This window comes from Cryptomeria japonica, chromosome 8 (assembly GCF_030272615.1).
Source record: "Cryptomeria japonica chromosome 8, Sugi_1.0, whole genome shotgun sequence".
NCBI classification, from domain to species: domain Eukaryota; kingdom Viridiplantae; phylum Streptophyta; class Pinopsida; order Cupressales; family Cupressaceae; genus Cryptomeria; species Cryptomeria japonica.
Genome location: NC_081412.1, coordinates 179,770,658 through 179,914,836, shown reverse-complemented (window position 1 = coordinate 179,914,836; position 144,179 = coordinate 179,770,658). Strand labels below are relative to the sequence as shown.

The following is a 144,179-nucleotide window of genomic DNA, read 5'->3' as shown; positions in this document are numbered from 1 at the left end:
TTTTTTTACTAGAAACTCCTGATAGCATTCCAAACCTGCATAAAAAATTCCTTAAAAAATTCCAAGCAGTTTGTGAGATATGAGCAAAATAATGTAAAACCCTAATTTTTAAAGATCCGATTTTTTAGGAATTATTTTGCATCAAAATTAAAATCACAAAGAACAGATCCTATGTATAATTATGAGAAATTTCCAAAAATGTAAACAAATCCAAAAAATTCACTCATTTTCTCTCAAAATTAAGTTTTTATGAAAATACATAAAAAATTCATAGAAAAATCAAATATGCTCCAAAAAATCTGATTTTTTTACTGAACACCTCTGATAATGTTCTTGACTTGCAACAAAAATTTTATGTGAAATTTCAAAGTTGTTTGTGAGATCTGATCAAAATAATGAAAAACCCTAATTTTTAAAGATCCGATTTTTTAGGAAATATTTTGCATCAAAATTAAAATCACAAAAAACAGATCATGTTTATAAATTGGAGAGATTTCCAAAAATGTAAGAAAATCCAAAAAATTCACTCATTTGCTCTCAAAATTATTTTTTTATGAAAATTCATAAAAAATTCATAGAAAATTTAAATATGCTGCAAAATATCTCAATTTTTGATTGAAAGCTCTTGATACTGTTCTCAACCTTCCAACAAAATTTAGTGAAAAAATTCCAAGCTGTGTGTGAGATCAGATCAAATCTCTCCAAGATCTTAATCTTGTGTCCAAATCCCTAGCTGCACAAGGTTATTCTCCAAATTGTTTTACAAAACAACAATATATGGTTATAAAAACCTACAAAAAAAACAACATAGATCTAACAAAAATTCATGTCCCACCGGGCGTGCCAAAATATTTATGGTAAAAATGGAAACAACAATATTGAAAGACTAAAATAGATTCAACCACAAAACCCTAGCCTAACAACAATAATGATCCACCATAACATATGAAGATTACCTAAGCCAATGCAAATCAACAAAATCACAAAGATGATACCATCACATATCTAATAGGGTTTGAATCTCCATTCATCCTATCTCCATTGATCTTGTTTGATATATTTGCTCTCAGATGTTATGTGTGCACAAGAGCTCAACAAAGAACATAAATGTGGTTGCAAGTAGGCTTGATCGCATATGAAAGTTCGAATGCTAGTCCAGGAGGATTGATAATGAGAGAAGCATCCTCTTATATAGAAGACACTATAAGAAATGGAGGGATAAGATTGAGAGGTGTAAAAGATAAATGGTCGGCTAGGATTAGAGGGTAGGTAGAAGAAATAAGAAAATAATAAGAGGGTAGGTAGTGTAGGAATTCAGAGATGAATGACATGTGTTATGGGTAGAAAAGGCTAATGAATTAATTAAATAAATAGAGATTTATTTAATTAATAGAAGAAGTGGGATCAATTAAATAAATAAAATATTTATTTAATTTAGGAAAAGACAATTTAAATAAATAAATGTATTTATTTAAATGAGAAATAAGGCTAGAAGAAGATAAATGAATTAATTAATTAAATAAATATTTATTAATTAATAGAAGACTTAGGCTAAAAAAATTAAATAAATAAAAATATTTATTTAATTAGACAGGACAATTTTAGGTGTCTACACCTTCAACCCTTTATATGTACATATATATGTATGTATATGTTAAATTTAGTTGTGAAGCCACCCAAGATCAATGTGACTAAAGGAAAGCAAGACAAGAACCCAAAGATGAACACAACTCAACACTCTCCTAGAACTAAACTAGACTCACAATTTTAGTCAGTGTTCTCATTCTCAATACTTAGCATAGGGAGAGATGAGGGCTTGTTTATATATATAAATATGGGCATATAAAACCAAGAGGAATAATAACTCCATGTAGCCCAAAATAGGAGGGAGTTTTACCTACTTGGTAAATCCCAAGTACATAATTATGACAACTTAGGTAAAGACAAGAAATGGTTATGGGGAGGTGGCAAATGAATCCAAAAGAGGGTGACATTTAACCATCTAAATGTGGGTGTGAATGACACATGTGATTATATGATTATGCCACATGTCCTCATCCTCACCATTCTAATATAACCTAAGCAAGCTTAATAATGTGTAGGAAAAATAAATATTTCTAACATAAGAGAAAATTAAAAACCTACATTAACACCCCCACTTAAGCATTGCTTAGGTGGGTGAAACACACAAAGAAGGGTCTCGGCTACAAGGCCATTTTAGGTACCCATGTAAAAAACAATCTCTCACAAACAGAAAAGGGAAAAACCCAATTAGACAAAACTCCTCCCCAAAAGAGAAAAGAAAACAAGTTTCCCAACACAAGAGTTTCCCAACACAAGAAAGAATCCCATGCAAGGAAGAAGACCTCTCTGAAATAGAGAGGATAAGAAAGACTACGTAGCCTTCCTCGAAGTAATCAATTGTACTAATGGTTTATGCTCAAAACATGATATAGAAGATGGACCATGATCATCGAACAAAATTCCTCCCCTTAGCAAGAAATAAAACCAAAGGTGTATGTAGAATATCTTCCCATTCCTGAAAGGGAGATGTAGGAAGAAGGTGTATAATGTATGAAGTCTTTGAAAACTGCTCATTTGTCTACATGTCGATGCCAAAAGTTGTCACATTCAAATCAAATGTTCTAGGCCACACTGATGAAGATGACAATCCAAAACCTTGTACAGAGATGTATGTAGAACAAAATCCAAAGACTCTTGAATCTCCCCTGAAGATAAAATGCCTCCTCCATGTGTTGATCAAAAGTATCCACACTCATGTCAAACTATGATGAATGATCATGTGGAGAATCAACAAGAGGATCCATAGGTTCCTCCACAACAACTGAAGAAGAATCAACTTCATCAAATAAAATATGAATATCATGAATAGTGTCTCCCAAATATGAAATATGAGACTCCACAAACAAACATGCAATGTTTGTCAAGTAGTCATTGAAAGGAACTAGATCTGTAAGATGACATGTTTCTTGTCGCACTAATTCACAAGTATCCATGGATGTAGCAACACAAGTATCTGCAGAAGCAATAATAGATGAAGGAGAAGGAATGTAAGGTTCAAGAACTGGATTTGATTAGAGAATACCCAAGTTCAAGTAACCAAACTTCTCCTTAGAATCAAAATTTGCACTTGGAGTGTGATCAACAGCCAAAAGATCAGAATCATCATCAGGAGCAAAGTCTGAAAAGGTCTATCCTAGTAGCAATTATCTCTCTTCTTTCCAAGTCTTGAATAATGACTAAATTGTGAATTCCACGGTCTTTCCTATTCCACCATTGGTGATCTGATAAATGGAAGAAGATTATTTGATAGATGAGGTACACACAAAACATCATTGAAGGTGTCATCCCCAATATCAATAGAAACTTTCCCAATTACACTCATATAAGTGTTGTTTCCCATTAGAATAGGTGGCATAACACAAGGCTCAAATCAAGAGAACATAGATTGTGTAGGAGGCATATGATGAGAAGCTCCATAATCTAGGAGCCATCTTCGATTCACAACTTGTAGTAGCACAAAGAGCTTTACCTTTACCCTTAGTTGCTTCAAAAGTAAGTACCGCATGGCCTTTTACCTTACTAGATCCTAACTATTTTGAATTGGAAGAAGAAGTTGGCTCGAACATTCCAGAAGGAAGATCAATGTTATTCTTCTTAAGAAGATGTTTCAGTTCATCAATATCCTTTGTATAACATGAATGTTCTTCATGTTTAGTCCTTTTACAATATGTGAAAGTGGACTTCTCCTTATATGAACCATCTTTTGAAGATGATTTAATCTATGCTTGATTTGTATGTGGTTTGTTCTTGAAGTTCCTTTGTTTCTTGTCAGATTGCCCTGACTCTTTCTGTCCCTTAGGCTGACCAACGAACAAGGCCTGATTCTTTGATGGCTTAATGAGACCCATAGAAAGAAGCTTTTGTTGTTCATGTATCAACATCTCAGAAAAAGATGAATATGAAGGCTTAACATAAGTCATTCCCATAGTTAGACTGTGAGTATGAAAGCTAGAAACAAAAGATGCATATACAGTACCCAGTTTGTTCAAAACATTGTAGATCAACTGAATGTCTATTTTCTCAATGCCATATTCTTTACATTGTGATCTATTCATTAAACTTAGTTGTGAAATCTTGGATGTTGTCAAAGTTCTTTTGATCAAGGCTCATCAAATCATTTTCAATCTAATAGCCTCTTACTCCATCAATAGTACCATACAATATTTTTTAACATTTACCGAGCTTCATGTGAAGTTTTACATGCTTCAATTTGAAATATTAGATCAAGGGAAACAAAACTATGAAGACATCCAAGAGCTTTATTTGGTTCAAGCATCCATTTTTATCTTTTCCTTATCTTCTATAGGTTCAACTAACTTTCGTTCAACATATGGAGTATAACCTAGTTGCATTGGTGTATTCCATGCATGTTGATGCCAAGTTGCATAGTTATAAGGTGTTAGAAAAGGAACCTTAGAATAATCTATAGGTGTAGGAAAAGAAGAGCACAAGTAAGCAAATCAAAAACACAAACACACCAAGAGAGACCCCCCCCCCTTTTTCACTCAATCAAGAATCCCCCCAGTAAAGAATAATTGTGGCACTTTATAAATTACTGCATTTACAATGCTGGAGTTGTTTTCCATAGTTTTACAATGTCCAAAATGGACTCAAATACTAAAAGTACATATAATTTCAATATGAGAACCTCAAAATAACACCAATGTGTAGTGCTCAGAAAAATATTAACTTTCAAAACAAGAAGCACCTCGATCTAAGGTTGTATGTGAAAGTTACATATGTTTGAAGTTGAGAAAATAATGATTTCCCTTCAATTTTGATCAAAAAATTGAATTGACATGGAAAAACGGGTTCACTTAAGCAAAAGTTGATCACTCCACTACAAAGAGTATGAAATTTTTCCCCAAATAATAAAAAAAAAAGTGCACTTGAAAACTCTTTCGTAAGACTAAGAACAAGATCTCCAAAGTTTGGGTGCAAAATAGAAAATTGTAATGGTGAAGGGTCACAAAAATTCAAAAAATAACCTCCGCCAAATTTGTCAAACTGTTGTTGGTAGCATGCCAACTTTGTCATATTGCCAAGTTAAAATATAGTTCTGCCAAATTTAACCAACCATATTTGCAGTTAGGGCTTCATCAAATATAGGAAAACCACCTCTAAAATTGATGACACTGCCAAATATTGGTAAAACCACCAAAATGATAGACCTCCACCTCTAAATTCCCTAGCACAGGTTTAATGCAAAACTGACGCTACTATAGAAAGGTTGGGGGACTTACGCCATACCCCAAGCACTCCACAGGGTTTGTATGGAGTACACGCAGTCAAAGGGCACACAGGTGAGGCCAGAAGATACAAGGCATGGTGCGTGGAGAGTAGAGGGGGGCGAAGCTACCCACACACCCCGTGTTAAGGTAAGAAAATGTTGTATGAAAGGCCACAAAAAGGCAAATGGGCATAGGTCTTATGCATTGATGTAGCAGGAGCCAAGGTGTAGAGGTGGCCCATGTATCTGTGCATACCGCCTGGTATGTATGTTGTTGCAAGTGAGGCCCAACAACGGTACCCTGTCGAGTACCCAAATTTTGATTTGTTTTTATTTTTTAAAACTTTTTCAAATAATATTTTTCCAAAAGTTTATAAAACTATAAACTTTTACATATAAAAAACTGTGATTTTTTTTAATCAAAGAAAAATATTATAAATATTTTAAATAAAAAAACAAAAATTCAAATCCATACCATATTGGACAGGTGGGCCATAGGGCTCATTTGCTAAATTTTTTTTGCTTCAAATTTGACTCTCTAAAATTGACAAATTAATAGTCAATTTTAGCATTTGTGGGCCTTCTAGATGTGATGGCGCTATCCATTTGGCCTCAAAATGCACCAAAAATCAGCTACCCTCTAGATCAACTAATGAAAGCTTTGCTTCACACCTTCATCAATTTCGCATCCGATGTCCAATCTGGATGAAACAAAAGGCAAATCTAACTTTCTCGACTGCTTTGGACTCAATGGTGAGCTCAAATTTGCTCTAGGAAGCTCCAAAACACCTGCACTGATAAGAAATAAATAAGAACCCCCAAGAAGCTATAATTCCATGAAGCTTTACTGATTCTTCAAAACATCATTAGATGTAAAAACAATCATCCTATGCTCTAAAGAATGAAATGACCCTAGATTCTAAAAGAATGCTAACCCACAACTAACAACTAGCTCTAATACCATGTTAAATTTAGCTGTGAAGCCACCCAAGCTCAATGTGATTGAAGGAAACCAAGACAAGAACCTAGAGATGAACAAAAATCAACACTCTCCTAGCACTGAACTAGACTCACAATCTGAGCTAGTGTTCTCATTCTCAGTACTTAGCATTAGGAGAGGTGAGGGCTTGCTTATATAGATAAATACAGGCATATAAAACCAAGAGGAATAATAACTCCCTGTAGCCCAAAATAGGAGGAAGTTTCACCTACTTGTTAGATGCCAAGTACATGGTTATGCCAACTCAGGTAAAGACAAGAAATGGTTATGGGGAGGTGGTAAATAAATCCAAAAGAAGGTGTGACATTCAACCACCTGAATGTGGGTGTGAATGACACGTGTGATTTACGATTATGCCACATGTCCTCATTCAAACCATTCTAATATAACTTAAGCATACTTAATAATGTGTAGGAAAAATAAATATTCTCTAACATAAGAGAAAATTAAAAACCTACACTAACATATGTATGTATGTATATGTATATGTATATGTATATACATATATATGCATATACATATATATACATACACACACATATTTGTAAGTGTGTGTGTGTGTGTGTGTGTGTGTGTGTGTGTGTGTGTGTGTGTGTGTGTGAGAGAGAGAGAGAGAGAGAGAGAGAGCAATTAGGCAAATATGCATATACATATATATACATACACACACATATTTGTAAGTGTGTGTGTGTGTGTGTGTGTGTGTGTGTGAGAGAGAGAGAGAGAGAGAGAGAGAGAGAGAGAGAGAGAGAGAGCAATTAGGCAAATATATCATAATACACAAGTTAGCCAACCACAAAAGCTAAAATGCTATGAAATGTAATCCTAACACATTCAATAGAAGTATGAAGATAAAATACTCAAAAAGAAATGCAAACCAACTCAGGTATCTCCTTCATTGTTCTTCCAATGTTCTTATTTTTCCTTTAAATTATGTGTAGATCTCACCTACAAAGCAAGTGTGTTGAAAGCAAGATAATGATGAAATGATAGTAAATTGGATAGCATAAGGATACTAGAAGTGTGGTTGTTAAAAATGAGCAATAAGAGCTCAATTTATAGAAAATTTGGGATTGATTGGATGGCTAAGATTGAAAAGATTTTTGGTTAGTTGGATGGACCTAATTAGGTGCACGACAAAGCTTCCATTCAAGGAAGCATGAAGATAAAACAAAGCAAATGGGAAGATATTATGAGAATAAATAATAAAATCTTTAATGACCTTCTCATAAATACCAAATTAACAAGTTGAAAATATCGAGAAGATTTTAATAAATAAAAAATATTAAATATCTTCATTCAAAAAGATAAATAGATGAATTGAAAATAAATAAAATATCCTCTTATGATAGGATAAATAGAGATAATTAATTAATAATATTTATTAATTATCTCCTCACAAAAAGCTGATTTTTGAAGATGCATACCTCATTTTTTAATTTAAAAATTAAAATTAAAGAGATGTTGCCAATAAAATTGATTTTTGAAAATCAAGGAAAGATATTAGTTTCCAAATTTGAAAATTAGGAGGATTTTATGAGAAGATTTAATAATTAAAGGTTATTAAATATCTCCACAAGAGGATAAAATAGAAGAATAAGAAATTAAGAAAAGCATGAAATATCCTTATTAATTTATTGCTCATATTTATGAACTAGTTAATTTTTTTTTGAATAAAAGGGGTAAAAACTTTATTGAAGATCAGACAAAAATTACGAGGACTAGAGCCCCAAGGCCCCCCCAAAAAATCCCTAGGCCCAGACCAAGATCAACCAACATCATAACTATCCATGTCCTCAGCAAGAATCTTCCGCAAGACTTGACAGTAATCCGAGGAGAGATGCTCCCAACCTTCAATCTTCCAATCACTATCATGTTCTGAAGCCCACTTAGCCAAACAATCAGTTGCTCTATTCCATTCACGAGGAATGCAGATGAAAGACACCTGCTCCATTAAAGAACTAATTTGAAGAATCTGATGAACAATCCCTACCAGCTGCCAATGAATCCCACTCACCTTCTGCATAGTCAACAAATTAACAATAATTTGTGAATCCAATTCACAAATAACCTTCCTACAACCCAACTCCCAAGCCCGCTCCAGGGCATAGAGAATAGCAAGTCCCTCCATATAATTATTAGATTGCCTCCCTTTATGCACCGAAAAGAAGAAAACCGCCTCTCCCATACAGTTCCTACCTACCCCACCAACCCCTACAAGGCCTGGGTTACCCTTGTAGGAGCCATCAGTGTTAATCTTGATAATCTCATCCTGAGGGGGTCTCCACTTTCCCACCCTTTGGACCTTCTTCATAGCACATCTACCTCTTCTGACACAAGCGGAGGCAGGAGACAACTCATGCCAGCCCAACCTACTCACAATATCCGCCTCATCTCTATGCAAAGGAAAATTCACCTCACATTTAGCTTCCACTGTCTCTCGAATCATAACCATGGTTCTATTCCATACTTGTTGCACTAATAGTCTGGCCTCATGAAAGATCCTTCTGTTCCTCTCAAGCCAAATCTGCCAGAGTATGAAGATGGGCCCAATATACCAGACCGTCTGGAGGAAGGAGGACAAGATAGGAGGTCTACCCAAACTGCTCCAAAATTCCACCAATAGTGCCAGATAAGCATAGAGAAGGGGCATTTGAAGAACAGATGTGAGGAGTCTTCCTCCCCATTACCACACAAAGTACAAATAGAGGGCCCCAAGAATCCCCACTTGCAAATATTATCCCAAGTTAGGCATCTATTCCAGGCCAGAGTCCAAGCGAAGTAGTTGCACTTCGGCCAAGAAAAACTGTTCCAAACCTATTTCCACCAATGCACCTCTCTTCCCTCCAATCTTCAGTTCAAAAGTTCTCGGTAACGTACGTACATACATACATACATACATATGTATGTATATTGTATACACTAAAAAATGGTCAACGCCTCTGTTTCCTATTTTTAACATATCATGTGCATAGTCTTTACTGACCTAACATACATACATACATGTACATACATATAAATTCCCTATTTTTCCATGGACATGAGATAGAGTTTGGTGTTTGGTAGAAAATGAAAAATATATATTATAATTAAATTAAATATATCTTAAATTATAATTTTTGGAAATCTTTTTTTGAAGGATACATTCTTGCAAAATCTCATGTCTTGGTGACTTAGCTTGATAGTCTAACCCAAGACTTGAAATACAAGGGGAATGGAATCTAAGGTACCTTTGTTCCAAGGTGTCTAAGGACCTTCATTGGAAGGTACCATTTGGTATCCTCTAGTCAGAAGTACAAAAATATTTAAAAAATCTTTGAATGGAGGTTATCTTCATTTGAAGGTGATTTTGCACGACCTTCAAATGTAAGCATATTTGTTTGAACAAAAAGTATTTGATAGAGGTGTTTTCCAAACTTATTGTCATGTCTCATGAAAATTTTGAATGACCTAAAAATGAGACACATTATTGATGGTTCACCCTATAATGAATAAATTGAAATATTTATGTGTAATACAATACTTTCAAGGAATGAAGGTTTATCAAAATAAGTATGGAATTTTTATATTTCAAAGCATGCAAAAGATATGTTGAATATTTTTGTATGGTTTAACTGTAAGCTATCCTCCACTCCAAATGCTCATGGAGTTGGGTTAGCTAGAGAAGATGGTGCTACAATAGATGATGAGATAACTTATAGAAGTATAGTGTTTCTAAATGACAAAAGACCATATGATACTTATTTAGTTCAGCTTATTTTAAGTATATGATTTTTCCATCTAAAGTTCATATGAAGGAAGCCAAAAGAATATTAGAGCATGAAAAAGGTACTACACATTTTAACAATTATTATTATGCTTCTAAAAGGTGTGAAATTGTTGGTTTTACTAATTATAATTAGGGGTAGCTTGGTTGATAAAATTCCACACATAGTAATCATTTTTCACTTGGTTCAGGTTTGGTTACAAGGAGCTTAAAGAACCAGATTTTAGTTGCTCTTTCAACCACAAAACCATAGTGTATTGTAGTCACTTTATGACTAGTAATATTTTTTTTGTAATAACATAAGTGCAATTAAGCTAGCCAAGAATCATATCCATCATAGTAGCACAAAGCATTTAGATTTGAAATTTTGTCTAAAATAAAGTAGAAGTGAAGTATATAAAGATTCAAGAATAACTTGTAGATATTTTGTAAAGGTAATTGCAAAAGTTTAGTTTTTAAGCTCTAAGGTCATTTTTTGGGTTTGATAAATCATGTTGCATCCTATTTTGTACAACTGTAAATGGGTCTTTCTTCATATTATTTTGTCTTAATTTAAAGTATAAGTATTGTTTATAATAGATAAAACTATATATTTAGGAGTGCTTTTTAGAGCATAGATTTTTTTAATTTTTTTTGAGATTGTTGTTTTAGCAATAATTTTGCTAAAATTAATACCATGCATTACATAAATGCATTTTTAATTTTAGGATAATTTAAAGTCTATATTAATTGCTCTACTGTTATTACAAAGAATGCAAAAATTTAGATGATTAAAAACATTGATATAGCTTTACAATTTTTATAAGTCTATTTTTAGCATATAGTTTCATTATTGTCTATTGATTGTTTAACAAAGAAGAGTGGACATAAGTTATATTTTGATATGATAATAATATATATGTTTTTATATTTATTTTTATTTACAAGTTTCTTTCAGTTGGCTCAAAGAAATAACAATACAAAATAATTTTGGACAATACTTAGGAGCATATCACAACTATATGGGGAGCTACATAATTGTAATATGAGGGGATTGTAGTAATACTTGGAAGCACCCTATCAAAATAAGAAGCAACATAAGTGTAATATGAGACTATCGTAGATAGAATATGGTATGTACCACAAGTGTAATACAATCAAATTCTAAAAGGATGACCTACCCATATTTCATTTATCATTATATTTGTTTCATTAATTAAATATATCCAATTCACATAAGGTTTCTACTATTTTGAACTATGGTTATTGTAAACTAAATAGTTTAATGAGAAAGTAAGTGACAAAGTGTTGTAGGTGGACTAGAAATATAATGAAATACAATGACTTATTTGGAAAAGCACAATGACATTTTTTAAATAATTCTTGTGCGAGTATGATTTTGACGTTCACTACATCAAATGGAAAGAAAATGTAGTTGCAGATGCTTTGAGTAGGAGACGTCATGAGGTATACACCATATCTATGGGCACGGAATTGAGGGATCGTATATTGCAGCAGTTGCCAGAGGATGGATGGTATTTAGAGGTTTGCCAGGTTATACGATCTCATGAAACTCTAGAAGGGAAATATGTGGATTATTCCTTAGAGTCCGATGGACTGTTACGTCATAGAGGGCGCATCTATGTACCTTCTTCAGGGGGATTGCGAGAGTTCATTATCACGGAGGCTCATAGAGCTCCATATGCAGCACATCCCGGGGTTAAGAAGATGCATGCTGACTTGAGACAGCTATATCATTGGTCAGGAATGCGGCAACTTATTGCTGAGTTAGTAGCCCGATGTCTCAAGTGTCAGAGAGTCAAGGCGGAGCACCGCCATCTAGGTGGGTTGCTCCAATCTCATGCTATACCAGAGTGGAAGTGGGATACTATATCCATGGATTTTATTATTGGTCTCCCTATGTCATCTCCTCGCCATGATGCCATCTTGGTGACGGTTGACAAGTTGACCAAAGTGCCCCACTTTTCACCAGTTCGGACTACCTTCACAGCACCAGCAGTAGCACAAGTGTTCTTGCGAGACGTCGTCAGACTTCATGGCATTCCACGCAAGATTATTTCTGACAGGGATTCCCTCTTCACTTCTTCCTTTTGGAAGGCACTACAGGCAGCTATGGGTACCAAGCTCAATTTCAGTACAACCTATCACCCAAAAAAGGATGGTCAAACAGAGAGGGTTAATCATGTATTAGAGGATATGCTTTGCATGTACGTCATGGATCACCAGACCAGATGGGAAGAGTATCTTCCCTTAGTGGAGTTTGCCTATAACAATGGGCATCACACATCTTTGGGGATGCCACCCTATCAGGCATTATATGGCAGACCTTGTAGGACACTGTTGAGTTGGGACCGCATAGAGGACAGAGTTTCTATTGGTCCTGAGATAGTTCGGGATATGGAACAACAGACAGATTTGATTAGATAGCGGCTTAGAGAGGCACATGATAGATAGAAGAAGTATGCAGTTGCGAAGAGGATAGATCGTAGCTACTTGGTTGGAGACAGAGTCTTCTTGAGAGTGTGACTGCATAAGAGTCCAATCCTTTATGGAAAGGGTTCTAAGCTCGCACCTCATTTTGTAGGACCATTTGAGATCCTTGAGAGGATAGGACCAATTGCCTATCATTTAACATTGCCACCTAGCCTATCGCGCATCCACGATGTGTTTCATGTTTCAGTTTTGAGGAAATATATATATATATATATATATATATATATATATATATATATATGATGAGTCTCATATTCTAGATTGGGATGCCTTGCAGGTGGAGTCGGACGGGCAGCTAGCTTTGGATCCCATTCGCATTTTGGCACGCCGGACGCTGGCCCTTCGAGGTCGAGAGCTGGACCAGGTTAGGGTCCAGTGGGATTGCTATGATGAGGTTACAACTTCATGGGAGGATGCAACACGTATGAGATCTCAGTACCCCCACCTTTTTGATGAACTCCAGGAGGAAGTTCATGCCTAGAGGGGGAGGGTGTGAGGCCCTACCCTGACTCATCCTAGCATTCCTGTTATGTTCATATTGAGACTATTATGGATGCTTTATTTTATTGCATTATGGATTTTGAACTTATATGATTCCATGATTTGGATAAAATTGATGTATATTGATGCTTCATTTTTATGCATTATGGATATGAAACTTTATATGATTTTAAAATAGGATGACTTTGAGATGATGTATGTCATTATTGGATTTGCAGGACTTTATTATGATGATAGAAATAGGATGCATATATTATGAATGGATCAAAATTATAAGGATTATGATAATTGCTTATGTGGATTAATTGGGATATATGAGATATTGATTTATTAATGTCAATTGTATGCAGAGTGTTTGATGTGTATTCAAATTCATGTGTTTAATATTATATGAGGTTGTTTGGAATTACTAATGTGTAAATTGAGATGCACAGGAAAATTATCCATGTGACCATGGAAATATTATGGAGAACCAAACCTAGACCTATGTACCTTTGTAAAGCCAAGGGTTGTCTATTTGGAGAGACAACACCCCGTTTGTATCGTATTTTATTTGTGAAAGTAAATGTTGCATGTGTGTTGAATTAAAATTATTAACTTGTGTAAATCCAACAAGAGACAAATTCCATGTGTAATTTTGTAATGTATTTTATTGTGTCACTTAACACATGTGTTGATTAGTGTCATTGATTTTGACTTGTCTCTTGGAGGGAGTTTGTTTCTACCAAAGCCCATTCCAAACATTTGAGTGTGGTCCAAAATTTGCCTTGGGTAGGGAGTCTTGGGAGTGGTCAACTCAAGTTTGACCCGTAGGTTAACTTCAGTTGGGTTTCTAAGGGGTCAAATGGACTCCTAGGGTTAGTTTTAGGGCTTTTCCAAAGGTCCAAAGGGTATACCTATGGGTTAGGGGTATTTTTAAGCATGTGACTACTCCCATGTGACTATTTAGTCACCTCAAAAAGTGGTTTTTCCAAGGTGAGCGAAAATTCAACTTAGAAGGTTCCTCCTAGGATAGACAACCTTCCTTTTTGATGTCAGACTCTCTTTCCCATCCTCTCTTACCTTTTCTCTTTCCAGTTTTAGCAACATGTAAGAGGTTGGGAAGACCAACCAATGGGAACTCTCACTCTATCCAAGGGGTTGGGAAGAGTGAGAGAGGTCTTCTTAGGCAAGGATTAGGGACTTAGTGAGTTAATCACCCACTCTCCATTGTTGGAGATTATGCAATTTTGAGAAGAATAGTTGTAGGATAGAATTTTGGCTAAGTCTTGGAGAAAAGATTGTGTAGATTTAGGCTGCTCATCCTCAACTAGATCTAGCAAAGCCCTTGGGTAGATTAAGGTTGGTTCTTACTCTCTTTTTGTTTATGATTGCATATGTATGTTTGAAGAAATGCTTGTATGAAAGAGTTGTTTATTTGTATTTTACTTTGTGAAAGAATATGTGACTTCCTCTTCATTTCCTTATGCATTTTCTTATATTGGGAGTATCCAAGGCCTTTTACTCTTGGGAGAGTAGGATGGTCTTGGGGTGGAAGAAGTTTGACAGCCTTGGGTGAGAGGCTCTCATTATGAGAGTGATCTCAAGGGTGTTTTTTTTTGTGACCCTTGTTGTATAGCCTTGTTTATGCATCATAAGGAGAGATGGTATGGCTTGTATGCCTTGGGAGGCATAAGGATGTGGGGTATGGACTTATGTTGTATTTGGTTGCCATGAGGTGGCTTGTGATGTTCCATGCTTACAGTCTCCCCAATGGTATTTGGTCCACTTCCACCCTTGTGAAAATCATCACATTTTATGGTGAAGTGTAGCCTTGGTTGGGAAAGTGTTTGTTGTGTGTTTATTCTTTGCTTGTTGTGTTTGCATGTGTTTAACCTATCTAGTGCTTGGTTCTCCAAGCTCGGGGGTGGCTTCTAGTAAGCCTAGGCTGGGAGGTTAGCACTCCATGGTCAAGCCTTATGTTTTTATTTGCAGGTTGCTTGGGAAGGAAAAATTTAAAGAAAGCTAGGAGTTGCTGGTTTTTATCTGATTTGCTGAAAAGTTATGGAAGGGAATATTGTATTTGAGTTGCAGCAATGAAAAAAAAAAAAAGTTATGTGTTGTGTTTATTTCAGAAAAATATAGAAGCAAATGTATTCATTTTTATTTCAAGTCCTCATTTAATGGAAATGAGAGACTAGTTGGGTATCACACCCTTTGTAATGTTTGGCTACTTTGTATTCTATATGCTCTTAAAAAAAAGGAAATGTATTTTTCCTATTTAGTATTTTTTGCAAAATAAAAATAGAAATGTTATGTATGGATTAAGTTCCTATAGTTGTTGGAATAATATATTTGTTGCTTCCTTATTATTTGAAAGTAAAAGTTCATTTTATTCCATCATGCAAAAATGTAATTATAGGTTTTGTAAAAGCAAGCACCTAGATTTATTAAGTTAAATACAAATGCAAATTATGGTTAAATAGGTTTAATGTATCTATCTCCAAACTGACTTTTAAATGATTTCTATGCTAATATAGTTGTTGTTAAAATTTATTACATTCTGTTATTTTATTTATTGCAAAAATTAAATCTGAAAGTAATAGTCTACTTCTAAAATTAACACCTAGACTTAGTGAAAAGAAAGTATTACATTGAAGCTTGCTGTTAGGTGTTTATTTTAAAAGAAAAAATATATATATTTACAGAATTTTTTAAACAATGAAAAATATAGTATTTCCCACTATGCTAGGTTTAATGTGCTAGGGAGTTAATTAGTTTTGATTTGTATTAAAAATAAATAAAAATAATAATAACAGAATTTAAAGCATACATATTAACATATTAGAAAAGGAAAATTTTATCTATTGCATGCTGTCATTATTTTATCAGTTTTTTGCATGGGTTAAAAAGTTGTAATAAAAAAAAATACAACATGCTTAAGTGTGTTTATGTATATATATTCTATGAGAGACCACATATTTTATTTAAAAATAGTCTCAGCCTGGGAAACTTATCTTTGAATCATTATAATCTCAACAATATATATATATATATATATATATATATATATATATATATATGTTTTGTATTTTTTTAAAATATAATTAAAAATAAAATTAATTTAAAAAAAAATATACCAAAGAGGGGGGGGGCGACTGTGCAAAAAACCCTCGGCGGATGACCTTGGCGGCTCGGGACCTTTGTGGGTAGCGACCCACAGAGGCGCTACGGCGCCACTGTGGGCCAAGGCACACAGAGGTGCTCGCGGCGCTGCTGCGGGCCGCGTCCCGCAGAGATGCCGCGGCGCCGCTACGGACCGCGACCCGCAGTGGCGCCTAGGCGCCGTTGCGGTGGTCTCGTGAATCCTCGCGCCCCCCCATATTCCCTCGGCTCCTGCAAACGGCCGCCACTGTTAACTTCGTGGCCCCCGTGGAAAGAAGAAAAAAAAAATGGTTGGCCACTGTGGGATAAGCTCCACCGCCATGTTTTTGCCCTGTCTAGTTCTAGATAAAACCCTAACCCGGTTCGAGTTAGGGTAGTTAGATGAGTTGGTAGTTTTTAATATATATATACTCATGGTGTAATAGCACATATATATATGATTTATAAATTAAGATTTTAATTGGATTATTCTTCAAATAGTGAAATTACAATTGTTATTGGGTAGAGTTTTTCTAAGGATTTTATTTAAAAGCTAGTTTTAAAATCCTTTTGGGTGAATTTTATGGGAGAATAATAATAAATACTTTTGTTAGTATTTAGCCTTAGTGGAATTAATTATTTTATTGGCCAAACATTAATAGGGTAAATTACATTATGGACTTCATTGACCCCTTTAGTCAAATGTTAGACAAATTACATATATTGATATAATAAACAATAGGTTTATCAAATCTAAGAGCTAGGGCTAATAAATTTAGTTCCCAGGCAATTAAAAGACTATTCGAGATTTATAATACCTCTTGCAAATTTATTTAGAGTTTTTTTGTTTAAACAAAACTATTATTTATTATTTGATGAGATTATAATAATTCTTTGGGAGAATTAATATTCCGCATTTAACTTAGGTCATCTCGCTCACTTGATCTAGTGCTTAGATTATTGTTAGTTGAAAAGATATCAAACATAGTTAAGACAAGACTTAATTAATGCATCTTTAATTTAGCATATTAGTTTTATTAGGGAGTTTTTTTTTGTTTTTTGTTTTAAATTTGTTTCGTTTGTGCCCAAAAGTTTGGGCATGACATTCCGGTATTAGAGCAAGGTTTTCAACACTAGGAACCTTTCTCCATTACGTTTCGCTTTAATTATTTAATTAATTAAATTATATTTAATTTTATTATAGTTAATTTTAAATAAATTAAATTTTTCTCTGAAAAATTATTTATTTATTTCATTTTATTTTATTTTCTCATAAGGATGCCTCCAACTACGCGACAAACTCGCAAATGTGGTAGAGGCCCTAAGTGTGAATGCATGGCATGCGAAGAGGTCGATAGGGAGGAATCGGTTCCAGAAGAGAACCCAGGGACTCCTCCCGAACGACCGGTAGACCCGAACCGAGACATCTTGTTAGCTCTATAGAACCTGATTGGAATAGTCCAGGATAGGCTTCCAGTAGTGGATCATTATGTTGAAAACCAGAACTCAGGGAGCCATAGATCGACAGATAGGGAATGGAGTAGGAGTCCACCTCCTAATTCCATAGAGAGTCAAGCTGGGCATGAGCCCGAGTCAGTTCACCTACCAGGACCACCTCCAGTGGCAGCACCAATGTATTATGAGAGATCACGTCGGGATCCAGGGGATCTAATTATAGAGGTTATGCGCCTCCAGCCACCATCTTTTGGGGGATCTATCGACGGGGTAGAAGCTGAGGCTTGGCTTTTGAGCCTAGATAGGTGCTTTGCATTGCACTCCTACGAGAGCAATCTAAAGGCATGTGTAGCAGTCCACCTATTGAGAGGAATGACCTCCACATGGTGGAGATAGGAGGAATATAAGTGTGGCTTAGTGGCAGATACTCTCACATGGGAGATTTTCATAGAGAGATACGGGAGAGGTACTTATTAGAGCATTACAGACAGCGTAGGGTGGATGAGTTCCATGACCTCCAGCAGAAGAGTCTTTCAGTGACCCAGTACGAGAGCAAGTTTTTCAAGCTCTTACCGTACGTGGACTACCTGAAAGATGAGAAGATTCTCGTCAACTGATTTATCAGAGGGCTGAATGTTGGCATAGTAGGTTCGGTGAGGATGGCCATTCCAGGGAGCCTTTGGGTTGTCGTCGAGAAGGCCTTGATAGAAAAGGAGATTCAGGTCAGACCTCAGGACACGAGAGATCGGTCCCAGAACCGAAACCCTATACCCCAAATATACGGATTTCAAAAACCCCATTGGAAGGGTAACAACTGACACACATTGGGGTTCTCCAAACCCCCTCCTCCACAATAGTCACAACAGAACTAGAGGCAGAGGCCTCCGCAGAGTCAGCAGGGCGTAAAGCCCAAGCAGTGGCAGTTTCAGGGTCAGAGGCGAGATCAGCGATCTCAGGTTCCTTACACACCTCCGGTGAGGACTCAGCAGTCCTCCAGGGGTGGGTACAATGGTTCTAGCAGGACAGGGGGACAGTCTTTCTCTAGGCCTCAGGGCGTGCAGTTTTAAGCACGTGGCGCTTGCTTCACATGTGGAGCCATGGGGAACATGGTGAGAGAGTGCCCTTAGGGTCAGATGGCAGGCAGTCAGAGGATGACAGCATCAGAGTCAAGAGTTGGGGATATGGGCAAGTCCCATAGGGTCTTCGCAGCGGTTGACAACTTCCAGGCAGAGCATCAGGCCATGGTTATTGAGGCTGCAGGTATGATCAAAGGTAACAGTGTATCTATATTACTTGATTCAGGAGCTACTGACTCCTTTATATCTCCATTGGTTGTGGAGCGTTGCAGGCTAGTGGTAATTAGACAAGAGGTTAGTTGGGAAGTGGAGTTAGCTTCAGGGGCTAGAGTGTCAGTGGAATTAGAGGTTAGGGAATGTCACCTTCACATTGGCAATACCACCACCTTAGTAAACCTTAGAGTTACACCACTCGGATCATATGGCATCATACTTGGCATGGATTGGCTTTATGCCCATAGAGCCAAGATGGATTGTCACCTGAAAAAGATCGAGTGCGAGGATGATCATGGTTCTCCCATAGTAATCACTGGGATTCAAAGGCCCTCCCATAGCAATCACTGGGATTCAAAGGCTCGTGTCTCTTCGTATGATTTCCGCAATGCAGCTTAAGCAGAGCATGTGAAAGGGATGCCAGTTATTTGTCATCACCATCAATGATACAGAGGAAAAGGATGAAAAGGAACCATCTATTGACGACCATCCTATCCTTAAGGGATTTTCAGACGTATTTCCTTCAGAGTTACCCGGTATGCTGCCCCGTAGAGAGATTGATTTTCATAAAGACCTTGTACCAGGAGTCGAGCCAGTTTCGAGAGCACCATATAGGATGACCACAAATGAGCCTAATGAGCTCAAGATGCAGCTTGAGGAACTCCTAGAGAAGGGTCACATTCATCCTAGTGTATCCCCTTGGGGTGCACCAGTCATCTTCGTGAAGAAGAAGGACGGATCTCTCTGATTATGCATGGATTACCGTCAGTTGAACAAAGTAACCATCAAGAATCGATATCCTTTGCCCAGGATCGATGATTTATTCGACCAACTTCAGGGTGCCAAAGTATTTTCCAAAATTGATTTGAAGTCAGGGTACCATCAGTTGAGGATAGTGGATAGCGATATCCACAAGACCGCATTTCGCACTAGATATGGCCACTATGAGTTCACTGTGGTTCCATTCGGTCTTACGAATGCCCTGGCTGTTTTCATGAGTCTCATGAATGGAGTAATCCACACATTCCTTGACCATTTTGTGATAGTGTTCCTCGACGACATATTGATATATTCACGGAATGAGAAGGAGCATGAGGAGCACCTAAGACAGGTTTTGCAGTGTTTGAGGGATAATCAGTTGTATGGCAATTTGTCAAAGTGTGCTTTCTTTAGAACAGAGGTCAAGTACCTTGGATATGTTATATTCGGTGAAGGGATCTTAGTCGACCCATCAAAGATCAGAGCCATTATGGATTGGCTAGCGCCAACCAGTGTGACAGAAATCAGGAGCTTCATGGGCTTAGCAGGTTATTACCGACGCTTTGTTGAGGGATTCTCTAGAGTCGCACATCCTATTACTTCTCTTCAGCATAAAGGGAATAAATTTGAGTGGATAGAGAAGTGCGAGAAGGCCTTTCAGGAACTTAAGAATGCACTTACTAGCGCACCTATCCTTGTAGTCCCAGATCCCTTAGCTGACTTCATAGTTTGCACAGATGCTTCCCTAGAGGGCTTAGGAGCAGTCCTTATGCAAGATGGTAGGGCTATAGCTTTTGAGTCTAGGAAACTTAAGACTCATGAGCTTAATTACCCTTCTCATGACCTTGAGCTTGCAGCAATAGTGCATGCACTTGTGAGGTGGAGACACTTCCTTTTGCGTCATCATTTTGAGCTTCATTCAGACCATCAAAGCCTTCAATACATATTCACTCAGCCGAATCTTAATGCACGTCAGAGGAGACAGATGGAATTCTTATGCGAGTATGATTTTGACGTTCACTACATCAAAGGGAAAGAAAATGTAGTTGCAGATGCTTTGAGTGGGAGACGTCACGAGGTATACACCATATCTATGAGCACGGATTTGAGGGAGCGTATTGCAGCAGTTGCCAGAGGATGGATGGTATTTAGAGGTTTGCCAGGTTATACGATCTCAGAAACTCTAGAAGGGAAATATGTGGATTATTCCTTAGAGTCTGATGGACTGTTACGTCATAGAGGGCGCATCTATGTACCTTGTTCTGGGGGATTGCGAGAGTTCATTATCACAGAGGCTCATAGAGCTCCATATGTAGCACATCCCGAGGTTAAGAAGATGCATGTTGACTTGAGACAACTATATCATTGGCCAGGAATGTGGCAGCTTATTGCTGAGTTAGTAGCCCGATGTCTCGAGTGTCAGAGAGTCAAGGCGGAGCACCGCCATCTAGGTGGGTTGCTCCAATCTCATGCTATACCAGAGTGGAAGTGGGATACTATATCCATGGATTTCATTATTGGTCTCCCTATGTCATCTCATCGTCATGATGCCATCTTGGTGACGGTTGACAAGTTGACCAAAGTGGCCCACTTTTCACCAGTTCGGACTACCTTCACAGCACCAGCAGTAGCACAGGTGTTCTTGCGAGACGTTGTTAGACTTCATCAGGGATTCCCTCTTCACTTCTTCCTTTTGGAAGGCACTACAGGCAGCTATGGGTACCAGGCTCAATTTCAGTATAGCCTATCACCTGAAAACGGATGGTCAGATAGAGAGGGTTAATTAGGTATTAGAGGATATGCTTTGCATGTACATCATGGATCACCAGACCAGATGGGAAGAGTATCTTCCCTTAGTGAAGTTTTCCTATAACAATGGGCATCACACATATTTCGGGATGCCACCCTATCAGGCATTATATGGCAGATCTTGTAGGACACCATTGAGTTGGGACCGCATAGAGGACAGAGTTGCTATTGGTCCTGAGATAGTTCAGGATATGGAACAACAGGTGGATTTGATTAGATAGCGGCTTAGAGAGGCACATGATAGATAGAAGAAGTATGCAGATGCGAATAGGATAGATCGTAGCTACTTGGTTGGAGACAGAGTCTTCTTGAGAGTGCGACCGCATAAGAGTCCAATCTGTTATAGAAAGGGTTCTAAGCTCGCACCTCATTTTGTAGGACCATTTGAGATCCTTGAGAGGATAGGACCAGTTGCCTATCCTTTAGCATTGCCACCTAGCCTGTCGCGCATCCACGATGTGTTTCAGGTTTCAATTTTGAGGAAATATATATATGATGAGTCTCATATTCTAGATTGGGATGCCTTGCAGGTGGAGTCGGATGGGCAACTAGCTTTGGAGCCCATTCGAATTTTGGCACGCTGGACGCTGGCCCTTCGAGGTCAAGAGCTGGACAAGGTTAGGGTCCAGTGGGATTGCTATGATGAGGTTACAGCTTCATGGGAGGATGCAGCACGTATGAGATCTCAATACCCCCACCTTTTTGATGAACTCCAGGAGGAAGTTCATGCCTAGAGGGGGAGGGTGTGAGGCCCTACCCCGACTCATCCTAGCATTCCTGTTATTTTCATATTGATACTATTATGGATGCTTTATTTTATTGCATTATGGATTTTGAACTTATATGATTCCATGATTTGGATAACATTGATGTATATTGATGCTTCATTTTTATGCATTATGGATATGAAACTTTATATGATTCTAGAATAGGATGACTTTGAGATGATGTATGTCATTATTGGATTTGCAGGACTTTATTATGATGATAGAAATAGGATGCATATATTATGAATGGATCAAAATTATGAGGATTATGATAATTGCTTATGTGGATTAATTGGGATATATGAGATATTGATTTATTAATGTCAATTGTATGCAGAGTGTTTGATGTGTATTCAAATTCATGTGTTTAATATTATACGAGGTTATTTGGAATTACTAATGTGTAAATTGAGATGAGCAGGAAAATTATCCATGTGACCATGGAAATATTATGGAGAACCAAACCTAGACCTATGTACGTTTGTAAAGCCAGGGGTCGTCTATTTGGAGAGACAACACCCCATTTGTATCGTATTTTATTTGTGAAAGTAAATGCTGCATGTGTGTTGAATTGAAATTATTAACTTGTGTAAATCCAACAAGAGACAAATTCCATGTGTAATTTTGTAATGTATTTTATTGTGTCACTTGACACATGTGCTGATTAGTGTCATTGACTTTGACTTGTCTCTTGGAGGGAGTTTGTTTCTACCAAAGCTCATTCCAAACATTTGAGTGTGGTCCAAAATTTTCCTTGGGTAGGGAGTCTTAGGAGTGGTCAACTTAGGTTTGACGCGTAGGTTAACTTTAGGTGGGTTTCTAAGGGGTCAAATGGACTCCTAGGGTTAGTTTTAGGGCTTTTCCAAAGGTCCAAAGGGTATACCTATGGGTTAGGGGTATTTTTAAGTATGTGACTACTCCCATGTGACTGTTTAGTCACCTCAAAAAGTGGTTTTTCCAAGGTGAGCGAAAATTCAACTTAGAAGGTTCCTCCTAGGATAAACAACCTTCCTTTCTGATGTCAGACTCTCTTCCCCATCCTCTGTTACCTTTTCTCTTTCCAATTTTAGCAACATGTAAGAGGTTGGGAAGACCAACCAATGGGAACTCTCACTCTATCCAAGGGGTTGGGAAGAGTGAGAGAGGTCTTCTTAGGCAAGGATTAGGGACTTAGTGAGTTAATCACCCACTCTCTATTGTTGGAGATTATGCAATTTTGAGAAGAATAGTTGTAAGATAGAATTTTGGCTAAGTCTTGGAGAAAAGATTGTGTGGATTTGGGCTGCTCATCCTCAACTAGATCTAGCAAAACTCTTGGGTAGATTAAGGTTGGTTCTTACTCTCTTTGTGTTTATGATTGCATATGTATGTTTGAAGAAATGCTTGTATGAAAGAGTTGTTTATTTGTATTTTACTTTGTGAAAGAATATGTGACTTCCCCTTCATTTCCTTATGCATTTTCTTGTATTGGGAGTATCCAAGGCCTTCTACTCTTGGGAGAGTAGGATGGTCTTGGGGTGGAAGAAGTTTGACAACCTTGGGTGAGAGGCTCTCATTATGAGAGTGATCTCAAGGTTTTTTTTTTTTGTGACCCTTGTTGCATAGCCTTGTTTATGCATTTGGGGGTCATAAGGAGAAATGGTATGACTTGTATGCCTTGGGGGGCATAAAGATGTGGGGTATGGACTTATGTTGTATTTGGTTGCCATGAGGTGGCTTGTGATGTTCCATGCTTACAGTCTCCCCAATGGTATTTGGTCCACTTCCACCCTTGTGAAAATCATCACATTTTGTGGTGAATTGTAGCCTTGGTTGGGAAAGTGTTTGTTGTGTGTTTATTCCTTGCTTGTTGTATTTGCATGTGTGTAACCTGTCTAGTGCTTGGTTCTCCAAGCTCGGGGGTGGCTTCTAGTAAGCCTAGGCTGGGAGGTGAGCACTCCATGGTCAAACCTTATGTTTTTATTTGCAGGTTACTTGGGAAGGAAAAAGCGAAAGAAAGCTAGGAGTTGCTGGTTTTTATCTGATTTGCTGAAAAGTTAGGGAAGGGAATATTGTATTTGAGTTGCAGCAATGAAAAAAAAAAAAAGTTATGTGTTGTGTGTATTTCAGAAAAATATAGAAGCAAATGTATTCATTTTTCATTTCAAGTCGTCATTTAATGGAAATGAGAGACTAGTTGGGTATCACACCCTTTGTAATGTTTGGCTACTTTGTATTCTATATGCTCTTAAAAAGAAGGAAATGTATTTTTCCTATTTAGTATTTTTTGCAAAATAAAAATAGTAATGTTATGTATGGATTAAGTTCCTATAGTTGTTGGAATAATATATTTGTTGCTTCCTTATTATTTGAAAGTAAAAGTTCATTTTATTCCATCATGCAAAAATGTAATTATGGGTTTTGTAAAAGCAAGCACCTAGATTTATTAAGTTAAATACAAATGCAAATTATGGTTAAATAGGTTTAATGTATCTATCTCCAAACTGACTTTTAAATGTTTTCTAGGCTAATATAGTTGTTGTTAAAATTTATTACATTCTGTTATTTTATTTATTGCAGAAATTAAATCTGAAAGTAATAGTCTACTTCTAAAATTAACACCTAGACTTAGTGAAAAGAAAGGATTACATTAGAGCTTGCTGTTAGGTGTTTATTTTAAAAGAAAAATAAATAAATTTACAGAATGCTTTAAACAATGAAAAATATAGTATTTCCCACTATGCTAGGTTTAATGTGCTAGGGAAATAATTAGTTTTGATTGTATTAAAATAAATAAATAATAATAACAGAATTTAAAGCATACATATTAACATATTAGAAAAAGAAAATTTCATTTATTGCATGTTGTCATTATTTTATCAGCTTTCTGTATGAGTTAAAAAGTTGTAATAGAGACGTCACGGCGCCGCTATGGACTGCGACCCGTAGTGGTGCCTAGGTGTCGCTGCGGTGGTCCTGTGAATCCCTGTGGCCCCCCATATTCCCTTGGCTCCTGCAAATGACCGCCACTGTTAACTTCGTGGCCCCCGTGGAAAGAAAAAAAAAATGGTTGGCCACCGTGGGATAAGCTCCGCCGCCATGTTTTCACCTTGTCTAGTTCTAGATAAAACCCTAACCCGGTTTGGGTTAGGGTAGTTAGATGAGTTGGTACTTTTTAGGTTTAGATCATACTTTATAACTTTTAGGGATCTCTCGGTTATTTTGTTAAATTATATATATATATATATATATATATATATATATATATATATATATATATATATATATATATATATATATATATATATATATATATATATATATATATATATATATATATATATATAAGATTTTAATTGGATTATTCTTCAAATAGTGAAATTACAATTGTTATTGGGTAGAGTTTTTCTAAGGATTTTATTTAAAAGCTAGTTTTAGAATCCTTTTGGGTGAATTTTATGGGAGAATAATAATAAATACTTTTGTTAGTATTTAGCCTTAGTGGAATTAATTATTTTATTGGCAAAACATTAATAGGGTAAATTACATTATGGACTTCATTGACCCTTTTAGTCAAATGTTAGACAAATTACGTATATTGATATAATAAACAATAGGTTTATTAAATCTAAGAGCTAGGGCTAATAAATTTAGTTCCCAGGCAATTAAAAGACGATTCGAGATTTATAATACCTCTTGCAAATTTATTTAGAGTTTTTTTGTTTAAACAAAACTATTATTTATTATTTGATGAGATTATAATAATTCTTTGGGAGAATTAATATTCCGCATTTAACTTAGGTCATCTCGCTCACTTGATCTAGTGCTTAGATTATTGTTATTTGAAAAGATATCAAACGTAGTTAAGACAAGGCTTAATTAATACATCTTTAATTTAGCATATTAGTTTTATTAGGGAGTTTTTTTTTTTTTTAAATTTATTCCGTTTGTGCCCAAAAGTTTGGGCATGACGGGATATAACTCCCCAAAACTTGATTTTTTTTCAAAAAGATTAAAAAAAGTGACAAATACTAAAGAAAAAATGTTATTTTTACACTTGGATGCCATTGACGAATCGTAGAGGCACATCAAAGCAATTTGAATTGCTCCTTTTTTGCTTCACCATCTTCTACATTTTTTTTTCACCATGACCTTGGTGGCTATCTAAAAATATCATATTTACAACAAACACTACCAAAAAGAGGATTTTCAATACCTTCAGAAAAAAAATCCTCATGGTATCTTTTGTAGATAATTTGGAACTCTAACCTAAACGGATTTCTATACATATTGGATTCGATAGTTTGAGGTTTTAAGGAGTAGGAAAAATAAGAGGCCAAATGTAGCTAGAAGGAGAAAAAAAAAAAAAAATCCAAATCTTTCAAAGACAAAGAAAAATATAACAAGACATTAAATTGTATTTTATTTAAACAAAAAATTAAAGTGTGTATTATAGTGTACATTTATGGAATAGGGAATTTAAATAATTTGTATGATGCACTCATAAGGAGAGCTCGAGTAGGTTTAAAAAGGTTCAATCATTGAGTGTAATGAAGGAAGTTGGAAGAGGAAATTAGAGGTTGGAGATGGTAGTTGTAGTATTTCAAAATCCTCTCACTTGTGGTAGGGATGATTTGGTGATGTCAAACAAGGAATAATATGATGCATAAAGGCATATGAGAGAGATGAGGATGTTACTGACATGAAATAACAAGCCCTCCTAAGCCATGCAACATGCTCAAACATTTTACCTCTATCTTTGTTATCATCTTCGCAAAGCCACAAATGCTACAATACACTTTTTCATGTCTTCCCCTAGGCTTCACATCTTCACCTTGCTTCACAACTTTGTTCCAAGTTGAGATCTTACAAATTTATAGATGGGGTAAGTTTTAAATTTCTATGTTTTGTTAGGGATGTAGAAGTACCCTATGTGGAACCTCTTCCAAGTTATTGTGACCTCTTTGTTTAGTTGAAATTTCAACTCCTTTTGGAAGTGTAAAGTGGAAAATTGGATCCTAGTGGTTCCCCACCCAGGAGAGAGAAAGGAAACCACTAGGATGATTTTCACTTGGGAGATACTTTACATTCAAAAGAGGGGCTTGAATCCACTAGATCCAAATCCAAGGAGAATAAGGATGTGAATACCAAGTGGATTGCAAGGGTTGGGATGTGATTTACCCTCTTTTGTAAATGGAATGGTTGACTTGTTGACTATGTAGAAAAAGGAGACCAAAATGGATGAAATAGGGAGCTATCGGTTTAGGATCGCGCTGTAACTTTGCATCTGAGATATTAAGACTGATACGGATCTACCCTGCAAATTTAGAGAAAATTTGTCGGGACCGGGTTGAAAATGTACTTGGTCCTCCGAAAAATCCACGCGCTGAAAAGGGTTTTTCCATCTCTGCAAATGAAGTCCAAACCTGCAATTACAACTGCGCACTTGCAACCTACACACAAAAAATAAGGGGAAAAGGGTTGTGGATAAGGGTTTGCCTCAGTCAAACACCGGTTGAGGAATCAACTTTGAAAGAAAGTAACTGCAAATTCTTAAATGTAAATAATGGAAATGTATACCTTGTAGATTTGCAATTGATTGATGATTGTTGCTTTACTTCTTGAATGTAATCATAAATATTGTATGAAATGACATGTAACATGACAAAACCCTAACACACACATGCTTGCAAATGAATGTTGTAATGTTGCTCCAATGGATGAATGAAGAAGACACATGAAGAAGAGAACTTGATAGATGCTTGAAGACTTGAATGCTTGATGACGATAATGAAGTCCCTCCTCTTGAATTTCCATATATTATCCCCCATGAGGAGATTGAATCTCCTTTTATACATGCCCAAGAGGATTAATTTTCATCCTACCGAAGGCCGACAAAGGAGAGTTTAATTCCTCAAAGAGCAAATTATGTTCAAGAGCCAGATAGACCCATCTTAGGGTCACCCTAAGAGGGAGGACAAGGGCGCCATGCCCCTGTCCTGCCCTATCTTAGGGCTTGGACAGGGTCCTGAGGTGTCATCAGGGCTGGGATGGGAGAAGTTCAGAATGAAGGTGCAAATAGGGGTCTCAATCGAGTAGAGAGATGTAGTCGCATAGGTGAGGGCCTAAGATGTGGTCGAAATTGCGAGGGTCACAATTTTATGACACTACAGGAAGATAGGAATCTTGGTTAGAATGACAACATTCCATGCACATGGTCATCCTCTTAGAGATGATAGTTGTTGGTCTACTAATCTAGAAACTCCTAGAATATGGTGGGAAGTTTGAACATTTTATGACTTGGCCTTAGAGAAAAGTAGGCTAGGTGGAGGATAGAACAACTCACTAAATGATCCATACTTATTTGATTGAGGGAACCATAAATTTAATGGCTAAATATCTTGAAAATGAATGTTAAAGAATCTTATTTATCTCCTTTCCAGAAGAAATAAAAAGAAAACGCCTATTTAATTTAATAATAATAAAGCTATGAGTAGAGACTTCTTTTTTAAAGATGAAATATTGAAAATTAGGATACTTCCTTGAAAAATAATAAAATATAACAAGTATATAGAAATATGGAAATACAAAATAATATGCAAGGAGGAGGCGTGGAGAGGGTAGAGGAAGTGGGTGCCTTGCAAGGAATTAGATTGTTAGCTATAACTTAAGAGCATGTACATGGATTTTAAAACATTTCGAAAGTCAAGATTGTCATTGCTATTCACTTCTCGTCAAAATTACTAGGTAAAAAAATAAATGAACATAAACATATTTGAATCCCAAAAAAAATTTCATTGTTAAAAATTTATTGTGTTCTATTTGAATTTTTGGGAATCTTTGCCTTAGTTTCCGTATATTACATACTTATAAACAACGTTTGATGATGGGTATTCATTTTTGGTTGGAACAATGTTGATAATATTTCTAAAAGTTTTGATTAAATTAAATGAAAAAAATCTTTGAATTTGTGTAATTGTAACATGTCATCGCTAATAATTGTCTGTCAAACTATAGAGAATCATACCACCATTGTACATTGTCTCTAAGATTTAGTATTTTCTCCACTAATACTCTTACAAGTGAATTTTTTTAATCAATTGTATAAACATATATATAATATAAATTAATATAACTAATCCATTAAACATCTAAAATATTAATTAATATTATATAAAAAATCTTAATATTAAAAATCAAATAACACACAAATTAATTAAAAATATTTAAAAAAAATTAATACCTAAAAGTTATTAATTTGTTAGTCCCTGCCGTAAGGCGGAGACTAATGTTTTCAACTTCCTATTTGCAATAAATCCTTACTCATTAAACCGTGCCCACAACTTTTATCCTATGGTGTGCGGTATTCTCTTCAAAAAAATTTTGATTGGCCCATCGTATTTTTCCCAGCGTTTTTTTCCTTTTTCTGTTTAGAAAATTGAAGAAAACAATGATAAATCATTTTCAGCTCGGAAAGATTATTTTTGGCCGATAAAATGCTAGCTTGCTTGGCTCCGTGCTCTCTGCCGATGGTAGTTGTGCTATCTCTTGCTTCTCTTGACTCGATTCAACAGGTGTAGCAATGACTCCCCCCATCCTCCCTCGACAGTCGAGCAGTTGGCAGATAGTTGGCTGCCCACCAGCCATCCACATTTGCAAATCCTAAACCCTAAATGCCTTGGAAGAAAATTTATGCGCAACCGTAGAAGATAGCAAAAATCATTGAGAGGATTTGCAACGCACCAAAAAAATACGACAGAAATCATCAACAAATTTCTTGCAGAGGATAATCGGGGTATGGTTTTCCACTTTTGCTGCACACTATTGAGTCTTGTTCACAAACAAAACTATTGAGTAATTTTAGATTTTGAAATGACAGTTCTAAATTAAAAAATTTTGGAACCCTCTTGGTAAATTTGGAACCCTCTTAGTAAATTTGGATTTCTAGCTGTTTTTTAAAAGTAAATTTGGTGAGATTTGGAAAGTACTGTATGCTTTAGATTTCAAAACTACAGTGATGCATCAATTTTCTTCAAAACTTTGCCATGAATGATTTAGATTTCAAAATTACAATGATGCATCAATTTTCTTCAAAACCCTGACATGGCTAGGGAATGCGCAATATGAGTTTTGAAAACTATCCCCTAAATCGAAAACTATCCCCTAAATTGGGTTTAGGGTTTGGGCCTTTCTGGCTTTCAACACCCAATTATGCCAAAGTCAGACTTCTCACCCGCAAGATCCATTTTGGGCTGTGAAGTTCACCATAGTCCATGACATCGGCATGTATACTCCCAACATGTGTGTCTGTCTTGCACCGAGGGCCTGGGCGCATAGCCATACTTATGCCAAACTCTCTCCCATTAAAATGAAGAGTAACATGTCAGAATGACAATTCTTTAACTGCATTTTCTAGAACTGCGGCTTTCATTCTTTATATTTTTGTTCATGAAATGCAATAATTGATTGGGAATTAGTGACTTGACGATCAAGAGTCAACATAGACAATTGTGTGAACCACAAGCTAAAGTCACTAAATCATAGGTTCCCTTAACAATTTGCCAACCAGGAAGATAAATTTTAGTGTATAAAATTTGTGGATTATCTGGGAAAGGCTTCTAAGTGGAAAAGTGGGTGAAATATTAAGTCATCTGCAAACAAGCTTCCATAAATTGTGATTTAACGAAACAAGATATGGCCAGGATGGCCTACATACACCAACATACAAGAACTGCGCGTGGTAGCTACACACAACATAATACAACTACTACCGCAGTGAGTTCACTACATACAATAAGATATGAGGTGTAGTGGCATACACTATGGAATTCCCTACACCCAACATTATACAAGAACTGCCCCGATGACCTCCCCACATGCAATAAGATATGATGTGTGGCAGCATTTACTATGGCATTGCCCTACATGCATGGTCAAGATGGGAGTGGAGAGAATGTGGCACTGCAATAATGATTCACAACAGAGAAATTTATCATTTTTGGAAGATCAATAAGAAAAGTCCTCTGTTGTGAACTTTATCTCAATATCATGCATAGACGATTACATGGTTTGAGTGCTATATAATTTTCGTAGGCATTTAAAAGTTGTTCATTGCCAGAAAATAATAATCTATATTAAATCTAATAAAATAATCTACGGATTCTGTAGAAAATATTAAGTTGCATTAATATTTGACCAAGTAGAAGTACCAGTCATCATTGCCACTATGATGATTAGACCAATACTGGTGGTTCTTATGATCATTTTTGCAATTTTTTGTAATCTTTTTTCTTGCAATTGTGTTTGCTATTAGGAAGAATGAAAGCTTCCTCTATCATGAATGGTGGAACATTTCTTTTCAATAGAAAAAGGGAAACTTCATTTTTGGTTTTTTCAATTTCCAAAACGAAATTGGGAGACGAGAAAAAAAAAACTTCAGTAGATGCATGTGGCCAAAATGTTACCTATTTCTGATAGAATATATATGTCTAGTTGAGGAAGCACCCACTTTTCAGGGATGCGTGCCAGGAATTATAACGATTTCAACTTAAAGGAAAAAAATGCAGTGTATCATGCACGTCTTTCATGTTAAAATTTTAATGCCATTACTGACCATAAGTTTGAGTTCGTATTCAATATTGAATTGGAAATATTTTAGTTTCTTAGCATAGAAAGAACAAGGATAAAATGAAATTGAAATAAACACATGAAAAAAACCTACTTCAACATATCTAAACAAGCCTTAGATGCAAAATCTTGGACAAAAGTTTGGCCTGCCTCTTTGTAGTGGATACATATTTCAACAATGTTCACCCAGAAATAGATGTCTTATGATTCTCTTTAGAAGTGCTGAATTAGATGCGGCATCAAGTGTCATATTTTTAACTCTTTTGCTGGTACATGTTCATCATGAAGCAGAGGATGCATGCATTGAGTCTTTGAATGAAAAGGCAAAATCTCTGAGTCTGTACTAATGTTAGATTGCAGTAGTTCGTATAGTTTTACTGGTTTATGAGACTTTGTAGTCAGGCATCAACCACAAGTCAGGCCTTGCCATTATTCTCGTGGCTTGTAATGTTTGGATTCTCCTTGGTCAAAATGTCATATGGGGTTAAGCACTTGATCTTTTCTTGTCACTAGAAATTTCAACTGTCTTTGGGGAGCAGGCCAATCAATTAACTTTTTCAGACTCAAATCAACGGCTTGTCTAATGTTCCTTTGTTTAGTGATGTGACATAAGCATCTTTGTGATATGGTGGGAAAGATTCCTTATAATGTCATCAAATTGGTCAATTCTCAAGTTTTTTTTAAAAAATGGCCTTTAAAACAGTTCTAATAAATATTTTTAAAAATCTGTATTTTGTTTTTATGGTATTGTTTTAAGTTTTAACTCATCGTACAATGTATGGAGAAATAGTAAAATATTTGTCATACAACTTCACTTGAATAATACATCTTTATTATATGGCTGAAGCATCTATGTTCTATTTCAGTTATCTAAATATCTTTATAAGCTAATTACAGTTCATTTCCAAATTCCAACTGTAATAACAAAGAGCAAAAAGAAAACAAGAGAATAAGAAGTTAAAGTAGAAACCTTTAATTTAGCTTTTCTCCCAAGATACTTAGGGTTAGGGGACCCTTGACTGCGTGAGATTGATGTCTCAGATGACAATTTTACTATTATAGTTTTCTTAGTGACCAATAATTGCACGTGGAGTAACTTTTGATGTGTAATTCTTACAAGATATTATCTTCATTTAGGTAGGTTTGCATTTGTTTGGATTGCTCTTTTCTGTTGAAGAGTCATTTGAATATACATTCAATGTTTAAACTTCAACAAATACAATTTTCATTACTCTTGTGGACGTTTAGTTTTAAGATTCTCAACTTCGCCAATCACATAACTTCTGGTCTATTTTAAATTGATGCACGTGCACACGGACTGATCTTTACCAATGCTCTTCTGCTTTTACTGAAGTCTTTTGCAGAATTTTTGCAGATCGCACTGTTTGTCCATTCATAGCAGTATCTGAATTTTGGAGACTTAAAAATCTAGCTGTGAACTGTGCAACTACAGCGCAAGCCTATATAAAAACCATGTAATTGTGGACAAGACTTTTCGTGATATATTAAGTGCATTTTGTTATGTACTCTCGTCAATTCTATGTTTGTAAATGAATGCATAAAGTTCAACAGAATTTAATAATTATAACTTTGTAATAAATATTAAAGAAATTGCAATTGATATTCCAGTTTGTTTATAAAAAATGTTCTAGAAGCTGCAAATTATTATTGTGCATTTTGTTTAGCATAATATAATGTTCAAAAGCTTTTTATTGTATGTTATTAAAGTACTAATATTGACTGACTGACAGAGTGGATTATGACTGACAATACCCTTTGTTTCGATTAATAAAATTAAAATAAAGCAATGTCTGTTGCAATTGAATTCAGAGCATTTCCAGCTTTAATACATAGACAGTTTACAGTGCAACTTCAAAATCTATGATCTGTGGATTTCTACTTATATTTCAGATTTCATGTCTATTCTTTACTTATCTAATGTTGTGTAACAATAGAAACATTTCCTTCCATGTCTGATCGCCCCATCCTCATAAGAAATTTGGATTGCTCTTTCCATTAAGTTGTATCTTCACCAACAAGCATGCAACTCGTGCCTTGTCTATGCTTCCACATTTTGCATACATGCTTGCTAGGATCAGCTACATAATTCCATAATCTATTAGCATCAAAATCGATTAGTGCTTTTCTAGTTGTAAAGGCTCTAAACAATCCTTTGTTTTATATCAGCTAGAAATGAAACGATGACTTTTGTTCAAATTGTAGCAAGCAATACAAATGTCTTGTAATTAATTTTTTTTTAATACCAAACTATGCTCCCAACTTTTGGGGGAGGACATGAATTTTGTTTATGCATCCTCAGGAGTATAAATTTTTTGATTATCTTTGATCTATCGTATATAGTTAAGTATGACTATCTATACAAAGTGAGTCGGTTGACATGACCAGAAACTATTCAGAGGTTATGCAACAATAGCAGCTGCTTGAGAAGGTCATCATCAAGTCTATAATGTTAACAGTTCATTTGCTTAACTCATTTGCCATTGCTTGCAGGAAATAGTTACAATTGCATTCCTTGAGGAATTTGGTGAGAAAATCTGGTTGCATATCTGAACAACTTTGACAGAAAACACATAACATATAGAACAACAATCTCCCATCTCGCTAAAAGGCAGGGACTCCTGCCGCATGCAACTCTTGTTTAAACATGTATTCACATAGCGAGTTGAGAGTGTTAGAAACTAAACAACCTACAACGGTATTGAGAGAATTTGTTCCAAAATAATCTACAACGATAAAGAAAATTCAAAATGGCATGGAGCAGGGAAAAGCATGTGAAGTTAACATTATAACCCTTGGCACATCGGTATAGATAACATTCTTCCATCTGTTTTTCTCTTCTGTCATTGCTATGTTTTTCTATTCTGTTTCTTTGGTTATTTCTTGATTTTTTTCTTAGATTTTTCATTTTTCTTGTAAGAGTTTGTGTGCAGTGTGCACACTGATCTGTCTGTCCATTATTTTCATCTATTATTTGGTTTTCTTTTCTTTTTTTTTTAACGGTAGAAGATGAAGAGGCAAAGCACCAGGTAATTTTTTGTACCTCTTTATTATTTATTTATATTTTTACATGTATGTGGTAATAGATGAAGAGGCAGAGTAAAGGATTGTTTACCCTACCCAATAAAATTAATAATGTGGTGATAATGTTCTTATGCAGAATTAATAGTAATATTAATATGGACTGCAATATGTATGGCAATCACACTTAATTTCGTACTAATTTTATAATACATAAGAAATTAGTATACTTATAGTACAAATCATGTAATTACTGTCAATATTTAAGAAGATGGGCATAACATCCTACATTCCTAGGATTAGATTAGACTCTCTAAACCCTTTCCTTTTGATCTTTCTTTGTTAGACTAGTTAGTCTCGAGTTCCAACAACGTCCAAGTATTCAAGCATTCATGTACAACGTAAGTCCCCTTGTGATTCCAACATTATCACATCAACCATTGAGCTTATCCACGAGTCAAGACCTGACATTTTGTAACCTTGGAGTTGTCTCATTTGTTTGTGAAGCATGGCATTTGAGAGACTTTGTTCAAGAGAGGATAAGATACCTTGGTATATTATTTTGTGTTCGTATGTACAAAAAACACACATCAATAGTACGAAGCAAAATGACTTTTTCATTCAACATAGGAGATATACTATTGAATTGTTTTGCAGAAGAGAGGAGTTGCAATTGAAGTTCTTCCTTAAAAGAATATACATAGAACTAAAACAAACAATTGAATACACACGTGTATTAAATTTCGATGCAATTCAAACACCTACCAACACTATATCTTTGAAACTATATGTATAATGGACACCTCCCACCATGATTCTTTGCATTGCTTTCTCTTTCAACACACCCATGGCACCTTTAGTGGTGCTAGTGTGAGGTATCCTTTGGCTTAGATGCCATGACTAAGAGGTATCTATATTGTCAAAGTCACCGAGGATTTGCTCTTGTACTCATCTCTTAGGTACACAATATCTATAATTGGATGCAATTGTTTACCAGTTTAACATTTAAACCTGTAACATGATTCTCGCTGATGAACATGAGTCTCCACTATTCAACCCAGTGTACATATACAATTGCATTTGCATTAGAAGCTTGATTTATCTTTTAAATTGCCAGATCAGCTTAGAATCGACTCCATGTTTTATGGATAGGCTGAAGTTAGTTTTCTATGAATTGAACATACAATATTCAGGTCTAAAGCATCCTTGACACCTGTTATAACCTCTTGAGGGAAGGGATAGACAAATTTTTAGAGAGAAGGGAACAGATGTATTATTGTTTAGTTCATATTGTATTTCTTTTTTATGTTTATTGAGATATGATAATCCTAATAGATATGATTATTATCAGCTTATTTATTCTGGAGTAAATAGGAGATATTGCCCAGTTTCTATTGAACCTGTCCATTCATCTTTTCGCTAATGTGTAAAATACATTTTCACATTTGCATTGGAAATGTAGTCCGTTTCTAAACTTCTAGTTCTTTCCACACATCCGGTTTGCAGAAGAATAAAATTTTAATGTATGAATTATTCAATTTATTTTTGATAGGCTAATTTTGATTCTTAAAATCAAATAGTACATTGTGAAGGCGGTTGTAAGTCAGATTATTCTATTTGATTGTCTCATATGTTAGTAGGATCGAACAATAAAGAATGAGATTCAAAGAGCAATGAGGCTTGCACATTATGTTTGGGCCCATTGTTTATTAATTTTATCAAAATGGGGAGTTACATACAATGATTATAACTTAATGTTATAACATTTTAATGTGTGTTTATGTAAACTTATATTATTAGTCGCTGCCCTAAGCAGGGAACTAATGTTTTCATCTCACTAATTTTGTTTGTCAAATGAAATAAAAAATATATAATTCTAAAGATTCAAGCATGATACTTTTGATTTTATTATTTATCAAATTATTATTTTTTTTTCTAAAAATGTTATTGGCTGTTAGAATTTTACTGGGGTTAAATAAATTTTCAATAGCAAAAAATATAGAAATTAGTTGGCACCTGTTCTCATGCTAGTGCTCTGTACAAATTTCATTAATATTATTTACTTATTTGTTAAATGCTCTGTACAGATTTCATTAATTTTTTGGGTTAAAAAAAAGCATTTTTCATTAAGGTGCATTCTACTATTCTCTTGCTGCACAGAAAGCATTAGTGGATACATTCCCGTAATCAGCACTCTGAAGACAAGGCGGCATTATAGAGGAGGGAAAGGCATTGCTCTTTTCAGGTGAGTTTCCACAAAATTTTGCAGGGCGAATTTCCTGGTTTTTTTGAACCTGTTATTTGTGCATCTGAATCGCATTTTGGGTCGTGAGGGTTTCTGGTTCGAAATTTTCGTGCAAGGGTTTCGAATTTTTTTTAAAAATCAAAGGGTTTTCTGGAAATATTTCGAGGGTTTTTTATCAATTGCGGATTTTCGACGATGGATTTTCCTCTGCTCGCGATTTTGTGTATAGTGTTTTTTTATTTCGAGACCTTAAGATTTTTTTGGTGACGATTTTTCGTGATTCGCGTTTTCTTTTGCATCAGGCTTTTTTGTCGGGCGATTTTTTCGTGATGGCTCCGTATTGGCCCGCAATTCGCCCCTTGTTTTAGTGCAACCTGCGTCGTTTTTTGTGACATCTCTGCGCCTTTTTTTTTTGGTTTGGGCAGCGATGACTTCTCTGCAGCCTGTGCGATTTTTCGGCCATGTCAGTGCGCGATTTCCATTTTTACAGGGTTGAAATTTTTTCCTGCGTTTTTTTAAGGTGTTTTCGTGGGTTTTCAAACTCACGTGGGCATCTACAGTACTGGCGGCGATTTTCGTGGAGCATATCCTTCGACCTAGGGTTTGCCTGCGATTTTGTGAAGGGTTTCCGCCCTTCCTTTCCCAATTCTACGCGGCCCTATTTTTTAGGTTTTTTAAAACAAAAATTATATTTTTTTTTACTGATTTTTTTAATTTAAAAATGAATATTATTTTCAGCTTTCCTTCCTAACTTTCTATCAATATCTTCTTAAGAACGCACTTAGCAAAAAAATCATGATCTCGTTCAAACAATACAATGCAAAAACCCTAGTTCGCTGATTTGAGGGGTCTAAGGAAGTCCCAAATGCTTAGCTTGTGCTTTTGATGCCTCACTGGAAGTCTCAGTTCGTACTTAGATTGAATTCTCGCAGATTTAGATGCTTATAGTTTTTTTAAATCTGATAGTATTTCTGTCAATTTTCTGGACTTGGATGTTAAAATCTGTTTTCTGTTGCTCCTTAAATAATATACAGACATCATTGCCATCAATATTCAGATTTGGACTTTATTATTTTTTTTAACACGAAATACAATTTTTTTTAACACGAAATACAATTTTTTTTACCTTTCTCCCAAAAAAACTTCATTACAAATTTGGTCTTTATAAAGCAGAAATCATCAAACATCTATACAAGAGATACTTTTGTTTTAATGGCTGCATCAACACGAATCTGTATGGGAAAATTTAGATGGAAAACTGAGAGTTGTATGGTAGACTGGGGTATCAACATGCTTACCTTGGTATGTGCTCTGGTACTTGGGAGCATTTACCTCAACTTTGAGAGACCACAATCCTGAATAAATCAGTTGAAAATGACGCTAATTGAATTGCAGAGATTCTCTTATATTCCTCGCACTAGCACATTTTGATTAATCGTTTGATCCTATTGCAAATACCTCACAATATTGCCCTTTGGAGCAGGAAGAAACATAAGTTTTTACCAATATGTATAAACATAATAAAAATAACCACTGAACCATAAAAGTAAGCAATATATTGAGTTAATTTATCTCTATCTAAATAACTTCAATATGAACACATTTGATAGGCTATTGCCTACCAAATGGCCCTTCCTGCTGCTTCCCTTAATTTTTTGGTTTGACTATTATTACAATATTTAATGTTCAAGGTTCAAGGCATTGGAGGCAATCTTAATAGGAACATGCAATGCATGAAGCCCTTCTTTATTGCTAAAAAATTTAATCTTTGAATGACTGCAGGAAGCGCGTTCAAGTCTCTAAACGCATACAAGTAAAGCTAATTTAGTAGAGTCACTAAACTATAGCCCAGCTATTCTGTAGGAGTTGACACTGCATTTTATGTAATGTTTTCTGTCTCAGCTCCTTTTTCCACCTTTTCCCTTTTGTTCTTTAGAGTTGGGGATATCTAAGTGATGTTCTATTCTTCTGCTTGATGGTTTTGTTAAATTACTTATTTTGAGTTTTGTTCTTGCTTTTTCCCCTTGTGACATCACATTATTGAAAACACAATTCTGCAATTATTGAAAACATTTTTTTTCCTTCTCTATTCTTTCACATTTTGTATACATATCCACAAGAGCATTTCGAACTATAATTTCTAAAAAAGACCCCCTTACATTATGCTTCGATAGATATCCATACTTTCGTCCAAAGCTTTTACTTTCACCATTATGCGTTGCAGTCAGCAGCTACACTATGCTAAACAGCAGTGAACACAACTAAAAATGAGCATTGTGAGCTGCAATCAGATTAGTTGTTGTAGCCAGCGTATAGTTCAATAATTATATTCAATGAGATGCTCATTAACTCTTTCAAGTGGTCAAAACAATTTATAGGCACCTACATGTTTGTAGCAAATACAAATTATCACAAGGTGATTAATGAGTTTACTTTTTGCCTTGTGAAAGCACATTCTTCAGATTAATATATTTGGTGACAACTGCATTTTATTGATTTTTTTTTTGGAAGTGGGTTCTCTTGAGTGCTCTAAACAATTGTTTAAAAGAGTATAATGTTGAAATTCTCATTTCACCCCCTTGGTATACATTAACAGGCAAAAGAACTGGGTGCTCTCTTGTACAAGCTTAGGAATTCGCCACCAAACAGGTACGATGATTTTTTTAACAGGAACATGTGTACTTTCTTTTCCTTTTCAATGTTATAACATGGTCTTTCATTCCTTTTTCTTGACAAATTCTTTTTCAATTTTTTTTTCTTGAAGTTGAGAGTTTGTGTCTATTTGACAATTGTGTTAGTTATTGTTTCAATCACGCTGCTAAATTCTACTTCATAGGGCCCAAAAAATGCAAAATAGTGAAATACAAAAAACACAAAAAATTGATTCATGAAAATATTTAAAATTTTTATTGTAAACTTGCACTTGGATGATATCGGATGTTTTCTGGATCAACTGGGTTATTATGCTTCTCATTACTTTTTGAAGGCTCTGTCACCAAAGCAATCTTGAGATTGAGTTGTCTCACCTCTCAACAATGGAATTTATTATGTACAGTGAGTTAACACAGCAACAAATATGATGCTGGATTTTTGTGAAATGTACATTGTCTGTTTAATCCATTTACATGCAAATAAATATCTTTTAGCGTTAGAAATGTTAAACTTGGTTTTTTGTTCATAAGAATGTTGTCAATTTGAATGCAACTTTGGCATCTACTGCCATAATATGTCTTGTTACTTTCCTGGCAGCTGTTGGGAATCATTATACATAAACTAGGATTTCTTCAATGCTTGTTGGACTGTTTCAGAAATTGACAACTTATAGAGTTGTCATCTGATTCAATTTGTAAATTCGGAGTTTCTTTAAACATTATGCATTTTATGGTATTGTATTTCATCAGCAACTCTCTCAATTTGGGTCCGAATTCCAAAATAGCACTTGGACAAAGCTAGTTAAGTATCCCATCACGGTAAGGAAAGACAAAGCTAGTCTTCATTTGTTGTTGTCGACCAAACCATTTCTATTGCCACTGTCGTTGAATCTGTTTCACTACACTCTAGTAATATCATATCTTAAACGTTCACATTCCCTCTCTGTTTTGGTTTATTGTTTGCTGATATAACTTGCTGCTGGATTTTTTCCTCAGACTCACTTATGCCTTGCACTTTTGTTCAATTGCCCAAGCTGTAATCAGGCTGGCATTATTTGCATGTTGCTAGGAATGTTAAAGTTGAACTATAGGCAAATGAAAAGCAGTTGTGTTATGAAATATTGTATTGCCAATAAAATATCAAGAACCTAATCACTGCAATATTTAAAAGTTTTAAATTATGTTCAGATGCCCTGTCCTCCAACCATGACTCGGTAAATAAAAAATATAAAATGGAGGATTAAAAAACTTATATTTATGTATCAATTTTACTTCTCGAGTATTCAAATCTTTATCTTGACTGTCATCATAGCTACAATAATAGTCTTGAATATTTATGCGCTAGAGATTAATTCTTCTCTTAAAGAATATTAATTCGTGCTCTATTTTTACAGTTATTACTTTAGATATTGTAGATGTGAGATCAAAACTTATTATTATATCTGATTCATTTGAGTAGGATAATTTCATTCAACATTTTGTCAACTGTTTATCAAATGGTTTCCAAGTCTGTTTATAATTAATATTTTAATTTTGTTAATTTTGCAGGTTCTCAAATGATAAGTTGAAAACAAACAGTTCAAACCAAGGAAGCAATAATCGTTTGGGGAATTAATCGGCAAAACAAAAGTACAAGATTTTTTCAAAAAATCGGGAAAAAATCAGATTTACAAAAAAATGTAAAAAATTGCATAGAGATATTGTAGGCAAATAAAATAGACACTTGAACACATGAATTGCAATAAATAGATTGTGGTTGTATATATTCATATCACTGACTATGTTGCACAAAATATTCTACACCATAAATAATATTTAGATGGTGATAGATGTCAAAATGCCAATTACAATATAGTTTGTGACTTTGAACAAAGTCAACTTGTAAACGAAGTACAAAATTCCAAAATATCAAATGTAGTCAAAGCAATGACATGCTAGAGGGTAGGAGGCCTTGATGATGAAGATCCTGGGTGATAGCCTGCCCTAATTTGTTCAACCCATTGAGGACCAAAGTTGGCTTGCTTCATGATATCAAAATCTTTAGTCTCAAGCGGACGATCATCAACAACATCATCATCATTATCAGCATCATCATCATTAACAATCAATTCACACTCTGGATATATTTCATCGAGGTCAATTGGCAAGCCATCCTCAATAGTTCCTGATTTTGCCCATGTAGAAATTAGTGTTTCCCTTGCAAGTGAAAAATACAATGAATAGTGAATACAATTTCAAAAACTGCAATTATATATTAATATTCTCACCTTCAGTTTTCCTTATCTTCAAGCAAAGGTTGTTATGAACAAATACCAAGTCATTCATCCGTCGTTGTGATAGGCGGTTGTGTTTCTAGGAATGTACGTGTTAAAAAAACACTCCAATTACGTTCACAAGCTGATGAGCTGCATGGTTGGCTCAAAATGTGCACTGCCATCCACCTTAAATTTGGTATTTTGTCTCCAAAAAAAGTCCACTATGCAGCTGAAAAACACATTATATGAAGATGATATTGTAAGACTAAGAATATCTTATAATCTTAACAAACTTAATGAGCATGTTGACAAAATAAAGAGATTGTCAAAAGTTTATATAGTCTACCTAGTTGAATGGACTTTCTGCATTGTATAGCAGTCCTAGAAGAGAGAAAACCCTTTGAATGCTTGTACACTTGCATCTCTATCGTAGCCGCATCAAATTTTTCTAAGTCAGGAAACATTTTTTCTATGCACTTGAAGCAACCGTGTTCGATCTCAGCATCAATTTTCATGAAGTCAGCCTTATAGAATAACAAAGAATTGAACAAGTATCCCACAACATGGAGAGGAGTGTGCATCTGTCCATCCCATCTCCTATCAATTATGTCCCACAATGGCATATACCTATCCCTGTTATTTTCCAGCTTACACCTCCTTGGTCCTATCCATGGCCTCATACACATATCCCATGGGGGTTTTTCCCCATCCACTAGTCTCAAGACATTTACTAAAGGCTCTTAAAAAATATTACAATCTGCTCAATTAATTTCCAAAAGGTGCTAGAATACATATACTCTGACAATGTTATGCCATTTGTTTGAGTTGTGAAGCTAGACTCCATCCACTCAATTGAAACAAACATTCATCTCAAATTACCTTTCTGTTCACATAATGTTTGTAATGCAAAGAAATATGTAGCAAATCTTGTCACCCTTGGTCGAACTAGCTCCTTGCCTCCTGTGAAAGAGCGCATTATAGCCAAAACCTTTGTGTGATTATAAACAAATTTGGTAACCTTGTGAGCCTTTTGAAATGCTGCCTTTACCCATTCAATTTTTTTAATGTACTCTAGGGTTAGATCAAGGCAATGTGTTGCTCATGGTGTAAAAAACATGTAAGGGTATTTATTTGTCAGAAGTCTTCCTGTAGCAACACAAGCATCAACATTGTCTGTAATAAATTGAACAACATTTTGTGGCCCTACATCCGTAACTACCACGTCATACATCCCAAACAATGCATTTGTGGATTTCATCATATTAGATGCATCCACAGATTTCAGAAAAAATAATGCCAATTTCACAAGAGACAAGGAAGTTAATGAGAGTTCGATTCCTTCTATTTGTCCAACCATCTGACATGATACTACAACCAGTTCTAGCCCAATGTAGTTGATGTTTAACAACATCTTGAACATCCTCTACTGCATTTTTCAGCATACCAACCCTCAATGACTCATAAGATGGGGCTTGAAACCCTGGTCTTACAGTTGCAATAGCATCTATCATGTGTTGCCAATATGGATTTCTGGAAGCATGAAATGCCATGTGAGAGGAGTACCAAAAATTACCAATGGCCTTCTTCGCTTGTTCAATGACAGTTCTCCTCCATCATGTACTCTCCAAAGTGGTTTGTGATCCTGGTGTAGTACGAGGTTGGAAGAAAGTATTAATGTTTCCTCCACCTATGTTTGGTCCACGTGCTATAGAGTTAGGTGTTGACCCACATTCCTGAAACTCCCATCTTCGCCATCCTCCTCACCCAAATGGTTGGTCTTGAGATCTACATAACTAGAACTTAGTTCAACCCCAATTCTTGCCTTTTTGGCCTTACTCTCAGCAATCCCATCAAGAGATTGCTTTGCCTGATATGAGACATCTGCAGTGCATGCTTTGCATATCATGGTGTTATTTCCTTGTTCTTTGGACAAATGTCATTTGAAACGATAAATTCCACCATTGATCTCTTCTAGACGCCAATTGCACTTGACCTTCGTGCTACCAGGAATTGTTGTGCAATGTGTCAATGCAAAGTCTTTTTGACGTGGCATTGTGATAAAAAATTAGTTCTGCAAAAACATTTTAGTTGTCTTTTAGCATTTAAATGTTACAGTTGTATGTTCATAAGATTACTATGTTTAGATTAAATTAAAAATTATATTTCACATGTGAGGTTCTCTAAATCAGAAATTATGTTATAATCAACATTATGTCAGACGTGAGATGTTCTAATCAGAAATTATGTTTAATCAAATCTTCAATGATGCAATCCCAAAGCAGAGATACAATACCCCATAGAGCAGTAGTCTTAGATAAATGCAGTAAGGTATAGTGACCTCAAGGTATAATGACTTTTACATAAAGGAGTGAAGTCACAAAAGCGGTGAAAGCTAAAGAGCAACTAATAGCCTAGTGCAGTCCCATATCAAAGAAAAATTGAAAGCAATGATGAAAGGGGCGTAAAGTGTTGTATCTCCAATAAATCTCTGCGATAAACACTCTTTGTATCTTTGAAGAGAACCATATCAGGTGCCTAATCTAATTTCCTTTGTCATAAAATAGTCATGCTAACCCCAAACATGACAACTGATTTCAAATGGCAGAAAACTTGTCGAGAAGAAGCAGGCATTTGTCAAGAAGTAGGCAAGCAAACAAGCTATCAAGTTTTCAACGACAAAATGAATTTTTTGGGCCCAAAAGCCCACACTTAGAACCTATTGACTAATAAAAGATAATACCCAGACTTCTCATTTGTGATAACAAGAATAATAATAATCATTTCAAGCTAACTGAGTCAAGGAACCTTCAAGCTCTATATAGCTATTTGAAATGGTCTGAATTTAGTTTAAATTGTCCAGGGAAATTAAGTTCCATAAAGTCAATGTCTGAATCTGAACTAATCATCAAAGTTGAATTCATTTTATAACTCTAAATGACAACTCATGTCATTGTATTATTATTGCTAAACTAAAGAGAAACTAACATAATGCATACAAATACCCACAAGTTGTGGAGCAAACTTATGGCAAAGTGGAGATAAGCATGCAAACTATAATGTTTTACATCCACTATGAAGTCCATTCTTGGATAAAAGAATAAGAAATTCAAGTTTAAATCATGTGAAGCTAGACTTATGAGCTCGTAATGTTCAAAAAGATTGCAATAATTATATGAAGGTAACATTGCTAATCTGTCTCACATAACACGAGTAGTATTAGACTAATTTCACATTTGATACACATCCATGTAATACTATACTAAATGGTTAGGTAATCTTAGATAAGTAGTTTTTTTAACAACTAGATGGTTTATGCTCAGTTGAGAAGTTCTTTCCTGGATGGAAAGAGATATAAAGTTTAATTCACACTAAAATTTATAAATATTAATGGCATATGAATTTTATTTATTTATTTTCTAGTGGCAAAGCTTCAAAGTATAAATCCCAACTTTAAGCTACATATCCTACAATATTTTCACTATCTATAAATCCCAACTAACCATCGACTATTAAATTTCAAGCTTTGCTTTCTTATGTTGCAGAGACAACTAAGACCAATTAAAAAATAAAAACCTTATGCACTATCGTATACACTCACAACATCATTGTAATCTCTGAACAAGTTTCACTCTCTTTTGTATGCTAAAAACTCTCCAAAGCACAAGATGATACATTTTTTCTTCTTCTCATCCTATCCTGAATGAATAATGAATAATATACAAAGAAAACAACAAACAAAACTTAGGCTTTATCCAACCAATGCTTAGAAACATGTCTTGACAACATAGGTTCGACAGGAAATTTCAAACTGTATGTGGCGTCTAGTAGTAAAGAATGTAGCTAATTTCAATCTGTATGTGGCTAAATCACAACTTTAAGCTACATATCCTAAAATATTCTCACTATCTATAAATCCCAACTAACCATCGACTATTAAACTTCAAGCTTTGATTTCTTATGTTGCAGAGACAACTAGGACCAATTAAAAAATAAAAACCTTCTACACTATCGTATACACTCACAACATTATTGTAATCTCTGAACAAGTTTCACTCTCTTTTGTATGCCAAAAACTCTCCAAAGCACAAGATAATACATTTTTTCTTCTTCTCATCCTATCCTGAATGAAGAATGAATAATATACAAAGAAAACAACAAACAAAACTTAGGTTTTATCCAACCAATGCTTAGAAACATGTCTTGACACAACATAGGTTCGACAGGAAATTTCAATCTGTATGTGGCGTCTAGTAGTAAAGAATGTAGCTAATTTATGTGTTGATAGTTGCCAAAAATGAAAGGAAGTCATTCAATCTGTGATTCAAATAAATCCCTGAGAAAACACACCTATGTGATCGATCTTCATCCTCGACTTCAACTTTTGGTGCTATGCGATCGATCTTCACCCTCGACTGCAATGCGACGCCTATTTATTGAATTTTGCGAGCATTTTAATTTTTTGTGGCATTAATTTTTTCGCGGGATTTCTTTCGGATGATTAATCACGATTTTTCCCCTTTTTTGCTTCTATGGTTCAAACTACTATTCACATACCTACCTATAATATTCAAAGCAACGCCTATCTTATTTTGTTTTATAAATCACTACTTAATTAACTTTTACTACAAACATTCGATACCATGCTTAGTTTTTGTAAATGTAAATCTTGTCCAATCTTTACCTCTATGTAGAATAGGCACAGTATTGGATACCATACTTTTCAAACTGCCAGTTTATAGTCATTTTCAAGACTTGTTCATAGTGCACTACAACCGGTTATCATTTTTGTACTGAATATCAACTTTCAACTATTTTCGAAATTATAATATATGAATAGAAAAAGCTTTATGACGTCAAATTTTTAACTCAATTTTTTTTTAATGTTTATCACGTGCGCGTGTATAATGTAATTGAAATGTCATTACACTATTTAATTCTATTTTTCATTATGCCTATTCATAGGATTAACCTGCTTTTTTAATTCATTTCAATAATTTGATAGTGTTAATTGAAATTTAAATCCAACAGTTATAGGATTTACAATGCATTTGCTAATGTTACAGGGTTTTAGTATCTAGCTTTATATCTGAAAACACAAAAAATTCGTTATTTCTGATTCAGCATATTAGTATTCAGATTTTACAAATCTAACCAATACAACAAACCTTAATGCTCACAGTCACAGTTACGAAGAGAATTGAACTTTCCTCTAAAACAAAAGAATTTCTTTTTCTCTGTCATATCCTCTGGCGTACAATGTTTTGATTTTCTGGGGGGTAACCGTCTGAACTTTTCTCTAAAACATAATAATTTCTTTTTCTCTGTCATATCCTCTGGTGTGCAATGTTTTGATTTTCTGAATGTGCCTTGAAGATTATCAGTGAGGTTACTAATGCTATAATCTCTATCTAAGAGCTCATTATTTATTTTCTAACTTTTCATAATCTTACCCACTTAAAATTTCAAACACGTCTGTTCAATTAAGACAACTAGAAACAATCAAATACTAATTCTTTGTTGCATTGAAGAAGGCTTGGGAGATTTATGAATTGGAATCCCATAATGCATGCACTATTATGATAACTCTTTTAAGCTTCAATTGCTAGGAAGTGCCACCGATTAGTGTCTATCAATGCAGTTCCTAACATTTGTTATAATCAGTAATGTTGCATATGGAAATATTATAACACCAAAAGCCATTTTGATGTGCATTTCAATCTAATTCTGTTGTTTCTACTTTTTCTAATAGCATTATTGTGTTGACTTGTGCTGCGGGTAATTATCTTATCAAGCCATGAGATAGCATTGAAAATGAAAAGTGATGGTCTTAAGTAAGTTATTTCACAGTTTTTAGGTGTTGGGTCCACAGAATGGATACTTGCCTTTGCTTGTACCACTTATAAAACCTCATTTTCAGAGTTCTTTGCTTCCTAGGATAGATACAGTGTGGTTCTACTACAAAGGATTAACTTTGAAATGGTAAAAGTTGTTTAGAAGGCCTCATTTTGATTTTGTTTGAATTTCTTTTTTAAGCATATCCTTTCTAGTTGTATTTTAACTGTTCATCTTTTGCAGTCCCATTAATCAATTGTGATCATCCAAGAGCATTAATACAATTTCTTCCTTACCATATTCATTTATACTGTCGCATAAACTCTATTTAATTTTACAATAGGTATCACATTTGTATGTTTGGTTGCAACCTATTTCTGATCATCAACCTGTAGTTCTGATTTACCAGGGAATGGGTATGGGTCGAGGAACACAGATTTGTTGTAAACCTATGCATGCTTTGGTATAGAAAACTCAATTCATAAAATTAAGAAAAAAAGAACAAAATAAAAAATTGAAAAGGAAAATAACCGTAATATTAATTTTATGCAGATAGCATTAAAATAAGCAAAAAATAACAATATCTGATCCAAAATATTATAAATTTTCAAATGAATTTTGTATGTCATGTTGCTTACAGAGCACTTTTAAGGAATCGGGTGGTTTGGGCATGTTGAAATATTATCATTATGAAAAGCAAAAACTCTCTCTATTTCAGATCTGGATTGTACCATTTGACAAAATATTTTTGTGATGCATTTTCCTGCCTTATATTGGCTATTCAGCAGTGTTCGTAGACATTGAAACATATAATTAGAAACCATATTATTGATTTTGTAATTAGCACTTTCTTTTACACTACAAAAAGACAGACACTTCTCTATTTTGTACTCATGTTTTCTATACTTGTAAAAAAAAATACGTTAGCAGTTATGTTCCATTCTCTAGTGCAATGCTTCATTCCTTCCATTACTTACAGAAGGCAGGGACTCTAGCTCCATCAGAGCTCTAGTTTTAATATCATATTGACTTTAGATTTTGGTCTGGTTGCAGATTTTGAGTCCATATTGTTGCATCTCTGCATGAGACAAATTTTGATTTCTCCTATGGAGAGGTGCTGCCACTTTTGGGAGCAACCGTTGCTGTTATTGGTGGGAGAAATGTCTTTCTCTTGTATATTTTCTTATCATAGTTTCTTATTAATTATGTTATCTCTAAACTTCCTTGTCTGGTTGCAGGGCCAAAAGATGTACCGAGGATTGCTAGAGCGGCTGGCAGGTTAGCTGGTAAAGCAGTAGGCTATGTCCAAAGTGCTCGAGGACAGATGGAAACTGTCTTGCATCAATCTCAAGCTACTCAGGTCCATAGTCCTCTATTTGCAAAACTTTTTTTTTTCATGCTTTCTGGAGGAAATATTTTGTAGTGGGACGGAATGACTTTGAGCATGTATTTCTTAGTATTTGCTTGCAGTTTAAGAGACTACATCATGTGTATTTCTGAGTGGCATATTTATTAAATAACATTTTCTTTCTGATCAAAGAAAATTAATGTGCATGATGCATTTCTGGGAATGTTGATGTGGTTTTCTTAATACTCTGAAATAGGACTTAAATGACTCGTGCTCACCGAAGATACTTCCCTTGGAGGGGCATAAGAACTGTGACCTCTCCTAACATAATAACCTATGAACATTAAAACTAGAAAAACCAAAATAGGGAATCCTATAAGAGTAGGGGTGTCGAACACCAAACTGTACTATAAACATTATGTTCTAACATGGACAATATAAAACATGCAACGTATGTATATAAAAAAAGTTAGACCAATCTATAAACACGGTGTAATGTATTCACAACATTCAGCTTGTCTTTTTTTATATGTATGGGTATACTATCCAACAATGGCACCTAGTAAATCTCTAAGAAGCAATGTAGTGTTGATGGATAGCGTCAGTCGGATCTTCGATGCTGACTCTTTACGGTCTTACACATTTAATTCAAAGGTATTATATTGCCGACATATGTAGTTAAACGGTTTGTTAAATATAATCTCACCATCCTTTGTGAAGAGTCGGGATTAATTAAGGAGGCGTGTTAGTTGATGAAGAACCGACCCTTGTGGAAAGTCGTGTTGCTTGGAATGGAATATGTATGAGTATATACATAAGTTCAGTTCCCTCTCCACGAAATGATTGAAAAGACTATCGACAATAGCTCATACACACCTTCTGCAAAACACATACACATCTATAGCAAATCGGAGAAGCATATCGGATAATATTCTGTAGATCATGTTCTTTGTTTAGAAAACAATCTACTATCTTCAGCAGTCCGAATCTTACAGTCAGCACACAGATCATGTTCCTCCTTGTGTTGTGATATATTCATCATCTGTAGATCTTCTAGACATACAACATTGGCATCAAGCAAGTGGATAGTTCCTGTAGTAGATCGAACTTAGTCTTAGTAGATTGTACATCGAAGTGAATTGATACTAGCTTCAAGGAGTGAGGCAAATTCATTGTATAAACATCTTATGTATCAATAAAATCATAAGGAACTTCTTGGCTGGGTTTTTCACCTTATAGAGGAAGATTTTCCTAGGATATACACTGTGCATTTTGTGTGAATTTTCTATCCATATAATCTGATCACTCAAACTTAACATGGTATCGGAGCCACGGTGACAGAAGATCGTGATCAGATTCTAAACAACTTCCAAGTATTCTCTCCTCTATCTCCCGTGCAGTATCTCTAGGTCTCGAAAATGGTGAATGGTCTTAAAGTCGAAGATAGACTTGAAGGCGCATCTAACTTCACCTCATGGAAGTTTAGAGTGCTCATCGCACTTGAAGAGAATGGTCTTCTTCAATTCATAGAGGAAAAATATTTATCTGAACCAGAAGATCATGAGGATAAAATGCAATTCAAGAAGAATGCAATCAAGGCAAAGAAGATATTAATCGACTTCGTGAGGGATCACTTGGTGCCAACTGCAAAAGATATGTTCAAGACCTTGGAGGGCTTATATGAGATTAATAATGTAAGCAGGGCTCTTGCCTTGAGACAACAACTCCACCAAGTAAAGATGGCAAAAGGAGATTCAATCATCACCTACTTCATGAAAATTTCAGAATTGAGAGATCAACTATGCACAATTGGGGATCAAGTTATAGATAAAGACCTTGTCATGCTAGCCTTGAATGGTCTGCCTCCTTCATGGGAGCCATTTATACAAAGCATAAGTGGAAGGTCAAAATTACCTAAGTTTGATCGACTTTGAGCAGATTGTATTCAAGAAGAATCAAGATTGACTGTCAGAGGAATCATCAAGAGTTCTCAAAATGAAGATACACATGTTCTTGCCGCTCAATCTACCAAGAAGTGAAAGTATTGGAAGAAGGGCAACTTCAAAAAGAATAGAAGTTTCAAATTAGATTTTGCACCTGATTCTAGTCAGAGGAAGAAAGATCTCTCTCGCATCCAATGTTTTAGATGTGACAAGTTTGGTCACTTTGCAAAGGATTGTTAACAAGACCTAATCATCAAGGAGCAAACATCAATGAAGTCTCATCTCAGAAGGAGGTTGAAGATAACTCCAATGGTTTTCTTTTCATATCAGCATTATCAAGCAATGTTTCTACGGACAATGATACATAGTTAATTGATAGTGGAGCCTCTCGACATATCACCGATCATCGGGAGTACCTTTCTGATTTAGTAGAGAAAGAGTCACATCTCCAAGTCATCATTGGGGATGATGCACACTATGTTGTAAGAGGAATTGGTGCTACATTTCTAAAACTTGAATCAGGAGTTTCTCTACACCTAAGTGATGTATTGTTCGTTCTAGGGATCAAGAGGAACCTAGTATCCATTTCAGCCTTGGAGGATAAGGGATATCAAATTGCATTTTCTGAAGGAAGAGTTCTTGCTTGGCCTAAGAACTCCAACATCAAGGCTGCTCGTGTGATCGGAAATTGACATGAGAGCTTATACAAACTCTCCACTCTTCTAGTTCAAGCACTCATTCATGATTCTTCAAGTTCCAACGAACTCTGACACAGAAGACTTGGACATCTTCACTTCAGGGATCTCCCATCTTTGGAGAAGATGGTAAAAGGTATTCCTAAATTCATTCATGTAAATGATGGTACTTGTAAAGGTTGTGCTATGGGTAAAAATGTTAAAAGTTCTTTCCATAGCAGTGAAAGTAGGTCTAAAGAAATATTAGATCTTGTACATTCAGATTTATGTGGAAATGTCAATTCCATCCCTAAGTGGATGTTTGTATTATGTAACTTTTATAGATGACTACTCTAGGAATACTTGGATTTATTTCTTAAAGTCTAAAGAGTCTGATGAAGTCCTAGGTAGGTTTAAAGAGTTTAAAGCTTTTGTAGAAAATATCACTGGAAAGAAAATTAAAATTTTAAGGTCTGACAATGGAGGTGAATACACCTTGGGTAGCTTTCGCGATTTCTATATTGAGGTAGGGATCAAGAGGGAGTTATGTGTTCCTTACAACCCTCAACAAAATGGGGTTGTCGAAAGGAAGAACATATCTATAGTTGAAGTTGCAAAAGCTATGATTCATGATCTAGACCTTCAGATCTTTCTATGGGCACAAGTCTCTAGAACAACAGTGTATGTTCAAAATAGATGTCCTCATCGGATATTACAAAATATAACTCCTGAAGAAGCCTTCTCAAGTATCAAGCCTGATATCAATCACCTGAGAATATTTGGTTGTCCTGTGTATGTTCATATTCCCAAGGACAAGAGAACCAAGTTGGAGCCCTCTGGGAAGAGAGGAATATTTGTAGGCTACATGGAAACCTCCAAAGCCTATCGTGTTTACATTCCTGGTCAAAAGCAAATAGAGGTTAGCAGGGATGCCACATTTGAGGAAGATGTTGCATTCAGAAAATCAAAGGGCTCATGCATGGAGATAGATGATGAGACTCCTGAAGACATGGATATTGACCATACTCCTGAGGTTTAGAGGGAGTCTACAGAACCTGATATAAGCAATGATCCAATTGAACCCTTGGATCCCACTAATGGGCCCACTAATGGGCCTAGGGATATTGTTATGTCTCGAAAGAGACCTCTTTGGGCACAAAACACTATGCAAGAAGCAGAACAATTTACTGCTCCTAGAGACACATTTAGGGAAAGCAAAAGACCACAAAGGTTCTCTAGTTATGTTGCATTAATGTTTAATCTTATTGAATCTGAACCGTCTAGTGTAGAAGAAGCCTCAAATCAACAAGTTTGGAAAGATGCTATGGATGAAGAGTATCAATTCATTCTGAAGAACAATGTGTGGGATATTTTGCCTCGACCAGAAGGGAAGTCTTTTGTATCTTCCAAGTGGTTGTTCAAGATAAAACATGTAGCTGATGGCAGCATTGAAAAGTACAAAGCTAGATTTATGGCTCGTGGTTTTTCCCAACAAGAAGGAATAGACTACGAGGAAACATTGGCCCCTGTTGCTCGCTATACTTCCATTAGAACCATCATTGCTATTGCAGCAACTAAATGATGGAAGTTGCATCAGATGGATGTGAAGACTGCTTTTCTCAATGGTGTGATTGAAGAAGAAGTCTACATCGAGCAACTTGAGGGGTTCGTGATTCATGGGAAAGAGTCTCATATGTGTAAATTGAAGAAAACCCTATATGGTCTCAAACAGGCTCCTCGGGCTTGGTATGAAAGAATTGATAGATACTTAGTGGGTTTGGGTTTCTGCAAAAATGATGGTGATCCAAACCTTTACTTCAAAGTATTCAATGGTGATATGTTGATCTTGGGACTTTATGTTGATGATTTATTTATTACTGGAGAAGATCATTTCATTATTAGATGTAAGAAGGCGTTGACTTCAGAATTTGAGATGAAGGACTTAGGACTTATGCACTTCTTTCTAGGGTTGGAGGTGTGGCAGAGGCCCAATGGGATTATCCTAAGTCAAGGTAAATACACCATCGACATCTTGAAGAGATTTGGGATGACTGATTGTAAATCCATGTCCACACCCATGAAAACTAACTTGAAGAAATTAAGGGAAGCCACAATTAGTTCAGATCTTGTGGACCCCACTTTGTACAGGGAATTGATTGGGTCCTTGATGTATCTAGTTAACACTAGACCAGGGAAAACTTTAAGAACCCCCCACCTCCCCCCCCCCCCCCCCTGGGACAAGGTGTAAAAACCTGGTGAAAGCTGTATAATTCCCGAGGAAAATTTTAATTTTACTGGCGATTTTTTGCGGTTTACAAAGAAAAAATAATAATCTCCATTGGCGAATTAGCCATGATCGCTCAAAGTTTGTGAAAAATCTTGGCGAATTGTAATGTTTTTAAAACCAAAAAAATATTTGCATGGGCGAATTGTAATGTTTTTAAAACCAGAAAAATATTTGCATTGGCGATTTCAACCTATTTTCAAACCATTAAAAAAAAATATTGGCGATTTCAACCTATTTTCAAACCATAAAAATAAGATATTGGCTATTTCAAGCTGTTTTCAAACCACAAAAAAAACATATTGGCGATTTCAAGATATTAAGTTATTAAAACACATGGCACATAGTCGTCAACTCTCTACCTGAAAGACTGCCCATTAGAAAATCTCGCGACCTAGCGACAAGCCCTTACGACTCTATCTGCAACTTGCAAGCTGAAAATGCTAAGCCTTCATAACCTCGAGATCTAGCGACTGAGGGAAACTGAACTGCCACTCGCTAATTCTTGACCACAAAATGTTAAGTCCTCGTCACCGCAGCGACTTGGAGATAGTGGTAACTTTAACCCTTGTCGCATACTCCCAACATAAAACTGTTTATCTCTTAACCGCTTGCACTTCACTCACAAGCTCGCGGCTTGATCAAGTCTTCAGATATTTAACTTTGCGAGCTGGCGATAACCATAAAACTTAACCACAAACTGTCTAGTCGCTAGCTCATGACCTAAAAATGCTAACATTAAACAAACATGAGAGCTAGCGACAACTGTATGAAATGAGTTACTCGCTAACTCTTGCGGCTATAATGTATGACATCGGACCAACTTGAGACCTCACGACCAAAGCAATTTCATTAACAATCTATAGCTCGATAACATAAAACACTAACACCCAAAAAGCTAGAGACCTTGCGATGTAAACCCAAACCAACTTGTCGCTAGCTCGCGGCTTGATCACGTCTTCAAACATTTTACCTCGCGAGCTGGCGATAACCATATAACTTAACCACAAACTATTTGGTCGCTAGCTCGCAACCCAAAAATGCTAACATTAAACAAACATGAGAGCTAGTGACAACTGTGGTGGCAAGCTAATATGTACGAGAAATTTTTAAGGCTTGGATGCCAACTCATTCCTAAGGGACTAGTTTAAAGGTTTCTCCTGAGTCGAGGTTGATTAGACAAGAGAGGACAATAGTTTCAGAGGCATAAAAGGACTGGATAGCTTCTGAGTTAGAGATGGGAGATCACAGATTTCTCTGAGAAATCAGAGCTTAGGTTGCTTGTTGTCAGGGATTCTGAAACAGAATTTGTCCAATCAAGGAGGAATAAAATCAAAACAAAATCGTTCACAATAGATGAACCTTAGCAGGATGCAGTGGATTTAATAGGCATGACTTCTAGAATCTACAGTCATGTTGAAAAACACCAAAATGATGGATTTTCACGTGAATGAGCATCACCAAATGAAGCGTTAAAAGGTTATAAATACAATGAAGTGGTGACTTAATTGGTAGAAGAGAAAATAAACCTTTTTCATTTTCTGAGAGAGGTTTTTTCTTCAGAAAGGAAGATGATGTTTGAGCAGGATCGTGCATGGAGTTGTTGTGTGCTCTGTGATACTGGATGAGTGTTATTTTGTTTTCTCTTGTGTGAGTTTGTTTATTGTCAGAGGGGTTGTGAAAGTGAGAAGGATTGCTAGAGGGGGTGTGAAAGCCTTTTCTTATCAAGAAAGGCCAAGCATGACACATCCTCTGCTTCTACTCTGCCATAAGATGGCAAGGGGTTTGAAGAAGGAGCCCGCAGAGAAATGAAAGAAGGATTTGTTTGGGTGGGGAGTGGCAGCCAATCATCTTTGTGATGACATGAAAGCTGCAATCCCTCCCCAACATATTACATTTACGCTAAAGCTTCTCTTTCCACTTTCCCTGATCGTGGGTATGAAGGCTTGAGCTCCTCTTTCCATTTTCTTTGTTCCTGGGCATGAAGGCTTCCTCCTCTATTTTAATTTTTAGGGGCGACTTTAGTAAGTTACTTCTTGCCAGGTCCCAGTATCCCTTTCAAGAAGGGAAACGATCTGTTGGACAAAACGTAACATCTCACATTCCATCCGAAGGCATCAAGTTGATAATGACATGGCTCAAGCAATTTTGCAAGTTGTATAGTCATTGTGGTTCTAGTAGTGATTCTAGACTCTAGGTGAAGGGAGCAAGTTGTATAGTCATTTACAGAGCAAATGAAAAGCATTTAGTGTCAAGCTTTGTGCATGTTCTTGAAGGAGTTATATATAAATTTATTTTGTAATGGTCGACGGAAGTAGTAATTTTATTCAATAGAAATTAAATTCTGATCTATTTCTCTCTGGTGTATAATTCTATCTCTTTCAAATGATCAGAATCACGAGTTTTAACTTTTTTCATTTTGCATTGTTATGGTGTATGTAATTTTTCATTTAATGCTTCCTATTATGCCTAGGAATGCAAAATTTCTGTTAGTCTGGAATCATATTAAGGATTCACCTCATTGTAATTGGTGGGCAAATTATAGGTATGAGTAAATGCCAACTTTATGGAGGAGGGAAAACATGTACATGATAGTCATAGAACACCTCCATATATATTACATAAACATCCATAGCATATAAAATCATAAGAGTATTAAGAATGAAAGTATCAAACACCACAATAGATAGGAATACAACATAATTAGTAAAACATGCATGCAACTCAATTAAAGGGAATATCTTTTGAGGATCCAATTCCATGATAGATGTTATAGACAAAACACAATCTCATAATTAAAGGCAAACAAGAAAACATATTCACCCACAATGAATCAACTATTATAATTGGAAGGTCACATCACCAAGTCAACATCAAGACAACAGACCAGTGCCTTATCCTAGGGTGTAGAGTCAGTTACAATTCAAAGACAACCTCGTAATAAAGTTAGATAAGATTCATTTGCTGATAAATAGGAATGAATATGCCATTACATACACAACCCAGATTCATACGTAAACTGAAAAACCCTTCACCATTCAATTCACAGTGAAAACATAAATTCAACACAAAGACAATTATGTGAAGATCTCAAACTGCAAATGATATTGATATTATATTCATAATGATATCAAAAAGTAAATTCAAAATGCAATTCAGCTATGCACTTATCAAATTCTTGAACAGTTGAACTATTATAACTATATCAGAGTTTTCAACATCAATAAAAGTGGCCAACTAGCCATCCCTCTCTACCGATCAAAAAAAAAAAAGTGGCCATCCCTCTCAAATTAATCTTGGAATCCTTTTATAAGATGAGGATTCAACAAGCTTAGAATTATTGAGGAATTTTGGGTAGCACCCTGACATTTCTTCTTTTGCTTTAGCATGGCTTGCCACCTGTCCACCTCTTTGTCTGTTGGCCAACTAAATGCCTTTACCTCTTCCAACTTTGTAACTGAATCTGTCCTTTTGGCATCTGTAACTGCCCTGGCCTCAACAATAAACTTTGCATGGTCAACCTCAACATTGAACAGTGAATCAAGCATACTGTTAAGGAAATCAACATCACCCTGTTCATCTATATGCTTGATTATTTCTTCCTTCAGAATCAAATTAAATTCGCTAGTCCAATCAGAAACTGATTTCAAATCTCCATTACTACCATAAATTGAAGGCACCAATTTACTATAACCTTCTCCAAATGTTTGCAATTTTTCATTTATAAGCACATCCTTCCTTGTGAAAAATGCATAAATTGCATTCATTACCTCCACCATGTCTTTAGTGTCACTGATCTTGGGAGGGAACTCGTCACTATACATCATTGTAGTATCTAGCTTATCCATTAATCTGCTTCTTCCTGACCAAACTTTGAACAATGGTCCAAGAAAAGTGACAACCTCAGAGGATGTTTTACTTGCCTCTTTCAAAGAAATGTGCAAATCATGCACTACCATCAATTTTCCTTTCAATACATTAATCCCGTGTTTTAGAATTCTCGACACAACAAAGATAGCCTTGACATTTTGTTCCTTTTCAAGATTTTTAATTTTCTTTGTGTATTCCCTCCATTTTTGTTGTCACATCAGCTGGTATTTCTTGTACTTGTTCTGTAATCTGTATCGGATGGGGCTCATTTGCAATTTTTTATTTCAACTCCACTAACTCTTCCTCCAGAGCGCCCTTCTTCATTAGTGTCTCTTCATATTTTTCAGATAATGCAATCGATTGGCTATATGTTTCTTTGTATCTTCTTGACAAATCCTCTGTTTTTGATAAATTCATGAAAGAAACTTGAGTAAAAATGAGGCAATCTCTGTGTCAGTTGTGTTATGCAAATTCCAGATCATTCTGTCAGCTTTCTTTTCTACTTGGATATTTAGAAGGTGGGACTTTTAAGTGGAAGGGGCCAAAGACAAAGCAACAAGTGTCTTTGGCTTAGGATTAAATCCTGATCCTCTTATTTCATCTCCAATTTCAAATTCAGTTTTAAACATTGGGTCCTCTTGCTTCCTAATCCGATCAATAATCAAAATAGACTGGATATCCCAGTTAGATATCATAATCATACCAGTACTCTTAATCAATTGTCTTGCCTGTTCCACAGATATTTTCTCCCTGTCAGGATCATATTCCTGCAGTGCCTTGATGATCTCCTCTTTCTTTTCTACATTTGCTTCCTCTATGATCAGATTTTATCTTAATTGATTTTGTTTCAACCTTGTGAAATTTTTTAAAAATTCATCTGACTTAATAAAGTCATCATCTTTCATGAACTCATTTGACAACATCACACACTCATCAAAGTCTTGAGCAAGGGCTTCGTTTGTTTCTCCATGTTCTTCATTCTGCCCTGCTTCTCTGAGATGTGTCCTTATTTGATGAAAGTAGTGTCCTTGTTCTGTAACAATTGCTCTAGCGAGGTCTCTCCTCACAATTGTACCGAGCTCTTTGGTTTTTTGTTTCTTTGTAGGTGGCACTCGGTAGATTGAACTTCATCCCCACTCTCTACATCATCTGCAGACACACTAAGTGGCCTCTTGCCATGTGAAGAATGTCCATCTTGTGGGGGTCTTGATGTTGAGCAGCCACTTTTGGAATTTGAGGCATTTGTTCCATCAGAGTTTCATATAAACTCAACATTCTGTTAATCCTCTCCAGGTACGGGTTATCAGGGCAAAAACCTGAGAAACTAGAGTCAACAACCTTCAATTTTGCTTCAACTTATCAATTTTTTCCATTTTCTTCTCCGTTCTTGTACTTCCTCTTTTCTAAACAAATTTCTAACCACATCTTCATCATCCAATGGTTCATGGTCCTTTATTGTGGCCCAAGGTGTCATTTTTGGCAATGCACGTTTAATAAATTGTTTAGGATCACAGAATCTAGACACAACATTAACCAACCTATATTGTTTAAGGAAATTGTTTACTTCATCAAAGGAACTCCTGCCAATGGTAAAATTAGACACAACCCAAAGTCTAGGAAGAAGAGAACCCTTCCTGTATTTGTCAAAGTATTCTTTTTCAACTAGGGTTAATTGCCAAATAAACTCCATAAAAGCAATCCTAAGTAGAACAAATTTTGGTAAAATATGGGGAGGTTGAGGACACCCATAGACTTTGATCACAGTAAAGTTATCAAAAAAGAAAAAGTCCCCCCAATTATGTGAAATAGACCAGTTTGGAACATACTAGTAAGGTCTCAAAACGCTCCTAACATTAATTGACAACATTTCCCTATTTATTCCTAGCATTTCCATAATTGGCAAAACAATCCAATTTTCAAAGAAAAGGAAAGAAGAATGGGGAGAACTACTGTCCCAAACTTGGGTCCATCTTTGTATTGGCATTAAGACACCCAATTCTTCTTTGAAAAGCTCCAATTCTTTATCCATGAACTCAACATTATAGAACAAGATTAAATGCATCAGCAATGAATAATGCTTGAATGTAGGGCTGGGTGCACCACTCTGAATTTCAACTAGAGCATTATGAATGTGTTCAACCACATAGCCCACATAATCGTAATCTTTGTTAACATCTGGGTGTTGAATGTCCATAGCCATAATCAGTTATTCAGCTGACATTGTTGAATCTCCATAAAAAACCAACACTCTGCATAATCCATAGATTGTATAATACATATAATGGTGGAAATGTGTGATGTCAAATGGTGGTTCGATACTATCTGGAATTATAACCGGTTTCCTATTGATCCTAGGCATGTACCTGGGCATTGCATGCTTCTTGATAACACCTTTGTATTTGTCATAATCCTCTGCAATCTGCTCCAAATCTATATCTGTACGTGCAACACCAGTAATCTGGAAAGCTTCAACAAAGCTAGCTCTGTTAATTGAAACTAGGGCAAACTGGTTCTTTCTTCTGATTACCCTAGATATTGGGCAATAGTGTTTGGCCAACTCTTTGATCAAATCCACATCAACACACACATCTGGCATAATTAACTTTGCCATATTTAAATCCCAAGGGTTTGACATCGGGACACCTTTAACCCTATTATTCCAGAAATAATGAAACAAAGCAAAACCAGTCATATGAAGCGTGGTCCGGTTTCTGCATTGGCTCCATAAATCTTTCCATGCCAAATCATTTGTATTCAAAGCAATGGAAGTCCCTGGCAACAAATCTACAATTTTTTTTTTGTATTTCTTATCCTTCTTTTCCTTAGTGGCCTTGGGCTTGGAACCTCTAGTTCCACTCGTCGCCTTGCTCATTTTAGATGTAGGAGAAAAACTTAACCAATTTTTTGAAATTTTCCCAGACCCAGCACTCCGAATTCTCCAACGTTGTTGCAGAGCCCAATTCACTGGATTACCTCGAAGATAGAATGCATTAATGCAATTAAACAAAATCTCGGCTCGATCATGCAATTTATGGTATTGGACATCGTCACTTCTCTCAAGTCTCATTAATTGCCACACTTGCATGAACTAGCTACTGTTGCATTAATTCAAAGCTGAAGTACTTGAGAAAAATTTGAATTCATGCCCTTTTATTTGATTGGCGATTGCCATTCAAAAATTTTACAAAACCCGACAAACAAGTCCATGTGTCAATCCCCATCTTTAATCGCACACTTGCAACTAGTTGTAACAATTTGGAAAGTAACCAACGAGTTAGCGACAATGCTACCAAATCTTCTTAATCGCAAGCTCACAACTCTTTTTACGAATCCTCAAAGAATCTCACGAGTGAGCGACAACCGTTGATCTTCATCAAGCCCTTCAGTCGCAACTTCGCAATAACATTTGTAATATTCTTTCTTTACCTGCGAGCTGGCGAACACTGCAAATCTAACAAAACAAATTATTTCATCGCAAGCTCGCGACTCGCAACTTAACTTGACTTAAACCCTTGCGATCCTGCGACAACAAGACACTTAACGACCATCACATGCTCACAACACTTTTTGACTTAAGACTTACAAACCCGCGAGTATGCGATGACCACAAAATCATACCAAAACTTACCTGTCGCCAGATCACAACATAAAATGCTAAACAACTTCAAAACCTGCGAGCAAGCGACGAAACCAAGTTGCGATACCAACCACATCGCATGATCGCAAATTAAAATGACTTAACCGCGAACACCTCGCGACCTTGCGATAACATAAAATCACACCCAGTCGCAACCTCGCAACATAAAATGGTCAAGTGCAAAACATCTTGCGAGGTAGCGACAACTAAAATCTCCCAGTACTCGCAAGCTCGCGACTTAAAATGACTTGATGATAAAGGACGTGTGAGCTAACGATAACCATAAAATCTCAAAACTATTTATCTCTTAACTGCAGTGACCCAACAAGTAGCAACAAAAATTGATGTTTTATGTTAATTACCTTCATAAACAGGCGCGAGTAGTGGCACGCAGACCATTAATGACTTATTCGCTAACTCTCGCGGCTATAATGCATGGCATCAAACCAATTCGAGACCTCGCGACCAAAACAATTTCATTAACAATCTCCAACTCGCTAATATAAAATGCTAACACCCAAAAAACTAGTGACCTCGCAATTTAAACCCAAACCAACACTCGCTAACTCGCCACTTAAATAGTTAAACATGAAATTTATCTGCGAGTTAGAGATGAAACATTAAACATGTCTCATTGTTTGACCAACTATTTGACCACACTTGACGTTGACATAGACAAATAAAGAGAGGACAACTCAGATTTTCAACGCACGACAACTTCGGTTTACTAGCCAACTAAGACAAAAAACAAACACAAAACCCTAATCGCCATGAACATCATGTTAAGCATTTAATATAGAACAAAGGTTCTAACAGTTATGCAATATGAATAATTTTATGGATCTTATGACACAAATTGTTGCATTTCATGTTCAACATAATGTGGAACCAATTTACTAATAATTCAATTGTTTACTAATAATTCAGAAAATAAATTTTAATTGTTTACTAATAATTCAAATTCACATTTAAAAATATGAAAGAAGTATTTGTTTTGATTGACAAATTTAAGGAATACAATATCAAAAATCATCAATGACAACTATAGTATTGCAAATTGAAATTGTAATATGACTCAAGAATTGTAGTATAATTATAAATACCTTTAAACTGACTGCTAATTCACTTCAATGACTTAGTCCGAGGCTTCTATATCCCAAATGGACTTAAGATCCGGAAACTGACTAGTACTGACAGGTTCATCTTCATTCTCAATCGGGTATTCAAAAATTTCTTTGTCTTCATGTTGACTCCGAGTTTGCGATCCATTATTTGCCTCAACACTAGCACTACCAGTAGCACCACCAGCTTTTAAAGTGTTGCACAACCCTCGTCTTTCACGCATGGAATTCGAGATTGCCAGTGCCCTATCATATGAAATTTTTTTAACATTATACTAAGTTACAAACAACTTCAAGCAAGTTTCCAAAATTTTGTCTAATTTGTTTCTGATCTTTGATTTCAAAAGCCTTAATGCACTGAAAACTCTCTCATCTTCCACCGACCCCAATATCATTGTTTGACATAAATTAGTAAGTTTCAAATATTCAGGTATTGCAATACGCAATACTTCACGTTGATCTATCCTTTTCCAAAGCCTTGTGATTGATCCAGGTTCAAATGAATTCTCCAAGTCAATCGACTGTTGTTTCATAGTCAATGTAAAACGTTTACATTGTTTTTAAAGATGATCTGAATTTAAAATTCCTTCTATTGGCTGTCCATTGCAATATGCATCATTCGAAAATGTCAATATCAATTCCTCTAGTTTTTTATGAAACGCCTTTGCGTCATTTGGATTATCTCCAATTGAATGCCAAAATTGAGGATACACACAACCCATGGCTTCAAGTATTTCTTCTCGAGGGAATCTTTCACGAATCTCAGTTGAAAGCTCATATGCAATAGACTTCAAATTATCACTAGCAAATTTAACAATCCTGTCAAAATATTCCTTTTTACCTCGCTTGCCCATCTTAGATTGGTGCATTGGTATTTGAAATCCTTTTACAAAGACACATAACTCATTTTTTGTATTGAAATGTAAATTTTTTTTAGCATGATTCAAATCTGTAATTATTTGCCACCTAAAAAAAATTGGGTTTCGCCCTGTTAGATCTGAATATAGACCATCTAGGCCCAAGCATGTCATTTTACGTAGAGTGCTATACTCATTGATATCTATACTTCTGTCTTGGACTTTCTTAACAAGTTTGTTCATTGAATTCAACATGGGGAGAAGACTAGCTAAAGTTAACAGAGTCTCTATATCACCTAACTTATGTAAGAGATCAGGAGCTTTGTCTACTATGAGGTGTTGCTGATACATTAGTCCGATCAAGGATTGATATTATGTTAGAACTCATTCTGCTGGTCCATGCAAGGAGATCCATCCGGTCTCAACATCCTTGAGAAGCTTGTTTCCTGCTATTACTCCCTCAACAAAAATCTGAAATTCTGCAAAACTTTTAGGACTTCGGCAGAAGTATGAGTGGATCTCCTGGACCAGATCTTCAACTTTTGACACTGTAGGGAAATTGCTTACAATTCTATATGCTAAATTCATTCGATGGGCCATGCAGTGAATGCCAACCATGTATGGTGCAATACTAGTTTGTAATCTTGCACAAAGATCGGTCCTTTGACCTTGCATTACTGCAGCTCCATCATCTCCAACACACACCAACTTCTTGACAATTGTCAAGTCATCCATACCAGCAATTTCATTCAAAGCTTTCTTAACTTCCAAATATAAATTTTCTGCTGTTGAATTGCCCGTCATTTTACGAACACAGAGTAGATGAGCTCAACGTATGTGTTCTTTTACGGTATACACATGCATACAAACCCAAGCAGTGTTATCTACCACAGTAACTTCATCTATGGATAATGAAATGAATTTTGACTCTTTTACACTCTTGTAAATTTTGCTTTTCCACCTCAGCCAGACAGTTTGCCATTTCCCATCCAACGTTTATTGACCAATGTGACATAGGATAGTGAAGAACATTCAAAAAAGATAATAAATTACTATATTCTGGGAAATATTTCATAGGACGCCCTCTCTATAGAATATGAAAAATAACACTCATCTGAACAGTCTTTGCCAGGTTTGCATCTTTTGCTACATGTTCAAGCCCAACTTTGATTGTATTTCCAAATCCACTATTACCAATCAGTGTCATTTTGTGGTTATGCTCTTCATATATCGCGACATACTTAACATGAAGACATTCTTCTTTTGATTTCCATCTTACTACTGGTGTTTCCTTTCTGTGTATGATCTGTTTTTCATAAACCTTACCAATATGCTTTTCTATGGTGTCAAGTTTTAGTTGCATCTTCTTCTATCTTTTAGTTTTCCAGCTTCAAATCTTACACCTACATTCTGTTGGTTGTTCATCATTGTTTGGGACTGGTTCAATAAATGGGTACTTTTCTACCCAATCAATCTTAAAACTCCTTGTCATCTCCCACTCTCGCCCTAGTTTTACTTTCCTTTTTCTTTTCTTCCTACCAACATCATCTTCAGTACTAGCATTTGCATCTGAGTGAATTATCTCATTGTGTGTATCCCTTAGAACATCTTCTGCCGTGTCGGTATTGTCATCCTCATTTGATGCATTTAACTCAATGTCAATCTCACCTTGTGGTGGTGGTGAGCTACTGTGAATGGCTTCTGCAACTGCAAAAGTTGATGGACTAGAAACTTTGCCAATTCCAAAGAAAGACTTTATGGTAGTATCTTTAAGTTTAAGTTTGGGGCATTTTGATGGGCTCCCAATCCTTTCAATTTCACCGCCCTGAGGAGTCTTACCCTTGTTTGACATTTGAATCCATTCACCATCATGAGGAGTCTCAGTCTCACCCTTGTCTGACATCTCAATCCCTTCAGCACCCTGAGGTGTCTCACCCATGTCTGACTGTGACATCTTGAGTCTTGACCTCTCACTACGAATTAAAATTTAAAACTAATGCTATCAAGTATGAAGAAATGATTACTCACCTTTATGCCTTCTCAATTCTTTGAATCAGGAATCAGGAATGCCCAGGCCTGTGTTGTAGGATTGTAACTTTGGCCCTCTGCCCTACAATGAACTTCGACGTTCCAACTCAAATTGCAGAATGCGAATCGAGAGCTTCCAAATTTACTAATCAGACACGAACAAATTGTAAGAAAGAGTGTATTTATATCAATCCATGATTGCATTTTTTTGCGAATTGCACGGGCGTTTCAAAATGCATCTTTATTTAAGCTGGGCGAAATGGGTCCTCAAATGCTTATAACGTTTTAATTGATATTGGCGAATTTGGCCGATGCATGCAATGAACATATAATTTACCGTTGGCAAATTAGGTCCTGGGTACGTGGTTGTTTTACTATTTCTAGCGAATAACAGGGGTGATCTAATACCCACGTCCGAGTGATTCTAGACGAATATTACGGGCATGCACGTCGAACGGTGTGTGGTCAATGGCGAAGCCAGAATATAGTGTACCGTTAACCCCAAAATTCCGGGTGATTTGACCACTATGTTGCCCCAGACTATTCACCATTTCCTAAAAAAAATATATATTGCATTGCAAAGACAATATATTGCAGCATGTGTAGCAACTCGTGAAATAATGTGGCTTCGTAAGCTCCTTGCAAGACTGTTTGGTCAATCACTAGATCCTACTATCATATATTGTGATAATCAAAGCTCTGTAAAGCCTTCAGTCAATCCAGTATTTCATGACAGAATGAAGCATTTAGACATTCAGTACCACTATATCAGAGATATGATACAAAAGAATGATGTTCAGTTGAGATACATTTGTACTGAGGAGTGGTTGGTCGACATTTTCACCAAGCCTCTTGCGAGAGTAAAATTTGTGCATTTTCGAGACAAGCTTGAAATTGTGGAAAATGAAGCTCTTGCTGAGAGGGAGTCTCAGCATCAATAATTAGTTGATATGTATTATAATGCATTCTTCTCTTTGAGAGAAGTTTGAGGTATCAGCCCTTGTTGAGCATTCTTCTTTGTGAGAGAAGTTTGAGGTATCAGCCCTTCTCGATGAGGGAAGTTTGAGGTATCAACGCTTGTTGAGCATTCTTCTTTGTGAGGGAAGTTTGAGGTACTAGCCCTTGTTATGCATTCTTCTATGAGAGAAGTTTGAGGTACTAGCCCTTGTTGTACATTCTTCTCTATGAAGAGGAGTTTGAGGTTTCAGCTCTTGTTCCACCCTCTGCGAGTAGGTATGGTGGATTACTCACCCTCTAGGAGTAGCCATGGTGAATGTCACTATGTGACTCAGATTTTGAGTTTTGAGAAGGATTCCTCCCTAGCTAAGAGGGAGTGTTGATGGATAGTGTCAGTCGGATCCTCAACATCGATTCTTTACCATCAAATGTGTGAAGGACCTTTTCGGTGTTATTATATTGTCGACATATATAGTTAAACAGTTTGTTAAATATAATCTCACCATCCTTTGTGAAGAGTCAGGATTAATTAAGGAGGCGTGTTGGTTGATGAAGAACCGACCCTTGTGGAAAGTCGTGTTGCTTGGAATGGAAGACGTATGAGTATATACATAAGTTCGGTACCCTCTCCACGAAATGATTGAAAATACTATCGACAACAACTCGTACACACCTTCTGCAGAACACATACACATCTACAACAAATCAGAGAAGCATATCAGATAATATTCTACAGATCGTGTTCTTTGTTTAGAAAACAATCTACTATCTTCAGCAGTCCGAATCTTACAGTCAACGCACAGATCGTGTTCCTCCTTGTATTGTGATATATCCATTACCTGTGGCAGATCGAACTTAGTCTTAGCAGATTGTACATTGAAGTGAATTGATACTAGCTTCAAGGAGTGAGGCAAATTCATTGTATAAACATCTTATGTATCAATAAAATCATAAGGAACTTCTTGGCTGGGTTTTTCACCTTATAGAGGAAGGTTTTCCCAAGATATACACTGTGCATTTTGTGTGAATTTTTTACCTGGCTCTGATACCATGTTGAGACATGGACCAACTAGGACTCGAACCTAGGACCTTCCATACGCTACTGGAGTGCTCTACCACTGAGCTACTGGCCCCTCTTGGACCAGTCCATCGTCGGTCCGGGTGTGGCTAAATAAATGATATTAGAAGAAAAAACTACATATTAGTGATCATCATGAACACCATATTATATACAACATAGTGGGCTCAACAGTAAGAGAACTCTCAGAGTTCATTCCAACATCTCCTTAAGTTTTCAATTCTGAATGTCCAAATGAGAGCTCAAAGTTTGACATCAACAACCTTTGTCATCAATACAATATTTCCAATGTCAATGTTACTCTGACATCAATGACCATATTTCCAACAATCTCCCTTCTTGAACAAAAATCAATTTGACATCAATGAAAACATTTCCAACAGTGTTATTCACTTGTAGGTGGGTTCCTTGACATTAGGATGACTACATGGTGTGATTGGTAGGTGCATGATGGGTTGGTAGATGCCTTGGTATAACATTGAGCCTCAAGTGTGCTCCTTAGATAATTATGGTGACAACACTGTTTGATTTTATAAGTGTAATTCTTGGAACAACACTGTACCATGTAGTTACCATGTGATGATTGTTAATCTTTGTAGTTGGCCTAGAGGTGTGTTAGACCCTATTGAAGCTATGGTAGCTAAATTCAAACATGCTTATTTTTATTTTACAAAACAAAACTTATCTTACAGTTTGCAAACATCATTTATATTCTATTGCTACTCTGCAAAACAAAACTCTCTAAATACTTGTTCAAAATCTTTTTTAATATATTTGAAATTGCCACTTCACTCTTAAATTGTTTCCTCTCCCAATCCAATGTCCTTTGCCTGATAACTTTTTACTTCACCTTCCTTATCTCCTCATTCTCTATGCATGTGCAATTAAACCTTTGCTTCCTTGCACACATATTTCTTTTGCTTCTTTCACTTATTTATTACTTCTCTACTTTAATATGCACTTTCCTTCATTTTACTGATGCATTCTTTAGAGAATTCAATATGTTTTACTTTGCAAGCTCCATTCTCCTTATTCTCCCATTTGTTTCTATTTTATTTATGTTTAATTGAATCTGCAAGTTCTTTCTTCCTCTAGTAATTTGATTCGCCCGGCCTCTCTAATAATTACTATTAATATTATTATGGTTTGAGACTTTTGTTCAGGTTCCTATGCACTTTCATTCATGTTGCTCTTCTTTAAAATTAATTGGCTTTTATTTTTTCATCGATTTGTCTCCCAAAGGAGTAGGATGGACTATTTTATGATAGCTTATGGTTGTATTTTTTAAAGACTGAAAGGAATAGCGAATGACCATTGTTATTCCTTGAGGTCGTATTTTTTAATAGTTTAAAGTAGGTCAATGTCATTCTTTAAGGTTTATGTCTCGTTTTCTTTGCATTTTTTATAGTTTAATTTTATTAAAGAAATTTTTAAAATTCGATCTCAACCCTAAAGTTAAAAATCACAATTTCTGAAAATAAATTTATCATTTACTTACATCATAAACCCCCTTCTTTGCTTCAGCTCCTTCTTGACCCCAACTTATCAATAAGTAAGACCAAGGTAAAACAATTTGGACACTGGGCTAGGCTGGGTTGGGTTGGGTTGGGTTGTGGGGATACCTCTAGAGGTAAAAGTTATCTTCTTCACTTAAGTTCCATCCTGACCCCATCTTGGAAATAAGTAAGACCAAGGTAAGACAGATTGGACACTAGGTTAGGTCGTGGGGATACCTCTAAAAATAAAAAAATAAAAAATAAATTATGAATTGTTAATAAAATAATGCACAGTAAAATTTACTCGTTTTATGAATGCAATTCACACTAGATTATTTAAAAGAGTATTACAAAAATAAATACAATTCACATAATTATTTAAATTTTTTTTGACTCGTAACATATTAACACTATTCCATATTTGATAACTAACAACAAATCATAAAACATGACAACATACTAATCATATTTAAGTTGCATGTAGTTTGTGTTGTGCCTATGTCGTGTTTGTGTTATTGTCTTGTGTGTTTGTGTGTTGTGTTGTTTTGTGGTTGTTTTGTGGTTGTTTTAGGTCAATTAGTGGAGGTGAAACAAACTTCCACCTTCATGACCAAGTATAATGTTTAATAAAAAAACCTATTTTAAAGACTGAAGGGAATAGCCAATGACCATGGTTATTCTTTGGGGTCTTATTTTCTGATAGCTAAAAGTAGGCCAACACCATTATTTAAAGTTTATGTCTTGTTTTCTTTGCATTTTTTATAGTTTAAGTTTTATTTAAGAGTTTATTAAATTTGATATCAACCTTAAAGTTAAAAATCACAATTCTGCAAATAAATTTATTATTTACTCACAACATAAGCCCCCATGGTTCGATTTAGTTTCTTCATGACTCAAACCCTAAAGTTAAAAATTACAATTCTGAAAAAATAAATTTATTAAAAATCACAATTTTGCAAATAAATTTATTAATCACTCACAACATAAGCCCCCTTCTTCGATTCAGTTCCTTCCTGACCCCAACTTGGCAATAAGTAAGACCAAGGTAAGGCAGATTGGACACTGGGTTGGGTTGTGGGGATGCATTATTTGATAGGCCCCCCTTCTTCGATTCAGTTTCTTCCTGACTCCAATTTGGCAATAAGTAAGATCTCCGCTTCTTCGATTCAAGTTCTTCCTGACCCCAACTTGGCAATAAGTAAGACCAAGGTAAGGCGAATTGGACACTGGATCAGGTCGTGAGGATACCTCTAAAGGTAAAAACAAAAGAAGTTAATTATGAATTATTAATGAAATAATGCACTGTAAAATTTACTCATTTTATGAAAATACAATTCACACTAGAGATTATTTAAAAGAGTATTACAAAAATAAATACAATTCACAAAATTATTTAAAAAAGTTTTGACTCGTAACATATTAACACTATTCCATATTTGATAACTAACAACAAATCATAAAACATAACAACATACTAATCATAATTAAGTTGCATATTTAAAACTATGTAAATAATTTGTTTTAAATAAAATAAGATGTGTTATATTGTGTCATGTTGTGTCGTGTTTGTGTTATTGATTTTTATGTATTTGTGTGTTGTGTTGTTTTGCGGTTGTCTTAAATCAATTAGGGGAGGCCAAAACAAGCTTCCATCTTCATGGCCAAGTCTAATGTTTAATAGAAAAACCCCTTATAAAGATTGAAGGGAATAACCAATGGACATGGTTATTCTTTGTTGTTAAATTTGATCTGAACCTTACAATTAAAAATCTCAATTCTGAAAATAAATTTATTATTTACTCATAACATAAGCCCTCTTCTTCACTTCAGCTCTATCCCGATCCCAACTTGGCAGTAAATAAGACCAAGGTAAGACGGATTGAACACTATGCTAAGTCATGGGATACCTCTAAAGGTAAAAACAAAAAAAATTAATTATGAATTGTTAATAAAATAATGCCCTATAAAATTTATTTATTTTATGAATGCAATTCACACTGGATTATTTAAAAGAATATTACAAAAAATAAATACAATCCACACAATTATTTAAATTTTTTGTGACTCGTAATATATTAACACTATTCCATATTTGATAACTAACAATAAATCATAAAACATGACAAGATATTAATCATATTTAAGTTGCATATTTAAAACTATAAATAATTTTTGTTATAAATAAAATAAAATGTGTTGTGTAATGTGGTGTCGTGTTTGTGTTATTGTCTCGTGTGCCAAACAAACTTCCACCTTTATGGCTAAGTATAATGTTTAATAAAAAAACCTCTTCTAAAGCTCAAAGGGAATAGCCACTGTCCATGGTTATTCTTTCAGGTCGTATTTTCTGATAGCTTAAAGTAGGCCAATATCATTTTTTGATGTTTATGTTTCAATTTTTTTTGCATTTTTTATAATTTAAGTTTTATTTAAGAATTTATTAAATTTGATCTCAACCCTAAAGTTAAAAATCACAATTCTGAAAATAAATTTATTAAAAATCACAATTCTACAAATAAATTTATTTACTCACAACATAAGCTCCTTCTTCGATTCAGTTCCTTTTGACCCCAACTTGGCAATAAGTAAGACCAAGGTAAGGCAGATTGGACATTGAGTTGGGATGTGGGGATACATCTAGAGGTAAGCCCCCTTTCTTCACTTTAGCTCCTTCTTGACCCCAACTTGGCAATAAGTAAGACCAAGGTAAGGTGGATTGAACACTGGGCTAGGTCATGGGGATACCTTTAAAGGTAAAAACAAAAAAAAATTAATTATGAATTGTTAATAAAATAATGCATAAAGTAAAATTTACTCATTTTAAAAATGCAATCCACACTAGATTAGTTAAAAGAGTATTACAAAAATAAATACAATTTACACAATTATTTAAAAAAATTTCAGACTCATAACATATTAACACTATTCCATATTTGATAACTAACAACAAATCATAAAACATGACAACATAATAAACATATTTAAGTTGCATATTTAAAGCTATGTAAATAATTTATTTTAAATAAAATAAAATGTGTCATATTGTGTCGTGTTTGTGTTATTGGCTTGTGTTGTTTTGTGGTTGTTTTAAATCAATTAGGGGAGGCCAAACAAGCTTCCATCTTCATGGTCAAATATAATGTTTAATAGAAAAATGCTTTTTAAAGATTGAAGGGAAGAGCCAATGGCCATGGTTATTCCTCGATGACGTATTTTCTAATAGTTTAAAGTAGGTCAATGCTATTCATCCTCAATCTTTTCCTAAGGACTTAGCACATTAATTGATCACAAATCAATTATCAAATCCAAATAAATTGTTCCTTTAATCCAATTTAACCTCATGTTAAGGTTTTGTGCCTTGTGAAGTTTTAATTAGACCTCATCCTTAATCAATCAATCATTTGGCTTTGTGCTTGAAGAAGAATCCTCTCCAAGTACCTTTGCGCTATCCTTTGAATCGATCAAGACTCTTTTATCACATCTTTATTTTACTTAGGGTCATTAGTGTTAGAGTATTCGATTATTTACTTGATTAATTATATGTTTAATTATTTAAGTTCTTTTTATCTCTTTTACACTTAAGCTAACTTTAAGTGCATATAATTAATTATTAATTAATTATTATGTGCAAATTTAGGTTTTCCCTTTTAAGGTTTCTTGACCTATTATAGGTTGAGTTCTTTCTTTTCATTGTATGAAGAAGGATTATTATTGTCAATACATTTTGGAGATTATTGAACTCTTATCTTTTGGAGCATATTTTTCCTGTGTATTCTTTCCTTCTGTGATTTGTTTCATTTCTTCTCCTTGTAATGTGGTTTTTCAACTTGCAGAGATTATTTGGGCTCCTGTGGTGTTGTATTTTCTCAACTCCTATATGGTATCTTGAGTCTTGACTTCTCACTACGAATTAAAAGTTAAAACTAATGCTATCAAGTATGAAGAAATGATTACTCATCTTTATGCCTTCTCAATTCTCTGAATCAGGAATCAGGAATGCCTGGGCCTGTGTTGCAGGATTGTAACTCTGGTCCTCTGCCTTACAATGAACTTCGACGTTTCAACTCAAATTGTAGAATGCGAATCGAGAGCTCCCAAATTTACTAATTAGACACGAACAAATTGTAAGAAAGAGTGTATTTATATCAATTCATGATTGCATTTTTGGCGAATTGCGCGGGCGTTTCAAAATGCATCTTTATTTAAGCAGGGCGAAATGGGTCCTCAAATGCTTATAATGTTTTAATTGATATTGGCAAATTTGGCCAACGCATGCAATGAACATATAATTTACCGTTGGCGAATTAGGTCCTGGGTACGTGGTCGTTTTACTATTTCTGGCGAATAACAGAGGTGATCTAATACCCACGTCCGAGTGATTCCAGGCGAATATTACGGGCATGCACGCCGAACGGTGTGTGGTCAATGGCGAAGCCAGAATACAGTGTACCATTAACTCCAAAATTCTGGGTGATTTGACCACTATGTTGCCCCAGACTATTCACCATTTACAAAAAAAAAAAAAAAGCGGAATTCGCCAATTGGCGAAGATTCGCCACTAAAAAACTCTCTGCACTAGACCAAATATTTGTTATGCAGTAAGTGCGCTTAGTCAATTCATGAGTGAACCTAAACAGATACACCTAGTTGCAGTCAAGCATATCTTGAGATACTTGCGTGGCACGGTTGGATATGGCTTGAAATACTCTTCCAGTATGGACCTAATTCTTGAAGGATATTGTGATTCTGATTGGGCAGGGAGTGTTACTGATCGAAAGAGCACTTCTGGTTGTTGTTTCAGTTTGGGATTTGCTATGATTTCCTGGTGTAGCAGGAAGCAGTCTTCAGTAGCCTTAAGCATTGCAAGGACATAATATATTGCAACATGTGTAGCAACTCTTGAAGTAGTCTGGCTTTGTAAGCTCCTTGCAGGACTGTTTGGTCAATCACTCGATCCTACTATCATATATTGTGATAATCAAAGTTGTGCAAAGCTTTCAGTCAATCCAGTATTTCATGACAGAACGAAGCATGTAGACATTCAGTACCACTATATCAGAGATATGATACAAGAGAATGATGTTGAGTTGAGATACATTTGTACTGAGGAGCAGTTGGCCGACATTTTCACCAAGCCTCTTGCGAGAGTAAAATTTGTGCATTTTCGAGACAATTTTGGAATTGTGGAAAATGAAGCTCTTGCTGAGAGGGAGTCTCAGCATCAGTAATTAGTTGATATGTATTATAATGCATTCTTCTCTTTGAGAGAAGTTTGAGGTATCAGCCCTTGTTGAGCATTCTTCTTCGTGAAAGAAGTTTGAGGTATCAACCCTTGTTGAGCATTCTTCTCGATGAGGAAATTTTGAGGTGTCAACGCTTGTTGAACATTCTTCTCTATGAGGGAAGTTTGAGGTACTAGCCCTTGTTATGCATTCTTCTATGAGAGAAGTTTGAGGTACTAGCCCTTGTTGTGCATTCTCCTGTATGAAGGAGTTTGAGGTTTCAGCTCTTGTTCCACCCTCTGCGAGTAGGTATGGTGGATTACTCACCCTCTGGTAGTAGCCATGGTGAATGTCACTATGTGACTGAGATATTGAGAAGGATTCCTCCTTAGCTAAGAGGGAGTGTTGATGGATAGTGTCAGTCGGATACTTAGCACCAATTCTTTACCATCAAATGTGTGAAGGACCTTTTCGGGCTTACACATTTAATTCAAAGATATTATATTGTCGACATATATAGTTAAACAGTTTGTTAAATATAATCTTGCCATCCTTTGTGAGGAGTCGGGATTAATTAAGGAGGTGTGTTGGTTGATGAAGAACCGACCCTTGTGGAAAGTCGTGTTGCTTGGAATGGAAGACGTATGAGTATATACATAAGTTCGGTTCCCTCTACATGAAATGATTGAAAAGACTATCGACAACAACTCATACACACCTTCTGTAGAACACATACACATCTACAACAAATCGGAGAAGCATATCAGATAATATTCTACAGATCGTGTTCTTTGTTTAGAAAACAATCTACTATCTTCAGCAGTCTGAATCTTACAGTCAACACACAGATCGTGTTCCTCCTTGTATTGTGATATATCCATTACTTGTGGCAGATCGAACTTAGTCTTAGCAGATTGTACATTGAAGTGAATTGATACTAGCTTTAAGGAGTGAGGCAAATTCATTGTATAGACATCTTATGTATCAATAAAATCATAAGGAATTTCTTGGCTGGGTTTTTCACCTTATAGAGGAAGGTTTTACCTGGCTCTGATACCATGTTGAGACATGGACCAACTAGGACTCAAACCTAGGACCTTCCATACGCTACTGGCCCCTCTTGGACCAGTCCATTGTCAGTCCAGGTGTGGCTAAAGAAATGATATTAGAAGAAAAAAATACATATTAGTGATCATCATGAACACCATATGATATACAACATAGTGGGCTCATCAATTATGACTTTATTTATGAATATCTATCATGAGTCATGTTGATCACACTTTTTTTTTTTTATTGGTAATGGGCCAAAGCCGATAAAGTATACATACCCAACCCCCTTTAGGATTTGAACTTGTGACCACTCTTTCAAGAGCACAAGTTCTCCACCAGTAGGCCAACTTAGGCTGTACTATGTTGATCACACTTGAAAACAATTGTTCTCTCATTTTAATTGTGAATCAATGCAACTGATTTGAGCCAAGATCTATTGCATTGTAAGATCTTTCACTGTATAGCACAATTACTACAAAATCAATTCTAAGAGTTCACTGGCATGAAGTAACAGTTGTTGGCTTAAGCTTCTTAAAGGATGTTTCTGAAGTGTTTGTCATTTTTAATTTAAATGGCGAAGCTTCTAAAGATGTTTCATTTAGTTTAGTCAAAGTTTGTTTTGATCATAACAATTTTTCTTTTTTCATCATATAAAACAAAACAACCCAATTGGTTCCAGCTATTAACCAAACTGAGGACATTTGCTAACAAACTTGTCAAATTTTCAAAATAAGTATTGGTTCCACTAACTTAAAAAATGTGTTTCTGTTAATTTTCAGCAGTAACCCAAATGAGACTGCTATAGTGCTTTGATAGTTTGGTTGTAGTTTTTTGTTGCTTGCGGTTGCATCCAATCCATTCTTCTAATTATATAGTAGTTTTTTGAATGCCAAGAGCTTGGACTTTGGTTGACATTAATTTCTTTCTCAACAAAGGATCATCTTTTCTTATCATTCCTTGTCTTGTATTCTCTTAACTTGTTCATGTATCTTGTTTGTGGACATTAAATTTTTCTTAACAATAGTCAACTTCAGATCTTGGCTCTCCCTCTGAAAGAGCAGATTTTAACCTCTGAGTGTTTATTTAAATTAAAATTTATTTTCATATGTTCACTTTATTAAATAAATGAGATTTCTAATAAAATTCAACACTAAGGTATTCAAATCTGATCTTATATATCAAAGTGTGTGAACTTGGATAGTATAAGAAATGAATTAAACTATAGAAATAAACTCAGAATTAGGATAGAGCATGTTTGGTCAAGAAATGAATGCTGGAAATGGACTCAAGAAGGCTACATGATCATCCTTGACAAACTTCAACTGATATTAATAACTTTGGTCCTAGGGTTACTGGTGTCCAAGTGTCAGGTGATTGTGTTCTGATACTGGGCACGTGTCTAGGTGTTGTGTTTTTGTATCCTCAAACACTCATGTTCATGCCTCCAAATGCGATACAACTGACAGGATCTGCTTGCATAATTATTTTGATACTTTCTATTTTAAAGATTCTTGATGTTTGTCTTCAATTTTGAGGAATTTGTAGTAGAACTTTTGGTGGATGGAGAAATTGGTTTATTCTTATGGTGAAACCACCTCATCAAGTCCCCAATTTGTCTTATTTCAGCTTCCACCGTAACACTAGGGTTGGTGGGTGTGTGTCCCTTAAATGTTCACCCCTATTTTTTTTTTTCTTGGTTGATGTAAAGTGTAGCATGCAATGGTTTACCATTACAAAGCAATTGCAAGCAATAATCTTATTTGATTGTTTCCCAAGCATTCAAAGCAAACATGCATCTATAGAAAGCAAATTAAACCTCAAATCCAGAAGCCCAAATCACACTCTACATGGACTGTGGAAACCTGATGTCTACAACTTAAACCTCATCAAATCTGAAATATAAGAGTTGCAGGTCAGAATTTTTTGTCTTTCAACTTTGTATTACAAGAAGTAAACACTTGACAAGAAAGTCTAAGCATGAAACACCTTTAGAAAGGTAACTCTACTCACATACACCTTTAAAATCTCCTTCAAAATGCTCATACAAGTAGCTACAAATCTGCTATGAATTTTCCAACTTATCACCAATCATAAACACAATAACCAAGGCTCAAAATACTCAGAAATGTATCTTAGTAAGTCTGCAACAAGAAGTTGGAAGCAAGAAATCCACAAGGGCGATTCACCAATGTGTAAGTAAATGTCACATTTGACCACTAGTCGAACTAGGCTATGGGCAAGCTTTGAGGACCTAGACGTCACCTTGTAAGAATAATTTACAGACCACAATGCTAAAAAATCTCCACAATCAGCTCCCACGTGCCAAGGCAAGAATGGCGCTTCTCCCTAGGAGGGCAATTTGCAACATCAAAAAATCTCAAAGATCTTCATATTTTTCAAAAATATATTACCATTCTTGCGAGGGTAGATGTTTTTCAAAATCATTGTAATCTGTATCTCAACACACCAACTAGCGAGGGTAGATTTTTCACCACCGAAACCACCAACATAGTAGAGGGTTTTCATCCTCAACCAGCAATAAGAGAACTCTCAGAGTTCATTCCAACAACATCTCCTTAAGTTGTCAATTATGAATGTTCAAATGAGAGCTCAAAGTTTGACATCAACAACCTTTGTCATCAATATAGTATTTCCAATGTCAATGTCACTCTGACATCAATGACCATATTTCCAACAATCTCTATTCTTGAACAAAATTCAATTTGACATCGATGAAAACATTTCCAACAATTTTATTCACTTGTAGGTGGGTTCCTTGACATTAGGATGACTACATGGTGTGACTGGTAGGTGCATGATGGGTTGGTAGATGCCTTGGTATAACATTGAGCCTCAAGTGTAATTATGGTGACAACACTGTTTGATTTTATAAGTGTAATTCTTGGAACAACTGTGTACCATGTAGTTACTATGTGATGATTGTTAATCTTTGTAGTTGGCCTAGAGGTGTGTTAGACCCTATTGAAGCTATGGTAGCTAAATTCAAACATGCTTATTTTTATTTTGCAAAACAAAACTTATCTTACAGTTTGCAAACATCATTTACATTCTATTGCTACTCTGCAAAACAAAACTCTCTAAATACTTGTTCAAAATCGTTTTTAATATATTTGAAATTGCCACTTCACTCTTAAATTGTTTCCTCTCCCAATCCAATGTCCTTTGCCTGATAACTTTTTACTTCACCTTCCTTATCTCCTCATTCTCTATGCATGTGCAATTAATCCTTTGCTTCCTTGCACACATATTTCTTTTTATTCTTTCACTTATTTATTACTTCTCTTCTTTAATATGCACTTTCCTTCATTTTACTGATGCGTTCTTTAGAGAATTCAATATGTTTTACTTTGCAAGCTCCATTCTCCTTATTCTCCCATTTGTTTCTATTTTATTTATTTATGTTTAATTGAATTTGCAAGTTCTTGCTTCCTCTAGTAATTTGATTCGCCCTGCCTCTCTAATAATTACTATTAATATTATTATGGTTTGAGACTTTTGTTCAGGTTCCTATGCACTTTCATTCATGTTGCTCTTCTTTAAAATTAATTGGCTTTTATTTTTTCATCGATTTGTCTCCCAAAGGAATAGGATGGACTATTTTCTGATAGCTTAAGGTTGTATTTTTTAAAGACTGAAAGGAATAGCGAATGACCATTGTTATTCCTTGGGGTCATATTTTTTAATAGTTTAAAGTAGGTCAATGTCATTCTTTAAGGTTTATGTCTCGTTTTCTTTGCATTTTTTATAGTTTAATTTTATTAAAGAATTTTTAAAAATTCGATCTCAACCCTAAAGTTAAAAATCACAATTTCTGAAAATAAATTTATCATTTACTTACATCATAAACCCCCTTTTTCGCTTCAGCTCCTTCTTGACCCCAACTTAGCAATAAGTAAGACCAAGGTAAAACAGTTTGGACACTGGGCTGGGCTGGGCTGGGTTGGGTTGGGTTGTGGGGATACCTCTAGAGGTAAGTGTTCTCTTCTTCACTTCAGCTCCATCTTGACCTCATCTTGGAAATAAGTAAGACCAAGGTAAGACAAATTGGACACTAGGCTAGGTCGTGTGGATACCTCTAAAAATAAAAAATAAAAAAATTAATTATGATTTGTTAATAAAATAATGCACAGTAAAATTTATTCATTTTATGAATGCAATTCACACTAGATTATTTAAAAGAGTATTACAAAAATAAATACAATTCACATAATTATTTAAAAAAGTTTTGACTCATAACATATTAACACTATTCCATATTTGATAACTAACAACAAATCATAAAACCTGACAACATACTAATCATATTTATGTTGCATATTTCAAACTATTTATAAATAAAATAAAATGTGTTGTGTTGTGCCTGTGTCGTGTTTGTGTTATTGTCTTGTGTGTATTTGTGTGTTGTGTTGTTTTGTGGTTGTTTTAGGTCAATTAGTGGAGGCCAAACAAACTTCCACCTTCATGACCAAGTATAATGTTTAATAAAAAAACCTATTTTAAAGACTGAAGGGAATAGCCAATGGCCATGGGTATTCTTTGAGGTCTTATTTTTTGATAGCTTAAAGTAGGCCAACACCATTATTTAAGGTTTATGTCTTGTTTTCTTTGCATTTTTTATAGTTTAAGATTTATTTAAGAATTTATTAAATTTGATATCAACCTTAAAGTTAAAAATCACAATTATGCAAAAAAATTTATTATTTACTCACAACATAAGCCCCCTTGGTTCAATTCAGTTCCTTCCTGAACCCACTTGGTTCGATTCAGTTTCTTATGACTCAAACCCTAAAGTTAAAAATTACAATTTTGAAAAATAAATTTAGTAAAAATCACAATTCTGCAAATAAATTTATTAATTACTCACAACATAAGCCCCCTTCTTCGATTCAGTTCCTTCCTGACCCCAACTTGGCAATAAGTAAGACCAAGGTAAGGCGGATTGGACACTGGGTTGGGTTGTGGGGATACATTCTTTGATAAGCCCCCCTTCTTCGATTCAGTTTCTTCATGACCCCAGCTTGGCAATAAGTAAGACCAAGGTAAGGTGGATTGGACACTGGATTAGGTCGTGAGGATACCTCTAAAGGTAAAAACAAAAGAAGTTAATTATGAATTATTAATAAAATAATGCATTGTAAAATTTACTCATTTTATGAATACAATTCACACTAGATTATTTAAAAGAGTATTACAAAAATAAATACAATTCACCAAATTATTTAAAAAAGTTTTGACTCGTAACATATTAACATTATTTCATATTTGATAATTAACAACAAATCATAAAACATAACAACATACTCATCATATTTAAGTTGCATATTTAAAACTATGTAAATAATTTGTTTTAAATAAAATAAAATGTGTCATATTGTGTCATGTTTCGTGTCTGTGTTATTGACTTTTATGTATTTGTGTGTTGTGTTGTTTTGTGGTTGTCTTAAATCAATCAGGGGAGGCCAAAACAAGCTTCCATCTTCATGGCCAAGTCTAATGTGTAATAGAAAAACCCCTTATAAAGATTGAAGGGAATAACCAATGGCCATGGTTATTTTTTGTTGTTAAATTTGATCTGAACCTTACAATTAAAAATCTCAATTCTAAAAATTAATTTATTATTTACTCATAACATAGGCCCTCTTTTTCACTTCAGCTCTATCCCGTTCCTAACTTGGCAGTAAATAAGACCAAGGTAAGATGGATTGAACACTGAACTAAGTCATGTGATACCTCTAAAGGTAAAAACAAAAAAAATTAATTATGAATTGTTAATAAAATAATGCACTATAAAATTTATTTATTTTATGAATGCAATTCACATTGGATTATTTAAAAGAATATTACAAAAATAAATACAATCCACACAATTATTTAAAATTTTTTTGACTCGTAATATATTAACACTTCCATATTTGATAACTAACATTAAATCATAAAACATGACAACATATTAATCATATTTAAGTTACATATTTAAAACTATATAAATAATTTTTGTGTTGTGTAATGTTTTGTCGTGTTTGTGTTATTGTCTTGTGTGTATTTGTGTGTTGTGTTATTTTGTGGTTGTTTTAGGTCAATTAGTGGAGGCCAAACAAACTTCCACCTTTATGGTTAAGTATAATGTTTAATAAAAAAACCTCTTCTAAAGTTCGAAGGGAATAGCCAATGTCCATGGTTATTCTTTTAGGTCGTATTTTTTGATAGCTTAAAGTAGGCCAATATCATTTTTTGATGTTTATGTTTCAATTTTTTTTGCATTTTTTATAATTTAAGTTTTATTTAAGAATTTAATAAATTTGATCTCAACCCTCAAGTTAAAAATCACAATTCCAAAAATAAATTTATTAAAAATCACAATTCTACAAATAAATTCATTATTTACTCACAACATAAGCCCCTTCTTCGATTCAGTTCTTTGTGACCCCAACTTGGCAATAAGTAAGACCAAGGTAAGGCGGATTGGACACTGAGTTGGGATGTGGGGATACCTCTAGAGGTAAGCCCTCTTTCTTCACTTCAGCTCTTTGTTGACCCCAACTTGGCAATAAGTAAGACCAAGGTAAGGCGGATTGGACACTGGGCTAGGTTGTGGGGATACCTCTAAAGGTAAAAACAAAATAAAATTAATTATGAATTGTTAATAAAATAATGCATAAAGTAAAATTTACTCATTTTAAAAATGCAATCCACACTAGATTAGTTAAAAGAGTGACAAAAATAAATACAATTTACACAATTATTTAAAAAAGTTTTGACTTGTAACATATTAACACTATTCCATATTTGATAACTAACAACAAATCATAAAACATGACAACATAATAGACATATTTAAGTTGCATATTTAAAACTATGTAAATAATTTATTTATATAAAATAAAATGTGTCATGTGTCGTGTTTGTGTTATTGGCTTTTGTGTTTTTGTGTGTTGTGTTGTTTTGTGGTTGTTTTAAATCAATTAGGGGAGGGCAAACAAGCTTCCATCTTCATGGTCAATATAATGTTTAATTGAAAAATGTTTTCTAAAGATTGAAAGGAAGAGCCAATGGGCATGGCTATTCCTCGATGATGTATTTTCTAATAGTTTAAAGTAGGTCAATGCCATTCTTTAAGGTTTATGTCTCGTTTTTTTTGCATTTTTTATAGTTTAAGTTTTATTTAAGATTTTATTAAATTTGGTGTCAACCTTAAAATAAAAAATCATAATTATGCAAATAAATTTATTATTTACTTCAGTTCCTCTTGATCCCAACTTGGCAATAAGTAAGACCAAGGTAAGGCGGATTGGACACTGGGCTAGGTTGTGGGTATACCTCTAGAGGTAAGCCCCCTTTTCTTCACTTCATCTCTTTCATGACCCCAACTTGGCAATAAGTAAGACCAAGGCAAGGCAGATTGGACACTGGGGTAGGTCATGGGGATACCTCTAAAGGTAAAAATGAAAAAAAATTAATTATGAATTGTTAATAAAGTAATTTAATAAATACAATTTATTCATTTTATGAATGCAATTCACACTAGATTATTTAAAAGAGTATTACAAAAACAAATACAATTCACACAATTATTTAAAAAGTTTTGACCCGTAACATATTATGACTATTCCATATTTGATAACTAATAACAAATCATAAAACATGACAACATACTAATCATATTTAAGTTGCATATTTAAAACTGTGTAAATAATTTTTGTTATAAATAAAATAAAATGTGGTCTTATGTTGTGTCGTGTTTGTGTTGTGTAAATAATTTTTGTTATAAATAAAATAAAATGTGGTGTTGTGTTGTGTCATGTTGTCTCGAGGCCAAACAAACTTCCACCTTCGTGGTCAAGTATAATGTTTAATAAAAAAACTTCTTCTAAAGACTGAAGTGAATAACAAATGGCCATGATTATTCTTTGACCTCGTATTTTCTATAGTTTAAAGTAGGCCAATACCATTCTTTAAGGTTTATGTCTCGTTTTTTTTGCATTTTTTATAGTTTAAGTTTTCTTTAAAAATTTACTAAATTTGATCTCAACCCTAAAATTAAAAATCATAATTTTGAAAATAAACTTATTAAAAATCACAATTCTGCAAATAAATTTATTATTTACTCATAACATAAGCCCGTTTCTTCGCTTCAGTTCCTTCCTGACCCCAACTTGGCAATAAGTAAGACCAAGGTAAGGCGAATTGGACACTAGGCTGGGTTGTGGGGATACCTCTAGAGGTAAACCCACTTTTTCACTTCATCTCTTTCGTGACCTCGACTTGGTAATAAGTAAGACCAAGGTTCTAAAGGTAAAAATGACAAAAAAATAATTATGAATTGTTAATAAAGTAATGCACAAAATAAAATTTATTCATTTTATGAAAGCAATTCATACTAGATTATTTAAAAGAGTATTACAAAAATAAATACAATTCACACAATTATTTTAAATAGTTTTGACTTGTAACATATTAACACTATTGCATATTTGATAACTAACAACAAATCATAAAACATGACAACATACTAATCATATTTAAGTTGCATATTTAAAACTGTGTAAATAATTTTTGCTATAAATAAAATAAAACGTGTCATGTTGTGTCGTGTTTGTGTTATTATCTTGTGTGTATTTGTGTGTTGTGTTGTTTTGTGATTATCTTAAATCAATTAGTGTAGGCCAAACAAATCTCCACCTTCATGGCCAAGTTTAATAATTAATAAAAAAACCTCTTCTAAAGACTCGATGAAATAGGCAATGGCCATGGTTATTTTTTGAGGTCGTATTTTTTGATAGCTTAAAGTAGGCCAATACCATTTTTAAAGGTTTTTGTCTCGTTTTCTTTGCATTTTTTATAGTTTAAGTTTTATTTAAAAATTTATTAAATTTGATCTCAACCTTAAAGTTAAAAATCACAATTATGAATTTTTTTAAAATTAAAAATCACAATTCTGCAAATAAATTTATTATTTACTCACAACATAAGCACCCTTCTTTGCTTCAGTTCTTTCTTGACCCCAACTTGACAATAAGTAAGACCAAGGTAAGGCAGATTGGACACTGGGCTAGGTTGTGGGTATACCTTTAGAGGTAAGCCTCCTTTTCTTCACTTCATCTTTTTTGTGACCCCAACTTGACAATAAGTAAGACCAATGCAAGGCGAATTGGACACTGGGGTAGGTCGTGGGGATACCTCTAAAGGTAAAAACGAAAAAAAATTAATTATGAATTGTTAATAAGGTAATGCACAAAATAAAATTTATTCATTTTATGAATGCAATTCACACTAAGATTATTTAAAAGAGTAATACAAAAATAAATACAATTCACACAAATATTTTAAAAAGTTGACTCGTAACATTTATTATTTACTCACAACATAAGCACCCTTCTTTGCTTCAGTTTCTTCATAACCCCAACTTGGCAATAAGTAAGACCAAGGTAAGGCAGACTGGACACTGGGCTGGGTTGTGGGGATACCTCTAAAGGTAAACTCTCTTCTTCACTTCAGCTCCTTCATGACCCCAACTTGGCAAGAAGTAAGACCAAGGTAAGGTGAATTGGACACTGGGGTAGGTCGTGGGGATACCTCTAAAGGTAAAAACAAAAAAAAATTAATTATGAATTGTTAATAAAGTAATGCACAAAATAAAATTTATTCATTTTATGAATGCAATTTACACTAAGATTATTTAAAAGAGTAATACAAAAATAAATACAATTGACACATATTTTAAAAGTTGACTCAAAACATTTATTATTTGCTCACAACATAAGCATCTTTCTTCGCTTCAGTTCCTTCCTGACCCCAACTTGGCAATAAGTAAGACCAAGGTAAGGCGGATTGGACACTGGGCTGGGTTGTGGGGATACCTCTAAAGGTAAACTCTCTTCTTCACTTCAGCTCCTTCGTGACCCCAACTTGGCAAAAAGTAAGACCAAGGTAAGGTGAATTGGACATTGGGGTAGGTCGTGGGGATATCTCTAAAGGTAAAAACGAAAAAAAATTAATTATGAATTGTTAATAAAGTAATTCACAAAATAAAATTTATTCATTTTATGAATGCATTTCACACTAAAGATTATTTAAAAGAGTAATACAAAAATATATACAATTCACACAAATATTTTAAAAAGTTGACTCGTAACATTTAACATTTCCATATTTGATAACTAACAACAAATCATAAAACATGACAACATACTAATCATATTTAAGTCGCATATTTAAAACTATGTAATTAATTTTTGTTATAAATAAAATAAAATGTGTCATGCCATGTCGTGTTTGTTTTACTGTCTTGTGTGTATTTGTGTGTTGTGTTGTTTTGTGGTTGTCTTAAATCAATTAGGGGAGGCCAAACAAGCTTCCATCTTCATGGCCAAGTATAATGTTTAATAGAAAAACCCGTTCTAAAGATTGAAGGGAATAACCAATGGCCATGGTTATTCCTTGAGGTCGTATTTTCTGATAGCTTAAAGTAGGTCAATGATATTCTTTATTGTTTGTCTCATTTTTTTTGTATTTTTTATAGGTCAAGTTTTATTTAAAAATTTATTAAATTTGATCTCAACCTTACAGTTAAAAGTCACAATTTTGAAAATAAATTTATCATTTACTCACAACATAAGCCCTCTTATTCGCTTCAGCTCTTTTGTGACCCAAATTTGGCAATAAGTAAAACCAAGGTGAAGTGGATTGGACACTGGGTTGGGTTGCGGGGATACCTTTAAAAGCGAGAGCACCTTCTTCACTTCAACTCCTTCCTGACCCTAACTTGACAATAAGTAAGACCAAGGTAAGACGAATTGGACATTAGCCTGGGTTGTGGGGATACCTTTAAAGGTAAAAGCCATTTTCTTCACTTCAGCTCCTTTCTGACCCCTACTTGACAATAAGTAAGACCAAGGTAAGACGGATTGGACATTTGACTGGGTCGTGGGAATACCTTTAGAGGTAAAAACAAATTTTTTTTTTTGAATTGTTAATAAAATAATGCACAAAGTAAAATTTACTCATTTTATGCATGTAATTCACATTAAATTATTTAAAAGAGTATTACAAAAATATCATTTACTAATGCAATTCACACAGTTATTTTAAAAAATATTGACTTGTAATATATTAACACTATTCCATATTTGATAACTAACAATAAATCATAAAATATGACAACATATTAATTGTAGACACTTTAATTAATTATTTTAATTAATTTATTAATTATGCAAATCCCTATTCCTTCTCAATATTAATTAAATATAGTTAATGTTGTCACTATAGTCTGTTGATTGATTTATTTATAAATCAATTTACCTTTATTCTCCTAAAATCCCTAAAATTACTTCTCTTCAAATTCTTCCTTTTAATTAATTAATCTAGATGATTCCTACAAATCACTTTTTTCCTAATCCATCATTAATTTAATGAATTCTTCTAGAAGTCCTCTATTCTCACTTATCATTATTTTTCTAATTTGTAATTCTCTCCACTCATTCTCTCTCCTAGTCAAATCCTCCTATAAATCCCATTTGCCCTAATCCTACCTAATCATTCTTCTAATCCCTCTCCTAATAAGTTGCTAGCTTAATTTGTTTATCAATTAGTAGTGTAAGGGCCTTATCTCAAACTCTAAAAAAAACATAAAACTTGATTTTTTGGTTATGACATCATAGCATATTGTTCAATCACCATCTGAACATGGAATATATGCATGACTTAATCACTATGTGTACCTATGATGTGTGTAAATAAATAATATTTTATATAGTGCATGTTGAAATTTTCAAAATAAAAATAAATCACGCCAATTCCTTAGGGTAGCTTGATATGTTTGATGTGCTTATTTGAATTAATGTCCAATGTGTTTTCCTTGTCTTCTTGCCAAGAGTAGAATTAATCAACATCCTAGTCATTATCACCAAATTCAAATCGAGTCCACATCATATTCAAAGTCACGTCCTAGTCACACAATTTTGAACCAACATCAATCAAGTCCAAGTCATAACAAACTCAAGTCTTCCAAACAAGTCTCAAACTACGTCAGAGCTCCGTCCAGCTCATGTTTCATAAGCCCAAGTCATATAAGCATCCCAAGAAGTCAACCCACCGACCTATCAAGAAGAAGAAGCTCACATAAGCACAAATTATTAGACGTCGGAAGTTTTGGTACACAAATCGCAAACTCTTGCTTAAACATATGACCTTTTTGCACCATTATCACGATTACATCCATGGTCATAGCAATGAGTTTAATGCTAGTGATGAATTAAGAGTTTGTGCCCTCCATCAAGGTTCAGGTTTGTCTTTTAACACCAACTATCGTCAGAATCAGGGTGGTTGCATCCCTTCATACAACTTACCATCCAAACTAATCATCTATTGAGTCATGTTCATGCCAAGGATAGCCTAGTCATCAAATTTCTTCTAATCATCACTATCATCTATCTTTGATCATTCATCCTCTATCTTTTCCTAAAGACTTAACACATTAATTGATCACAAATCAATCATCAAATCAACTATCAAATCCAAATAAATTTATCCTTTAATCCAATTTAACCTCATGTTAAGGTTTTGTGCCTTGTGAAGTTTTAATTAGACCTCATCCTTAATCAATCAATCATTTAGCTTTGTGCTTGAAGACGAATCCTCTCCAAGTACCTTTGTGCTATCCTTTGAGTCGATCAAGACTCTTTTATCACATCTTTATTTTGCTTAGGGTCATTAGTCAACTCTTAGTAGAAGAAAGACTTTGATCCCAAGGTCTAAATTATACCCAACTTGGTCATTACCTTGCTTGTGGTTTCATCAACATCTCCCACCTAAAATCCTCATCCAAGCACTAAGGTGCAATCTTAATCAAACACGTGTCCTAATCCAAGGACTCTACCAGTCAATCAAATCCAATTTCATCAAATCCAAATTAAATCCAAAATCTAAGATCCTTGCTAAGTCCCTTCATCAAATTTCCTCCTCTAATCAATCTTTCTAAGGTCATTCTTGTATGGTCACAACTCGATCTCAAAAGAAAAAGATGGTCGAACAACAATATGGCATGCCGGACATTAGTGTCTTATATGGAGACTCTACACAAGATCCTACACAAAGTGTGCAACCCAACATTCAAAATCAACCATAAGACCCTAATATGGTTGATCAAGATGAACTCTCTTCAGAAGTGCGAACTTTCTTAGAAGACTCTTATAATCAAGAAATGTTGGAGAAATTTATCTGACATAATCCTAGTGCTTTTCTAAAGACTCTCCTTGAAAATGGAGCTCAACTCCCCTCCGATTTTGATAGATCCACTCTTGGTCAACAATCACAAGGAGACGTTGCTCCTACTCATATCGTCACGCCCGTTCCTCAAAGTCAATCAATTGCGCCCTCGCCCATCATTCAACCCTAATCAATAGCACCCGCGACATCTATCCCCATGGTCTCCATTCGACCTTCTTCTTATAATCTATGCCAATATCAAATCCGATCTCATCTATTCTCCAACATGCTTCTATGTCGTCTTCTACTACCTGACCATACGTTTCTATTCAACAATCCTTCATTCCTCTCAACAATGTTGCTAACTTCATTCAAACCTCACTTCCTCCTGTCACAACAATTGATGGGTCACAACCAACTGTCACTCAAGTCCCTATGACATCGATCATCACATCTCACATCCCCTCTTCCTCATCATATCAATACATAGTGGTGGTGGCCCACCTTCCATGACTCATCTGATTCTAGGGGCAAACACAATTCATCATGTCCAAAATCCATAACAAGACCTCATTAAAGAAATCTAGGACATGAAAAACATTATCAAAGACATGAAGGAAGGGGACTAACAAAAGGAAACCTTACTTGTTTGAGGAATTATGTCCTTGTCTTTATGACCCATCTATATCAATTGCACCATACACACCAAGGTTTGAGATGCCTAAGTTCACGAAGTATGAGGGCAAAGGAGACCCCCAAGACTATGTTCGTGAGTTTCACATCTTATGTCTAGAAGTCTCCTATAGTGACTTATACCTTCAAAGGCTCTTTTAAGAGTCTCACGTGAGATGCCCTTGCATGGTTCTCGTCCTTACCTCGATGTTCTATCACCTCCTTCTCGGAAGAAGTTTGTGGCTCACTATGCCTACAACATTGCTAATGATGTTTCCATGATGGACCTTTGTAACATGAAACAAAGGCCTGGAGAGAGTTTTGCTAACTTCTACCAAAGATGGTGACATCTTATCAAGAAATTACAATGGGACATGCCAGAACAACACCAAATTGAATTATTTCAAAAGATCCTGGTGCCCGAACGATTAAGACCTTTGATCACAATGTATTAAATCTTTCCAAAAATTGACTGACACGGGCGTAGCCCTCAAACTTGTCTTTTTAGAGGAAGGAACCTTAAAACATTACAAAAAATCAAATGATGGTGTGATTGATGCAAAACGGGTCTAGACTATGGTCGCTCCTCCAAAACCCACCATGACTAATCGCTAATTCAACAATCAAAATAATCAAAATCAATCTCAAAAGCCTCACAACAATGTCTCAGTCTAGGGGTGACCACCCCGATCCAATAACAAGACTCCAAGAGATTTTACTCCTCTTAACGAGCCCATTGAAGTGGTGTTTCAAAAGCTTGTCCAAGCAGGCATAGTGGTCTTCTCGATAATTCGCCCATTCGACCCCAATCAACCCAAACCTGGGTGGTATAATGAGAATGAGTATTGTGAGTATCATCGTATCAATGGGCATGATACAAGAAAGTGCATGAAGCTTAAAATATACATTCAAAATCTCATTGATAGAGGTGAGATTGAGGTAACAAATTTAAAACCTGGTAACAACAATGACAAACTCAAAATGTACCAGGAATCCTTCCCAAAACATGATAAAGGTAAAGGCTCATCATCTAACGCTGTGAACTATGACTACACTAATCATATAACGAGCTTTGACTTTTTAGTGGGTCGCATTGAGCCTGTAGACCCCTTTCCCAAAGCAAACCTAACTCTACTAAGATAGTCATTCAAGGTGCTACACCTTCTGCTTCCCAATCTCATAATGACTGCAATGTAACCACCCGCCGAGGTAGAGTCACTGTCCAAGGAGCCCCTCCCCCACCAAACCCTCCCCCCATGTCTTCCATCGGCCGATATGACCTCTCGGACCAGCTTGGGAAGACTCCCGCACAGATCTCCATCCTTGAACTTCTTAAGACTTCCCTTGTCCACAAGGAAATTTTGGAACAAGCCCTTGTTGAGTCTCGCATTCCCGATAATATCAATGCTGCCCAATTTCAAGTTTCATTAGAAACCTTGCCGCTCAACAACACCTTGTGTTCACTTCCAATGATGCTCCTGCAGATGAAGACCATAATAAACCTTTACACATCGAAGCCCTTATCCAGAAGCACAAGGTCAGACGTATCTTGATAGATGGTGGATCCAGACTCAATTTGTGTACATACAAGTTAATAAAATAATTGGGACTTTCTGAGGACTTGGTAGATACATCAAGAAAAATCACAATAAAAGTATATGATGATGCAGAAAGAGTTTTTAAAGGCATGATCACTTTGCCTCTTCAAGTGGGCCCTATTACAATTGAGACCCCTTGCCAAGTCCTAGATCTTGATCTCCCTTAGAATATTCTCCTTGGTAGCCCATGGATTCATTCCTTGCAGACTGTGCCCTCCACTTATCATCAATGCATCGAATTCCCCTTCAATGGAAGAGAGATCACTATCAAAGGTTATCCACAACCCTTCCAATATTGCAAGCTCTTAGAGGGGAAACATCCATATCATTTCCCACTAAATAGACCCTCTCCAACTCCTCCATCTGACAAATCAAACGTCGCCTCCACCTCATCCCAAATAAACCCCAAAATCAAGGCCCTGGATAATGGCCACGGAGAATACAAACCGGAGGATGTCTTATTAATAGGAAATCTCCCCTTATCTCCCAAGTCATTCGACAAACCAAAAGAAATAAAAAAAGATCAGAAACTTGTTATACAATGCAAAGATACCACCTTTCAGCAATGGGGTCCTCTTGATGAGGAGAGCCTTGACACAAATGTTTCTTCAGCAATGGGGTCCTTTTGATGAGGAAAGCCTTGACACGAATGTTTCTTCATGGTCGTATTGGGAAGAAGATGAAGACCCAGCAAAAATACCTAAAAAAATGTATGCAAAAGCATCAGCTATAGTAGAAAAAATGGGTTACAAAGGACATGGCTTGGGACTAGAGGAGAAAGGAAGAAAATCACCAATAAATCCTATCTCATGCAAGTATAACAGGGGCTTGGGGTACACTCCAGTGCCTAAGATCACTATCACTGGTGCCCCTTCAAGTCCTTCTTTGGATGTCGAAGACTCTAACGAAGAGGAGTTCCATGAAATGCCTTTTGAATACGAGGATGACATCTTCTTTGACACCCACATCAACACCATCACTCCCATAACCCCTCCCATTCCACACGAGCTACAACTTGTCCATCCCAAACTTATAGACTGGTGCCAACAAGACAAATCCACTTTAGACATCTGCGTCAGTGATAACACTCTTATAACTCTCCTGACTATGCGTTATTTGAAAGAGTGCAACATAGTACATGGGATTCAACTGCATGAAAAGGGATACTTTGGTAGTCAAGTCAATGCCCTTAGTCACAAAAAAATAAATAAAAAGAAAAACCATGATTCTCTAAGGTGAAAACCTCTCGGAGGCACCTTTGGATGAGCAAAAAGTAAAAATAAAGGGCGTATCTGAAAGTGAAAACCTGGAAAAGACACTTGAGGATGAGGGACTTGACCTCGCTACCATTGGTCATCTTCCACAGGAGAGGTCAAACTTGTTAATAAAAGAAACAAACAGTATCAATATGGGCACCAAAGACATTCCAAAGAACATGCTCATAGCCAAGTCCCTCACGGATCAAGAGAAACACGACTTCATCAATTTCCTCACAGAGACAAAATTCAACTTTGTTTGGTCCTATGTTGACATGTTAGGTCTAGATCCTGACTTGGTGGTTCATAATCTTGATGTTCATCCAGATGCAAAACCCGTAAAGAAGAAGTTACGCAAGATGCATCCAAATATTGCACTCCTTGTCAAAGCAGAACTCCAAAAGATGTTAGATGCAGAATTCATCAAACTAATAGACTACCCTGAATGGGTATCCAACATTGTACCTGTCGGCAAACCCGCTGGGGGCATCCGCATCTGTACTGATTTTCGAGATCTAAACAAGGCTTGCCCTAAGGATGATTTTTCGCTCCCCAACATAGACATGATTGTGGATCTCACATCGGGACATGAGATGCTATCACTTATGGATGGATTTTTCGGATATAATCAGATCAGGAACGCGGAAGAAGATTAACACAAAACTGCATTCACAACACCATGGGGGACTCTCTATTACCGGGTCATGCCTTTTGGCTTAAAAAATGTTGAAGCCACATATTAACGTGCAATGAAAACAATTTTTGGTGACCTCTTGCACAAAATCATGGAGGACTATGGCAACGATCTTCTAGGAAAATCAAAGACAAGACATGAGCACATCCCTATCTTAAGGCAGATATTTGAAATATTGGAAAAATACAAACTGTGCCTCAATCCTAAGAATCTTGTCTTTGGTTTCACAACGGGAAAACTGCTAGGTTTCATTGTTTCTCGCAGAGGCATCGAGGTTGATCCTACAAAGGTGAAAGCCATCATGGAAATTCCTCCCCTAAAGACCCTCAGACAGTTGCACAGCCTCTAAGGGAAACTTCAATCTATCAGATGCTTTATCTTGCAGCTTGCAGATAAATGCCATCCATTTGCACACCTGTTGCGCAAAGACACAAAATTCAAATGGGTCCGCCTGTGTCAAAAGGCTTTTGAAAAACTCAAAGAATATTTGGCATCACCTCCAGTTCTTATGCCTCCTACTCCTGGAAAACCTCCTATTTTGTACATATGTGCTCCTATAGTGGCATTATTGGCATAGACAGATGATCTGTAAAGTTTTATTCAATTGCAATAAAAGAACATATTATATATGTGAGAATTTTATATGATTATATTGTTTAATAATCTGATTGTTTTGTTGTAGGCAGAAGGAGAGAGATCATTAATATTTTTATATGTCTTCTCCAAATGATTCATGTCAGGCTTTATATGTTTAGAAGACCGGTCAATAGATGACATGACCGATCAAGGCACCTATTGATCGGTGCACATCCCAATTTCGGTTATGTTTGTTAACTAACATTTAATACTTAACACTCGGTTGAAACAGTGTTAGTTATGATGCTTTGTTAATGGCCCGAATAAATGTTTATCCCGATAACAATAAGCATTACATATGCTATCGGGTTAATACCTCGATAACATATCAATTAAATGAATCGACATTAATATGCTATCGGGTTACTAGCTTGATAGCATTTAGATCGACGCTTAACTATGTTAAGCAAGTCGTCAATCTTTATCCAATGTCAATATCATAATCATGATCAATGTTATAATCTGATAAACATATTCAGTTTGAAAAGCATAAATCAGATAATCTAATAACATAGATGAGTAAACCAAAACAAAATAGAGGATATTAAAGGGTTAGGAAAGTCTTATCTTGCAGAAGCTATTAATGCATTAACACTCCCTCTTAGATTTGGAAGATAGATAAAGGAACCTACATCACATTTCTTTTCCATAATGTCAGTCTCCAAGAATATATATCATCTATACATATGATATGAAGTACCATCAAGACATAAGATACAAATATAAAACATCACTCTAAGTATGTGACATAGAGTATCACCTAACCATGTGATATAAAAGATTCATCATTTTATTATGACAAGATATCACTTGAACACGTGATATCAGTATTGCCTAAACACGCAATACTAAGGATAAACATATGAGGATGGTTAGATTTTCATTTTATCCAGGTTGTGATATGTGCAGAAACATTTTATACAAATGTTTTATCACAACACCATCATGGCGCATCCATGACATACTAGAGATCCAACATGATAACTGGTTTAGAGAATCATAAGATCGTCACCTTATGATGTCTGCATACAAGTGTTCATAATTTGAGAGATCGTCACCTCTTAGATATGAACACAAGGGGTGAAACCTAGAATGTCCCAACATGACAAAAGAAGTTTACACATTAAACATCTTATTTACAAAGCAGATTACTTTTCTATCATACCTAAACCTTTTCTGAAGTGATCAACCTTCACTCTGGAAAGTGGTTTGGTCAGAATATCTACAGTCTGATCTCCTATACTAACATATTCCAATTTAATCACATTTTTATCTACCATGTCTCGTACATAATAGTATGGAATCTCAATATGCTTAGATCTGTCATTAAATACTAGATTTATAGAAAGCTTTATGTAGCTTTGGTTGTCACAGTGGATGACATTGGGTTTTATGGGTTCACCAAATAGTCCCACAAGCAACTTCCTAAGCTATACTGCCTCTCGAGAAACCATGGAAGTTGCAATGCACTCAGCCTCGGTGGAACTTTGTGCTACAGAAGACTGTTTTCTACTTTTCCAAGATATCATGGCTGATCCTAAACTGAAGCAACACCCTGAAGTGCTTTTCCTGTCAGTCACACTTCTAGCCCAATCTGAGTCTGTAAATCCGTGTATGTCTAGATCAACTTTCTCATATTTGAGACCAAGGTTTAGAGTACCTTGTAAATATCTCATAATGTGTTTTACTGCAATCAAGTGAATTTCCTTAGGCTCACACATAAACTGACTTAAGGCATTGATCGCATAACAGATATCTGACCTTGTATTCATTAGATACATCAGGGACCCAATCATCTATCTGTAGAGAGTAGGGTCAGTGGATTGTGACCTTGCTGATGCTTCCTTAAGTTTATGTAAATTTGTTTCCATGGGAGAGGTCATAGGTCTGTAGTTATGCATTCTGAATCTCTTCAAAATATTCAAGGTATACTTTTCTTGGTTTAGTATAATATTTTTAGAATTTTGTCATATTTTCAAACCTAGGAAGTAATGAAGGAGTCCCAAGTCCTTCATATCAAATTCTTTAGATAAAACTTTCTTCCATTGATTTATGAAGTGATCTTCTCCTGTGATTAGTAAGTCATCAACATATAGAATCAATATTAACATATCACCTTTATTTTGTTTGAAGTAGAGATTTGGATCTGCATCATTTTTAGAGAAGCCTAGTTTAGAGAGATAGGTGTCAATTCTTTCATACTAGGCCCTGGGAGTCTGTTTAAGCCCATAGAGAGCTCTCTTGAGTCTGCACACATGGGACTCTGCACCCTGAATTTCAAATCATTCAGGTTGCTGTAGGTAGACTTCTTCTGAGATCTCACCATTAAAAAATGTTGTCTTAACATCCATTTGGTGCACTTTCCACCCTTTTGCTGCTGCAATGGCTAGTACTGTTTTTACTGAGGTATATCTGGCTATAGGTGCGAAGGTTGCTTCATAATCTATTCTTTCCCTTTGAGAGAACCCTTTAGCTATAAATCTGACTTTGTGCTTTTCAATACTGCCATCTGTAGTATGTTTGATTTTAAAAAACCATTTGGAAACAACAGATTTCTTAGTAGGCCTAAGAACGATCTCTCAAACATCATTCTTCATAATGGACTGATACTCTTCAAACATGACATCCTTCCATACTTGATGTTTAAGTGCATCTAATACATTGTTTGGTTCAACTTTAGAGAAATCATTCATAAGAGCAACATAGCTAGTGAATTTATTAGGTCTTTTGTTTTCCCTGAAAGTTCCTGAAGGAGCAACAAACTTTTGAGCTTCTGCTACAGTCTTGGTGGCCCATAGAGGTCTTTTCTTGAGGTTTTCTCTAGGTGGGATTGGAGTTTCACCTATAGTTTCCTCAAGATTCTCCCTCTAAAGCTCAGGAGTAGGATCTTCTTCTATGTTAGGAGTGGAGATATAGATTTCAAGCTCTATTGTACCTAGGGCTCTTTTGAAGGCTAAATCTTCTTCAAAGATTACATCCCTACTAAGTTCAATATTTCTCTGACCATGTATATATATTCTATAGGCCTTGGATGTTTCACTATATCCTACAAGTATTCCCCTTTTTTCAAAAGGTTCTCGTTTTAGTCTTTTCTCTTTAGGTACATGTATATAGACAGGACACCCAAATATCCTAAGGTGGCTGATATCTGACTTTAGTTTGGTAAATACTTTCTCGGGAGTTTTATTTTCAAGATGTGAGTGAGGACATTTGTTTTGTATATACGTAGTAGTGTTAGTTGCTTCTGCCCAAAGATTGATATTTAGATTCTGATCAAAAATCATGGCTTTGGAGGCTTCTACAATTGTCCTATTTTTCCTTTCAACTACCCCATTTTGTTAAGGATTATAAGGTATTGTTAGCTCCCTCTTAATCCCTGAGTTTTTACAAAAATCTCTAAATAATTCTGATGTGTATTCCCACCCATTATCAGTCTTTAGGATTTTAATTTTATTTTCTGAATAGTTCTCCGTCGGTGATTTAAACTCTTTAAACCTACTAAAGATCTCTTCTGATTCTTTACACTTCAAAAAGTAGATCCAAGTTTTCCTAGAGTAGTCATCAACAAATATTACATAATACAAACATCCTCCTAAAGAGGGAACGGACATGGGTCCACATATATCAGAATGAACTAACTCTAAAACTTTGCTTGTCTTCCTCGTACTATTATGGAAGGCACCCTTGATATTTTTATCTAGGGCACATCCCTTGCATGCCTTTGAATGACATTGCTGCAACTTAGGTAAACATGTGACAAGGTTTCCCATAGATGATAAAGCTCTATAATTTCGGTGCCTAGTCTTCTATGTCAAACCTCATTTACATTTGTTGCTTCATGAATTAGGGCTAGGTTGGGCTCTGTGCACAACTCATACAAATAGCCTTGTCTTTGACCAATGACTTTAGGTTTCTTGATGGAAGAATTTCTTGGCCAAGCCAACACCTTGTTCTCCATGAAGGTTACTATGTATCCGTTATCTTCTAGGGTTGATATGGAGACTAGATTTCTTTTGATGCCGGGGACATATAGTACTCCTTTGAGTTGCAATGATATGTCTGTCTTCAGTTTGATGGTGCAGGAACCAATTCCTCTAACTGGATGTGAGGAATCATCTCCGATGGTTACTTCCTCATCATTATCCCCTATCATGGAGTCTAGCACTTCTCTAAACCCTGTAATGTTTCTAGATGAGCCACTGTCGATCACCAAGGAGTTAGACTTATTTGATGCATGGCTTGTAAGTGTTGAGTAGAGGACATAGTTCTAGGAGTCATCTTCTCTTTTAGATTTTCCTGCTCTGGCAAATGTGGCTTTTTCGGCTCTCTCTGGACATTTTGCAACAAAGTGCCCGAACTTATCACACCTATAGCATTGAATATGTGATAGGTCTCTCTTTGAAGTGTTCTTACCTTGATAACCCTTCCTCTTCCTAAATTGCTTCTTCTTGGTTGTCTTATTTGTGTTAGTATTTAGAATTTGAAGGTCTTCATCTATGTTCTTTTGTTTTATTCCCATCTTGTTCAATCTTGATTCTTCTTGGAGACAATCGTCCCTTAATCTTTCAAACTTAGGATACTTGGACCTTGCACTGCTGCCTTGGACGAATGTACTTCATCAACTAGGCAACCCATCTAGAGCAATGAGTGTTAACTCTTTGCTTTGGATCTCCTAATCCAGAGTTGCTAGTTCATCTCTTAGAATTGATATCCGCATAAAGTAGGCGTTGATTGTCTCCCCCTTGTTCATGGTGATATGATTTATTTCTCGTTTTAATGCCAGAGTTCAACTTGCATTTGATATTTCAAATGTGCTTTCAAGTGCTTTGAACATTTTATAAGCTGTTTGATGTTTTCTTATGATGGGCATTATGTTGTTTCTCACCCCATCAACTATTATTTTGATGGCCTTTTCATTTCCCTCAATCCATGTTGTTTTGTCAGGTTCATTTTCAGGTTAATCATTTTTAGTTTGAACAAATGAATCCACTTTGTTCTCCTTTAAGATCATCTGGATTCTGAACTTTCAGGCTGAAAAATCATCGCCACCTTCAAGTCTGTCTTTGAATCTGACAGTGCTCGCCATTGTAGAAATGTGATGTAGTATATAACCTTGTCCTTAAATTATTCACAAAATTGAATAACCTCAAGTTCGATCAACTTGGCTCTAATACCATGTAAAGTTTTATTCAATTGCAATAAAAGAACATATTATATATGTGAGAATTTTATATGATTATATTGTCTAATAATCTGATTGTTTTGTTGCAGGCAGAAGGAGAGAGATCATTAATATTTTTATGTCTTCTCCAAATGATTCATGTCGGGCTTTATATGTTTAGAAGACCGGTCAATAGATGTCTTGGTACCGATCAAGGCACCTATTGATCGGTGCACATCCCGATTTCAGTTATGTTTGTTAACTAACATTTAATACTTAACACTTGTTTGAAACGGTGTTAGTTATGATGCTTTGTTAATGGCCTGAATAAATGTTTATCCCAATAACAATAAGCATTACATATGCTATCAGGTTAATACCTCGATAGCATATTAATGCCGATTCATAAATGAATTGACATTAATATGCTATCGGGTTACTAGCTCGATATCATTTAGATCGACGCTTAACTTGTTAGGAATCTCACAGATACTGAGAAGGGGGGGTGAATCAGTATCTAACCGATGTATAGTATTTCTTAACTTAAAACATACAGAACATAATATAACAGTGTACCGGTATGCAAGAAGTAATGCAATAAACAGAATCAAGAACATCCACATGAAAAACACACCATAACACAAGATTTTAATGAGAAAACCCGGTGTGGGAAAAACTTCGGTGGGATTTGTGACCCACAATATTCACTCACTGGCCAATAAGAGAATATTACTTACAATAGGGGCCTGCACATGCAGGAAGGCCAACTGCCTAGAGCTCACTGCTCAATGGGAAGTCTCACTGACTTACAATGGGGATTATACAAATCCAATATCTTGTACTGCTTTACAATAGCATCTTCAATGCCAGATTCAGTATCGGTTCTTGCTCTGTTTTTTACATATACCCCTTAATCTATATTTTGCATAATAGGTCTGCCTAATATTTTCCTTAATGCTTCCTTCTCATATATCAAATGTCTACAATGATCTCTTTTATATATGAGTCATTTTACAATTTGCCTAGTCGACTTACAAAGTTTTACAATAATAAACAAAATATAATATGACAAAACCTGTCCGCCTCTGTATCGGTATACTTCTTTTCTTCTGTGCCGGTTCCGGTGTTCTGAGTGTCGGTGTAGAGTGTGATCTGCTGATGTCGGTATAATGCCTTTGTCGGTGCCATAGGATTGCAAGGTTGCCATCAATGACAAAACCTTCAATCACATACAATGTCTCATTGGAGTGTGCATATACCAACAATCTCCCCCTTGACATTGATGGCAACATTCATGAGAAATTTCAAAAGTGTATCAAAAAATGTGAAGTCCAAAAATGTTACCAAAAATGTGTGTGCTCCCCTTGAAGATATGATTACTATGATTTGAATTTTCTCATCCCACTACTCCCCCTTGGCATCAATGACAAAGGTTGTCAAGATGTCAGTAGAGTTTGTAGTTTCAACCTTGTAACTGGGTGGTTACAATTTGAAAAAGTTCTCCCAAAATCAAGTTTATACTATCTATAAACTTTTTTCTATCCTTTATTGTTGTCTCTGTTCTCTTCACTGTACCGGTGAGATGCTGCAAATGTTCTGTCGGTGTTTTCTTTCCCTATATTAGTGCCTCAGATACTTCCTTCCGTAGAGATGCTAGATAGTCCAATCTTGGACTTAGTTTTGATCTCAAATGCTTTGTCTTATTTACTATTCTTTATTTCTCTCTTTCCAATTTAAGTAGTTTTTCCTCAAAATTTGTTATCTTCTCTTCAAAAACTGATAGTGTATCCGGTGAGTTAACAAAATTATCTGCAAGTTTATTGATCTCATCTTGTACCTTGCTCATCTTCTTGTCTATATCTACAGTCAAAAAGTTTGTTTTACAGGTATCTTTGTATAGAGTTTTGTACTATTTCAACAAATTACATAATTCCGGTAGAAGTGTGTCAAAGTCTCTGTTACACTTCTTTATTTGCTCATCAAAGAATTTCTGTTTTTCAATTTCTATCTTATCCTTTAATGACCCTTCCTTTATTTTCTCAATGTTGTCTGTGATATATTTACACAGTGTATCAATTTGTCCTAAAGAATTTTAATTGTCTATATTACAGTTAGGAGCAATTACCTTCAAAATTGGTATAGTATCATCAATAGCCTTGTAAGCTTGTGAGCTGCAGTCGGTTATTTTCTTAATTGAATCTAATAGTACCACAGTCACATTATTTGATTTGTATCCTGATGATGAACCAACAATCTGAGTACCAGTGGAAGTAACCAAGCTTGTATTGACCTTTGGTAGGTCTGTTTGTGTCTGCATTTCTTTAAGCAATGGTTTTTCTACTTCACTAGCTGTCGATGGCACTGTTTTCTTATGGACCTGTTCCTATTGCTATTGTTGTTGTTTCGTAGCCTTTTGCTCTATTTGTTTCTCTGTATGTTGCATTGTCTCAGTCTGTGTCTTAGTCTCTACCTTTTGCTCTTTATCTTCTGTCGGTTTCTCCTGTGTGTTATTAGTTTCCTCAGCTACCGGAGGCTCACTAGCCATATCAGTCTTATCAGTTGTATCTTTGTCTACCACTATGTTGATCTTTTGAGTATCAACATCCACAGTATATAAGACTTCAAGATTGGGATTATTATCCTCTACATCCATACTCTCAGCTGTCGGTTGATCATTTGTAGCTGTTATTTTTACCGGTGGAGTAATCAAAAGAGGTGGGGGTAAGTCATCTCTAACCTTGATACTAGGTGGTCCACCAACTTTACCTTTACCCTTGTCTCTATCTTTCTGATAAACTTTTATGGGTTTGGGGTTTCTGTACTCTTCTTGTTTTTCTTTCTCAACTAGGAATATATCTCATTCATTTTCTATCTCCTCAGTCACCTTATTAATTCTTCCAACCATTAAAGCAACGTGCCGGTGTGTAGTAGAAAATACTGTCCAGTTGGCTTGAGCAATTAGATCATCAATTTCTTTGGGTGAGTTTACCGGATATATAGCAAGTAGTTTTTCAATTTTTATTTTCTTATCCAGTTGCATTACTGCTTGTCTTCTTGCTTCTAGTCTTTTAAATAATTCATTTGGAATTTCATTGACTACTTCCATCAAAAACTTCTTATACATATCCATATGTAATATAACACTGTTTTCAACTTGTTCTTTTTCATCAGCTGTTAAGTTGTCATATATTTTCTCTATGTTCTTCAATTTACCTTCTTCTGTAATTTCATTCAGCAGTATATCAAGAGGGGCCAAGTCTTTGTTTGTCCTCTTCTTCTTTTTTGGTGTAGCCTTTCTTACTGGAGATCTCACTGCTTCTTGTTTTTGTCTTGTCCTCTTGGGTGAGGGTGTGGTTGCCGATGAGGGATCTCTTTTTCTTACAACTCTTTTGAAAGTTGCAGACATGTCACTCCCTGAAGAAGTACCTATCCGTGATAGGTGAGTTTCAGGTTGTGGAGCTGCTAACTCATCCTCTGTTATACCGGTTTTCTTCAACACATCTTCTTTGATGGCTTTTGCTTGTCTGGAACCTTTCCTTACAACTGCCTCAACCTTTTTCACTCTTTTCTTTGACTGTATTTGGCTTTCAATAGTTTTTGCACTACCAAATATTTCTTCCTTAGGTTCTCTGGGGGCTTCTAGAAGTGCTTTAGCATATGTTTCAATTATATGATCATCTGTTTCATAGCCCATCTTGGTTACCCAAACTGTCCTAGGGATGATTGCTTCCATCTTGATTTTTCCAAGGTTGTCAATTAATTCATCCTTTAACCACTCACATATATCAATTTTTGCATTATTTGTGACCATATCATTAGTACTCTTAATGCATAAACTTGTAACTGAATTGAGTCTATTTGCATGAGTAGCTTTATACCCTAATATCATGCTGATGAATCTCACATTAATGTCTGTTACATCATTAACTCTTAGGGACCTCTTGTCGAATGTTGCACCAGTTAGGTTTGTAACTAGGTCATTGGATACCTTCTTGGTTTTATCAGGCCTTTTACCGGTGGTCGGTAACTCTGTGACAACTTTCACAACTTCCTTAGTGATTTTGTGGACTGCATCTAACCAGAAAAATTCACCATGTACCCTGCTTAAGACTATCTTAATCACATCCTTGGGGAATTCAGGAATGCTAAGGATCTCTGTAAATCCTAGGGTCTCAATGATCTTGTGTTCATCTTTTACATTGCCGGTTTTATCACATATCACAGTTTTAAACATGGTTTTAATTTCTTCATCTCCTAGTTCCTCAATGTTGCAGTGGATGTACATTCTGGGGTCTTTAGCATAAACAACTCCCTTAGGAATTTGAGAAAAAGCACCTAAGGTATCATCTTTCTTTGCTATCTCGGGAACTAACTGAAATACAGGCCTAGGTCTTTTTATCACTTCAACAACAGTAGGGTTTGCTATATATTCAATTGCAGAGGTGGATGCCATGATTAAATACCTTTTACTACCTTTAGGATGGATGATTGCTTGAAATGCCTTAGCTTGGAATCTTCGCGCTCTTCGAAAATTTGAAATCTCGGTGAAATGAAATGGAGCCAAAACCTTAATTTTATAGTGTCTTTTCGCCATCTACCACATTAATTGCATGTCGGTTAAGTATTCACTTAACATTGTTTGTTGGTAATAAGTAATTTCCAACTTCTTATCTCTAACTGAGGGAATAATAGCACATGTGTCATTAGATTGCCAAAGCCTCAAGGAAACTTTCTTCAATTAGATGAAGAAATTTCCTGCCAGTGGAGCACTGCTCTATCCTTCCGGTGAAGCATCACTCTGTCCTGCCGGTGAAGCATTGGTTTGTTCTACCAGTGGAGGAGTATTCCCAATATTTAGATTAGCTTTTCTAATCCATTGTTTTGAGAATTTTTGCTTAACCTCTTCAACTTTTTCTTTACCTTTCAAGCTAGAACTTTTGTTGTCTACCGGTGTTTCTTTACTTCTACAGAATTTAGAAATATGCCCAATCTTGTTACATGCATAACAAGTTACATTATTCTTCTGAATAGCTTTTCCATAACCTATGCCGGTTTGTGTTCTCATTGATTAGATAAATGTCCAAATCTTCCACAAACATAACATCTCACATTCATCTTGCAGTTTTTAGAGTTGTGACCTACTTTGTTGCATTTAGAACATTGACGGGTGGGTGTGTTGATATTCTGATAATTTCTAAATCTACATTCATTTTCTCTATGACCATACTTATTACAGTTAAAACATTTTCCATTGAATTTATAAGCATTAGGTTGTCTTACCGGTTTGCTGTGATCCTGAGTATTTGCAGTACCGAAGCTTTCACCAATTTCAAAGCCAATTCCAGAAGTGTCACCTTTAGGTTTTTGATTCTTCAGCAAGGTGCCAAGTTCCTTTGAGCTTTTCTTGAATTTTTCTTTGTGTTGATCTGCAGTTTCTAGTTCTCTTTCTAAGACTTCTTTTTGTCTTATCGGTTCATTTGAGTCATTCTGCGTATGCATCAGATCTGTCTTCAACATGTCATTTTCATAGCTAAGTCTTGTGTTCTCATTTGCTGCATCACTTAGTCTTTTGGTTAATTCTTCTTCATTCTTCTTCCTATCTTCAATTTCTTTGCAAAATCTCATAGTCATATCCTACAACTCATTCTTTGTTGTCATGTTCTCTTGTTTCAACTTGCTTATCATATCATTAAGTGATTCATTTTCATCATTCTCATTTTGCAATTTTTCACAAAGTTCTCTTCTCTTATTTTTTGCAATAGTAAAATTTTCTTGAAGTGCCTGAATGATATCCTCGGCTGCCCTTAAATCATCTTCTAGTTTGATATTTTTCAATTTCTCTGCATCATAGTTTGTAAGAGCTCCTTCAAGTTGCTTCATCAAACTTTCCATCTTTACCGATGTAAAGATCTTCCTCAAGTTGTTAGGCTTCTGAAAATAGAGAACCAGACTCTGATACCAATTGTTAGGAATCCCACAGATACTGAGAGGGTTGGGTGAATCAGTAACTAACCGGTATATAGAATTTCTTAACTTAAAACATACAAAACATAATATAATAGGTACCGGTATGCAAGAAGTAATGTAATAAATAGAATCAAGAACATCCACATGAAAAACACACCATAACACAAGATTTTAACAAGGAAACCTGGTGTGGGAAAAACCTCGGTGGGATTTGTGACCCACAATATTCACTCACTGGCCAATAAGAGAATATTACTTACAATAGGGGTCTGCACATGCAGAAAGGCCAACTGCCTAGAGCTCACTGCTCAATGGGAAGTCTCGCTGACTTACAATGAGGATTATACAAATCCAATATCTTGTACTGCTTTACAATAGCATCTTTAATGCCAGATTCAGTACTGGTTCTTGCTTTGTTCTTTACATATACCCCTTAACCTATATTTCGCATAATAGGTCTGCCTAATATTTTCCTTAATGCTTCCTTCTCATATATCAAATGTCTACAATGATTTCTTTTATATATAAGAGTCATTTTACAATTTGCCAAGTCGGCTTACAAAGTTTTACAATAATAAACAAAATATAATATGACAAAATCTTGTCGTCCTCTGTGCCGGTATACTTCCTTTTTTCTGTGCCGGTGCTGGTGTCCTGAGTGCCAGTGTAGAGTGTGATCTGCTGATGCCGATATAATGCTTTTGCTAGTGCCATAGGATTGCAAGGTTTCCATCAATGACAAAACCTTCAATCACATACAATGTCTCATTGGAGTGTGCATATGCCAACATAACTATGTTAAGCAAGTCGTCAATCTTTATCCAATGTCAATATCATAATCATGATCAATGTTATAATCTGATAAACATATTAAGTTCCGAAAGCATAAATCAGATAATCTAATAACATAGATGAGTAAACCAAAACAGGAAAGTCTTATCTTGCAGAAGCTACTAATGCATTAACATGATTAAGGAAAGGAGCGTGCCATATACTACATCAGTCGAAGACTCATGGGGTATGAACTCAATTATACCCCCATTGAAAGAGCATGCTTAGCATTGGTATTTAGTACACAAAAACTCTGGCACTACATGCTAAACAACAAAACAAAACTGATTGCTAAGATTGACCCTCTTAAATATCTCTTGTCAAAAGTTGCCCTCACTGGCATAATCGCTAAATGGGTCATGTTGTTAAGAGAGTTTGACATTGAATATGTAGATTAAAAAACAATCAAGGGACAGGTAATCATAGACCAACTGGCTGACGCTCCACTTCTAGGTGACCATCCGATCCTTACAAAATTGTCAAACGAATTCATAATGACTCTCACCACATCCTCCACATGGCAGTTGTACTTTGATGGCTCTTGCACCCAAAATGGATCAGGGGCAAGAATACTATTGATCACACCTCAAGGAAATTGAATCCCAAAGTCATACAAGATAGCCTTTGCATGTACCAACAACATCATAGAATATGAGGCACTGATTACTGGACTACGCTTGGCTATCCAATGAAAGATATTGGAATTACAAGTCTGGTGATTCCCAACTTGTGATAAAACAAGTCAATGATGAATATCAAACAAAAGATGACAAGCTTCTTCCCTATCATAGTATGGTTGAATATCTTAAGCAACATTTCACAACAATCAAGTTTGATCAAATTCCATGAACAAACAACAGAGTTGCAGATGCAATGGCCATCATTGGCTCCCTCCTTCAAATGCCAACACATAGTTAGAAGTGTGAGTTCTTGGTCGACAATTATTCATACCGGCATACAATTTACCAGAATCTAAAATGGTGTCCGTACTCGTTGGTCTTGAATGCCCCTAGTATCAAGAGACCTTCACTTTCCTAAAAGATAACACCATTCCCCCACACCTTACCAAAACCCAACAACAAACTTTCATCCGTTGATGTGCTCGTTACACTATCCTTGGAGACACTTTATTCAGAAGACATTTCAATGGTTCCCTCCTATGGTGTCTAGATAAACAAGAGGCTGAATGGGCAATACGTGAAGTGCATGAAGGCATCTATGGGGCACACTTAAGTGGGCTCACCTTGGCTAAAAAGATCTCGAGAACATGATACTACTGGCCTAAAATGGAAGTAGATGCATATAATTATGTGAAGAAATGTATCCCTTGCCAGAAACTTGGTGACAAGATCCATGCACCATCACAAGAATTGCAATCATTCATTACACCCTGGCCCTTCTCATAGTGGGGGCTCGATCTCATTGGAAAAATTTACCCTACATCCTCCAACAGTCATAAATTCATTATCAGCGCCATCGAATATTTCACCAAGTGGGTAGAGGCCATCCCTCTTACCTTTACCACTGGTAAGCAGATCTCCATAGTCATTTTGAATTACTTGATCTGTCAATTTGGAATCCCAAAAGTTATCATTATAGATAACGATAGACAATTCAAAAATCAGGATGTTAAAGAGCTTTGCCAGAAATTCGACATCCAACATCACTTCTTCACCCCATATTACCCACAAGGAAACGGTCAAGCTGAGGCTTCTAATAAAACCCTAATCAAAATCCTCAAAAAGACAGTCAATGAAGCTGGTCATGATTGGCACCTCCAACTCCACCCTTCTTTGTGGGCTTACCGCACCTCCATTCGCACACCCACAATTGCCACCCCCTATTCCCTTGTCTTTGGCTCTGAAGTCATCCTCTCTCTTGAGATCGTGATCCCCTCTCTAAGGGTGTCACTGCAAGATATCCTCCCAGACGAGGAATAGAGAGTGACCAGACTACAAGAGCTAGAACTGCTGGATGAAAGGCGCCTCAAGGCCTTAAACCATCTTCGGGTATACCAAAATTGTCTACACATGAATTACCACAAGAAGGTTAGAACCTGAGAATTTGAAATTGGTGATCTTGTCCTCATGGAAAATTAGAAAAACCTTTAAGAAAGAGAGAAGAAAGGCAAGTTTGAGCCTAATTGGCTCGGACCATATGTGACACAATAAAAAAAGAAAAAAGTAAAGAAAAATCAATTTGTCCATTAGTGAAAACCACTTTGTGGTGCTATGGGCAATTACCTTGGTGAAAACCTGCATGCAAGAGCTAAGGTAAATAATCTAGATCTATCATCTATCAGGTCAGCCATATCCATCCTCCTCACTGTCCAATTCGCCCATCATGATGTTCCTCCACTCTCGCTAGAATAATCACGCGTATGATGATGAGTCTTCACCTAAATCCTGAATATAGATTGTCCCATCAAACTAATCTTTTGTCTCGCGTTTCCTAAGCCTGTGCCTTTGTGTGAGCTTCATCAAATCTTGAGGTTAGTCCCAAGTCCGCAAGTTAATCTTTAAGCTCATTTGGTCAATTGCCTAGTCCAAAATCCACCCACCCTATCATTTGCCCTAGGGATGAATCCTTCCCTCGCCTGACAGTTTAATTCTCCATCCTAATCCTACTCTTGGCAAGAGGCATCAGTTGGTCATGTATGGATGACTTGTTTGATTTCTTGGATTTTTCATTTTGACTTACATCTTTTGCCCTACGACTCCATCTATCTACGACAGCCCAGATCTTCCATATCCAGGTATGTTGACAATAGGTGCATACTAGGGCATATTTTCATTGCATTGCATGTTTTGGATCTCTCTTGTATGAACGGACGACCTTGTACCAGTGTTTATCAACACTTACCTTCTCGTGCACAAGAGGTATCAGTGTGTTTGAGGGTTTCTTTGCACGTACCCACAACTTTGTATCAGTGTTCCTCAACACTTGCATAACTGTGTGTAAAGAATTCTTGTTTGACTGTGAGTCAGTCCACGCCTTGGGTTTCTCATGGCATCCTGGTTCCTATAATCAGTGGTGCGGGTTACCTAGGGCAATATCAAACTAGGTTGGCTCTCCACATCTTTTGTGCACAACTCTCCCCATCATTCTATAAAGTCCTAATTTTACCAATCCAATAATCCCATGGAGTCTTCAATCCCCCCCTCCCCTATTCTTCTATTTCTATCTAAGATCATTGTATTACTACCAACATATTCACAAAAACATTATGCATTTAGAATGGATCACTCATTGCATTATCCTTTCATATTAGCCACTTAGGTGGCATCATTCATTTCATTATTCTTATAGGTTCCATTATCTATTCATTTAGGTTACATTATCTATTCATTTCATTACATTATTCACTTAGATTATCATTTTCACAAGCATTAACCACTTAGATTGGATTTAGATTGCATTGCATACGTCATTTAAGTTACATTATCCATTCATATTAGATGGCATTAATTACAGTCATTGTCCATCTTACATTTACATTACATTATTCATTCATTTAGATCACATCATTTGCATAGCATTGATCATTTACATTGCATTATGTGTGGGTGACATTACATTCATCATTCATTCTTCATATAGATTGCATTTAGATTGATTTATCAGTTAGCATAAATCATTTGCATCTACATCTATTATTTTGGATTGGATATTAAAAAAAACATTACATAGCATCAGCAAAAAAATTGAGTTTGACAATATCAGGGGCACCAAGAGAAGGTGCATATACAAAATATATAGTTATCGAGCACCTCCACTATATCAGGGATGATTACATTAGATATACATAATTGTAAACAAAAATAACAGTAAAGAGACCTAAGCATCAGTCTTAGGAAATTGAGATTTCAGCATCTGGTGAATTGTTGTTTCCCAGTAGGGGAGCCATGCCACCCACCCCATATTTCCATCCTGCCACACTTCCACCAGACCGTCAAGTATATCCTTTTTATGAGGATGGGAGGTGCGCTCACAAATCAGGTCAACCTCCTCCTAAATAATCTCCATGTGCATCTGTCTATGATCCAATTGCCTCATAAAGGCCATCAATGCTTGTTTAAAAGCTACTTTGCCTGGCTCATCCCTCTCCCAAGTGAATCCGTGTGACAGTTCACGGATGTCAATAGTTTTAGCCCCCTCCTTGATCCACCTATCAAACTTGTCTGAGTCGAGCTTAAGTACAACAGTGACCTGCATGGAAATAGAATGAACTATGAGTTTTCTAAGAGACTCAGTGAGGTGTTTGGTATTGCTATTAAAGATGTCATCGTTATGATACTTCCATATGAGCCAAAGAACCTCCAAAGAAAAACAAGACCAAAAGATATTTGCAATTCTCCTACAACCCTTGATATAGCCTAGAATAATATCTATGTATTAAAAAAAACAGATTCTAAGTTAAAGGCAAATAGTCTCCATATTTCTTTTGCAAAATGGCATTCAAAGAAAATATGTTTCACAGTTTCAGGCACTCTTCATATGTTACAACTTAATAAAGTACCTTCCTTATTTTTTATGGGGAGTTTATTTAACAGCAGGCGCCAGCCAAAGAATTGTATTTTTGGTTCATTATGGGCCATCCAAAACCTACTCAGACTATCTTTCCAGGTCTTTGGCTCCCTGTTTAGGTCCCAACATTTGTTAAGGTGCAGAAAAATGGTATCAGCCTCAGTGAGTGTAGAATAGATGCATTTGAATTTAAGGGAAGGGAGAGATGTGCCATCAGTCCAACAAAGTGCAATCATGGGGGGGCGGAGGAGAGTGGGGTGGGAAGGGGGTAGAGCAGAAGATAAGGCCATTTTAAGTATGTTATACGTCCTGCTCTGGGATGCCAGGATAGAAAAGGTAAGTTTCAGCTCCTCCCACGATCTCAATTAGTCATTTGCAAACAATTGCTCAAAGTGTTTAATACCCATATTATGCCATTTCAATGCAGAACAACCTTGGAGAGTGTCTCACACTTTCCCATTATGAATTAGATTCCACCATATTGATCTGTTATCAGCAATATTTCCCTGTTTAGTGCCATTAACTTTGATATGTACCAAGTGTTTCACATGTTCCCAGGCCTTCCATAAGGACTTGAAGATATCAGAACCAGTTGGAGCTATCTCAAACTGTCCCATAAGAATATCAAGTATTGGGAGGTCTTTCCATTTCTTGGCTTTCTTAGGGACTAAGCATATAATATTATTTCTTATAAGAACTTTCCATGGCTCATTACCTTCCATGGCCTTAAGAATCCACTTGGAAGCAAGAGCAATGCCCTGTAGCTTCAGGTCTTTCAACCCCATCCCACCAAATAGTTTATTCCTAGTGCACCACTCCCATTTGACTGCATGTTGCTTCTTAGTACCCTTGCCATCTGACCATAAGAATTCCCTAATCTGCTTTTGAACATAATTAAATTGGTAATTCTTAAAGAGCCAGGCTGATGAAAAATAGATATTATATGAGGCCAATATTTTTTGACACACCTGGAATCTTCCAGCCAAGGATAGAAAGTTCATGTTCCACTTGAAGAGTTTCTTATCAATCTTGTTCCTTACCCATTTCCACATTTCTTTTAGATTTGGGAGAACAGAAAAGGGAATACCTAGATATTTTACAATCTATGTTGGGCCCAACCAATTGAGAGAAAACTTTGAGAGCCAACCCAATCTATTATTGCATTGCATATTCATCATGCATTAAACATCCTCATATACAACATATATGCACATCAAAACATGTGGACCTACATAATCACTCATCCTACATCCATAAACATGTCAGTAACACATCATAAGCATGCATATATAAGCATCCACCCTGGATCACAAATAGGTCAGCACAATACATCCATAATCATCATCAATGCAACACACCATAAAATAATAAATAGAGACCATCATAATAAGGTACATGCATCATTGCCGCCACAAATCATATATATATAAGCTCAAAAAGATGATTATGTCTCTCATAATACAATGATCACCCCGAAGGATCAAAATATAACACATAAGTCAAAATGGAGCTAACTCTCTCCACCTGTCTCTCCATCCCCCTCCTCAGCACCTCCTCCCCTAAACCCTCCTGCTCCCCTTGCTCTAGGTGGCCTAAAACCCACCGATCCACCCGCCTACTGGCTCTATGTGGGTCGCTAGTTCTGTGTCCTGTGAGATCACACACTCAGTGTACGAGGCTGCTCGTTGTGCCGCAGGTACCACTCGTGGTATAACCCCCTATACTAGGATGCCTCCTAACCTGCCCTCTCTGTCCTCTCCCTTTGCTGCATCATATCAAAATACATTTGCCCAAGCCCTGCGAGGACCAACATGTGAAAGGCCACATCCCTCTCCCCTGCAGTCGTGTGGCATTTGCCTTTGCCCTCTAAATCCTACCCTGCAGCTCCTCTAGCTCATCATCCTGTCAGCGGAGAACTTCTTGTAAGGCCTCAATAGCGGTCTCTCACCGTGCCTCGTCTAATATTTGCTCAAACTCCTCCCTCTCCCCTCTCAGAGCATCTACCTTTGTCCTCGTTGTATGGATAATCTCTGTCAAATCTGCCATCTCCCAGCGAAACTGACCCATCTCTGCCTCCAGAATCTGCATTTTGGCCCTCTCTATCTATAGCTCGTCCTCAACCGAGTGTAGTCTCACCTAGGTGGCTTCTCTCTGCTGATGGACTCTATCAAAATCAGCCTGAGACACTCCTCCCCTAGCCTCTTACCCTGCACCCTGTACCTGTGCCTCTGGAATGTCCATGGGTACAACAACCTCTCCCCCACCATCCCTTCCCTCTGTTGCCTCCCCTACTAGTAGTGCCCCTGCCTATCCCTCTCCTACCTCAGGCTCTCTCCTCTATACCACCCTAACCCTCCTCTGTTGTCCACCAGCACCCCTCCCTGTTGCAACCACAACCCTCTCACTAGGTCCATCATCATGTCTGTTAACTACCTCATCTACTGTCGACTGCAGCTCATCATCTTCCAGAACGCTAGGAATGGTAAGCCGCACTGGAAAATGTCCCTCCCACCAGCGCCCGTATCCTCCTGTCGTCCCTGGATCCTCTCCTGCCCCGAGCCACTCATCCCAAACCAAATATGGTGCTATCTGCAAACTAGTCCTACCCTCTAATGGATTTGCTATCGGGCCCCAAAATCTCTCCTCTCATATTGTCTGAGGATACAATGGTATGTCTTCCACTATGTCCTAGACCAAGACAAACTATCTTGTTACTCTATAAGGGGCATAATACTCCATGATATATACAGACCTACCAAACAACCACATCTCCAGTCTGGCCCAATGCAGCTGTCAATCCCCCCTCTATATCTCACTATCCAAAAATGGCCCCTATGTGAACTGCATAAGCTCGTATAAAATGCGGCACCAAAACCATATCGATCCTATCTGTGTATAATGTAGCAAGCCCTTGTCCTGTCTATGTATGGTCGTTGGGCCCGCCTATCCTGTATACCTAGTGGTCGGGTAACTGCAATATACTCCCATGCCCAGATATGGAGAAGTGTCACTCTTGCAGATAAGCTGGCATACTCCCTGTACACCACGATATGCATATCATGGTACAACTGAGCCAACATCGTGGCTCCCCAGGCATATTGCGCACAATCATGTACCATGAAATAAACACACCTGCTCCATCCAACCGAAAACCCATGTCCTCCAAGATAAGGTAGAATCCATCCGCTCAAAAATCCACAAATCACAAGTACTAGATGAGTTATATGTTAGATACCCATCGCCCTACCCAAATGCATCCTTCTCCTATCCAACATCGGAAAGGCCTCATACTCACAAACCTCCCGCAGGTAAAAATATGCCACATTTAATTGGTACTTTGAGATGACACCGTGAATGGGGATCTATAAGATCCTCCATACATCTAGTAGAGTCACCGTCGCCTCGCTAGTAGGTAAGTGGAAGGTGTTATATCTACTATCCCACCTTTCAACTAAAGTCGTCATTATCGCAGTATGGGCTCGAATCCTTGGCCACCTACCCATAAAATGCAATCCCACAATAGCTAGGATCTCTAACTCATATGACCGCAATCGTCGATATAATCTCATGGTCACTTGCCAGTGCTCCCTAGACGCCAACAACCCCAAATCAACTTGCATCCAACAATCCAATTCATCATTTCACATCCTTAAGCCCTATCTTGCCCCCTGATGCACCCATACCTTACCCCAACCCAAAAATTCTAAGCCTATTTTCCATCCCTTTCTTCCCTAGTGTACACACCAAACCCATGGCGCTCACACCATTCTACAAGCGTACGCGCTAACAGACATCCAATAGGGACCTTGGAGTGAATTAGCGCGAGCGCACACGTCGCGCAACCTTTTCCCCCCACGCGACCAAATCCCAATTTACCCTAGCGCGAGAGCCTTTGCCTCAATTTCCGTATCCCCTCCCCGACCTAACCTACCTTAGTGCGACTACCCGGACTACGCTACCTTTTCCTAACCCTAAACCTAACTCTAACTCCCCTCCACCTCGAGTGCCGACGCCAAAGCACGACTGCCTACACCAAATGCGAGTGCTCGCCCCAAAACCCCAAGTTTTCCCCTTCCACTCATGATCACTCGCACTACCCTAGAGGCGCCACGTTGAAACGACGATCAACATGTCCACCTTGCCAAAATTTAACCCTAACCTAAGCCCTAATCCTAGCCTAAACCTACAAAATCACACAGAGGATAGTCGTATATACCGGTGGTCCATAGCCTGTGGGTCTCTCGTACCGTCGGATCCTCTCGACACGGTGCTCACAGGTGGGAATGCGATCCATCTCTCCTTCTTTTCTTCTAGGCTCTAGGTTGCTCCAATGCTTGTGTGTAACAATGACCTTTCATTGGGACTTTTGTGGCTTATATGGAACCCCTTGTGGGCCCATTCCCTTTGTGCTCTCCCTCCTTTTGTCTCTTCTTCTATTTTTCTCAATCCACTCTATCTTTCTTTCTCGTTCATTTCTCACCCCTTCATCTTTCTCCTTTGTTTCGAGAAATTTTTCGTCAATTTTTCAAAAAAATTCTCAAGGGGGCATACACCACCTGCGTTTTACGTTAGGGCGTCTTTTTTTTTTCTTCTATCTTTTACCCATCACCAAATTTGCCGTTGTGTAAAAGGGGCGAAATGTAGACACTTAAATTAATTATTTTAATTAATTAATTTAAATTCCTCGCATAATTAATTTATTAATTTTGTGAATTCCTATTCCTTCTCAATATTAATTAAATATAATTAATGTTATCACTATAGTATGTTGATTGATTTATTTAATAAATCAATCTACCTTTATTCTTCTAAAATCCCTAGAATTAATTCTCTCCAAATTCCTCCTTTTAATTAATTAATTAAACTAAGTGATTCCTACAAATCACCTTTTTCCTAATCCATCATTAACCTAATGAATTCTTCTAGAAGCCCCCTAATATCACTTATCATTATTCGTGTAATTTTTAATTCCCTCCACTCATTCTCTTTAAAGGCAAAAGCCCCTTCTTCACTTCAGCTCCTTCCTGACCCCAACTTGGCAATAAGTAAGAGCAAGGTAAGACGAATTGGACATTAGGCTGGGTTGTGGGGATACCTCTAAAGGTAAAAACCCTTTTCTTCACTTCAACTCCTCCCTGACCCCAACTTGGCAATAAGTAAGAGCAAGGTAAGGTGGATTGGACATTTGATTGGGTCGTGGGGATAGCTCTAGAGGTAAAAACAAAAAAAAATTATGAATTGTTAATAAAATAATGCACAAAGTAAAATTTATTCATTTTATGCATGCAAATCACACTAAATTATTTAAAAGAGTATTGCAAAAATATGATTTACTAATATAATTCACACAATTATTTAAAAAAGTATTGACTTGTAACATATTAACATTATTCCATATTTGATAACTAACAACAAATCATAAAATATGACAACATACTAATTGTAGACACTTAAATTAATTATTTTAATAAATTAATTTAAATTCCTCGCATGATTAATTTATTAATTATGCGAATTCTTATTCTTTCTCAATATTAATTGCATATAATTAATGTTGTCACTATAGTCTGTTGATTGATTTATTTAATAAATCAATCTACCTTTATTCTCCTAAAATCCCTAAAATTAATTATCTCCAAATTCCTCCTTTTAATTAATTAATCTGGGTGAGTCCTACAAATAACCTTTTTCCTAATCCCTCATTAACCTAATAAATTCTTCTAGAAACCCCCTAATCTCACTTATCATTATTCTTCTAATTTTTAATTCCCTCTACTCATTCTCTCTCCTAGTCAAATCCTTCTACAAATATCATTTTCCCTAATCCCACCTAATCATCTTCTAATCCCTCTCTTAATGAGTTGCTAGTGGCTAATCCTCATGATTAGCCACAAAGTCAAATCCTCGTCCCTTCCATCCAACCACGTTCCTTAAATACTCTTTTCCTAGGTGAATGTGAGATTTCACATTCCTCTAGACATCCCCTCCTCCAAGGAATTTTTAATTCCTCCTTATTTCCTCCAATCCCTATGATCATCATTTTTAAAGAGCTTTTAATTCCTCATCCTCGTCTCTCAAGGAATATTTTATTCTTGTCTCTTCCCTAGGCACATTGGGAAGTCTTTCTAATGACCCTTGAGGAGTGTGGAAACAAGAAATGCCTTTAAGGCATATCTCTTTGTCTGCACACTTGTCTTGTCACATGCACGATAACACAAGCAGAAGACTTACACCAGAATTCCTTAAGGGTTACCAACGAAGAATTAACTTCCAGAATAAATTTCACAACATAAAAAATCCACCTATGCATAATTAACTCAATGATCACAAGAAGCCATAAGCAAATAAAGATTCAGCATAGAAAGGTTGGAAGGATACAACATAATTTCCACTTCAATAAGCATTTACTAACATCATCAAGGAAACTGATAAAAACATCCAAACATAGGATTACATTGTTCTTCCAAAACATAGCTTCTCAATAAAGATAAAGGATAGATCTCATCCAATTACAAGGTTACATAAGATCAATATTACAATGATACAATGACCACATAGGTCTACAAATACCAATAATCTTCAAAACATGAGATGAAGCATGAGTCACGAACCACATGAACCCCTGCAAACCAATCCTCGCATGAAGGCACAAATCCGAACATCCGATGGGAAGTGGCACTACCACCCAACCATGTAATTCCCAAAAATGGATACCCCACCGTGCTAGGAGATAGTTGAGGACCCTCAAACAAGCATAAGCATGACTTGGTCGACAAAACAATACGACTCCATGACAGCACAATAAGACTCCACAAGAATCCAGGTGACTCAACGTCACAAACACAAGTGAACTGACATCACAAAACACAAGTGAACCAAAAAAGAGAGTGTCATCACATAGCATGATGGTTACCTCGGTAGGCTCTTATAGGTCCCGGATCTCTGTCTTGGTAACCTCTCCTGAACCTCCGGGTCCAATTAAGTCTCATGTGGACCCTTCCAGCCTTTCGTGAAGACAAAGTGGTCGGTTTGTCATTCCAGGCCTTCTCACTACATTATGAGCCTCAATACAAGAACCCACCTATGTGTGAGGTATATTATCTTATTAATGTTATGAAACTACCCACCTAATCAATTCATTAGATTACCAGTTATTAACTGACTTTCGCTGGGTTGTAATACCTACCACTTGGGTGCAACCCCCAAGCGAAAGCCACTCTCTCAAGGGACACTACACAAGCATGGTCACTCCCCGAGGACCTTATGGCGAAGTAGACAGCCATAACACCACTATCATAAACAAGTGGTCAAACAAGGACATAGTGACTCTTGACTAACCATAAGGCAAAGACACTACATGGTTAAGACAACAGAGCCAACATATATCACTTGGTCAAAGGTACCAATACACTACCACAAGATGACTGAACCACAGACCAAAATATCACAATAAACACTTGCAAGGACAACAAAATACATCAAATCCTCACTCAAACAATCTTTGAAAATATCAGCATCATAAACACTTGCAACATCATTGATTGAAAATTAAATAAAACACTCCTTTCTATCAGTCACATCTAATCAATTTCCAATTCAATATTACAAATCTACCCATTAGAATCTCTAATTCATGCCTTAATTTTCATTGATAAATTTATTAACCACATAATAAAAATCACATGAAAATCACATTACATCACGCAATACCACTTTAAACATTCCATTTATAAAATTTAAGTTCTTAACACAAACCGGTTTGGAGACCTGTGAGGGCCCAAAACCAAGCGGGGGTCAAACCAACCCGCGGTTGTGTTGCTGCCGAGGCAACAAACACCACTTACCAGTAGTGCTGCTACCACTAGTAACATTGCCGCTACCAACCGGTAACACTTACCACTTCACACATTCCATTTCCAGAATTATTTCACGGGCACACACATACAGTGCCGATTTCCAAACTTTCAAGGAAGAGTTTACCAGCAAGGTAAATGGTGAAATAGACACACTGGAAAGAATATCTAGCCAAATCATGATAAAATAGAAACAAGGATGCACCCAACAAGCCCAATCTAAAATTATTTCTTTCCAAAGAAGAGGTAAATCAAGAAATTGCTTCCTATGAACAAATAACACACAACAGAGAAGAAATAAACAAATTCCTTTCCTGAATGCAACTATATGCTTATAGCATCACGCAATCAACTATATCATGCAATCTTTCTTCCATACAGGAAGCAAACTGAAAATTTCGAAAACAAATTCAAAACAAGAAGGGAACCTCCAACCTTGAAGCAATTAGCAAGCAAAAGGGATGAAGAAACTCCAGTCTTCCAGCTAGGTCAAATTTCCAGCTCCTTCAGGAAGTTTTTCTAGAATTTCTCTCCAAAAACAATCCTCTTCTTCTCCTGTCGTGAATGCCCAGAATGGATGCCCAAAATATCTTTTAACCCAAGCTTCTAGGTTAAAGTTTTCCATCCAATCAAATTTAAATATTTTAAAACTAAAAGGCAATCAGATTTATTTCTTTCCCAAAAATAATAATTCTTTCCAATGATTAAATTAAAAAGGAAAACTTTTATTTATTTCTTTTTCCATAAATACTTCCTTCAACATAAGCATTTAACCTTTTTTAAATGGCTAGGCAATTTATTTATTTCACAAAAATATGAACGCAACTTTACACAATAAATTAAGCCATTTAACTATTCAATCTAGCAATTCATCAAATTTAATAAATCAATAATCACAGAGCATAATAATTATTTATTACGCCAACCCAAAATAGCATCATCCATTTAAATAAATGGAAACACACAAAACCAAGATAGATCAAATGATGACTCTCAAATGACCAAACCAAGGCACCATGACACGCATAACAACCAGACGAGGAAAACACAACCGACTGACAACACTCACACGAGTGTAACTGCGGTCAAGTTAGGGTACAACAACTATCTCCTCCAATCCCATCGGATATATAAGGCATGCTCAGACCTGCGAAACCAGGTGGAGTCAATACCCCGTACCTACCCGATACTAGTACCTGCAATGTCCTACACCAAAAAACCACACATGCATATAGACCAATATATATATACAGATACGGTAAACACATTGATGAAAGAGAATCATGACGTTCCCTGTCTCACCAGAGTGAGTGAAGGAAAATCATTCTCTCGCATCCCAATACACTTGCAAACATGCAACATATAAATAACGCATCGCAATATAAGGGAAAAGTGTCAGTCCATGATAATGATCCATAAAATAACATTAATCATAAGTACTAACATACTGCATAAATCATACACCATAAATCCAGATAAAGCATAAAATAACATCGCATAATATCTGAATCAAAATACAATAATGTTCCACAGAACAATCATTGAAGTAACTCAAAACATACAAATGAGGCTGATCGGGGAGGGGTACTACATAATATCTATATGTCGTATTTATAAAGGTTGCATGTTTGTCTTCTCAACATTAGCTAACAATGAACTTAGAAGGATGAAACCTACTATGTAGTGTGGGATGCATTGACATTGCTATTTCTATTTGGAATGTATTTGAAGGGTAAGTATTATTGAACAAGGTATGCATGCATGAAATAAGGTTGCATCTAGTTCCTATTGTTAATTGAGAACTATGTGCGAGTTAATCACCATGTTTACATAACAAATGAGACCATTATTACATTGTACAGGCCATTATTACACATGTACACATGGTGATTAACTCACACATAGTGCTCAATTTGTTATGTGTAATAATGACATGTACACGTGTAATAATTGTCTGTGCATGTGTAATAATGACATGTACACGTGTAATAATGGCCTCATTTGTTATGTATTGTAATATTTATGTCATTTCTAGTGATCACAATATGTAGTACGGGGTGGTTGTCATTATAAGAAAAAAATGAGCTATGAATATTATGGGACCCTTGGTTTAGTAGGTTGAATTGAGATTCTTCTAGTTGGGATGCACTTAAGGGCTTATGTGTTAGTGAATTGAGATTCTTCTAGTTGGGATGCATTGAATTAATCTTATCTTCCAATTAACATCATCTGTACCCTTTGATTGAGGGGCTTAAGGAGCTTTGAAAACCTTGATTAACTCACCCTTAATAAAATCCCAATCCCCATCCTCAAACGCCTGAATACAAGGGACAAATCTGTCCCTAGACTGTCTACTTACCCATTTCGGCACGTGATCAAGGCGTAAAGTATGTAGTTCTAGTTTCTAACTATGGTTTAATGTAAATTGTTTAGTGGGTACACAACCCTTTCTAGGGTCAATGTCGTAGACAATTTCTTTGCGGTTGCTACCCATGATGGTAGCACTATAACAAAAAGGCTCAAGGTGGCCTTCCGCTTGTGGACTAAAATAACTAAATCCTATTTCCTATTAAATACGTCACCCTTAATCCGTTATCATCTGCCGAAAATCATCAAAATAAATAAATTTTAAATTATCACACACCACCAAACCCTAATGGGGTTTTCTAAGGTTTAACTTAGTGGATGTAAATTCATTTTAAAAATTATCTTTTTAGATTATCGATCCAAGGGAGATTGCCCGCCTCTAACTTCCATATGACCAGTATTTCTCCCCAGTGGTTTATAGGGACGATACCACAAATGTCGTTGTTGCAGCTTTATTAGGCATTAAGTGCAATAGTTTAACACAGTGACATTATCTGTAAGTGTGACCCAGAGGCACCATAGATACCACACACTACTAAGGTTTATTTTTTCAACTCCTCTTGTTTAGTTGCCTAACTAAGAAATTAATATTGAATTCATGAATCTTAAGTAAATCAATATACTGATACAACCATGCAAATGAAACTATAATATACAAGGAATTATTGCTTGAAATTTAAAAACTAAGATAATAAGTTTTACGTAATTGAAAGGAACACAATCAAATCATCTACTTTGGAAAAGTATTTTATTGAAAGAAAGCTATGAAAATAATTAAAACTCTGAATCTTTGAACTAAATACATGAAAGTACTAATTGTTGAAAGTTATGATACTTGTAAGAGAGCTTATATAAATGATTTGAATTACTTATAAGATATTGAATGCTTGAAACAAAACTATTATACTTTAAGTATGGATCATAATACTTGAAAGGTACTAAATTGCTTGATAGAAAATTAATTGATTAAATAGCAAGACTTTGGAATGAATTTAATCTTACTTGTTTGAAGGGAAAACTATTTAATAATACGTTCAACTAATTCTTCCATTTGAAGTAACATAAATTTTATCTTTACTTATTATCTATAAAAGATAACCTTACTTAAATATGAATCCTAATATTTGAAAGCTATTAAATTGCTTGAAATAAAATTAAATTATCAAATAATAATACTTTGAAAATGAATTTAATACTTGCTTGAAGGGGAAACTATTCACCACATTATCATTTTGTATTTACTAATTGTTTGAAAAGGAGATTAGAAAAGAGCCTAAACACTTGCTAGTTAACCAAGGTAAATAATAATAAGGCTCCCTAATAAATAATTTTTAATCAATCTATTACTAGCTGAGCTCTTAGCCTAATGCCAAATCCTTTGCAAAAGTCACAAAGAGATAAACTAACTACTCCCTCTACTTGAAATAACCTGTTAACTTTATCTTTAGATATTTTTTTCTTTATCAATTTCAAATTCTTAGAGGAGAGCTAATGTTTGCTCCTAAATTTAAGTTTAAAATTGTTATTGAATTCTCTAAGTGATCATGTGATAGGTTTCCTTGAACTCTTTTGCTTGATAAGGATAAGGATCCAATAATCTAGAACAACAAAATTCTACCTTATTTCACCACAAACAAAAGATGAGTATTTAATTTGAGATTTGGCCAAATAAGTCAAGTTTAATATTCTTATAAAAAAGGATCCCAATTTTTGTTTCATTTTCGTTTACTAAAACTATTTGGTTTCAAATAAATTTCTTTGCATCCTAATTAACACTAATGTATACCATTAAAATTTTGTGTAATTTAACAATGTAATTCATCACCCAAAATTTAAATGTTAATTAAATTTATTTATACTAATTTCTTTGCAAAGTAAATGTAACTTCTCCTTTTACTAGTCTTTTGTGCCTTAAAAGCTAGAAGATACAATTATACAAACTTTAGCTATCAATAGATTTGACTATTCTCAATAGCCTTGTATTTACCATATATCTTGAAATCTAACTTTGCGTAAAGAAACAATCAAATATTTCAACTTTTGAATTGAAGAAATTTTTAACTAGACATTAGTTCATATTACTTGAAATACATAAAAAGGGTAACCATGTATCTAAACGCATTTACTTGGGAGGTAAAATGTAGTGTCCCTCTCTGATTTATCTTTTCCTTTTGTGTTTTGATACACTATTTTTTCGTACCATAGGCTATCTTGTGATGCTTGGATTAGACTGTTATGGATTTACATGTGATTTAGATGCTTTATCTTGGATATTGGACATATTATATTGCATTTGAAATTACTATTCCATGAGGATGATGACATTATGGATTGTTAAATGGGTTATTATGATGATAGGTGCTCATTTGATGACTTATATGTATCCATTTTATGTGTTGTTTATACTCTCTTGCAATGATTTGGGGATATTTTATGATGTACTAACCCTAATTCGTGATGTGAGATCGATTATGATATTGTTTGATTGTTTGCGAGTGTCTTCTATTGTCTTTGTGATAGGGACGATGTCACGTCACTCATTGTGAGTAGGATGTGTCGTTGCGATTCTCTATCACTTTTCTGTATTATATATTGTATATGTTGTATCGTGACTTTGTGGATGCAGGATTTGCAAGTACCAGACATCGACTCCACCTAGCTTCATAGGCCTATGCATGTCTTATTCTAATGACAAGTTGATCGGAGATGACATAAAATCTCATTCTACACTCTAGGTTTAAGAGTAATTACCCTTGTTAGTCTTTGTGCAAGTTGTAGTTCAGTGTTGAGTGATCTCTTGAGTTGTCTCTTGTTTGTATGATTAGAATGTTGTATGTATTGATTGGTTTAATTATTAATTTATAATGTGATTTATATAGTCTAATTATATTAAATTAAATTAATAGACTTTTATAGTTTATAATAACAATAAAACACACACACACACACATATATATATAGTTGGTAATAATAAAATAAATAAATGGTTGGTATAATATTTGAAGTAATATTGGTAAATGATTTTATAATCATTGGATGTTTATTATTTATTGGTTCTTGGAATTATTAATGGTATTATTATTATTATTGCTTTGTAATAAATAGGGTTTTGATATTTAATATATTAATATAGTCTTTGATTAGATTTTATTGTGGCTTTAATTTATTTGTAGCCCTTGGTTTATTATGTTTATTGGGCTTTGTATAAATCGTGCCCATGAATATTATTATTATTATTTCTCTTTTTTACACTTTGGAATAGTTAATATATTCTTTTCACCTACCCTCTTATTTTATTTATTCGCTTTCTTGTGATTTCACGGGGGTTGGCTTTTTAGATGCATTTTGCTAGAATTAGATTTTGGATCTTTGAAGGAATTTTGGATTGCTTGGCTTGTTGATTTTCTTCATCAAATTCTTGTTTTTGCATATTATCAGGTTGGAGGATTCTCCCTCTTGCATTTTTAATTTTGAAAAGATTATTTGTGTCGTGGTTTCTCCGGAGATTTTGGGAAAAGAATAATTTATATAGTTCTATTGTTTGATTATGAAATTATTATATAGTTAAAATTTTGGTTTGGGGAAATACATTTTATTGTGAATCTGGTTATGGTCGTGAATGATCGACACTGTGAGTGTCGAATCTGTGATTGTTGGCTCTTTGTGTGATTGATTCTTGCATAAGTTCTCAGATTTGGTTTTTGGTTATAATCTCTTTATTGTTGGTTTGAAAGTTGGGAGTCTCTGTTTATGTTTTTGTGTATTTCCTTGACTGGACATTTCCGACAGTTTAATGTTTTAGAATCATGTATTTGCCTATATGTTTATTATCAAGCTTGAGACTCTATTATGGAGTTTTGTACTGTATTTGCATTCTTGTTAATGATATTTTTGAGTCTTTTGGTTAAGCCTTTGGTTTTATATTGTCAACGTAAGTTATTTATTTTCGTCTGAGTTTTTGAACATTTGTGCTATATCTACATATTCGTTGTTTCCCTTCTTATTTGCATTGTTATATTTTTCATATGCGCTGCATAATAATTCAAAAGGACTGAAACTTTATATATGTGTTGAAACATTTTGTATATGCGTTGTAAGTCTAAGTAGATGCACTGCAGGATGTTGCAAATGCACTGTTTAATTAGGTATAAGCGCTGCACAGTCAGGTGTGTGCGCTGAACTAGGTATTTTTTATTTATTTTCTGGTTATTTTGGTTTTCTCAGATCCTTATGATGTATGTCCAGAGGTTGTGTCTTGGTCTTTAGTGACTCTAGGATGTCTAGAGTAATGTTTTGATGATTTATTTGATGATTTGTATTGTTGTAAGAGGAGTGATGCCTTGTTATGGATTCTTTTCTCTATGATGTTGTGTGGCCTATGTGACCTATGTGGTATACGTTATTGGTTTTTGTGCATTTATGATGTTCTATCGTAGATATCTGGATTGTATTTTGTGGGCCTTCTTGCTTAATTCTTTATGTTGTTAAAGCATAGACGCATGATTAGGGGGAGTTGGCTTCCGTGAGTCTACCAAGGTCACGAGGAATGGACTACTAGGATAGTGTCGGGGTCTAGACTGTTTGGATAGCTCATTGGAGGTTTTCCATTGTAATTGATAAGTGATATCATAATAATTAATATTAGGTGGGTTGGGCAGAGTAACTCATCCAAGCAAGATAATAAACGTGTTTTGTAATATCCATCTCATGGATCAGAGACCGAAGTGAGGTGGTAGATCTGGTAACCGAGTAAAGCATACTACCTTGATTTCCTCAAAGGTTGAGACGGTTCCGCATGTGTATCCTATGTGGTAGAATGTGATGACACTATTTCCCTACATGTTGGTCCTAGTTCCTTATGTCTTCTTGTTGAGTCGCCTCTGGAGGTCTTTTGGTTGTTTGATATGTTTTCCTTGGTTTGTGTTAGAGTTATTTCCTCTTTGGTTGTTAGGTGTCAATTTAGATCTAGAGTGTGTGTGGGATCTTGTGTCATCTCCTAGCATTGGGGGTGGTTCCTTTGGTTACACATGGTTGAGTGGTTGGTGTCTTTGTTCCATTGGGATTTTTTTTTCAGTGGATGCTTTGCGTGGATGTGGATCTCTTATCTCTTCAGCTCGTAGATGGATATTCGTAGCATCTTATTGATCATGGTTCATTAGACATGTATAAGTAATTGTATTTGAGAGCTATGCTCATTGTTGTAAAAGACATTGTATTCATGTATCTAGTAGATGTTATTAGGAAAATGATGTATCATGCGTATCTTGAGAATGTTTAATAATGAGATTAATGGATATTTAATCTGTGGATGTGTACTTAGTGATACGCTTGAGATGATGTAATTAGTTCATATTTCTATGGTTTAATAATGTGGTAATTGGTATTGAAATGGTTATTTGATGTTAAAAGAAATGAATGGTTGGGATTAGGAACATTTGGTATTGGTGCTTTAAAATGAACTTTATGGGATGGTTGAGTATTCATAAATGGATGTAATCATTCTAGGATTGAGTAATGAATCAAATATGGTTGTGGGAAAGGAATTGATGATAGTAAGTTAGATTGCACTTGGCTTATGGAAGTAAACTGCTATCATGATTAGGACTTGTTTAATGTGTAGTTTAAGTAGTGGCGTTGAGATACCCTAGGGAAGATAGACGATTATCGATTTATTTTATTTCATTTCCACTTGGGTAACATGATTGGTGATTATATTCGTGATGAGTGGTTGTGTATCAAGTTAATGAATGTTATTGCATTGTATTGGATGCATGTATATATGTTTAAAAAAAATATTTGTTATGTCTATTTTGCATGCTAGTTAGTGTATTTCTCTAGGGTATTTTGGTGGGAATTACAATAAACCTTTTATCCTTAAATACTTTTTCTCTAATTGAAGTATACAAAAAGGGTATTTATTTTTATGTCCAATAAGTAAAGAACTTAAATGCTTGAAATGTATTTAATGCCTTGGGAAAATCTACATACCATCATGTTCTATTTGAGACTAAATAGAGATACCTAAATAAAGAGAACCAATACTATAAAATAAGTGTATCATTGATGAAATATCATTTTCTCTTTCTTTTGTTTCCTTAAGTCAAACTAATTTATTTAATAAGGAATTTTAACCATTATATCTATATCCTAAGAAAGATTAATTAAAGATAATAAATCTCTTAATGTTCAATCATCTATTTGAAGTGCTAATGAAATAGGGTTTTTGTAATGCAGCGACATGGTGAAAGAGGGTTTGATAAATTAAGGGCGTCCAAGGATGTTGTCAATATGGATGGTAAGGTACCCTTTGTTTTAGTGCCTATTTTGAATGATGAGCAGAAAGATGGGTCTAGGGTTTCCCTTAATAAGCGAATTTATGTGGAAAATTAGTCTGCGGTAAACCCTAATTCTCATTCATCGCGACGAGAGATTTTTGTGGATGCTTCAGGTGCCATCCATAATTCTTTGGTTGTTAGTCATAATTTGGGGGTTGATAAGTGCCAAACAATTTGGCTTCCGATGCCTTTAATTGATGTTTGTGCTAATTCGTTGGGTAGGAAAGCTCGGGATCTTCAATCTCTTGCGCTCATTATTCAGGTTTGGGGTGATGCCATTACCCTTTCAAAATTGCAGTATAATATTCATATGCATTGGTATGGCACTTTATATTTTCAAGTTTTATTTGCTAGTTCTTTTATTGTTGTTTTTGATTCAGAAGAAGCTAGAAATAAGGCTTTGGAAGTTCCATTTTTCTGGTTGGGTAGGAATTTAATTTTTGTTGAGGTATGGAAACTCCTCTTTGAGCCTTCTTGGGTTTCCTCCAAACAGACTCTGATTTGGTTTAAGCTTTCTCAATTGCCTTTTGAATTCGTTGATTCTGATAACTTACAGAAAATTGGGGATTCTTTTGGAGAAATTTTATTATCTCATTTAGTGTTTGAGGATGATTTGTTCCTTGTTAAAATTTGTGTTTTAGTTCATTCAAGCACTTCTCTTCCTCGAACTTGCAATATTAGGTCAGTTGCTGGTATTTGGCATCAAAATATTGTTAAGGATTTTGATGGTTTTGGTCACTCTTCCGTTTCGATGGATTTTGCTTTGTTTTTTAATATGAAAAGGGTGTTAGTTAAGTTCGTTTCTAAAGGTTTGGAATCTTCTTTTGGTCTCACAGACAAGGGTTTCACTAACTTGGATTCACTCTCATGGACTAAAATGCAAGATATTTTAAAGGGATCTAATATCCTCTCTTATCTCCCTCCTTCGCATCCGTTGGGTATGAATGCCCCATCTGGGGTTGGTTTTGTCCCGGATAAGGTTAATTGTTATGTTCTAGTAATTTCTTTGGTTGCTGGTTTTGTCTCGAATAAGATTAATTATTCAGTTCCAGTAAATTCATTGACTGCTAATTTTGTTAATTCTCCTTTAATTACTGTTGTTTCGGATAAACCTTCTTATGAGTTGGGCAGATTTGGTTCTCTTCCTAAGTCTACTTTTCATAAGTCTTTGGATAGTCCTTTTATTGCTCCGGATGACCATCTCATTGCCCAAGTCCAGAATATTGTTAACATGAATAACATTGCTCTTAACTCTAATGTAGCAGATAGAGTGATTACTTCGATTGACAATGATCTAGTTAAGTTGAATAAGGACTTGTCTGCATTTCTTACAACTAATCCTTTTGAAGTGCTTGATTCGGATAAGGATAGGCTTCCTAGTGTTCCCGATATTCTTTTGGATAGTAGTGGTAGGCTACCCTTGATTCAGTCTCCACTCTCTCCTGTATCTCCATTCACTACCCCTTTGAAGAGGGGTCGTAAACCAAAGCATGTCAAGACCCAGTAGGAAATTGATGCGGGTATTCAATCAACTCTTCTTTTTCCGATGGATTCTTCCAAGGGGAAGAGAAAAAAGAAGTCTTTTAGTCTGCCTGTTACAAGGTCCTTGGTTTCTAAGAGGTGTCTTCAGAAGGACTTTTTTGAGGGGTAGATCTCTCAGACTAGTGATTGTGTAAAGAGGGGAGCCTCGGTCTCCCCTCGAGGCCAATGAGGATCATTTCCTAGAATGTTAGGGGCTTAAATGCCCCTAACAAAAGATGCTTGATTAACTCCCAGTTGGATTTAATGAAGTGTGATATTGTGATGGTGCAAGAAACTAAATTAAATTTGTCTTCTGCTGAGTCTTTGTTCTCCTCCTAGAAGCTCTGGAAATTTTGCATTTCTCCTTTTGAGGGGGCTTCGTGAGGGCTTGCTTTACTTTGGTTGTTTCTTCTTCAAATTGGATGCTTTGTTTGGTTAGAAGTAGGTTTTCCAATGCTAAATTGTGGCTTTTCAATATTTATGGACCCATTAGTATTGTTGAGAAGAGGAAACTTTGGGAGAGATTAGTTGTTATTGCCTCTCCATTGAAGGGTGCCTTTTTTAATTTTTGGGGGAGATTTTAATGCTATTTCAAGTCTTAAAGAGAAAATGGGGGGTATTATTCCAAACAAGCATATTATTGTTGATTTTTATCATTTTATTAAGGAATTGAATCCTGTTGGTTGTAAAACTCAGAATGGTCCTTTTACTTGGACAAACATGAGAAAGGATTTTTTCCAGATTGCTGAGAGCTTGGATTTTTTTTGGTATCTGAAAGTTGGTTTGGTTTGGATTGGGAATTCTTTTCCTCAGTTCTCCCTTATATTGGTTTGGATCATTTTTCTATTTTATTTTCTATTCTTGAGGATAGGGCTCCTCGGAAGCTCCCTTTTAAGTTTGAGGCGATGTGGTTTAGGGATCAATCTTTTTTGACCCTGTTGAAAATGTGGTGGATGTGTGCCCCTCATGTGAGTGGGTCTAGGATGCATCAGATTGTTAAAAAGTTGGCCTATCTTAAAGGAAAGATTAGGAAATGCAATTCTCTTCATTTCAAGAATATTTTTGGAGAAAAGGCTAGAATTCAAGAGGAAATTGAAGAGGTCAATGAGTTTATTTTAAAAGTTGGTATGGATTCTTTGTCCTTTAATAGGATTAAATATTTGAAAGCTCAGCTTAAAGAGGTTTTGGCTCGTGAGGAATCTTATTAGAGACAGAAGTCTAAAGATTTGTGGTTGTCAAAAGGTGATAGGAATACTAAGTTTTTTCATTCCTCAACTAAATTAATGAGGCAACGTAATAGGATATCTTGCATTCATGATTATAATGGGAATTGTCTGTCTGATGAGGGTGAAATTGCTTCTAAGGCTGTTAAATTTTTTAAGTCCTTGCTTTCTGCTGATATAGTGGATTCAGATAGAAACTTTGTTAATTCAATTCCTCCTCTTGTTAAGGAGGAAGATAATAAGATTCGTATGGCTCCTTTTACAAGTCTTGAGTTAAGAGAGGTGGTCTTTTCCATGTCCCCGGAGAAGGCTCTGGGGTCTGATGGGTTCATTGCTTTGTTTTTTCAAAAATGTTGGGATTTTGTGGAGAATGATGTCCTATTAGTTCTTGAGGAGTCTAGGCATAATAGAACCATACCGAAAGAGCTTAATACAACTCTTATTTCTATTATCCCTAAGATGGAGAATCCTAATTCTTTTTCTGATTTTTGACCAATTGCTTTATGTAACACCTTGTACAAAATCATCACTAAGGCAATTTCTTAGGCTGGCTAAACTCATTCCTAAGATTATTTATGTTGATCAAGGTGGTTTTGTACTTGGGAGAGAAACTTCAAAGGGTGTTATTGTTGCACATGAAGTTTTGCATTCCATCTCTTTATAGAAGACTTTGGCTATGATTCTTAAACTTGATATGCTTAAAGCTTATGATTGGGTGGATTGGCACTCATTAGTTTCTATTTTGAATCATTTTGGTTTTGCTCATAGTTGGGTTAAATGCTTATTTTCTTGCATCTCTTCTGCTCAATTTTTAGTATTACTTAATAGTTCCCCTTCTGGTTTTTTCACTTCCTCTTGAGATGTTAGGCAAGGTGATCCTTTGTCCCATTTTCTATTTATTCTATTAGCGAAGGCTTTTAGTAGGGCTATTTATGCTGCTAGATCATCATGCATTTGGAAAGGAATTAAGATTGATGTTTATCCGATTTCCCAATCCCATTGTCTTTTTGCAGATGATACTCTTTTGTTTGGTTCAACCTCATTGGAAGAGGCTAAAGTCATTAAGAAAATTATTGCAGATTACTCTTCTTTTTCTGGGTTGAAAGTTAATAGCTCCAAATCTAATATTTTTTTTCTGAATGTTTCCCCTTTAGTACATAATAGGTTGACTCAATTTTGGGGTTTTAAGGTGGGCTTCTTTCCCTATAAGTATTTTGGGGTTTTAAGGTTGTAGATCGGTTATTCTTCCCCATCTTTCTTGGGTAATTCATAATGGAAGAAAGGCTCGATTTTGGGATGAAGTTTGGAATGGCCATGTTGCTATGACTAGCATTCGGGTTTGGTCCCTTTTATCAGATATCCTCAAAGATCACTAGGGTGTGTTTGTTGCTGATTACTATGATGTTGATGATTTTGGTCCCTATCCCATTTTTCGTTGGAAATTTATTGATTCTGTGTTGGTAGACCGAGAACTTAAAGAGGCTTATGTGCAGGAGCTTAGTAATAGATTGTTAGAATTTTAGGACATGGAGGATGATTTGATCTAGACTAAGAATGTATCAAGTTCTTATACAATAAGGGAGGGATATAAGGCTTTGTCTCATCCCTCTTCTTTCTCCTCTTGGCCTTCTCAGCTCTTTTGGCATTCGGCTTGTCTTCATAAAGCTGGTTCTTTTGCCTGGTTAGTAGTACAAGATAGAGTTCTTACGGGGATGAAATTAGATAGATTTAGAATTACAACTGCGTTTCCTTATGTGTTTTGTGGCTTCTTCATGGAATCTTTGGATCATGTGTTTTTACATTGTCATTTTTCTTCGGATTGCTGGTATTGGTTGTTTGGTAAGCTTGGATAGACATCTGCTATTTGTCTTAATTTACTATCTCAATTCATGACTTTGTCTTTGTTGTATTCGACTTCATTCTATTCTTGTCTTTGGATTGTTGTTTCGTCTATTGTTATTTGGAATATCTGGCTTGAGAGGAATTATAGATTTTTCAAACACAAATCTGCTTCCTTGGTGGATGTGATAGACATGATTCAATCTTCCATTTTTGTAGTGGTACTCTCTTTTATTTATAACAATTTGGATCATTTGTGTTCCTTTTCTCATTAGGATAATTGGGTGATGTGGAATTGGGAGGCTCTTTGAGTCATTCCCTCTCATGGGGCAGTATCATTAAGTTTATATTATGTTGTCAAGTATAGGCTTGCTAAATAGTCCCCTCCTCCACAATTCTCTTTCAAATTAGATTTTGATGGGGCTACCAAGGGCAACCTGGGCAAATCTGGGACTGGAGCTATCATTTTTTTATCATAATTCAAAAATTGTCAAGGTTGCTTGTAAATATATTGGTTTTGGTTCTAACAATTCTGCAAAATTCCATGCTTTATCATTTGGTTTGGATTTAGCTATTTCTCTGAACATTAAGGATATTGTAAGTGAAGGGGATTCTATGGTGGCTTTTCATTCAGTTTCTAATAAGAAATGTGCCTCCCGGTAGTTACAATACCTTTTAGATCGAATTCTTGCTCAATTAAAGTTTTTTAGTTCTTTTACTATCTCTCATTGTTATAGGGAGATTAATTGTATTGCTGATTTTCTTGCTAACAAGGCAGTCATCGAATGCTTGGAGTATTTGGAGGTCTACCCCACAGATATTCCCTCTTCTTGCATTAGCATTTTATACTAGTTTTGTTTAGTCGACATTTCTCGCTTATTTTGTTGATTCATGGGCAAAGGGGTGCTTTTCAATTTTGATTTGGTTTCGTATGTGTTTTCTTGGTCTTGAAGGTGTGAAATCTTAGCTTAGACGGTTTGGTTTAATCGTTAGGATTGGTGGTTTCTAAAAGTTGATGGTTTGATACTCTTATCATGCACCCCTTTCATTGTGGATATACTTGTATGTCTTACATTAGGGAGGGTGTTGTCCACTTGTTTATCTTGTGGTAACATTTTTGCTGATGTCATACATACCAAGTGTTTTCTCTACAAAAGGTGGTGCTGATGGAGTTTATCTGTGTGGTATGTCTCATTTATGATTTCTTTGTCGTTTGGATCGAGTTTCTTTGGTTGCTTATTGGTATTTGATTGCTTATCATGTTTGGTACTACTGCAATCATTATTGTTCATTGGCTTTAATTATTATTGTGGATCGTATGTTGGGAGATTGTTTGTGTTAATTATGAATGTGTGTGCTCTTTATCTCGGTTGTTGATCATTTATGCAGATCATTCGCTTGGTAATTATGTTTGTACGAGTTGTTTATTTCACCTTCTCTAAGATTTTGTGTATCGCTTCACGTTATATTTGTTATGATGTCTTCTCTCTTTTGGTTTGCAATATATGACTTTGTTATACCTCTGATTTTAGCATTCCTTCCTCCTGGTGCTTCTTTCCTTCTAGGGATTGTCATTCTCTTTCGTTCTGAGATGAGGATTTTGGGTGAGTGTACTTTTCTTGAGGCTTGGAAGGTGGTGGTTGAGTTTTAAATCTTGGAAACTGCAAGTGTTGCGGTATATGCAGTGGTTTCTTGTTTTTCTTTTGTTTGCTTGGATCTTCTTATGGTTAATCTTTTGGCTTGGCCTTTTGTTGATTCCATCAGGATTTCAGCATTCTGATCTCCTTCTTATTTGGGTTATTCTCTGTCTGATCACAGTTTTCTTTATGGCATGCTCACTTGCAGTGGTTTCATTCCTTTCCTTGAGTTTTATGCTAATAAATGGAGTGGAAAATTGTTTTGTGTAGCCAGGGGTGGTTTGAGGATGTCCAATTTTTTGTTGTTCTAAAGTTGTAATTGGCAGCTGTTCTTCTATTCCATCATTGCAGTGTTCTTCATAATGAGGTAAAAGGATGACTATGAATCTAATATATTTTTGTATGCCTTTTATGGCAGCTTCTTTTGTATCTAATGGCAATTCTATGTAATATGGGGAGGGGTATTTTGGATTATGCCCAAGAGGCCTCTTTGTAATGGGTAGGTAGACCTTGAGTTGTTTGGAGCAATACTGGAGGGTTTTCTTACTGGCTCGTTCCCTCCAGTGCTCGTTGAACCAGACACCATGTAAAAAATTAAAATATTAATATAATTCAGTGGTAAATCCATTTTTATAAATAAAAAAATAAAAATTATTTAGATATTGTTTTTATTGATCTTAAATCTATTAATAATATTTAAGTAATTACAAAATTATATACAACAAAATATGAAAAAGAAATTTATCTGCAATTTTTCAGCTATCAGCGAATGTTTATAGTTCATGAAATTCACATACCATGCGGCTTACTATCTTTTCCCCATCAAGTGCAAGCCAACCAAGAGCGAAGAGGATGGGGCTTGGAAGGTGGTGGAAAGTAGGAAGACCAGCCGCCGAAGGAATGCCCATCATATCCTTACAGGCCCTAATTCAATACCCCTGGGGGCAATGACCTACTCTGCTTCTTCTTCCAAGTCATTGTTTGGGGGAACCAAATATGTCTGCTTTCCCCCCTCCTCCCCTCCTCCGGAAGGCCATTTCAACAGATCGGTGGGTCAAGCCAAAGAGTTCAAGAAGGTGTTAAATCATCGATGGCTCAAGGCGAATCTGGAATCACGAGGCTTTTCTTAGCATACAACGACGAACAAATACAGGAGAGCAACTCCCCCTCACTCTACGAAGCAGGAAGATTGGTCGCATTCGCCTCTATCGAACCCTAAAGGAAGAAAACCTATGATTAAGTTGGACTCAGATATTCTCTAGCAGAACATAATTTTTTATCAAAGAAATAGCTTCATTGCTAAATGGCGAGGGTCCCATCATTCCTTCGAAGACGTCAAAGGTTGGTGGGAGACTAAGTTTCATAACCTGGTAAGTAGCTTCAATTTGGGCTCTCAGTGCATTCTAATTACATGCATTAACTCTAGTGTTAAGAAGGACCTACTCAGAAGCAAGGAGAAATTGCTTAATGGTTGTATTTTTCACCGCATTGACTAGATTCCCAACTTTAACCCTAAAATCTTTGCATTCAAAAGCACTCTGCATTTGGTTAATATCGGCCCTCTTCCTGTTGAATTTCGTGCCCCTGAAATAATAGAATCAATTGCGGTAGGGTTAGGGAGATGCCTAGCTATTACAGGTATACGAGATAAATTTTTTGAAATAGACATAAAGTTACTTATTGATTTCAAAACTACTAACCCTAACTTGAGCCCTTTTGAATTAATTTCCTCAACGGGAAAATCAAAGATCATCCCTTCAATCTAAGATGGTATCATTGATGCTTCTGAAATGACTATCTATCACAAGAGCAACACTATTAAAGAGACAATAATCAATCATAGCCCCATTGATATCAACCAAAACATTCACATTAGACAACTAATCTTAGCCCTTGATTTTCAATGCCAAAGGGGGAATCCATTGTTGGCATTACATTAAGTTTGTTGGTATGATAATATTGAGAAGGTTGTTGGAGATTGATGATATAATTGATAAAGGATGATTACTGTCTTAATAATAATATATTGTTATTGATGTCAAGCAATTGATTTTCTGATTCAGTATGATGTTGCCATATCTTAAAGAGTATGTTTTGATGAGTATAAACATGTCGGTAAGTGACACAGAAAGAATGTGAAAATGAAGGGGAGTAATAAGTTATTCAATGGGCAACTATTACCGAGTTAGACAGTGATGAGATTATGTTATTTTGATTGTTTTGATATCCTATATATGTGTATTCAAAAACTGAATATGAAGGAGAAAAGATTTCATGCAATTGAATGAGTAAAGGTTTGATACTGTTCTATTTTACCGAGCAAGGAGCTAGTCGGTAAACACCAAGTTATCAGTGTTGGTTAAAGAAGAAAGAATGTCTACCGAGTAAAGTTAAGTATTTACCGAGTATCAACTGAGCAGTAACATAATGCATTGGATGAATAAATACATTATTAAATGAAGGATGCCAATGAGCTGGAGATTTATAGGAGATTGGAATGTTGGATCTACGACATAGATTGAATGATCATAACCGAGCACAAGTACCAAGAAAGGAATACAAGTTTAAAGGCAAGATAAAACATTTTTCAGTTCAAAGGATTCAACGAACCTAGTCAAGTTTGAAGATCTGATGGCTAAGATTAATCATGGGAAATGTGATTAAGGAGATTAAGTGGTTAGGAATTGCTTATAAATAAGGAAAAGTTGATGAACAATGTATGCGGGCAAACAGAAGAGCAGTGATACTGCAGAGGTGATTACTGAGTACAAAAGATTGAAGATCAGATTGAGAAGCCCAACAAGGAGGAAGATAAGTCTTATGACAAGATTATTTTGAGCACATAGAGTCTGCTTTAACATTTTAGATGTGAAGTTGCAGATATATTTTATTATTGTTATTTATTTTTGTAAGTGACAAGAAATCTCTTAACCGAGTGGACCTAACAGTCTTATTTGTAAATCCTCTAGCAAGGTAACATTCTGAATGAGTGTTTGAAATCCTTAGACAAGGTCACTTCTAACAAAGTGCAAGATTCTGATAGATCTAAGGGAAATCCCTTGACCGGGTCACATCTAGCAATGTGTTTATGTAATCTTTAACAGGATTGGCTTTTAACCGAGCATACTCTAGAAGAGTATATTTTCTTAGTGGGTCCAAAATCCCACAGTGGTTTTTCTCGATTTGGGTTTCCACATTAAATTTGGTGTTAAATGTGTTTTGATGTTTCAAGTTTATCCGTTTATGAGTTTTAATGATTTACAGTTATAGTTGTGTATCAAGTAAGTTCTACCGGGGTTAAATCTGATGAATATTTTGTATTGTGATTTTATCTGATTCACACCCCCCCCTCTCATCTAACTAACAATTGGTATCAGAGCTAGAATTACGAAAGAAAAGTTTAAAGGAACTTGAGGCAAGATCCAAAGATGTATAAAAGGGATGCACCAAAGTTGAACAAGTCAAGTTTCTCCACATGGCGGAAAAGGATGAAGCTGCACTTATTAGGAATTGGAGAATATGCAACATATTATCTGGAGAATGATTACACTGCACCTAGCACCTAGCACCTACCCGATGACAAAGGAAGAGATAAAGGCAAAACAAGAGCATATTCAAGCAATGATTGAAATAACATCAGCATTGACCGACTCAGAGTTTAATGATCTAGAAGGTTGTAATGATGCCAAAGCTATGTGGAATAAGCTTATATCTGTGTATGGTGGTGATGAACATGTTCAAAGAGAAAAAGTAGACAGTCTAAGAGGACAACTTGAATCCATGAGAATGAATGAAGGTGAGAACATAATCCAATACAGTACAAGGTTAAAGGAAACTGTCAATCAAATCAAAGGAGCAGGAGGAACTATTGAAGAAAAGGATGTAACAAGTAAGTTGTTGAGAACACTTCTACCTGCATATGTCATTCGAGTCTCTGCAATTAATGAATTAAGGTCTGTACCAAACATGTCAGTCTCTTTGGATGCTACTATCGGTAAGCTACATGCTTTTGAGTTGAGTAATTTTGATAATAGTGGGTCTTCGGTTAACAAAGTTGAATCTGCATTCAGTTCTTTTCATCTTGATGAATCTAATGATTACAATGATAGAATGTATAAGTATGTTGAAGGAAATCACAGTGGAGCAAGTGAGAGATTTCGCAAAAACATGGAAGAAGTACACAAACTATATGAGGAAATCAGAAAGCAAGAAGAGTTTGAAGCATTATTGGCCAGAAGGTTACCGAGAGGCAAAGGTAAGTATAAAGGAAAGTTACCTTTGAAATGTTTTAACTGTGATAAAATTGGACATATGGCTTCTAACTATCCTGACAAAGAATCTAATGAAAAGAGAGAATACCGAGATGACAGACAGAAAGACAACCAATACAAAGGGCACCAAGACTTCAGAAGGAGAGATAGAAAGACATGCCTAGTAGCTGATGAGGAATCCAATGATGATAAATCTGATGGGACTGAGACATAGGAAGTTGTATATGTGGCTGTCAAAAATGGATCAAATGAAGAAAGGTATGAGGAAAAAGCCTTGATATCACACATAAATAATAATGATTCTTGGATCATAGATAGTGGATGCTCACATCACATGACAGGTGATAAACACAAGTTTGTTAAATTAGAAGATTATGATGGAGGTTATGTAAGATTTGGTAATGATGCACCATGTCCTGTGAAAGGTAAAGGATCTATTGTTAGGCCCAATATGGAAAGCTAATGTATTGAGAGGGGAGGGGTGAATATGTACTTCAAATCCTTTCTTCAACAATAACTTTACTGTTAAGCATAAACTGAATATTGCTGAAACATAATATAAAACTAAAATATATAAATAACATTCATACATGATTCACTCCATAACACATATATTTTGGTTACGTAGAAACTCCTTGTTAGAGAGAAAAACTACAGTGGGGATGGCACCCACAACTTCACTACTGCAATAATAAAGGTTGTTTGGTTAGAGCTACATGTTTAGCTATTTCTAATAGCTTACCCTGTTAGGAGTATCAAGATCTTTATATCTACCTTGCTAAAGGATTTTACAACACTTATACTAAATGTTGTACCTAGTTAAAGGCTTTACAATTTATAGACTTTGTTAGAGTCTTTTACCCTGTTAAAGGTTTCTCTTACAACTCAAAATATTACAATCAAAATCTTACAAAATATCTGCAACTTCACATTTGAAATGTTATAGCAGATTCTATGTGCTCAGAATGAAATTACCTTGCTTTTAGCATACCTCGGTAAACCCATCTGTTTACTCTGTTCCTTGACTGTTCTCTAAAATCCTTCTCGGTGACCTCTGAATATCTCTATCAGTCGTAACAGTCATAACACTCAGTGCTTTCCCATGATTTTGCTTTTCACATATGTCTTTCTTCACACACACATTTGATCCTCAATTCATGTTGTATAAATAGATCTCTTGTAACGGTGATCTTGTTCATGCTTCGATCTTACAAATATGATTCATTAAATGAATAACCATACAAGATTATTTCATTGGATAGATATCCTCAAAATCATACAAAATCTTAAGGTGCAATTTCTTATGTGATAACAATTCCCTGTTCCTCGATCTTGTAACACATTTCCACATGTGTCTAGGTTCAATGAATCTGGTAACACGTTTCACTCGGTTCATATTACTCGGTATACCATCTTTGTTGTTTGGTAGTCATAGAACATTACTCGGTAGACAGCTCGGTGTATACTAAACTCTATGACTTCTTTCTTCTATAACCGACTGCTCTATGCTTACCAATTGAATATTTCGGTAGTAATAACTGACTAGAGTATATAGAATGACTTTGGTCATAAAATTAATGACAACTTAGTAAATAGTAACAATCTCCCCTTTTGACATTAGTTTTGAAATGTTTGACAAAACTTCTTTCAAAGTCATAACTCAAAAAATGTATATACTTACAAAATTTGACTAAACTGGTAGTATATACAATTGTCAATAAATAGTATACTCAGATATACTCCCCTTATCAATATACTGTACATAACTCTGATTATGCATGCGCTGTGATCAATATTCTGTATTCACTACTCAGTGATCACTGCTCCCCCTGTCAAAATTATCTGTATACTCAAATATGCTGATCTGCTTGATATACTCCTCTTGTATACACTATACTCCCCCTTTTTGACAAACATCAAAACTAGTTACCATTCGGTGGAGGCAACTGGTCAAAAATGGATTTATACTTTGTTCTTGCATTGGTGAGAGCGGTAGAGAGTGCATCCTTGACACTATCCATGAGTGAATTTTGAGTTGTAATATCAGCCAACAGTGAAATCAGACCATCTAAAATGCTTCCTTCTGGTAGAGTGGATAAGGAGGTAGCCTTGTTGATCTGTTCTTGGATGGAGGACAAGTGTGGAATGAATAAGGTTTGAAGAGTCATAATGTCCATCCTTATTTTGTGCTCTTCATTCCTAAGTTCCAATTGTTGAGCCATGAGTGTTTGTAACTTGGTATAGAAATTCTGAATAGAATTTGGCTCTGTGGTCAATTTATTGGAGAGATCAGTGATCTCTTTCTCAATCAATTCTGGTTTATTCTTGATATCTTTAATGGATAAATAAAATATACAGAGTTTCTAAAATAAATAAAGAATGTGTTTGAGTTGAGGGACAACTCAGCAATAAATTTGACAAGTTTTACTATACCAATAGCAATGGCTTTCTGTACCTCTTCAATCATTTTTGTAGTGAGCTCTTTGTCCTTCAATTTGTTCAGGTATTTAGATGCGTCTACTCCAGATGCTTCTATTTTAGTGAAGAGTTCATCCAGTTGAATATGGATGGTTGCATCTGTTGTCACTGTAGCTTCAGGTAGCATTTCTGTTAATAGTGCTTTGACCTCCTGAAGTACTTTGTTTTTCTTTTGTATAGCCATTTTTTTTCTTGTTCTTCTTTGGTTTTGCATAGTTCACCGAATTCAATAAGTGTTTGCCCTTTTAATTTGGATATGTCTACATTCGGAAACACAATTGGTTTTGACAAATTTAACTTGAAACTTTTCTTTTTCATTTTCTTTTCTTTAGATGATGAGGCTTTCATTGGTTGAACTAATACAATGGCTTGGGAGGCTTGTTTACCCTCAGTAGGTTGCTCAGTAGAGGCAATACTTTTGTCAATTTCTTTAGCCTTAGATGTAACCTTCAGTGAATCCTTTCTCGGGGTCTCAGTTGTAACATTGTCAGTACTTGAAGGGGCTTAAGAAGTGTGTTTCTTGGTGGCCTGAGAAGTAGCTTCTCCTTTTGTAGACTAGTGACCCTCTTTTCCTTGTTCAGTATCCTGAGGTGTCTCGGTTGAAACATGTTGACTTACCGGAGGATAGGACTTGACTTGTTCCAAAACTGACTCACTTGATACTAGTTTGGCATAATCTTTCCCTTCTATCATTTCCTGTTCCTGTACCTCGGTATCCATGACATCCTCATCAGGTTGTATAGTTTCAGTGGGATCTTGCTCGGTGATATCCACTATTTCAACTTCACCTTGCTCATGAGTACTCTTGATTCGAAAGATTTCTTGCCATTTTTCTTTTGTCTCGTTCTCTACTTCAAGATAAAGGCCATTCATCAGTTTCAAGGCCTTTATCTTGAAGTGGATAAGGAGGTAGCCTTGTTGATTTGTTCTTGGATGGAGGACAAGTGTGGAATGAATAAGGTTTGAAGAGTCATAATGTCCATCCTTATTTTTTTCTCTTCATTCCTAAGTTCCAATTGTTGAGCCATGAGTGTTTGTAACTTGGTATAGAAATTCTGAATAGAATTTGGCTCTGTGGTCAATTTATTGGAGAGATCAGTGATCTCTTTCTCAATCACTTCTGGTTTATTCTTGATATCTTTAATGAATAAAGAAAATATACAGAGTTTCTAAAATAAATAAAGAATGTGTTTGAGTTGAGGGGACAACTCAGCAATAAATTTGACAAGTTTTACTATACCAATAGCAATGGCTTTCTATACCTCTTCAATCATTTTTGTAGTGAGCTCTTTGTCCTTCAATTTGTTCAGGTATTCAGATGCGTCTACTCCAGATGCTTCTATTTTAGTGAAGAGTTCATCCAGTTGAATATGGATGGTTGCATCTGTTGTCACTGTAGCTTCAGGTAGCATTTCTGTTAATAGTGCTTTGACCTTCTGAAGTACTTTGTTTTTCTTTTGTATAGCCATTTTTTTTCTTGTTCTTCTTTGGTTTTACATAGTTCACCAAATTCAATAAGTGTTTGCCCTTTTAATTTGGATATGTCTACATTCGGAAACACAATTGGTTTTGACAAATCTAACTTGAAACTTTTCTTTTTCATTTTCTTTTCTTTAGATGATGAGGCTTTCATTGGTTGAACTAATACAATGGCTTGGGAGGCTTGTTTACCCTCAGTAGGTTGCTCAGTAGAGGCAACACTTTTGTCAATTTCTTTAGCCTTAGATGTAGCCTTCAGTGAATCCTTTCTCGGGGTCTCAGTTGTAACATTGTCAGTACTTGAAGGGGCTTAAGAAGTGTGTTTCCTGGTGGCCTGAGAAGTAGCTTCTCCTTTTGTAGACTAGTGACCCTCTTTTCCTTGTTCAGTATCCTGAGGTGTCTCGGTTGAAACATGTTGACTTACCGGAGGATAGGACTTGACTTGTTCCAAAACTGACTCACTTGATACCAGTTTGGCATAAGCTTTCCCTTCTATCATTTCCTGTTCCTGTACCTCGGTATCCATGACATCCTCATCAGGTTGTATAGTTTCAGTGGGATCTTGCTCGGTGATATCCACTATTTCAACTTCACCTTGCTCATGACTACTCTTGATTCGAAAGATTTCTTGCCATTTTTCTTTTGTCTCGTTCTCTACTTCAAGATAAAGGCCATTCATCAGTTTCAAGGCTCTTTGCTTGACTAGGAAGTTTGTGTGGTAGTTTTTCAGATGTTCACTTATCTCATCTACCGACATGTTTGGAAAGAGATGTACCAGATTTCTTTCTCTCATCTTCTTTTCCGAGTCCATAGCATATTTCCACTTATTATCAATGTGTAAGTACAATGCTTTTGGAAGAGAATTAGTTACTTCCAATGGGACTAATTGGAATTTAAGAAGTGTGCAAATTACAGCTTCTTCAATTTCTCTCTTTTCTGCATCAGATCTAGAGTCATATTTTACATATCTAAATGCTCCAAATCCACCATATTGTTTTGGATTGGCACAAAAATTATCAACACTATGTACATCTTCCTTTTTGCTTTTGACAATCTGAAATTTATTTTTGTCTTCAAATTCGGTGTCACTTGACTCTTTATTCAAAATGAGTCTCTGAGTAGATTTCTTATAAGTTTTTGTTACCTTTGGAACTGCAACATTTTTCTGTTTCTTGCTCGGTGACACTGCAGATGATCTAGTGTTTGGGTGCTTTACTGAAGGAGTCGGTGATACCTGTGATGTATCTTGTTTCTTCCTTTTCAAAATTTTCCCTTTTGGCAACTCGGTGCTTAATGTAATAGCTGTTTCTTGGGCTTCAGATTCCTCCTCAGTGATGACTTGAACGCTCTTGACAGGAGTGGAGGAAGAACCTTCTCCAAATTTCTTCGTTAATGCTTTAATCATTTTTGTTGCTTTCCTTGTAGCCTTTGGTACTACAATGCTCATTTTAACTTTTTCTTTAACTTCTTCATATGCACCGTATCTGATCTTGGTAGCATGCCTTGGCAGTGCAAGAAAAGCATCTATCTGCTACTGTGTAATGTCAAAATCAATCCCATAACCCATAGGCAGCAAAGATTGAGTTCTCGATTCTACCGCATTGACATAGCAGTAGTCGGTGTCCACTTCAAAACATATACTGTCCTTATATTTTTCCACTAACTGGGGTGGTATCTTGTGCCTGTTATGCATCTTTTCCTGAAACTTGCTAAAATAATCATCCATAATCTCATTGAAGTTATCACCTAGCTGTTTGATGAGTCATTGATTTGATGGGTGATTGGTCGGTGTAGCTCCCAAACTACATTGCCGACTGATGGAAAGAATTTCTCAAAATAGAAAAACATGCATACCAAAAGTGATCCAAACTTCAGTGTGTTTGTCGAGTTGTTCTTCTTCGGCTTCCTTATGGTGTTAAGATTTTCAAACAGATTTTTCAACAACACTTCGCATAGATCAATCTTCATACCTTTCTTCACAATTTTATAGGCTAAATCAATAGCAACACAGGGTGCATTGTTCTCCCTTGCCGATTGAAAGAAACAATAACCTATGACTCTAATTGCAAACTTTAGCTCTGCATCTGTGACATTGTTCAGTTTCAGACCTCTGCAATCAGATTCAACTATGGTTAAAGTGATCAATTCCTTATGTGAGATCATTTTCTGAGCTCGGGCATGGTAAGAAATAGGGTAATCAGTGATCAAGTGGATGATTTCCTTGGTGATCTTGAATGTTTGATCCTCTAACCACATAAATTCATCATGAACTTTGCTCAAAACAAATTTAACCCATTGGGGTTTGAAGACTCGCGGGTAGGTTAGGGCTTTGGTCAATCCCTTAATTTTAATATGTTCAAACTTGCTATCCAGTTTGCCATCGGTACACAATTCATCATACATGTCCTTGATCTCTATGTGACCTAGTTCCTCAACACGACACTTAGTGAAGAATCTAACATCCTCAACTAATAAAACCCTATCCAAAATGAGTGAAAATGCAGTTTTATCATTCGGTTCAGATGCTACTTTGGGAGGTAGTGAGTATTTCAATGAGGGCTTCTCAATGTTCTCAACAACAACGGGTTTCTGAATCTTAGGAGCCATTTCAAACTTTGTATAATCACTAACGAAAGAGCCTTAGGGTTTGAAAACTTTTAACTAGCAGACGCTTTCCACTTAGTAAATACAAAACAGATATTCACAACTGATATGATCGGTTAACTTGCTTGACAATGCGTTGTGATTGATATAAATACCTTGAATTTCGCTTCGGAAGAGATTTGGTTGCCTTTGAATTGCTTCGCTCTGCTTTCTGAAAACTTGGTAAGTGTAAAATGACCACGCAAAAGCTTTAAGTACACATTTTACCTTATCGGGCTTCGTGCAATTAGGTCAGAAAACATTAAATGCACTCGGTTCCTTTAAACCGATTTACCTTCCTTTTTTTTATACTTTTACCAAGCAGCCAAACTTCCTGCATTTACTAACTTGATAGGCTTCCTGCATTTACCGACTTGACTAGTGCTCCAAAAGACTTGATAAAATTTCAAACTTGCTAATGCATCTTAGCTATGCAGATTTTGAATTAAGTACATGATAAAATAGGAATTGTTAAGATATAACCTTGAGAGA

The 144,179-nt window shown here is 35.7% G+C and overlaps 1 protein-coding gene and 1 long non-coding RNA gene across 9 annotated transcripts; both read left to right on the top strand.

Annotated features, from left to right (window-relative positions):
* The first annotated feature begins 29,594 nt into the window (after positions 1–29,594).
* On the top strand, positions 29,595–123,088 carry LOC131048391 (uncharacterized). Of its 8 annotated transcripts, none has more exons than XR_009106404.2 (7): positions 29,595–30,050; positions 37,082–37,166; positions 39,763–39,815; positions 41,366–41,496; positions 48,958–49,055; positions 49,143–49,264; positions 122,888–123,088. It is a non-coding gene; the product is annotated as an uncharacterized LOC131048391 (long non-coding RNA). The 8 variants fall into 8 exon arrangements; XR_009106406.2 differs by lacking the exon at positions 122,888–123,088 and adding an exon at positions 98,827–98,895; XR_009106405.2 differs by lacking the exon at positions 122,888–123,088 and adding an exon at positions 93,602–93,785.
* A 6,312-nt stretch (positions 123,089–129,400) lies between these two features.
* LOC131048338 (uncharacterized) lies at positions 129,401–129,832 on the top strand. Its single transcript, XM_057982255.2, has one exon. The coding sequence runs from the start codon at positions 129,401–129,403 to the stop codon at positions 129,830–129,832; it is 432 nt and encodes a 143-aa protein (XP_057838238.2).
* The last annotated feature ends 14,347 nt before the right edge of the window (positions 129,833–144,179 follow it).

Excerpts from the sequence above, each read along its gene's own strand:
- LOC131048338 (XM_057982255.2), top strand. The coding sequence starts at position 129,401 with ATGAGGCAACGTAATAGGATATCTTGCATTCATGATTATAATGGGAAT.